Source organism: Pelophylax lessonae (genome assembly GCF_965119305.1).
Source record: "Pelophylax lessonae genome assembly, chromosome: 12".
Classification (NCBI taxonomy): Eukaryota; Metazoa; Chordata; class Amphibia; order Anura; family Ranidae; genus Pelophylax; species Pelophylax lessonae.
In genome coordinates, this window is record NC_138779.1 from 180,256,735 (window position 1) to 180,400,913 (window position 144,179).

At 44.6% G+C, this 144,179-nt stretch overlaps 1 protein-coding gene across 1 annotated transcript; it reads left to right on the forward strand.

The window, feature by feature from the left end:
- The first annotated feature begins 3,001 nt into the window (after window positions 1-3,001).
- Window positions 3,002-109,360, forward strand: RRAS (RAS related). The gene is made up of 6 exons (XM_082273224.1): window positions 3,002-3,115; window positions 60,939-61,026; window positions 85,833-85,935; window positions 91,194-91,302; window positions 93,598-93,716; window positions 108,764-109,360. The coding sequence occupies exons 1-6, from the start codon at window positions 3,008-3,010 to the stop codon at window positions 108,849-108,851; spliced, it is 615 nt and encodes a 204-aa protein (XP_082129350.1). The 5' UTR covers window positions 3,002-3,007; the 3' UTR covers window positions 108,852-109,360.
- Window positions 109,361-144,179: the final 34,819 nt, after the last annotated feature.

Consider the following 144,179-nt stretch of genomic DNA (forward strand, 5'->3'; position numbering starts at 1 on the left):
TCGATTCCGTCCAGCGACGTAGACCTACGTCGCTGGACTCCTCCACTTGTGGGCGGCGGGCGCGCGCCGCCGGAGGCTCGCTCCCGCTGTATTCAGACACAGGGGGAGTCGGGCCAGGGGAGGAGAGGCGGTGATCACTGCCGCTCTTCCCCAATCGTCGGGGATCGAGTGAGGAAATCCGCCCACTTGTGTAAACAAAGCGGGCGGATCTCCTATGTGACATAGCTGAACCTGCGATCTGTGTCTGTGTCACACAATCCCCTCCCCCCACACACGTCAGTAAGCACCAGGCATACATTTAACCCCTTGATCACCAATAAAGTTAACCCCTTCCCTGCCAGTGTCATTATTACAGTAACAGTGCATATTTATAACAGTGATTACTGTAGTAATGTCACTGGTCCCCCGAAAAGTGTCAAAAATGTCAGTCAAGGGTCCGATCTGTCCGCTGCAATGTCGCAGTCCCGCAAAAAAAAATCGCAGATCGCCGCCATTACTCGTTAAAAAAAAAAAACAATAAAAATGACATAAATTGCATACATTTTTCCCGTAGTTAGTAGCTGTGATAACTTTTGCGCAAAAGTTAATCAAAATACGCTTATTGCGATTTTTTTTTTATTTTTTTTTACCAAACATATGTAGCAGAAAACAAATTGGCCTAAAATGTTAAAAAATTTGATTTTTTTTCATTTTTTTGGGGGAATTTCATATAAAAAAATGTGAAAAATATTGTTATTTTTTCAAAATTGTCGCTCTTTTTTTGTTTATAGCGCAAAAAGTAAAAATCGCACAGGTGATCAAATACCGCCAAAAGAAAGCTCTGTTTGTGGGGGAAAAAGGACACCAATTTATTTTGGGTACAGCGTCGCACGACCGCACAATTGTCCGTTAAAGTAACGCAGTGCCGAATCGCAAAATATGGCCTGGTCAGGAATGGGGTAAAATCTTCCGGTCTTAAAGCGGCTAAAAAAACGTTATTGAGAATTTTTTTGTCAAAGACATGTAGCTAAATACATTTTGGCCTAAATATGTGACAAAAACTGAATATATTGGATATTTTTTAACTGTCAGAGTAGAAAAATATTGTTATTTTTTCAAAATTGTTGCTATTTTTTTATTAATATCGTAAAAAATGAAAAGCACAGAGATGATCAAATACCACCAAAAGAAAGCTCTGTTTATGGGGAAAAAAAGGACGTAAGTTTCGTTTGGGTACGGCGTTGCATGACCGCGCAATTGTCCGTTAAAGTTGCGCAGTGCCGAATCGCAAAAAGTGGCCTGGACGTAAAGCAGGAAAATCCTCCGGTCCTAAAGTGGTTAAAGATGGCCCTGCTAACATGTTAAAGTAAATGCGCACGTTGTCCTTTGTGGTGCGACCATTGTTCACATTTACGCACAATTTGTGCATTTTTCCACAAGGCACAGAAACATGCTGCACTTTAGCAGTCATGTGGCGGTGACATGTTTAGTGCCGCTCCCATGCGTCTGCTAACATGTGCATCTTCATTTGCGCCAATGTGCATGGTGCTGCGTTACAATGCGTTTCGATACAGCACGAGTTTAACCACTTGCCGACCGCTCACTCAAGCTCTACTGCGGCAAAGTGGTTAGTTATCGTCCAGCGACGTAGACCTACGTTGATGGACTCCTCCTCTTGTGGGCGGCGCTCACGTGCCGCCGGAGGCTCGCTCCCGCTGTATTCAGTCACAGCGGGAGTCAGGCCAGGGGAGGAGCGGCGGCAATCACCGCTGCTCTTCCCCGATCGTCGGGGAATCGAGTGTGGAGATCCGCCTGCTTGTGTAAACAAAGCGGGCGGATCTCCTAAGTGACAGGCAGTGACAGATTGCAGGGTTCTGCATAGCTGAACATGCGATCTGTCCCTGTGTCACTCAGTCACCTCCCCCCCACACACGTCAGTAAGCACCAGGCATACATTAACCCCTCCCTCTCCAATAAAATTAACCCCTTCCCTGCCAGTGTCATTTTTACAGTAACAGTGCATATTTTTAGCACTGATTACTGTAGTAATGTCACTGGTACCCCCAAAAGTATCAAAAATGTCAGTCAAGGGTCCGATCTGTCCGCCGCAATGTCGCAGTCCAGCAAAAAAAAAATCGCCAAAAATGACAGAAATCTTTCCCTTAGTTAGTAAACGCAATAACTTTTGCGCAAACCAATCAAAATACGCTTATTGTGATTTTTTTTTTTTACCAAACATATGTAGCATAAAACAAATTGGCCAAAAATTTTAAAAAAAATTATTTTTTACATTTTTTGGGGGGGGGGGGGGAATTTCATATAAAAAAATGTGAAAAATATTGTTATTTTTTCAAAATTGTCGCTCTTTTTTTGTTTATAGCGCAAAAAGTAAAAATCGCACAGGTGATCAAATACCACCAAAAGAAAGCTCTGTTTGTGGGAAAAAAAGGACGTAAATTTCGTTTGGGTACAGCGTCGCACGACCGCGCAATTGTCAGTTAAAGTCACACAGTGCCGAATCGCAAAAAGTGGCCTGGACGTAAGACAGCAAAATCCTCCGGTGGTAAAGTGGTTAAAAAAGGGACTTCTTTCCCTGATGCGATACGAGGTAAAATGCGCCGCACCTATGTGAGCCCAGCCGCAATACTTAAAAATAAGAAATGTCTCTGCGCACAAGGTGTCTGTTGTGGTTTGAGTCCCGCTGAGGTGAATGAGCCCCAATAAAGGGAAAGCCCTTCAGAATGCAGTGTGTCTGTAAATCCTGACTCCCCCCTGGTACTGCAGGACTTAGGACCGCTCGGACACCCCGATGACCGGCTCGCAGCCCCTCACCAAATAGGGAATAGTGTGTGCAGGACCCGGGCACCTCTCCTCATTAATATTCATGAGCTGATTAGCATGGCGGGGCCCCGCCCCGGGCGGAGCTCAGGATAGGGCAGGGCCGCCATTTTTTGCAAGGAAAGTTTGTGGAGGTGAAAGTTCTCCGCTCTGTGATTTCTGTATTCCGAGCACCGAGCACCGAGACATAATGAGCGCCAAGGAGTCGTCTGGGTCTGCCCCGGTGGAGAAGTACAAGCTGGTGGTGGTGGGAGGAGGAGGAGTGGGCAAGAGCGCCCTCACCATCCAGTTCATCCAGGTAAGAGACCCCGAGGATGCCATCTGCTGCCCGCCCGGGGCCCCGCATCCCAACTCCGACAAGTGGGGCCCCCAGACTACCTCCGCACATCACTGCTCTCCATTATTCTCTATGGGAGTGTAAAGGAACGGGGAGGGAGGGGGGACTGGAAGGAGTCCATAGGGAGAAATGTCCCACCCAGGACTGGGGACCTTCACCGAAACTTCACACTGCTTTCCATGGGAGAACTAACTCTTCACATCATCTATACATCTATCTATATATAGATCTATATGTGTATATATATATATATATATCCACATCCATCTATCTATCTATATATCTATCCTATCTATCTATATATATATATATATATATATATATATATATATATATATATATATATATAATCTCCACATCATCTATCTATACATGTATAGCCACCTCGTCTATCTATACACATCTATCTATCTATCTATCTATAGATACATATATCCCATCCATCCCATCCACATCATATATACATCCATCCCATCCACATCATATATACATCCATCCCATCCACATCATGTATACATCCATCCCATCCACATCATGTATACATCCATCCCATCCACATCATGTATACATCCATCCCATCCACATCATGTATACATCCATCCCATCCACATCATATATACATCCATCCCATCCACATCATGTATACATCCACATCACCGTATATACATGCATCCCATCCACATCATATATACATAATCTATACATCCACATCACCATATATACCCAATATATATATATATTTAGCGAAGTATATGTTTTTTTTTTTTTTTATAAATAATAGAACAAAAAAAAATGTATACATTAAGAAACCTGATCAATGCTTTCTTGGTTCTGATAATTGGCTGCATTGAACAGTTCAGTTGTTTCTGCATTTGAGAGTTTGCCATGAATCTGTGGAAGATTGGCATTTGAGTGAGATATAGCCAGATAGAGATATTAATAAAAAAAAAAAAAAATATATATATATATATATATATATATATATATATATATATATATATATATATATATATATATATATATATATATATATATATATAATACTCTCAAATGGTGTGTAGGGTGTAGATTTTTACCAGCTGAATGAAAGGAAAAACAAAAAAGTGCACATCTGGCCGTACGCTGGCAGATTTCTGAATGAACGTTCATATGAGCGTTTTTAGAACATCCAATGACTTGATGAATGTCATTCAAAGTTTTGTTTGCATAAAACATTCTGTTTTGGAGCGAATAAACTTTCCCAAATGCAAACTGCGTTCACTGTTAAGCCCCGTACACACGTACCGATCGTCGTCATACAAACGTTCGTCTTTTCTCCCCGGGATGTCGGTGTCTGTTGAAAAGTGCAAAGACCGCACAAGAATTTTGTCCGCAGACTTCAGCTGACTGCAGAAGTGATGTCATGTAATGGTTAACTTTCCCTGTGTTTTTTATTTTCTGAGCATGCCCAGTCTTGCAAATCTGCTGTCTGTCGGCTGATTTCTGTACTGACTGGCGAACAATCGTCCGTTCTGGTGTCGGCATACAAAAATTTTTATGTTTGCAAGAAAGACTCTTGTCCGCAGAATGTGCGCAGACAGCTGTCGGAGGCACCATACTAACAAGCGTACAATCGGCAGATCTTTCGTCCGCTGACGTTTGTATGACGACGATCGGTACGTGTGTACGGGGCTTTAGAAATTTGTGCGTTCAAGAACAACTTTTTTTCTATCCTGCTCAAGTTTTCTCCTCCATACAGTAGAAAATGACGGGTAATTTGAACCCACCAATGTTTCAGAAAATTGAACTTTCATAAAATGAAAAGTTGTCAACCAAATTCTACTAGTATATGATGTACTATAATACAGATATTCATGCTACAATGCGGGGGATGAACGATTCCCCCCTGCTGGGCTGTTGTATTCTGGCAGTGATTGGACAGATTTGTACCCAGCCCCTTAGATCTTTCTGTCAAAGATTGTTGGGCGGTAGGGGACCAACAAGCCTATCCACACAGCAAATGTCTTCTGCTTTATCAGGAAGCGGGTGACATATACACTCAGTGTGTGGGGGGCTGAGTGCTGATGACACCGACAGTTCTGCTACTAGAAACAAATCGCCCTGGCATTGTTTGTGCTTGTATTTTATGTTGGTTGAAAATTCATAAATAAACACCTTTCAAAAAAAGAAACAAATCGCCATCAGGGATCCACAAGGCTATGTTCACATCTAGGCGCTGCTATTTTTGCAGGTGTTTTTTGGGGCGTTTTTTGGGGCGTTTTTAGGTTGACAAGTGACCAATGAAAAATAAATAAATAAATAAGAAAATAAAAAACGCCTGTAATCTGCCAAAATAGAAGCTCATGTAGTTTTGGAGCTACGGGCGTTCTTGTTTAACCACTTCTGGACCGGAAGGATTTGCCCCCCTTAATGGCCAGGCCATTTTTTGCAATTTGGCACTGCGCTACTTTAACCGCTTGCCAACTGCGCACAGTATATTTACTGTGGCAGTCAGCCCCGGCCAGACAGAGTGACGTAGATCTACGTTGCTAGCCTGTGACCGGCTTGTGAGCCAATAGCGGGCGGGCGAGCGCGCGCCCGCCCCGTTCACTGAGGAGTCCGCGCGTGTGACCGGCGGACCCAATCACACAATCGCAAAAAAACCCTGGTCAGGAAGGGGGTAAAATCTTCCGGGGCTTAAGTGGTTAACGGACAATTGCGCGGTCGTGCGACGCTGTACCTAAATAAAATTGTTGTCCTTTTTTTTTTTTTTTTTCTCCCACAAATGGAGCTTTCTTTTGGTGGTATTTGATCACCTCTGATTTTATTTTATTTTTTGCGCCATAAACAAAGAAAGAGCGAAAATTCTGAAAAAAACCCCCAATATTTTTCAGATTCTGCTCTATAACATTCCCAAAAAAAACATTTAAAAATCTAAATTTTTTTTACATTTTAGGCCAATTTGTTGTCTGCTACATATTTTTGGTAAAAAAAATCGCAATAAGCGTATTTTGATTGGTTTGCGCAAAAGTTATCGTATCTACTAACTACCGGAAAGATTATTTTTTTTTTTTTTTTTTGCGGTACTGACATTTCGGCGGACAGATCGGACCCCTAACTGACATTTTTGACACTTTTGGGGGTACCAGTGACATTACTACAGTAATCAGTACTGAACATATGCACTGTTACTGTGATGATGACACTGGCAGGGAAGGGGTTAACCAAGGGGCGATCAAAGGGTTAAATGTGTACCTAAGGTGTATTTCTAACTGTATGGGGGCGGGGTTTGTAAAATGATCACTAAGACCTGTGATCCTCTATAGAAGGATCACAGGCACTCTGTGATCATTCCAGAGAGAACGGTCAGCTGTGTTTACATCATATGCCCGTCCTTCTCTCTCAGCAGGGTACGATCGCGGGTGTCAGGCGGCAATCGGAGCCACCTGCCCCGTGCATTGGAATCCCCGCTGCTGAGTGGGGGCGGGAGCGCAGCGGCACGTGCTCGCCCCCTAGCTGCAGGCGAAGGAGGGCCAGCCGGAGTATTTCTGCAGTGGGCTGGCGGTCCGAAAGCGGTTAAGGCAACAGAACGCTCAGATGTGAACAGGGGCCATTGAAATGAATGGGATTTGTTGGGCGTTTTTAGAGCTGAGGCTTAGAGCAGAAAATCGCCCAATAACTCCTAGATGGGAACAGAGCCGAAGTAAGAGGTTTCTTGTGAATGGCTAACCAGATGCAGTGATATGTCGCTGGCCCAAGTGCTGCAGATAGGAGCGACATCTGGCTACAGAGAGTGGTTCTGTAGGGACAAACAAGCAGCCTCTTTAGTGATCCTGACAGTTTTGACAAATCTGCAGGATTGCTAAGGGCAGAGTCTCATGTTCTGGCTCCTCCTGCCTTCAGAGTGCCCCAATAGCAAACTGCAAAGTATAGTATAGAGCAGCCCATTTCAACCAGCTTCTTCAGGGGTGCCTTTAAAGCTTCTTCAGGGTTGCCTTGGCAAAATGTCTAAATATCGATCAAAAATTCTATGCAAGCCAGCGGGTGGATAAAGCTTGCCTTTAGTTACACAAAGCAACAGGTTTTCATTATGCACCATTATAACTTTCTAGATACTGGCATCCTAACAACCAATTATGTTCTTAGTTGATAAGGGCGATGTCTGTTTCCTCCACAGCATCCTTGTTTGACCCTCCTCTACCCCTCTCCATCAGCACTGGGTGACGTTACCTGACTGATGTAGAGAAATTGAGGGAGAAGAGAAACCTTGGAATACTAGTCAGGACCAGTGTGAAGAAGTTTATTTGCCTTGGCAGAAAACATCACCTCTAATGTTGGTTGTCCGTATGGATGTTGCTGCATTTTGTAAAACGATTAAAATAGTTTTTCACATTTTAAAATGGGGTGCCTCCCTAATTTTAAAGGGTACCTTGAGATTGCCTATAATTTTAAAGGATGCCTTGACTGAAAAGTTGAGAAACACTGGTATAGAGTGCCCCTATAGCAAGGTAAAAAAAATCTTCTGCCTTTAGAACCACACTTCCTGCCCAGGACTACATGTCCCATGAGGCATTGCTCCTCCCACATTTACATGTTCTTAGGCACTTACTGACCTCTATGGACGGTGTACTGAGCTGTATGTGTGCTGCACTGTATCTTCTGATATATAAACAAATAATGCATTCTGTATGCAGGCCAACTAAGCGCCGGTTCACACTGCAGCGACTCTACTTCGCACCGCGCCGCTACCTCGGAGCGGCCGCCACGGACTTCATAACATTGAAGTCTATGGCGGTCGCCTCCGGGTCGCCCCAAAGAAGCTCTGGACCCTTTTTCTAGGTCGGAGCGACTTGTGTCGCTCCTATTAGAACGGGTCCGCAGCTTCCCTATGGGAGGCGACCTGTGAGGCGACCAGGTCGCCTCACAGCTCGCCCTAGTGTGAACCAGCACTAATCGGCTGACCAACTAATCCATTATGAAAATAGTTAACTAATGTATTATAAAAATAGTTGTCGTCGATTAATCTATTATGGCGCTTTTCCACTGCATAGAACCGTACCGGCTCGGCACGCTTTTGTGCTTTTCCACTGCGGTACCGCATGGTATAGGGTCGGAACGGTTCGGTACGGTACGGTATAGGTTTGCTTTTCCACTGCATGGAACCGAACGGTACGGCTCTGAAAAAACAGTACCTACTCGATTGTGGTTCCAACTGGTACCATATCCCACAATCCTTTGCATGCAGTCACTACTAGCCACTGATTGGTCAGAGAATCACACCCACCTCGTTGTTATCCCACCCACTTAACTTTAGTACTACTTTAGTGGAAAAGCAAACCTATACCGTACCGAACCGTTCCGACACTATACCATGCGGTACCGCAGTGGAAAAGCAAACCGGGCCAAGCAGGGCCGAGTAGAGCCTAGCCGGTACTTGCAGTGGAAAAGTGCCATTAGTTGTTTCGGCCCTGGCCGACTTTTTTGTGCCGCATCAGTTCTAATACGTAGTACTGGCACTACTGTTGGAGATTTTGGGTGTGACTTGACTGTGACTGTGCATGAAGCTCCGTAGATGTCTTCAAAGTCTCACTGAGATGTGGCTTTGAAATTGCACGATTTAAGAGCCGCAGTCAATGTGAACAGGGGGTTAAAAACGGAATTCCTCTAAATATTTAATAGGTTTACACGGTCTACCAACTGAGCTTACAACCCCTAGATAAAGAACCCCAAACGTAGACTTTCTCAACATACACCATTGGAATCTATTGTTGGCTATACAACCTGAATTGCAAACTCGTGGTTTCATCTAGAAATGGAGACATACGCTATGTACTTTCCTTTTCACATTTTTGTTTTTATTTTGGCCTCTTGCACACGATAGTCCTGTTTGAGCATCTCGCAGCTTGAAAAAGCTCAGTACAGCTTTTTTTTTTTTTTTTTTCCTGAGCTAGGCCCCTTTCACACATATATGGTCCATCCGTTTTCTGTCAGTTGTTAGGCCCCTTTCACACATACGGTCCGTCCGTTCAGTTCATCAGTTCAGTCACGTCAAAATGTATCTGTTTTCTGTCGGTTGTTTTCTGTCGGTTGTTTTCTGTCGGTTGTTTTCTGTCGGTTGTTTTCTGTCGGTTGTTTTCTGTCGGTTGTTTTCTGTCGGTTGTTTTCTGTCGGTTGTTTTCTGTCGGTTGTTTTCTGTCGGTTGTTTTCTGTCGGTTGTTTTCTGTCGGTTGTTTTCTGTCGGTTGTTTTCTGTCGGTTGTTTTCTGTCGGTTGTTTTCTGTCGGTTGTTTTCTGTCGGTTGTTTTCTGTCGGTTGTTTTCCGTCTTCCGTCTGTTTTTCGTCCGATCCGTTTTTTTAAAGGATGAAAAATGGGGCATTCAACCATTCAAAAAAACAGACATTGACGGAAGCGGATGAAAACGGATGTTAACGGATGATCATCCGTTTTTACATAGAGATACATTGAAGTCCTTTTTTTCATCCGTCAACGGATGGATGAAAAACGGACAGCGTGTGTGAAAGGGGCCCTAAAATACAGCCCATTAATTGTAATGTGCCGGTGCACACAGGCGCGTAAACGAGCTTCAGTAAAAACAAAATAGAAAAATCTGCATTTTTTGGTCAGTAATTTAAGCCTCAATGCATGCAAATACATACAAAAAAGTCTGGAAAAAGTAGATGCTCAAACAGCAGGAGTATTGTGTGCAAGAGGCCTTAATGGGCTGTATTTTAGCAAAAAAAAAAAGCTGTACCAAGGTTTTTCAAGCTGTAGTGTGCAAGAGGCCTAAGGTCCCTTTCACACAGGCGGACCGTTAAGATCCGACGGTCCATTCTCATCCGATTCCCCCATAGAGAACAGCAAGGACCTGACAGCTCTGTCTCCGCACAGCACAGAGACAGAGCTGCCATCCGCCTGCTCAGCGGGGGATCGGCGGATCGATCCCACTCTGAGAAGAACGGAGTCTGCCGACGGACTCTACAGTGTGAAAGGGACCCAATGCCTTGTACACACGCAACGATTGTTGGCCGTGAATTTTCGGCCAACGTCCGATCGGCCGATTTTCAGCTTGTTAGTATGATGCTTTCGACAACCGACTGCCACTTTTCGGCCGAATAAAATCTGGTCTACATGCTATAAAATTTTTGTTGGCCGTCACCACAACAGCCGATTTTTCGTCAGTCAGTACAGATTTCGGCAGACAAAAATCTGATGAGTAAGACTGGGCATGCTCAGAGAAGAAAAAACACACGGAAAGTAAACCATCACATGACATCACTTCTGAAGTTGGTTTTTGTTGGCCGAGAAAATTAGTGTGCAGTCTAGAGCACATTTCAACCAACACAAGAACACTGGACAAAAGACGACCGATCGGTCGGCCGATAATCGTTGCGTATGTACGAGGCTTAACACTTTGCTGTTGGTACATAAACAGTTTTTAGCACCTGTCATGCATAGATAATAAAACAAAGCTGTCTACAGTCTCTCTCCACATGGGTTCGGGCTCACAGGAGTTGGTACTTCTGGCACGTGTTTATGAAGGTTTATTGAGAAATCGGGAACGTGGTGTTTGAACTTTAAACAGGATCATATCAAGCTGGGCTCACTTACATTTATTTCCTTTGGCGTGGATCACATTGTGGTGTTCTTAGAAGTGTAGTGTTTCCTTGTATGTGTCTGGACAATTTTTATGGGAAGACGTTGTTAATATGAGGTAAATGCATCTCCCTGAAAAGTGCTTCTAAGCATGCGTTGGCTGCATTTGCTTCCTTCTGGGTTCGATGCCCGAGTAGACAAGCCCTTTTATGGGTAAAATGCTGAAAGATAATTTCCATGTGTTTTGGGTTTCTTTTTAGTTCTGTATTCTCTAAAATAACACTAGCCAAGGGTCATCCTGACATGTTCACTTTACCTCCGTGTCCACTGATTCTGTAAATACAGGGAGGGCTCCGCCTTGTTGCCGACGGGGACTTTATGTATACTGTGATTCACTTTCAGTGTAATTCAGTTATTGCTCAAGTCTTCTGCTGCCATAGGGCACATCTGCACGTCGTTGATTAATGCTGTTTTCAACATCGTTTTGTAACCCTTGCAGGCCTGTTTAATAAAGCCGTACTCGGAAACAATGATGTACAAAGGGCAGATATCCATAGCAGCCATTTGGATTTCAAAGAGAAGGGCACACCCTTTTGAAAAATATTGGAATATTTTTCTTAGTTGCAGCTAGCTGATCAAAACCAGTTCAGTGTTGGTTGGCATATCTCTGATGCAATGGAGGACTTGGGTATTTACTACTTTTATAAGATGTCTTGAGATTAGGGATGCACCGATCCGATATTAGGATCGGATATCGGCGCCGATACTGCCAAAATAGCTGGATTGGGGGATCGGTAAAATGAACCGATCCACGGGCCGATACGGTTTTCGGATCCCTTACTTGCACGGAGCCGCTACTTCGTGTATAGGTCCGTCTCACAGGCGGAGTGATATCAGATGCACTGTGCCTGTGAATGGAGGAGCCATACACATGAAGCGTGGCTTTACTCTGTACTGCAGCCGCATGCATATTGTGTATGTGTGTAGTTCCGGCACGGTATTGGTATCGGCAGATACACTATGCCAGGTATCAGTATCGGGACTAGAAAAGTCGGATCGGTGCACTACTACTTGAGATATCTTGTGTACCAATCAGGTTAATTATAGATGGCTTTTGCTTGATTGCTGCGTGCAGTGATAGATCTGCCCCATTCTGGGCAAATATGAACGCCCTCTTCCATCTCTCCATTCTACCCCCGGTTACCATTTCTGCAAGATTTGTTGCTGTTGCTTACCTGGTGAGGCAAGTCAGGCTTCATTCACATGGGTGCTGAGGCCTGTACACTGTGAGTAGGCCATTTGTTACGAGGCAGCTGATGTAAAGCCCCGTACACACGTACCGATTGTCGGCCGTAAATATTCGACCGATCCGCCGATTGTAGGCTTGTTAGTATGATGCTTCCGACCGCACTTTCGGCCGAAAAGAATCTGTCGTGTAGACATTAAAATTTTTGTTGGCCAACACCAGAACGGCCGATTGTTCGCCAGTCAGTACAGAATTCGGCTGACAATCAGCAGATTTGCAAGACTGGGCATGCTCAGAGAAGAAAAAACACAGGGAAAGTTAACCATCACATGACATCACTTCTGCAGTCGGCAGACACAATTCTTGTGCAGTCTTTTGCACTTTTCAGCGGACACGACAGCCCTGGACAAAAGATGGCCGATCGGTCGGCCGACGATCGGTACGTGTGTACGAGGCTTTAAGTCTATTGGGATGCAGCAGTAGCAAGGACACAGCCGCTTGTCCTAATTTGATAGGCGTGCAGCCCCAAACATAGCCAGTATACATTTTGAGTCCGCTCACACACTCCTGTCAAGTTAAGAGGAGTGGCTGTATCCATGCATAGACTTAAGGCCCGTACACACGAGTCGAAATTCAGCCGGGAATATTCGTCCGACGACCGATCTGCCGATTTTCGTCTTGTTAGTATGATGCTTCCGACAACCGACTCCGACTTTTCGGCCGAAAAAAATCTGGTGTGCAGACTATGAAATTTTTGTCCTCCTTCAAAACACGGCCGATTTTCTTGTAGTCAGTACAAATTTCGACAGGGAAAAATCTAATGAGCAAGTCTGGGCATGCTCAGAGAAGAAAGCACACAGAGAAAGCAAACCAACACATGACATCACTTCTGAAGTAGAATTTTGTCGTGCGGGAAAATTCGTGTGCAGTCTAGAGCACATTCCAACCAACAAAACACCACTCTGGACAAAAGATGGACGACCGGTCGGCGGAAATTCGTTGCGTGTGTACTAGGCTTTAGAAATGGTTTGCAGCACCTGGTGGCTCCAACTGCATTAACAATTGGCCCATTCACAGCAGGAGAATTCCTCCTGCCAGGCATTTGCCTGCTCCCGACGGAGGCAGGCGGGAGTAGCTGTCCCCGCAGGGAGTAGACAGTGATATTCGCAAGTAAATCCGGTAGGCTGGTTGCACCCAAGTTGATTGATCAACTTGGCACCTTCAGCCTGCCCACACACGATTCGAACCGTCTATCCGGCCTAATGCCCTGTACACACGTGCAGATTATCTGAAGACTTTTGTCTTCAGATTTACCTTTTCTATGTAGTGCAAGGGCCTGCCGGATTGCATACAAATTGAAAGTGTTTAGGTTTGACCTCATATTATATGGTTTTGGTAAGTCTGCAGACAAAAGTCTTCAGATAATCTGCACGTGTGTACGGGGCATTAGTCTCTATCGTCCCTTGCCGTGGCTGTTTCTGTGATGGACTGTTCACCCAGCGCCTCAGATTCTCTCTCTAACTAATCCTTTACTGTCTCCCTGAGCTGTTGTATCATGAAAAGGCCATCCATTGGACAGCCATAAGGAAGTATCCATATCTTGCAGATTGAGCAGCATATGGACCCCATCCCCCTTAGCAGTTTATAGCTGGTGGAGTTGGTCATAGCTTGGCTTCAACTTAAAGTGAATGTATCATCCTTTCTAAACTTAAAAGATAAGTATGGGGTTTCCTTTTTTTCCCTATTTATACTTGCCTAGGTGGATGCTGCATATGTTCCCCTGCACTGAGAACCGAGGCGATTGAACACCGCTGATTGCTCGGTTCTGACAGCTCCCCAAGCCAAGAGCTGCTATCAGTCAGCTGCTCTGCTCTGCCCTCTCCTTGCTCATTAGAGCTATGGGCTGTGGAGGGACGGGGAGCGGCCGGCTCAGGCTCTCAGCGGCTTGCTAAGAGAGGCTGAGTCGGGTGTTGGTTCAGGCACCTGTGATGTCACAGAGAACAGACTTCAGCCCACTCTCTGCTGAAAATGGGTCACAGCAGTGCAGAACGAACTGCACTGCTGTGATCTATAGAAGTATAGCCAAACAAGCTTTGGCTGTATATCTCCTTTAAGCTGGCTATACACATATAGAGCGAAGTTCCCCCATTCATTCTATACAGGATGGATGGAAAAATATCCTGCATTCTATTTTGACTGACAGCCATGCTGGCTGTCAAAATACCCAAAGAGCTGCTGCATCTGATTGGATGCTGTTTCTGTTGGACTGACAAATTTCTGTCTGTTTTTTATTAAAAGAAGTCTGATGGGAGGCCTGCAGTGTAACACTGTGGATAAGAGGATACCCCTTTCCCAGCTGTGGTATTCCAGCAGTTGTGGCACCAATGGCTTCCTCAATACAGTGACTATACCTGATGGGACGCCACAGCTCAAATCAAAACCAATTCAAAATCTGACAAAATTCTAGCCATCTATGGTGGTCTTAAAACTGTCAGATTATATAGCTCTTTGTCATGCCCACTAGATATTTGCGCTCTCTAAAGCCCCGTACACACGCACAGATCGTCGTCATACAAACGTCGGCGGACGAAAGATCTGCCGATTGTACGCGTGTTAGTATGGTGCCTCCGACAGCTGTCTGCACACAATCCGCGGACAAGAGTCTTTCTTGCAAACATGAAAATTTTTGTCTGCGGACACCAGAACGGACGATTGTTCGCCTGTCAGTACAGAAATCGGCCGACAGACCGCAGATTTGCAAGACTGGGCATGCTCAGAAAATAAAAAACACAGGTAAAGTTAACCATTACATGACATCACTTCTGCAGTCAGCTGAAGTCTGCGGACAAAATTCTTGTGCTGTCTTTGCACTTTTCAACAGACACCGACATCCCGGGGAGAAAAGACGAACATTTGTATGACGACGATCTGTGCGTGTGTACGGGGCTTTAGGCCTGATTCACACCTATGCATTTTATAGATTTACACTACAGGCAGTCCCTGGGTTACAAACCAGATGGGGTCTGTAGATTTGTTCTTAAGTTGAATTTGTTTGTAAATCGGAACAGTTCTTTTTTTTTTTTTTTTTTTTAAGTGTAGCTTCAGCCCAAAAAAAAAAAAAAAAAACACCCCTGTAACATTTCTTTTGCAGTCTGTGTCCCTGTTCAGAAGATTTCACCTCCCTTTCTGTCCCTATGACAGATGGGTTTTTAAAATTTAGATTGTTGTGGAAACAAGGATTGGTGATACAGCTCCAGTGGAGACACCTTTTGATAACTTAACAGGAGTAAACTTCCCTTCCTAGGGGTAGATTTCCTCTCACTTCCTGTTGTCTCCCTCCGTTTGTAAGTAGGAGTCATTTTGTAAGTCAAATGTTTGTAACCCCGGGACCGCCTGTACAGAACGTGATTCATGGAAACCATGTCAAATGGATTGGAGTGCATTTCTGCCTTATGCATAAAGGTTCCTTCCTTTTTTTTTTTTTTTTTTTTTAATTTTTATTTTAAACTTCCCCAGACACAACAAACACTGCATTTGCCTCATTTAGAGCCGGTTCACACTGAGGCGATCCGACTTTAGGGGGCGACCTGTGAAGTCGCGTGCACCGCGACTTCGGCGCGACTTGCAGAGACTTCACATAATGGAAGTCTATGCAAGTCGCTTCCAGGTCGCCCCAAAGTAGTACAGGTACCTTTTTGTCAACTTGTGTCGATCCTATTAGAACGGGTCCTGTACTACTCAATGGACCGCGACCTACCGCGACTTGTCAGGCTGACAAGTCACCTGACAAGTCGCGCTAGTCTGGATGGGCTCTTATCCTGGTCTTCTGAAGTCATTCGGTAACCACCTTCCAGGGTTTAGAAAAACTCTTGCATGAGGTAGGGAAGAATTTCTTAACTTTGGAAGCTATGACATGAAGCTTACACTTGGTTAAGACTCCTGGCTCAGATAGATGAACAAAGGGATGTAGAGCAAAGGTAAGTATCAGCACAAGGAAAGCCTTTTAATTGTCCCCTTATTGGGCTTAGTGATGGTATAGCTTTACCTTGAACTCTGTGCTTAAGGCAAGGTTCAAACTTGGGCGGTGCTATAATGCATGTTAAAGAGGTTGTAAACTCGTTTGAGTTTTTTTTTTTCTTTTTTTACACCCTGCAAAAGAAAGACATAATGAGCTAGTATGCATCGCATATTAGCTCATTATGCAATACTTACCTCAGAACGAGCCCCCGCCGTGCCGCTCACTCACCTCTGACGGGCGACATGTCTAGTTGCCCGTCTTCCGGGATCGCGGCATCCGGCCATCTGATTGGCCGGAGCCGCGGTGACGTCACTCCCGCGCACGCGCGCTAGAGCCGACAGTCACGGCACGGGGCTCTGAAGGAACGGCACGATCGGCCGTTCCTTCAGAGCGCATGCGCCAGTGACGTCACTGGCGACATGTAAGGTAAATATCTCCTAAACGGTACATGTTTAGGAGATATTTACAGTACCTATAGGTAAGCCTTATCATAGGCTTGCCTATAGGTACAAGTTGTAGAGGAGGGTTTACTTCCTCTTTAATGTTGGCTGTGTTAGGCAGCCCCTTTTTGAATGGGTTTGCAAAGCATCCAATGGCTACCACAACTGCATCTGATAAGTTTTTGGTGCACAACAAGCAGTAGCATCGTAGTGCACTGCAGTGTGCTGATTGGCACCCCCAGTGTGTTACTGCCTGTAATCACAGCACAACAGTATTAACCTGGCCCAAAGGATCATGCCATTAGAAACGGAAGAAAAATATTTGTATAGCCAGAGCTTCTGTAAGAAGGTGCGCTGGATGTTCCTAAACATAAGGTGGCAGCCACCAAGCTACCATTCTTTGTAAAGATAGGCTTGCATATGTTCATGCACCATTCGTAAAAATTACGTACTCGTTATATGAATTTCCAGCAACAAAATGAGCTTCTTGGGTGGCCTTGTTAGCCACCCGCAGCCTTCAAGTGGAAGTAAACCCTCCTATCATTTTCAGGAAAGGAAGCTGCCATCTTGGTCTGTGTTTTTCAACTGTCATGGTGCTGCACATGTGATCAGTTATGACACCAGCCATTGGATGGTTTAACAGTTTGGTTGAGGGCACACCCAATATGGCAGTTAGACTGCTAAATCGATGGGTTTACTTCGTTTTAGGTGGAAAAACTGAAGAAGCCAATTAGATGTAGGTGCTGTTTGAGTATTCTTACAGAAGACAGGTGGCAGCTATCAGAATATAATGGCTGCAGAGGGAGATTATCCCCTCTGCGCTTTATAGCTTGGACGCAGCTGATTATTTCAGCACAGCCTGCAAAATTGCAAAATCCGGTGCAGCTCTTCATAGAAACCAATCCGCTTTTTTTTTTTTTTTTGTCAAAAACAAATTGAGCAAGCTGAAGATAGAAGCCGATTGGCTGCACCAGATTTTGCACTGATCAGTTTTAGTAAATCAACCCCAATGTGTGCATACCCAGCCTAAGGGTCCATGTACACGGGACGTTGTTAAAAGTCCCTTTGAATGCTGGAACTTTTGAAACGTCCGTTGGGTCGCGTTTGTACCCGCGTTTAGCGGGCGTTTGCGTTTAGAACCGTTCCTAGAGGTCAAAAAAATTATTCCCCTTTAAAATGGAAAAACGCGAACGCCAAACGCGGTTCGTCGCGTTTTTGCGTTTGAAACGCCGGGAAACATGTTCGAACGCAAATAATTGCGTTCTAAAAACAGTCCCTGAACGCAACTGCCTGCAAACGACCTGGTGTACATGGACAGATAAGAAAAAATGTAGATGGGTTCAGGGGCTTCTAAAAAAAAAATGCCCAACTGCTCCTAAACGGCCATTTCCAGCGTCCCGTGTACATGGAGCCTAACAGTGTTTCATACTGTGGATTCAGTAACATTCCAGCCCGTGTTGGGGGATTATGCTGAGACTTCTGTGTTTGTATTGAGGACAGATTCCTGCCATGAGTTCTCTGTTTTATCTAGTTTGCCCCACCCTGCTCTGATCTGTTCCCTTAGGGCATTTATTCTAGCTTCTGTCTTCTTTCTAATGCAGGTAAACGTTCTAGATTTTAGCATTTTTTTTTTTTCCCCCCCATAGATTTATTCTATAGCATTTTGAAGGAAATAAAATGCATCTAAACCTAAAAACAAAAATGTAATTTTGCTGCTTACCAGCAGTGTTAATTTAGTTGACAAAAATATTTTCATCATTGTTTTTGTCAGCAGCAGGTTTTTAGTTCTAAATCAATTTTCAATTTTCGCCAATGAACGAAAACGGAACAAAAATGTGAAGGAAGGTGCTCTGCCTCTCTACTAAAGCCCCAGCCACCTGACATTTGCTGAGAGATGCAGACTCCCTCTGTCTGTCTGCTGCCTGTGAATTCTGGAACAATACCCTGCAAACCACAAAAAAGGAACTCCTCCATTGCATTCTTGTCTGTCTGGATGTGACGTGGTGAGTGTTTCCCCCAAGGTAGCAGTGCTTGAAACTGGGTAAAATAACAGCCTCTCCTGGCCAGTCCTCTGCCCTGTGCACTCCCTCACTCCATTTACGTCCCCATCCCAACTACATGTTAGTGGTGCACCAAAATGAAATGCCGGTGCTGAAACTGAAAATTTAGGATGCACTTGGCCAAAAAACGAAATGAACAGGAATGGAGATGACTTCTCTGGAACCTAGTCTGGGTGTGAGGATGGAGTTGACTCCTCTGGTCTGTATGTGAGCATGGGGATGACTGGTCTCGGGGTTTGGTGTGAATGAAGCCTGGAGATAGCATAGCACATATACCTTGGATGGGGGTCTGGCTCTGCTTTTCCTCCCACTTCCTTTTACACACCAGTCAGTGTCCCGGCTGAGCAGCGCACTTATACTCAGCACAGCCGCAGGCCTCCTCCTCCGCCCTCTTCTCCCCTTCCCACTCCTCACACCACAGGCGATCCCTAGGCCTGGCCAGATCCCCCAAGCCGCCTCCAGTGAGCGCTATGACACTATGAAGGTCCCAGCCTGACAGCGATGGAAATAACCGAGGAGTAGACATCCCTGACGGTGGCCAATTACCAGCCGGCTCAAATTACCCTGTCCAATCAGGCGGTGGGACGGCCAAGACAGAGTGGCTCAGGTACCTAGTAAGTCCAATCAGTGGGCTGTTGGCTGCAGAACAATGCGTAATGAGGGCTGGCCCGAACCCTAAGTTTGGTGAAGAGGCAGGGCTAGCTTTTCTATTTTCAGTGGCCATTATCTGCACCTTTTTTCTATTGACAAAGCGCAGATAACCCTATTTTCGGACGATTTCGGCAACCAATATATTGGTGCATCCCTACTATATGTTAGATTTTTACTCCCAGGAGTAAATGATTTTGGAAATTCTAGTTACGTAGTTACATAGTTTGTGAGGTTGAAAAAAGACATCAGTCCATCCAGTTCAACCTATGATGTGTTTGCTGTTAACCGTACATTGTATACCCCTGTATGTTGTGGTCTTTAAGGTGCCCATCTAATAGTTTTTTGAAACTATTGATGCTCCCTGCTGATACGACTGCTTGTGGAAGGGAATTCTGTGAAGCAGGAATACCCAAGCAAAGGAACCTTACAGAAAAATGACCAATACACAGTGATGGCTTCAATATGATTGAAGGATCCTTTCAAATTCCACATCCTTACCGCTCTTGACAGTGAAGAACCCCTTACGTATTTTAAGGTTAAACTGCCGTTCCTCTAGTTTTAGTGAGTGGCCCCGTGTCTAATTGTATTTCTTTTCTCTGAAAAGTTTGTTCCTTATGCTAGGGTTATCACCAGTACAGTATTTGTACATTGATATCATATCCCCCCTCAAGCGTCTCTTCTCCAGAGAGAATAGGTTCAGTGCTTGTAGTCTTTCCTCATAGCTGATGTCCTCCATTCCCCTAATTATTTTTGTTGCCCTTCTCTGGACTTTCTCCAGTTCCAGCACATCATTCCTGAGGACCGGTGCCCAGAACTGGACAGCATACTCCAGATGTGGCCGGACCTGAATCTTGTAGAGTGGAGAATAATCTCTTTATTTCTGGAGTGAATCCCCTTCTTTTTTTTTTTAATACATGCCAGTATTCTGTTGGTTTTGCTTGCAGCGGCTTGGCATTGCAGTACCCCCAGGTCCTTTTCCATCCTAGACTCACCCAGAGTTCCCTCCCCTAGTGAGTAGCTAGCTTTCGTGTTTCTGACGCCCAAGTGCATTAGTTTACATTTTTCAACATTAAACCTCATCTGCCATGTAGTTGCCCACCCCGTTATTTTGTTCAGATCCGCTTGTAAGGTTTCCACATCCTGCATAGAAGATATAGGCATGCTTAGTTTAGTATCATCCGCAAATACTGAGATTGGAAAATCTAGGAAAAATCTAAGAAAAGGTTTAAATAATTCATTACACTTTAATAAAACCAATTAGATTTTAGTAGACTAAAATACAACTAAAACAATTCAGATGACTAAAATATGACTTAAACTAAAATGTATTTTGAGTTGAAATTTGATGTCAAAATTAACACTGCACGCAATCTTTACTTGTGGTGGCTTAGTAGGTTTCCTTTAGGGCTTTTGTACATTTTAAAAGAGATGTACAGCCAAAGCTTGTTTGGCTGTACATCTCCTATCGATCACAGGAGTGCAGTCATTGTGCACTCCTCTGCTGAAAACAGGTCACAGAACGGGCTGAAGACCACTCTCTGCTGACATCACAGATGTTGGTCCAGGCACCGCGTCCTTGCGACCACGGAGTCGGGATCCGCCAGGTGTCTGGACTGACACCCGGCTCAGCCTCTCAGCGAGTTACTGAGAGCCTGAATCAATCACTCCCCGCCTCTCTACAGCTCAGTGCTCCCAAGGACTGAGGAGGGGCAGAGCAGAGAGATGCTGACTGACAGTCAGCAGCTCTCTGCTTGGGGAGCTGTCAGAACCGAGTGATTGGTGGTGTTTGATCGCTCGGTTCTCGGTGCAGAGGCACTGGGGGAAAGATGCAGCATTAGACCAATGCTGCATCCACCTAGATAAGTATAAATGGGGAAAAAAAGGAAACTCCATACTTCCTTATTTAATTTTACCTGGTGATCCTGCCAGTAACACAATTCTTGTCATAGGTAGCCAATAATAATTGTATTGCATCTGATTTGGACTACAAACCTCTCACCTCCATTACATAAAACCCAGAAGAGGCAGTCAGCGTATGATCACTGAGTAGTACTGAGACGACTGCACTGGACTCAGACTGTCACACCTGAGCAGGGGGACAACACTGGTTCTGCTGGGCAAGGGATTGTGTGAAACCAGGATAATGATGCATAACCTGTAAATGGCTGCTTATAAAAAATTACCAGGGGGGAGTGAAAATCTTTTTACTGTAATAACTCCTTCTCCCTGCCCACTTATCTGAATCAGACAACTGTGGCCTGTTATGCTCGGTTCACACTATGAATCACCTATGAATCCCACAGGAATGCACTCCTCTGCAATTTGCATTTGATTCAGTGTGGTGCAATTTGAGCCCAAATTGAGGTTGAATGAGCTCAAACCTCACCAAAGTAGTGCATGCACTAGTTTTAGAAACACGCCGCAACCACATTGCATGGTAGTTTTGTACCATGCGTTCTGTTGAAGGCAAATGTTTGGGATGTAATTAAAATTGCACTGATACCCACTGCAGATCGCAAGGTCAGTGCTTTTTGCACTTTGGGAAACATGCATGGTTTCTAGTATTAGCTGGGAGTTGCACTGGCCTGCCTGTGTAGTAGAATCGCATAAGAAGTGCTTGGAAGACAGCCCTGAAGTATGTGGGGTTCCACTGACCAGTATGTCCAGGGATAAGGCAATGCATATTCCTAGGGGCTGTGGTCATCCTATTCTAATAAAACACAACTCCAGGATATTGAGTCCACCACACGGATTCTGAAATATGTAAAAATTAGGGATGCACCGATCCAATATTGGGATTGGATATCGGCGCCGATATGGCCATAATAGCTGGATCGGTGATCGGTAAAATTAACAGATCCAGGGGCCGATCCGGTTTTGCTCTTTAGGGAGCAGAGAACAGCTGTCAAAGAAGGGGGAAAAAAAAAAAAAAAAAAAAGAGCCTCCTGCAAATGCCTGTCAGTCTCCCAGTTAAGTAAACACAATGAATACAATGTATGCTGGAGGAGGGAAGTTTAACCTCTTAAATGCACAATTGTTATAGGGCAGTGGTTCTTAACCTGGGTTCGATCGAACCCCAGGGGTTCGGTGAGTCAGTCTCCGGGGTTCGGCGGGGGGGGGGGACAAAGGGGCAATTGCTCCCCCCGAGAAAATATTACTGATTGTGAGGCCGAGCGCACCCCGGGAAATCAGAGCTGCGGTCGGGACAACTCACAGCCATTACACATAGACACTTGACACTCCGCCCCCTGTACCTCCCCCAGCAGGTTTCCAGCCTATCTCCTGCAGGCTGCTTGCTGCGTGAGTGGGCGGGATGGGGATGTACCTGACCAAGGAGATCGCGCCCGCCTGGAAGAGGGAAGTGTGAGCAGCTGAGCAGAGGGAGCCGAGTGAATGTTCCTGGAGGTAGGCTCAGCTAGCTGTACATGGTGGATTAGTTTACAAGCACCTCTATGCTACGTCTGCTGAGTTACTGCAGCTTAGCATAGAGGTGCTGTTAGCTGACAGATGGAAATGCATCTCCTTTTCATTTAGCTCAATAAAGCATTGTGAATACCCCCTGGTGTGTGCCATCCTGATACCCCATGGAATGCTCTCCCAACACCTCCCCCCAATGTGTGCCCTCCTAACACCCCATGGTATGCCCTCCAAACACCTCCCCAAAGTGTGTTCCCTCTTGACACCCCATGCTATGTCCTCCCAACCCCCCCACCCCAGTGTGTGCCCTCCTGACACCCCATGTTTTAATGGTTTTGTTCTTTGTGAATACCCCCTGGTGTGTGCCCTCCTGATACCCCATGGCATGCCCTCCCAAAACCCCCCCCCAGTGTATGTCCTCCTGATACCCCATGGAATGCCCTCCCAACACCCCCCCCCCCCCCCCAGTGTGTTCCCTCCTGACACCCCATGGTATGTCCTCCCAGCCCCCCCCCCCCAGTGTGTGCCCTCCTGATACCCCATAGTATGCCCTCCCAACACCTCCCCCCTCAGTGTGTTCTCTCCTGACACCCCATGGTATGCCCTCCCAACCCCCCCACCCCAGTGTGTGCCCTCCTGACACCCCATGTTTTAATGGTTTTGTTCTTTGTGAATACCCCCTGGTGTGTGCCCTCCTGATACCCCATGGCATGCCCTCCCAAAACCCCCCCCCCAGTGTATGTCCTCCTGATACCCCATGGAATGCCCTCCCAACACCCCCCCCCCAGTGTGTTCCCTCCTGACACCCCATGGTATGTCCTCCCAGCCCCCCCCCCAGTGTGTGCCCTCCTGATACCCCATGGTATGCCCTCCCAACACCTCCCCCCTCAGTGTGTTCTCTCCTGACACCCCATGGTATGCCCTCCCAACCCCCCACCCCAGTGTGTGCCCTCCTGACACCCCATGTTTTAATGGTTTTGTTCTTAATGGTTTTGTTTTTTGAGATACAGTCGCCAACACTTGCAGGGAGGCCCCAGCGAGATTTGAACTCGCGACCCCTGGTTTACAAGACCAGTGCTCTAACCCCCTTTTGTGCACCTATGTATAAATATATATCTAAATATATACCTATGTTTTGAATTTGAAAAAATCATATTTTTTTTTTTCAATTAAGAAGGGTTCGGTGAATGCGCATATGAAACTGGTGGGGTTCAGTACCTCCAACAAGGTTAAGAACCACTGTTATAGGGTATCTGCCGATACCGATCCGGAAGTATTATTTTATTATAAGCTCACAAAACAGTACTTCCCTGATCGGACTCTGGATCGGCGATTTCACAAAGCAAAAGATCGGGATCTAAAAAGTCGGATCGGTGCATCCCTAGTAAAAATCCACTAAAATTGTATAACGTGGAATATTGGCTTCTTGTGACCACTTATAGGGGAGTTCCAATCATTTTTGTGTTTATTAAGTCAGCAGCTACAAAAACTGTAGCTGCTGATTTTTAACGAACACACACTCTCCTCTCTCGGTGCTGGCATTTCAGCTTTGGGCCCCAGGATGTGACAGCTTGCGGCTTCACAGCCAGGTGCCCACTGTGCATGTGTGACTCATGCTGCCCCTTCTGAATGGTCTGGCAGTTTTCTGGGACCTTTGACGAGTCCCAGAAGACTGCAGGGAGGGGGAGAGGAGAATTTCTGAGCGGAAGTGGGAGCAGGTACCTGTTAAATCCAGGTACCCGCTCCTCGCTAGAGTTTAAAAAAAAGTGTGTATCTCGCAATGGCGCCAGCCCCCTCTGTCCCCTCTGGCGCCAGCGCCCTCTCTGGCGCCAGCGCCCTCTCTGGGGCCAGCGCCCTCTCTGTCCTCTCTCCACGGGGATCCATTGAGACCTCAAAAATAGGTTCAAGGGTTCTTTCAAGTTAAACAGGTTGAAAATGGGTATTATAGACCATTAGGCCCAAAGGTTGTGGATCACAGAATGATGTGGCAGGTTTATCTTTCTTTAAAAAACCCTGCATGTTGTAGTATAATCTAGGTGTAAGTGATCACACTGGCTGTAAGATTCATTCCTACGGAATCTTCTTTTTGTGCTGATGCGTGACTTTGAAATGCATCCCCTGTAGGCATGTTCTCACTCACATTGGAATTCCAGTGAACATGCTATGTTACTAATACGCCATGTGAGCATAGAGCTACAGATTGTACCTAAAGGCTAAAGTTGAGATCAGTTGCTGTAAAGAGAAAATTGGAAAATGACGGGGCTAGTAAAATGCACGTTGTATACTTCTGGAGACCATGAGTAGGTGATAATATAAACCATCTCACAATGTATGCTGACTCATTCATCTCAAAGCTAATTATGATGTCACTGTCTAATATGTCACAGCCTGCAGTAAGGTAAGATTGCTGGAATGTGGCCATGATATGCAGAGGCGCTGCGAGCATCCTGTTAGGGATTAGGGATTGTGGGATATGCGTATTTAGTGCTTTGGTTACTCTGGAAGGTTGGAAAGCGGATAAGCATTGCCTGTTTTAAAAAGAAACTTGTCTAGTTCAAAATATGAGAGCTGCTTTAGTAGAGCTTGTCTTGGAAAGCCCCATTCACACCTGAGTGATTTTCTGCTTGTAGCTCTAAAACAAGTCAAATCGCAGTCATTTCAATGGCCCCTGTTCACATCTGAGCGTTCTTTTGCAAAACGCCTGTCGCTCAAAGAACATGAGCTTCTTTTTGGCAGATTGGGCCCCATAGACTGCAGTGGGAATGCCTAAAAAATGTACGACACGAGTGTTTTTATGAGCGTCTTGTCATGCGTTTTCTGCTCAAAGAGCGGTTCTCTCCATCCCTAAGCTCCTCCACCTCTCCTCCCCTTGTGATTTCTATTGGCTAAACAAAAACACCCACAGCTGTAAAATGCTTGTAATACACTTCTAAAAATGCCTTCAGTGGGGTACGCACTAGTAGAAAATCTGCCGAAAATTCCCGTTCGAGGTAACCTTGTACGCTTTTCGGCTAGTGTGTACACAACTTTCAGCAGCCGATGCCGACATTTTCAACGTCGCACCAAAATTTTTATCGTCCGTCCCCAGCATGACCAATTTTCGTTTAATGTGTATGCAGTTAAGCCTCGTACACACGCACCGATTGTTGGCCGTAAATTTTCGGCCAACGTCTAATCGGCCGATTGTCGGCTTGTTAGTATGATGCTTCCGACAACCGACTGCGACTTTTCGGCCGAACAAAATCTGGTGTGCATGCTATAAAATTTTTGTTGGCCGTCACCAGAACGGCCGATTTTTCCGTCAGTCAGTACAGATTTCGGCAGACAAAAGTCAGATGAGCAAGACTGGGCATGCTCAGAGAAGAAAAAACACACGGAAAGTAAACCATCACATGACATCACTTCTGAAGTTGGTTGTTGTTGGCCGAAAAAATTTGTGTGCAGTCTAGAGCACATTTCAACCAACACAACAACACTGGACAAAAGACAGCCGATCGGTCGGCCAACAATCGGTGCGTGAGTCATTAGTCTGCGAAAACTCGGATACGAAAGACCGCGCATGATCTGAAGTTGCTGACAACCTCGAAGTCCAGGTACAAACGTCCCAATAAAAAATTGGATGGGAAATTTCGTGAATGTTATGCGCTGTTAACTAAAAACGGTTATGACCGCTCAGCAGGAGAGAGAAAAATCGGAGGAAATTTCGTCCGATTTTCGTCAGGTGTACAAGCCTTTAGTGTCACTCTGCTCAGGTGTGAATGTGGCCTAAGGCCCCTTTCACACTTGTGCGACTTAAAAGTCGCGTGATTTTGTTGCCGCGATTTTGACTGGACTTAAAGCAATGCCTATGCCTTTGGACCTCAGACCTACAAACCACCCACAATACCATAGAGCAGGTGAGCTGCCACCGTCACTATAAAATACAATGACAACTTGTACCCTGGTCCTAGAGCGTCATTGGTTGTTATGGTGCAGGCAGGCCCTGCCTGCACCATAGCAACTTGCAATGGTGATCCAAACCAAACTGGGTCCATTGATCACAGCACCTGGGGGGGGAACCACATAGAAACCTTGAGTGCCACAGCATCCTGGTTAGGAAAAAAATATTTCTTGCTAGACCAATCTACGAAGAAGTGAGCTGCCATCTAGTTAAAGGAAGGCTTGTGGATGTGGTGAATCTGGACTTTGCAAAGGCATTTGACACCGTTCCCCACAAACGCTTACTGTACAAACTAAGGTAGATGGGTATGGACCATAGGGTGAGTGCCTGGATAGAGAACTGGCTCCCGGGGAGTAGTCCCTGCACTACTTTTTGGCTTCTGACGCAAACGGATGGGATGATATGCGGGCACACGGAGCGGATTACAGAAATGTCATCCGCTCCGTGGAAAAAAAAAAAAAAAGTCCCGCAGCGGACCTTTCACACGGAGCGGCCGTGTGAAAGGACCCTTACTCTGATATCCCGAACTAAAATCTAGTTGAACCAATTACCTTTAGAAGTCACCTAATTAGTAAATAGAGTCCACCACCTGTGTGTAATTTAACCATTTTACCACCGGAGGATTTTGCTGTCTTACGTCCGGGCCACTTTTTGCGATTCGACACTGTGCGACTTTAACTGACAATTGCGCGGTCGTGCGACGCCGTACCCAAAGGAAATTTACGTCCTTTTTTTCCCACAAGCAGAGCTTTCTTTTGGTGGTATTTGATCACCTGTGCAATTTTTACTTTTTGCGCTATAAACAAAAAAAAAAGCGTACATTTTGAAAAAATATTTTTCATTTTTTTTTATATGAAATTCCCCCCCCCCCCAAAAAAATGTAAAAATCTAATTTTTTTTAAAAATTTTTGGCCAATTTGTTTTCTGCTACCTATGTTTGGTAAAAAAAAATCTCAATAAACGTTTTTTGATTGGTTTGCGCAAAAGTTATTGCGTTTACTAACTAAGGGAAAGATTTCTGTCATTTTTGGTGTGTTTTTTTTTTTTTGTGACATTGCGGCGGACAGATCGGACCCTTGACTGACATTTTTGACACTTTTGGGGGTACCAGTGACATTTCTACAGTAATCAGTGCTATAAAATATGCACTGTTACTGTAAAAATCACACTGGCAGGGAAGGGGTTAATTTTATTGGAGAGGGAGGGGTTAATGTATGCCGGGTGCTTACTGACATGTGTGAGGAGAGGTGACCATGTGACACAGGGACAGATCGCATGTTCAGCTATGCTGAACCCTGCAATCTGACCCTGTCACTTAGGTGATCCGCCCGCTCTGTTTACACAAGCGGGCGGGTCTCCACACTCGATTCCCCGACGATCGCCGCTGCTCCTCCCCTGGCCCGACTCCTGCTGTGACTGAACACAGCGGGAGCGAGCCTCCGGGGGCGCGCGCAGCCGAGAAAGTGGAATGTCTGGTGACGTAGTACTACGTCGCCAGACGTTATCGAGCCACTTTGCCGCAGTAGTGCTCTAGTGAGCAGTCGGCAAGTGGTTAATCTCAGTATAAACACAGCTGTTCTGTGAAGCCCTCAGAGGTTTGTTAGAAATCTTTAGTAAACATACAGCATCATAAGCGCCGGTTCACATACACGCGACGCTACTTCCCGGGGCGACCTCCGAGATCGCGGTGCGAGCAGCGCGACGCGACCTCAGAGCGGCCGCCACGGACTTCATAACATTGAAGTCTATGGCGGTCGCCTCCTGGTCGCCCCAAAGAAGCTCCGGACCCTTTTTCTAAGTCGACCCTTTAACACCTGCTGGGGCACACTGATGTGCTGCGATGCATTTTTCACCCAGTGCACATAAACCGCTTGTAAACTGGTTCCTTTGGAAACCATGGATTTCTGTTTATCATTAGGTTGGAGCTGTGCAGCCCAATGGCCATTGCTTTCCAATGATGCTGACTCTGAATTCAGGTTGCATTCAGTTGGTTGACTTTTGAATGTTGTGTGTGGTGAGTGGTGTAAAATGTTAAGGGGTTTTTTTTTTTTTTTTTTTTTTTTTTTTTTTTTAGGGCTCTTTTTCACACGGTCCGCCTCCGTAGGCGGATGCGTGCTGCTCAGCGTGGATCGATCCGCCGATCCCTGCTGAGCCGGCGGATGACGGCTCCGTCTCCGCTTCCAGTGCGACGAGGGAGGTGTCACAGCCCCTGCTGCTCTCTATGGGGGATTGGATGAGAGCGGACCGCCTGTCCACTCTCATCCGATCCCTGAACGGATGGAAAAATGGGGTTTCCATCCGTCCAGATTTCACAGACAGCATTGGATGCGGATGGCAGCGGGTGTCAGCGGAGGTGTCTCCGCTGACATCCGCTGCCCCATAGAGCTGCATGGAGGATCCGATCAGATCCGCCTAAAAAACTGACAGGCGGATCGGATCGCCCGTGTGAAAGAGCCCTTACACTGTCACTATAAAACATTTTGCCTACTGTCCATAGTAAAAAATAACTTGCTGCATCCATTAGAATCTTTTGCTTATTTGTGAAACACCAGACTTCCTAAAAGCCTCTTCAAACAAAAAGCCTTGCTGCTCTCAGAGATACCAAGTGGCTGTGAGAGTGATTTGTACAAATGAAAGGCATACTGATGAAATGATTTTCAGAGGAGGAAGTAGTGGAGAAGCGGGTAAAAGTGGGGGATCCCTTTAATCATCTTGGGAGAAAAAATAAAAGTATGCTGTTGCTTCTATATAAACAGTAGAAGGCTTTTTTTTTCTCTGCTTGACATTTATTATGTTAAGGTCAGCTGTGCTTTATTAGCAGAACTGCAGTCATGTCTAACCTCACCAATAAACTTGTGTAATATTCGGTTATGTGTGCTGTGCATTGTTGCAAAATCATATACACTAAGGCTCCTTTCACACAAACGATCCGATCAGATCCGCCTGTCAGTTTTTTTTTTTTTTTTTTTGGTGGATCTGATCGGATCCTCCATGCATCCCTATGGGGCAGCAGATGTCAGTGGAGACATGTCCGCTGACACCCGCTGCCATCCGTACCCGATCCTGTCTGAAATCCGGACGGATGGAAACTCTATTTTCCATTCATCCAAGGGATCGGATGAGAGCTGACAGGCGGTCCGCTCTCATTCGATTCCCCCATAGAGAGCAGCGGGGCTCTGACACCTCCCTCTCCGCACACAGAGCAGAGAGGGAGCTGTCACCTGCCTGCTCAGTGGGGGATCTGTGTATCGATCGCCCGCTGAGCAGCACGGAGTCCGCCGACAGAGCGGACCGTGTGAAAGGAGCCGAACAATGACTAGTAAGCAAGTATTCACTGTATCAAGCTGGCCATACACTATTAAAAATATATATATATATATAATATATATATATACACAGTGGGTACTGAAAGTATTCAGACCCCCTTAAATTTTTCACTCTTTGTTATATTGCAGCCATTTGCTAAAATCATTTAAGTTCATTCTTCCTCATGAATGTACACATAGCACCCCATACTGACAGAAAAACACAGAATTGTTGACATTGTTGCAGATTTATTAAAAAAGAAAAACTGAAATATCACATGGTCCTAAGTATTCAGACCCTTTGCTCAGTATTTAGTAGAAGCCCCCTTTTGATCTAATACAGCCAGGAGTCTTTTTGGGAAAGATGCAACAAGTCTTTCACACCTGGATTTGGGGATCCTCTGCCATTCCTCCTTGCAGATCCTCTCCAGTTCTGTCAGGTTGGATGGTAAACGTTGGTGGACAGCCATTTTTAGGTCTCTCCAGAGATGCTCAATTGGGTTTAAGTCAGGGCTCTGGCTGGGCCATTCAAGAACAGTCACGGAGTTGTTGTGAAGCCACTCCTTCGTTATTTTAGCTATGTGCTTAGGGTCATTGTCTTGTTGGAAGGTAAACCTTCGGCCCAGTCTGAGGTCCAGAGCACTCTGGAGAAGGTTTTTGTCCAGGATATCCCTGTACTTGGCCGCATTCATCTTTCCCTCGATTGCAACCAGTCGTCCTGTCCCTGCAGCTGAACAACACCCCCACAGCATGATGCTGCCACCACCATGTTTCACTGTTGGGACTGTATTGGACAGGTGATGAGCAGTGCCTGGTTTTCTCCACACATACCACTTAGAATTAAGGCCAAAAAGTTCTATTTTGGTCTCATCAGACCAGAGAATCTTATTTCTCACCATCTTGGAGTCCTTCAGGTGTTTTTAGCAAACTCCATGTGGGCTTTCATGTGTCTTACACTGAGGAGAGGCTTCCGTCGGGCCACTCTGCCATAAAGCCCCGACTGGTGGAGGGCTGCAGTGATGGTTGACTTTCTACAACTTTCTCCCATCTCCTGACTGCATCTCTGGAGCTCAGCCACAGTGATCTTTGGGTTCTTCTTTACCTCTCTCACCAAGGCTCTTCTCCCCCGATAGCTCAGTTTGGTCGGACGGCCAGCTCTAGGAAGGGTTCTGGTCGTCCCAAACATCTTCCATTTGAGGATTATGGAGGCCACTGTGCTCTTAGGAACCTTAAGTGCAGCAGAAATCTTTTTGTAACCTTGGCCAGATCTGTGCCTTGCCACAATTCTGTCTCTGAGCTCTTTAGGCAGTTCCTTTTGACCTCATGATTCTCATTTGCTCTGACATGCATTGTGATCTGGAAGGTCTTATATAGACATGTGTGTGGCTTTCCTAATCAAGTCCAATCAGTATAATCAAACACAGCTGGACTCAAATGAAGGTGTAGAACCATCTCAAGGATGATCAGAAGAAATGGAAAGCACCTGAGTTAAATATATGAGTGTCACAGCAAAGGGTCTGAATACTTAGGACCATGTGATATTTCAGTTTTTCTTTTTTAATAAATCTGCAACAATGTCAACAATTCTGTGTTTTTCTGTCAGTATGGGGTGCTATGTGTACATTCATGAGGAAGAAGAATGAACTTAAATGATTTTAGCAAATGGCTGCAATATAACAAAGAGTGAAAAATTTAAGGGGGTCTGAATACTTTCCGTACCCAGTGTGTGTGTGTGTGTGTGTGTGTATGTATATATATATATATATATATATATATATATATATATATATAAATATAATTTTTTTTTTCTTTTTACCTGTGGTGGAAGCAGAAAATGACTATAGTAGCTACTACATTAGTTTCCACTAGCTTCCGGGTCCTGTGCTGAGCAGCTGCCCTGTTGTATTGTGAACACAGGTGGTTGCTCGCTGGGCACGGGTGTCAGTCAGGGATCATTTTGCTATTTTCTCAATAAATGCAAGTTGTTCTCTAAATTTGGATTAGGGGAGTCTGTGATGTCAGAATTTCCACCTTGTGTAATCAGAAAACCCTTTTTGTATTCATTGAGAAAGTGTAAGGTGTTTACCTGAATTATGTATTTATTACAGGTACTTTTAGGCTCGGTTCACACTACGTTGCTCCGACTTAGGGGACGACCTGTGAAGTCGCGTGCACCGCGACTTCGGCACGACCTGCATGGACTTCATAAAATGAATGTCTGTGCAGGTCGCTCCAGGTCGCCCCGAAGTAGTACAGGACCCTTTTTCTAAGTCGGAGCGACTTGTCGCTCCTACTAGAACCGGTCCTGTACTACACAATGGACCGCGACGGTGCGCGACTTGCCAGGCTGTCCAAGTCGCCTGACAAGTCGTAATAGTGTGAACCGGCACTTATAGTGTCGTCCAATTCATGTAGCACTTTACATATACACTATATTACCAAAAGTATTGGGGTGCCTGCCTTTACATGCACATGAACTTTAATGGCATCCCAGTCTTAGGCCGGGCTCACACATATGTGAATTGGATGCGGCTTTCCTCGCATCCAATTCACATGACCGTGTGACTGGCTCTTAATTGATGCAGGTCCTCTGCATCTTTTGGCTCTGAACCGGTTGCAAACTCAGGCAGAAATTCAGACCTGATTCACACCTGAATTAGGGAACAGGGACGCACTGGAGACCCCCCTGCTGTAAGCCCGAGCCACAGCATGTGTGAACCCTTAGTCCGTAGGATTCAATATTGATTTGGCCCAACTTTTGCAGAAATAACAGGTTCAACTCTTCTGGTAAAAGGTTTAGGAGTGTGTCTATGGCAGAGATATGCAAACTGTGGCCCTCCAGCAGTCCCATCATGCCTCTGCCTCTGGGTGTCATGCTTGTGGCTGTCAGTCTTGCTATGCCCCATGGGACTTGTAGTTCTGCAACATCTGGAGGGCCACCGTTTGCATATCCCTGGTCTATGGGAATGTTTGAGCATCCTTCTAGAAGCGCATTTGTGAGGTCAGGCACTGATGTTGAACGAAGAGGCCTGGCTCGCAGTCTCGGCTCTAATTCATCCCAAAGGTGTTCTATCGGGTTGAGGTCAGGGCTCACTTCACTGGAACTAAGGGGCCAAGTCCAACCCCTGAAAAACAACCCCACACCATAACCCCCCCCCCCCCTCCACCACCAATTCATTTGGACCAATGCTTTGTGGAAACACTTTGGGGATGGTCCCTTCCTGTTTCAACATGATTACGCACCAGTGCACAAAGCAAGGTCCATACAGACATGGATGAGCGAATTTGAGGTGAAGGAACTTGACTATCCTGCACAGAGTCCTGATAGTTACATAGTTACATAGTTAGTGAGGTTGAAAAAATACATAAGTCCATCCAGTTCAACCTATGATGTGTGTGTGTGTGTTTGCTTTTAACCGTACATTGTATACCCCTGAATGTTGTGGTCTTTAAGGTGTCCATCTAATAGTTTTTTGAAACTATCAATGCTCCCTGCTGATACGACTGCTTGTGGAAGAGAATTCCACATCCTTACCGCTCTTACAGTGAAGAACCCCTTACGCACTATAAGGTTAAACCGCCTTTCCTCAAGTTTTAGTGAGTGGCCACGTGTCTTATTGTATCTCCTCTCTCTGAATAGTTTGTTCCTTATGCTAGGGTCGCCAGTACAGTATTTGTACATTGATATCATATCCCCCCTCAATCGTCTCTTCTCCAGAGAGAATAGGTTCAGTGCTTGTAGTCTTTCCTCATAGCTGATGTCCGCCATTCCCCTAATTTATTTTTGTTGCCATTCTCTGGACTTTCTCCAGTTCCAGCACATCCTTCCTGAGGACCGGTGCCCAGAACTGGACAGCATACTGCAGATGTGGCCGGACCAGAGTCTTGTAGAGTGGGAGAATAATCTCTTTATTTCTGGAGTGAATCCCCTTTTTTATACATCCCAGTATTCTGTTGGCTTTGCTTGCGGCGGCTTGGCATTGCATGCCACTGCCAAGCCTGTTGTCTACCAGTACCCCCAGGTCCCTTTCCATCCTAGACTCACCCAGAGGTTCCCCCCCTAGTGAGTAGCTTGCTTTCTGGTTTCTGGCCCCCAAGTGCATTACTTTACATTTTTCAACATTAAACCTCATCTGACATGTAGTTGCCCACCCCGTTATTTTGTTCAGGTCCGCTTGCAAGGTTTCCACATCCTGCATAGAAGATATTGGCAAGCCTAATTTAGTATCATCTGCAAATACTGAGATTGTACTCGATATCCCCTCCTCCAGATCTTTTATGAATAAATTAAACAGGATTGCAACAGGGACACTGATAGAACACCTTTGGGATGAATTAGAGTGGAGACTGCGAGCCAGGCCTTCTTTGCCTGAACTCACAAATGCACTTCTGGAAGAATGGTCAAACGGTGCCATAGACACACTCCTAAACCTTGTGGACAGCCTTCCACAGCCTATAGATGCAAAGGGTGGGCCAACTCAGTATTCAACCCTACGGACTAAGACTGGGATGCCATTAGAGTTCATGTGCGTGTAAAGGCAGGCGTCCCAATACTTTTGGTAATACATATTTAACATCAGTTCCTACCCTCTAGCAGCTTACAGTTTAAGGTCCCTAATTTACATTCATACAAATACTAGGGCCAATTAAAACAGGAGGCAATTTAGTTACTATCATGTCTTTGGAATGTGGGAGGAAACCCACACAATGCCGTGGTTGGGATTCAAACCATTGACCCTAATGCTGCCAGGGAGAAGTGCTAACCCTTTAGCCACTGAATGCCGCCTGTGCCAACCGAAGGACCTTCTGTTGAGTAAGCAGCAGGGCGGGCATTTGGCACGGGACCCGAAAGCTAGTTGAAACTACTGTAGTAGTGGTGCCACTGCCTAATGTGATTTTTTTGTTGAGCTTCCATAGGGATCTCACGGCTATGGCACATACCTGTGGGCTTCCCAGGTGAAAGAAATAAACCAGCAATTATGCTCCCGTGTGTAGGAGCCCTAGAAAAAGAATAGAACCCCAGATTTTTTCTTTTTGGCTGGTGTCCCTGTTGCAGGATTTCTCTTGCTACCTGTGTGGGGGAAAAAAAAATGTCAGCAGGACAGTGAGGGTAAATCTCTCTTAAGCCCCGTACACACGTCGAAAATTGGCAGGGAATTTTCGGCCGACGACCGATCTGCCGATTTTCGACTTGTTAGTATGATGCTTCCGACAACCGACTCCGACTTTTTGGCCGAAAAAAAAATCTGGTGTGCAGGCTATAAAATTTTTGTTGGCCGTCAACACAACGGCCGATTTTCGTGCAGTCAGTACAGATTTCGACAGGGAAAAATCTTATGAGCAAGACTGGGCATGCTCAGTGAAGAAAGAACACAAAGAAAGCAAACCAACACATGACATCACTTCTGAAGTAGAATTTTGTGGGGCTAGAAAATTCGTGTGCAGTCTAGGCACATTCCAACCAACAAAAACACCACTCTGGACAAAAGACGGACGACCGGTCAACCGATAATCGTTGCGTGTGTACGGGGCTTTACTTGGCCTAGATAGCCAATAACCCAACAAGATGTCTAACCCTTTCCTACTCTATCCAAAACTAGGAGGAAAAAAAGCTTTTGGCTTGACGTGTGTTTTGGGTCTTTGTATCTCAGAGATGTGGTCTGAAGGTCAGAGTGCAGAGTACACTGCCTAGCAGAGCCTTGACTTGGCCTAAACTGCAATGGGCTTGCTCTTTCTTGCAGCAATCTGTAAAAATAAACCATTGCTGTCTGTTAATAAACAGGAAATGGAGAGAACGTGTTTTTTTTTTTTTTTTTTTTTTTTCCTGGCGCTCATCTCTAAATGAAACCCATGTAAGAAGGGAGACAATACTACATGGAGGCTTATGTGGTCTGTTGATATGGCCTTAGTTCAGCGACCCTTTGTTGTAAAGGCCAGCTTTTAGCCAAATGCTAATTAAAACAGCATGACGGGGATGTTCGAACATATACAAATCAAAACAGTTGGAGCGCCGATAGTGTGGATGATGTTTGTTCTGGCGTTTATAGTTTGCTTTAACGTGGACCTATCCTTATGCACACTTGTTGAACTACATTTTTATTCCTTGTCCTAAAATGAAAATAAAGAGAGCTCAAAACTGTTATTTATACATTCGGCATACTTTATGCACCGGTTCACTAAAAGGATATCGGAGAAATTGCAGAGAAGAGCAACCAAACTGATAAGAGGCATGGAGGAACTCCACTATGAGGAAAGATTAGAGGAACTGAGTTTCTCGCTTGAGAAAAGGAGATTAGGGGATGATATGATCACCATGTATAAATACAGAAGTGGTCCATATAGTGAACTTGGTGTTGAGCTTTCACTTTAAAGTGATGGTAAAGTCTTGTGTGTCCCTACTTCTCGGGTCCCTCTTCTGTTCTCCTGCCCCTCCTGTTGAGTGGCCTTCTACAGCAAGCAGGCTGCTATGGGGGCACCTGAGCCGAGTCGCAGCTCCCTGTGTCCATTCAGACACTGAGCTGCAACCCGGCCCCACCCACCTCTCTCCTGATTGGCTAAATGATTTTGATTGACAGCATTGGGAGCCAATCGCGCCACACTGCTGTCTCAGCCAATGAAGAGGGGATTACCAGGCAGCTTAGGCACTCCTACAACATCGCTGGATAAAGACGGGCTCAGGTTAGGGGGCTGCTGTATATATGCGTATGTATGTGTGTGTGTAGTGTAGTGTGTAGTGTAGTGTGTGTGTGTGTATATATATATATATATATATATATATATATATATATATATATATATATATATATATATATATATATATATATATATATATATAGTGTGTGTGTATATGTATGTATATATATATATATATATATATATATATATATATATATATATATTATATATATATGAGAGAGAAGATGTATATAGAGCGAAGGGGGAGTGCCAACCACTTGGCCACTGTGCTGCCCATATTTTTTTGGCCTATTCCTGTTCAAGTGCCCAAAATTTGCGCCATGGGTTGCCCTGTCGAGTTTGAGTTTGTCGAAGGAGCCGGTTGGAAATTGACGGCTGAACAGGGACTGCATCCGGTATTTGCATTCAGGGCATATGACCTAAACGCAAAATTTAACTTGGAACAGGGTGCAGCCATTGCATATTTCAACCGGTCATTGATTTTGGAAAGGCTGGCAAACTTACATTGGTTCAGCTTGGCTCGATGTTAGTGTAATCTTGAGTTTGAGGGGGGTAGCGGCTGGGGCTGCTGAAAGTCACTAAAGTATTTAGCGCTACATACAGTGATGGCCGTCATCTTCTGAGTGCTGCTTTGGTGGCTCTGCATTTTGAACAGAGGGTTGGTCACTTGGCACCAGCGGCATTCACAGAGCACCTTTTTTTTTTTTTTTTTTTTTTTTTTTTTTTCAGTCTGTAAAAGGCATTCTCTGACTGGATGAGGTGGAGATTGTGATGTTCATTCATCCCCCCTCTGCATCAGAAAACACCTTGAATTGAAAGCAAAACAAAAAATCCAAGGCATTCTGTGAATGGTAGCATTGCCAAGCAAGTAGCCCCCTGTGTTCAGTGTAGCCACCTGGAGAAACTGGAAGTGCAGACTGCTATAGTTATTTTCAGCATCCCCAGCGGCCCTACAGTTATTAGATATGGTTACCTACACCGAGCCAAACTGGACCAGTGTAACTCTGCAAAAGAGATAAATTCGGGGGTTCACTGGCCATGCCTACACAGTGGTGGTGATTTACTAAACCGGAGAGTGCAAAATCTGGTGCATAGAAACCAATCCGCTTCCAATTTTTAATTTTTTTTCCCCTAATAGAACAAGGTGAAATTAGAAGCAGATCGACTGACTACCATGCACAAATGCACCAGATTTTGCGCACTCCAGTTTTAGTAAATCAACCCCATTGAGTTATATAAAGTGACAGCAGAAAAAGATTTAGTCCATCGAGTCTGCCCATTTTTTATTTATTTACTTTTTAGTTTTTTTAACTAGGCTTAAAAGTTGGCCATTTATTTTATACTCAAATGACTTTGCTGAAACAATGTCATCAGTCTGCTACAGACAGGAGGAAGACTTTCCTGTCTCCTAGTCCAGTGATTCCCAACCCCCGGGCCGCGGACCAGTACCGGTCCGTGGATCAAATGGTACCGGTTCGCCCAAAGAACATTACATTATTTCCATTTTAGAAAAAAAAAAACATTTTCAGAAAAGGGTGGACCCGGGGCGCAGAGCAGTGCGCCCTGAGCCCACCGATTTGTGTGACAATAGCGAATGAATATTCGCTATTGTCACACGGATCCTCCTGCTGGCCAATCAGGGAGCGGTTCTGAGACCCGTTTCCTGATTGGGCGAAAGGCGAACCCATGCCATTGGCCAAGGAGGAGGAGGGAGGAGACGCAGGGAGACTGAGGAGAAGCTGCTGCTGCAAATCAGGTAAGTGCACTGGTCACTGTGCATTGATTGGGGGCACGCTGTGGCACTGTGCATTGATTGGGGGCACGCTGTGGCACTCTGCATTGACGTCCCCCCCCCCCCTTCAGCGGGCCATGGAAAAATTATCCAACGTTGACCAGTCCGCGGCAATAAAAAGGTTGGGGAGCACTGCTCTAGTCCATTGATTAGACTGCAACATTTTTACCTTTTTTTTTTTTTTTTTTTTTTTTTTTTTTTTTTGTAGCAGTCGCAAGGTAATACCTCATACACACGTTCAGATAATTGTACGACTTAGACCCCGTTCACACTGGGGCGATCCGACTTGCCGGGGAGACCTCACAGGTCACGGCGCGCAGCTCGCACCGCGACCTCGGAGCGGCCGGCACGGACTTCATAACATTGAAGTCAATGCAGGTCGCCCCAAAGAAGCTCCGGACCCTTTTTCTAAGTCGGAGCAACTTGTGTCGCTCCTATTAGAACGGGTCCACAGCTTCTCTATGGCAGGCGACCTGTCAGGTCGCCCCAGTGTGAACGGGGTCTCATCGTTCGCATTTTGTTGAATGATACTGATACTAATATCGAATTCAACAATGTGTACTTAGCGTATGAATTTTTTTTTTTTTTTTTTTTTGTACGATTCTGGAAAAGCTTCCTGGTTGCATAGCTATGTATCAGATGCAAAACAAAAACAATGGCAGCCAGGCTTTTTCCGGGTTATTTTAGTGTTTCTGATCATGCGTGGTCTTTGTCTATCGATTTTTAGTGGATGCACACTGTACTGATTAAACGATTGTCGTTCGCTAGGCTATCGTACGACATTAAGTTTTCGTGTTTGTCCCTTCGGATTTTGTTGGACAAACAGTCGTGATCGGCTGTCGAAAGCTGTGTACTAACGATCAGATTATCGTGCGATCAAGTCGAAAGCAATTTATTTATTTTTTCTAAGATTATCTGAACGTGTGTATGAGGAATAAGGCTGTGATCTGATCTGTGAGAGACATTTGTGAACAGAGCCAGGAATTGTACAAACTCAGGATTTACAAATCCAGAAAGTAAATGTTTGCTCTGGATAAAACCTAAATAAAAATGGCTTCATCTTTTTGTAGAGTAAAACAGATGAAATCCTTGTCTGGGGGAGTGCTGTGACCTATGTGAGAAGCAATAAATAGAAGTGTTACTTAGGCATTATGTAGTATAAATGCATTTAGCATGAAGAATACATTTGATGCTAGGTCTACGTTAAATAAGCCCATCTGTCTGAGTGGTTGTTAAATGTTCCACTCAACCCTCCATATTTTGTTGTCTTTTTTTAACCAGATTTTATGTTGGGAGCAGAAGACATGCTTTATGGCTGAGAGGCTTTTTCTGTGTGTTTTTAAGAGTTTAAGTACTCCTTGATCTCTTCCAAAGACTTGCATGCCAGCCAAATGTATTGTTTCCTTTTGCTATTTTAGTTGCTGCGCTCCCAGTGCCACAGACACAGAATGAAGGAAGGGGGAGAAATCTTCCTGTAGACGTAGACAGTTTTTTTTTTTTTCTCGTTCATTGACGGATATGGCTCCTAATCTTCATACCCATTGGGTTATACTGCCCACCTACAGGAGTAGGCCACTAGGCAGATAGGCAGAAAAAGTCTAGGCTACGCCTATGGGCAGTCCCAGGGGGTATACTCCCTCTCTCTGCTATAGGTACTCCGTTTTGTTACAAGCAGTGTCACAAGAAGTGCAGCAGCACAGAGGGGTGGGTGCTGTGTCCATCAATAATCAGAGAATTGGATTTTACGGTAAGTCAAAAATCCCATTTTCTCTTTCTTTCATTGACGGACACAGCTCCTCATCTTCATAACCATTGGGACGTCCCAAAGCATTGTTATACATGAGGGGTGTGAACCGCAAAAACAAATTCCCAGGCAACAGGAGCTCATCCAAAACAACTGGAGCCCACCTGAAAAACACAATACAAAGAGGATCAGGTCCTCTAAACCAGTGGTCCTCAACTCCGGTCCTCAGGGCCCACTAACAGGCCATATTTTAAGTATTACCTTGGGGAGATGCAGACTAGAGTACTGCAATCACTGAGCAGCAAATGAGATCACCTGTGATGTAATTTAAGCCTCGTACACACGCAACGATTATTGGCTGACCGATCGTCCGACTTCTGTCCAAGTTGTGTTTTGTTGGTTGGAATGTGCCTAGACTGCACACGAATTTTCTCAGCCAACAAAATTCTACTTGAGAAGTGATGTCATGTGTTAGTTTTCTTTGTGTTTTTTTTCTTCTCTGAGCATGCCCAGTCTTGCTCATCAGATTTTTCCCTGTCAAAATCTGTACTGACTGCACGAAAATCGGCCGTTGTGTTGACGGCCAACAAAAATTTTATAGCCTGCACACCAGATTTTTTTCGGCCGAAAAGTCGGAGTTGGTTGTCGGAAGCATCATACGAACAATCCGAAAATCGGCAGATCGGACGTTGGCTGAAAATTCCCTGACAATTTTCGACACGTGTGTACGGGGCATTAGTTATTTTGCAAACCTGGCCTGTTAGTGGGCCCCGAGGACCAGAGTTGAAGACCACTGCTCTAAACAGCAGCCTGCAAAACCTTGCAGATGCCAACACAGCCACTTTATAGAACTTTGTGACAGTGTTCGCCGACGACCAGGTGGCCGCCTTGCAAACCTGCATCACTGACGCCTGATGAAAGAAGGCACAGAGCGCCTTGCCAGGGAAAGAAGGTACCTGACCCTTGATGGAATAGGGCTGAATCACCGTCTGATCCATCTGGAAATGGTCGCAGAGGATCTGTGAACCACTAAGTAAGGTGGACAGGATAACGCCGCCAATTCCACCATCCTGCGCGCACAGGTGAATGCCACAAAAAAGGCCACCTTCTGGGACAGAGTAAGCAGGGGAATCTCCTGAAGATTCTCTCTCTAAAAAAAAAAAAAAAAAAAAAAAAGAGGCTTCTGGAGGACCGAGAGCACCAAATCGAGGTCCCAAAGGGGCAACAGAGACCGCACCAGAGGTGTCAAGTGCATCACTCTCTGAAGAAAAGTACTCACCAAGGAGTATGTGGCCAAAGGTCATTGTAATATGACCGCTAAGGTCGACACCTGACCCTTGATATAATGGTACTTAGGCCAGTTTCTGTTCACCCTCCCCCCGTTGAAGGAAGGTCAAGATCAGCCTAGTGTCCTACTCCTGTAGGGGGCAGTGTAACCCAATGGTTATGAAGATCAGTAGCGGTGTCCGTCAATGAACATCAGAGAAGTGGATTTTACGGTAAGTCAAAATCCCATTTTCCATGTTTGCCTGCAGAGATGTCAGATACAGGAAATCAATTTTTATTTATTCTTTTTGCTACAGAATACTGTTGCTGATTGCCAGACCAATTCCTGGGAACAAGTCCCATTGGCCGTCAACTGCTGATGCTCTTCACCCCACAACCCCCTGCACTTTTAGGTTTCATGCACACTGGATGTCATAAAATCCCCAGTTTTGCAGCATTTTTCAGCGCTTTTTAACTTTTTTTTTTTTTCAGCCAGAAAACGCTAGCAGCCTATGTGTGCATGAACACATAGGATAAAAACGTACAGTGTGCATGAGGCCAAAGGGTTTAAGTGTTGGTTCATCATTTCCAAAAAAAAAACTGCCTATACAGATAAGGGCACCTGTAGATAGAAACAAACTGTACAGCTTTGACAAAAGTTTGATTATGCTCTTGCAATAGGTGTAGGCTCTGTATATACTTCCCAGGGCCTGCCCAAAAACTCCCAGAAATTGCACCCCCCCCCCCAATCTGCCTTATTGCTAGGATGTAGCCAAGACTTCCAGCTGTTACTGTTTTACACCCGCCATCAAAGTGCAAGCTCTCAAACCTCTGCACATGTATGGTCCACTCTCTCCTCCCTTGCAGTATTGCAGCAAAGCTCAGAGCTATTGACCCATGAGAAAGAGAGAGAGCATGCAAGGGGGTTTGCTTCATCTGGGAGTTTCTTAGCAACGTCCTAGCAACAAGGCAGGGTGAAAGATTTAAACCCCAAAAAAGGAGTTGGTATAGCGCTTGCTTCTAATTATTCAGGGGAGAGCAATTCCTTGTTCGCACCCCAAATATTGGAATAGACAATCAAGTGGTAAAATATATATATATATATATATATATATATATATATATATATATATATATATATATTCATACAAATGGTGGTGATCCAAAGATATTAACATATGGTGTACATAAATAAATACATCAAATATTAAAGTGCAAAATAGTGCCAATAAACAGTTCATAAGTGACTTTGTGCGTGAATAAAAGTTTTCAGTGCCAAAATAGGAAAGTGCAAGTGTTCATTCCTCCAGTAGTCCAACTGCTTGTATATTGGGCGTGACTTGAGATAATAGGGGGATCACACTCACCAGAAATAATGGGTCTTAGATACCATATGGTAGACCCTTCAGGCTTATGGCTCCCTGAGCCTAGAAGGTGACTGCTGGGCCTTATGGTTCCCTGTGGTCCGGGGTCGCTCCTTTAGGTAGTAAAACGATCCTCCAGGTCCCGTGGTTAGGGAAAAATAAAAGTGCTCCAATAGTGCAGTACCATTAAAAAGTAGCTTTTATTAAATCTTGCTGATAAAACTTACAAAGGAGTTCAAATAGTTTAAAAACGCTTAGAACGAAGCCCCTGCAGCGCCGCCTGCTTACTGGTGACACGGCCGACATGTTCAGCTGCCTTCCTTCTGGGTTTTTTACATCTGATTGGCTGGAGCCACAATGACGTCACTCCCGTGCATGCCCGCGGGAACTGCCGTTCACGGCACAGGACTCTGAAGGAACAACACGGGTGGCCGTTCCTTCAGAGTGCATGTGCCAGTGATGTCTCTGTCTGCTGCATGCAAAGTAAATATCTTCTAAATGGTACATGTTTAGGAGATATTTACACTACCTAATAGGTAAGCTTTATCATAGGTTTATCTATAGGTATAAGTTACAGAGGAAGCTTTACCTCCTCTTTAACTTCCTCCCATCCGCGCTACAGCCTATATACGGCTGCAGCGCGGACTCGAATTTTCGGGAGGACGTTTTTAAACGGCCTCCCAGTGACACGCCCCCAGCGTGCTCCCGAGAGCGCGCTGCGGGGAAAATCTGTGTCGGCCGTGTCCCTTGGACACGGTCGATCACAGATCGTGGTGAATGGCCAATCACAGCGGCCATTCACCACGTGATCGGGCCGTCCAGTGAGCGATGATCTCATATGTATACATATGAGATCATCTCTCATCGCCGGCGCTCCTTCCTCACACGGAGCCTGCAGTGTGAGGAAGGAGGGGGAGCCTCACAGCGCCGGGGACACAGGAGAATGTAATCAGGGCACTGATCACCAGTGCCCTGATTACTAAAGGTAAAAACACACACAGTGCCCCCCCATCAGTGCCGACAGTGCCCGCCATCAGTGCCCCCCATCAATGCCCACAATCAGTGCCCATAGTGCTGCTAGTCAGTGCCCATCAGTGCCTGCTCATCTAGGCACTGATGAGCACTGACTGGCAGCACTATGGGCACTGATTGTGGGCACTGGTGCTGCCCATCAGTGCCACCCGTCAGTGTCCAGTGCCATCCGTCAGTGCCGCCTCTCTGTGCCTATCAGTGCCGCCTATCAGTGCTCATCAGTGCGGCATATTAGTACCTCCTCATCAGTGCCCATAAGTGCCACCTCATCAGTGCCCATAAGTGCCACCTCATCAGTGCCCATCAGTGCAGCCTATCAGTGCCCATCAGTGCCGCCTCATCAGCGCACATCAGTGAAGGAGAAAAATTTATTTTCAAAATTTACTCGCAGAAAATAAGAAACTTTTTTTTTTTTTTTCAAAATTTTCTGTCTTTATTCTTTTTTTTTTTTTTGTAAAAAATTAAAAAACCCAGAGGCGATTACATACCACCAAAAGAAAGCTCTATTTGTGTGAAAAAAATGATAAAAATTTCATATGGGTACAGTGTAGCATGACCGCGCAATTGTCATTCAAAGTGTGAGAGCGCTGAAAGCTGAAAATTGGCCTGGATGGGAAGGGGGTTTAAGTGCACAGAAGGCAAGTGGTTAAGAGAAGCCTATCCTGCCTCCACCTTGACCGATCACTTGACCCCCCATTTTAGATTGTAAGCAAATTGCGCAAACTGTTGGCGTTCTATAAATCCTGTATTATAATAATAATAATAATAATAAATCCTAGCAGTGAACTTCTCTTTGCCCCCTTTTTGTTCTACTGAACAGATGGGTATTTTCATAACCGGTACATCAGCACAGAGCAGCATACTTTTCATTTCTTCAAAATCCCCTCTTATTTGTGAATAAAAACCCTACTAGTTTAATACTTTCACTTGTTCAATGTACATGCGTATTTGTGGGTCTCAGTCTATGCCTTTAGTGGAGAGCCTTGAACGGGTCATGTTTACTTGGTGAACTAGGGTGGGAGTGTTGTCTTGCAGCACAGTAGTAGTAGTTGACTGCGGGTGGTCAAAGCTTCTGAACATTCTGCAACTTTTAGAAACCTGAGAAGACTTGGGACATCATCCAACCGGAAACCCAACTCCCTTATTGGTAAGTCAAGGTCCATTGGCATCCTGCTTCCAGACAGTTTGATTTATGACCCATACAAATAGCAGGATGTTTGAGTTGTAGACTAGATAAAGTTATTTACTGCCTGGTAACCACATACTACGCCCTTCTCAGGTGTGACTCGAGGGCAGATTAAGGTCAGAGTCAGCGTTTACATGGCACAGCTGGTCCCATGGAGAGAAGGAGATTTTCATTGTTCTACTGAACTGTCCTTCAAGAGGAAATCCCTTGTGTTTTTAGATTTGGGAATAAAGTTCTGACATAACCTTAATCATTGTATTGTCTTAGTTTTATAGTCGTTGTAGCTTTTATGTATTCTTTTGTGATGTCTTTAATGTTTAAAGCCCACCCAACCCAACTATAACTAAAGGCGAAACAGTTTTCTTTAAATTTGAATGGAGTGGAGATGGATTAGAACACCTCCACAGTAAGATTAGTGCAGCGCTTAAAGCGGAGTTCCACCCTGGGAGATTTTTTTTAAAATATAAATACCCCCGGGACAGTCAGGGCTGGTACATTCCACAATGGATAGCCTCTGATCTGTCCCGGGTTGCACTTACCTTTTTAGAAGAAATACTTACCTTGAAAATGTATTGTCCAGCGCTGCCATCTCAGGTGTGGGCAGCTTGAAGCCAGCGCGATCCTCTTCGGTGTCCTCTTCCGTCTTCTTCGGTCCCATGATGCACTGCACCGGCCCCGCCGTCACTTCCGGTGCCGCAGAGTCATCTCTGCACAGCTTCTGGGCATGCCCAGAATCTGTTTAGCAAGGTATGACGGCGCCTGAACCGGAACTGACGTCGGGGCCGGTGCAGGCGCATTGATTCCTGGGAGCGATGACGTTCAGCTCCCAGGAATCAATGCAAGCCAGGAAGTGACGAATCGCCATGGCCGCCTAGGGGAGGAAGTAAGGTAAGTATATTTTCTTCTAAACCAGGTAAGTAAAACAAAAAAAATTGCGATTATCAATTTGTTTTTCAGGTGACCCGGAGCGAGAAGATGGAGGTAAGTATAATTTTAGGGTGGAACTCTGCTTTAAAAATAAATAAAACTATATAGAAAGCATATAAAAGTATAATAGTGCATGCAAGAAGGCCCATTGTAGAAATTTGTGTGCTGAAAACACGCCCCTCAAAATTGGGGTGACAGGTGTTCACAATACAGCATCCACCACCACGTGCTGTATTGTGAACACCTGTCACCCCAATTTTGAGGAGTGTGTTTCCAGCACACAAATTTCTATCACGGGCCTTCTTGCATGCACTATTATACTTTTTATATGCTTTCTATATGTTTATTTTTAAGCGCTGCACTAATTTTACTGTGAATTTGCTGAACTGGTTTTTGTATGTTGACCGGAGTGCATAGCTGCTTATTTAAATCATTCACCTGCTGGAGTGCGCTGATATATTTTTTTGTGTATAGGATTAAAACACCTGTCAGGTTTTTTATTGCGGTCCATGCTCCTTTAGGGAGATTCATCCTCCCTTTTTTTTTTTTTTTTTTGTCTTATTTACCACTATCATTGAAAGTAAAAGAAAATCTCAAATTTTGGGCTGTCCCCAGAAAAGTATGTATAATAATATTATAATCTACACAGGGGATTTATCTCCAGTGTTCTTGAGATTACCTACATTTTCCAGTGCTAATGTGAATCGGATTCCATTTTATAAGCTGACAAGACCATTTATCCCAACATAGTGTTATACTTGGGGCCCAGCAATAGAAACTATCTTTTTTTTTTTTTTTTCCTGTGTGTACAGTCAGTTATGAAATCAATTATTGGCTTTTTTTTTCGTTGACCTCGCCTTTGTCTTTATCTTGGTACCTTGCACTGGTTGTCTGACTACTTGGTAACTGAACCTTTGACCACACAAATGACTATATTCTTACCTGCTGTCCTGAACAGCTCTGCAGTTGCCACCAGTGAATCCATTCTGGGTTGTGTTCTCTGGAGGTACTCATTGTAAAAGCGATCACCACCCCATCAGTGCCTCTACTAAAAACTAGGTGGTGCTAGAGGTGGTTATCTCAACGTGTGTGTGTGTGTGTGTGTGTGTGTGTGTGTGTGTGTGTGTATGTATATGTATATGTGTGTGTGTGTATGTATATGTATATATGTGTGTGTGTGTGTGTGTGTATGTGTGTATATGTGTATATATATATATATATATATATATATATATATATATATATATATGTAGTGCTGGAGGTGGTTATCTCAATATACATTTTATATATATATATATATATATATATATATATATATATATATATATATATATATATATATATATATATATATATATATATATATATATATATATATATATATATATAATCTTTTTTTTTTTTTTTTTTTACTATGCCAGGAATTTCCTGTAAAATCTTTCTTCTAATCTGAAGTGGTTCTTACACTGTTGACCACCTATTTAAAAATACTAATAAAGGAACGAAATTGCATGCAACACCCAAACTAAGTACATATAAAAATAATCAATACCCAACACTTCAAATTTGGCATGAAATAATGACTGCACTACTTTTTTGTTGGATTTACTTAAAAGTATAATTTTCCTCCTTTTAACCACTTTACCACCGGAGGATTTTGCTGTCTTCCGTCCAGGCCACTTTTTGCGATTCGGCGCTGTGCGACTTCAACTGACAATTGCGCGGTCGTGCGACGCCGTACCCAAACGAAATTTACGTCCTTTTTTTCCCACAAACAGAGCTTTCTTTTGGTGGTATTTGATCACCTGTGCGATTTTTACTTTTTGCGCTATAAACAAAAAAATAACAATATTTTTAAAATTTTTTTATATGAAATTCCCCCCAAAAAAGATGTAAAAACCAATTTTTTAAAACATTTTTGGCCAATTTTTCTGCTACCTATGTTTGGTAAAAAAAATCGCAATAAGCGTATTTGATTGGTTTGCACAAAAGTTATTGCGTTTACTAACAAAGGGAAAGATTTCTGTCATTTTTGGTGTTTTTTTTTAACGCGTAATGGCGGCGATCTGCGATTTTTTTTTTTTTTTTTTTTTTTTAATTTTTTTTTTTTTTGCGGGACTGCGACATTGCGGCGGACAGATCGGACCCTTGACTGACATTTTTGACACTTTTGGGGGTACCAGTGACATTACTACAGTAATCAGTGCTATATATATGCACTGTTACTGTAAAAATGACACTGGCAGGGAAGGGGTTAATTTTATTGGAGAGGGAGGGGTTAATGTATGCCTGGTGCTTACTGACGTGTAGGGGGGGAGGTGACTGTGTGAGTCATGGACAGATCGGATGTCCAGCTATGCTGAACAGTCCGATCTGTCACTCCCTGTCACTATGGAGATCCGCCCGCTGTGTTTACACACAGCGGGCGGATCTCCAGACTCGATCCCCGACGATCGGGTAAGAGCAGCGGCGATCGCCGCTGCTCCTCCCCTGGCCCGACTCCCGCTGTGAATGAAAACAGCGGGAGCGAGCCTCCGGCGGCGCGCAAGCGCCGCCCAGAAGGGGGAGTGTCTGACGACGTAGTACTACGTCGTCAGACGATAACGAGCCACTCTGCCGCAGTAATATTACTGTGAGCAGAGGTAAAGTGGTTAAAGCATTGAAATATAGTCAACTTTTATTATCTTAACAGTCAACCATTCTCATAATAAATCGATTAGTCTATGAGGTTTTAGCAAAATTGCCTAAAATTCCTAATTCGCAAATTCGTCTCCTTCCTTTTGAAAATAAATAAATAAAATGTTAAGATACCACATGAAAAGTGCCTGCAGTGAAGTGTGGGAAGCTTGGGGGAGCTTGTTGTGAAGTTGCTGTCCACGAAAGCATGTCTGCTAATCCTGGATTTATACTTGGATTTATATTGTGATGGTTGCACACCATTTGAGACCGCTACTCCAGTGATCTCCACTAGCTTCTGGGTCCCATGCCAAGTTCCTGCCCTGTCCTTACTAAAAACAAGAAGTCACTTAGGGTCCTTTCACGTGGTCCGCTGTGCGGTGCAGACCGTTCTCTGCTCAGCGGGGATCGATCCGCCGATCCCCGCTGAGCAGGCGGATGACAGCTCCGTCTCCGCACTGTGTGCGGAGAGGGAGGGGTCAGAGCCCTGTTCTCTATAGGGGAATCGGATGAGAGCGGACCGCCTGTCCGCTCTCATCCGATCCCCTGGACGGATGGAAAATAGGGTTTCCATCCGTCCGAAATTCACGGACAGGATCGGATGCGGATGGCAGGGGGTGTCAGCGACATGTCTCCGCTGACATCCGCTGCCACATAGGGATGCATGGAGGATCCGATCAGATCCGACTAAAAAACTGACAGGCGGATATGAATGGATCGTTCGAGTGAAAGGGGCGTTACTCAGCATGGATGCCATTCAGAGAACACTTTGGGGTTGATTTACTTACTAAAACTGGAAAGTACAAAATCTGGTGCAGCTCTGCAAAGAAACCAATCAGCTTCCAGGTTTATTTATTTTTTGTCAAAGTGTAATTGAACAAGCTGTACATAGAAGCTGATTGGCTACCATGCACAGCTGCACCAGATTTTGCACTTTCCAGGTTTAATAAATCAACCCCTGTGCATTTTCTCAATCAATGCAAATTAACTCAATCAATTGTAAAGAACGAGGTGGAGATAGTGATGTCACCTCCCCCCTCTATCTTGTTCAAAGAAATGTGTTGCATTCCTTGAGAGAGTAAAGAAGTTTTCTCTGAATGGGGCCCATGGCAAGCGAGCGATCACTTGTGTTCAAAATGTAGGCGGGCAGCCGCTCGGCACAGTACCTGGAAGCTAGCGGGGATCCATGTAGTAGCAGTGATTTCCAGCTTTCATATGGATTCCAGAGTTGTAGTACTTGCGTACGTACTTTGGTCCAAGCTGGACTAAAGTAAGTATGTAAAAATTGCCACACCTGAACTTCATCTTTAGGCCAGCCATACGTGGAGCTAATTTCATCGGTTTGCAGGAAAGAAATATACTTTATTCCCTCATCAACACAGACATTGTTGATGCCGGAATCCCTGCTCCCGGGCCATTGTCTTCTCCCAGCGGGGGGAGAAACCATCCACTGCCGGGAAACCATCCAGCGGGGGGAGAAACCATCCACTGCCGGGAGAAGACATGGTTATCGCTAACAGCTATCGCAGAATCCGGCAGGCTAGTTGTACCCAAGTGGATCTGTTGATCAACTTTGCACATTCAGCCTGCCCATTACATAGTTGCATAGTAGGTGAGGTTGCGTAAAGACAATAGTCCATCCAGTTCAACCTGTGTTCAGCCTATGACGAAACGCGTCGGGAGGAGCCTACGGCGATGCTAGCCACCACGAGGAGACGCGGTGGCCATCTTGTTGGCGGAATACGGACGCGGACCGCAATGTATGGGGAATTTCCATTCTGCTATACTGATTCAACTACCATGTAAGAAGTTTTATTTACTTGCGTGATAATAAACAGTCTTTACATAATATGCGATGAGGACACTCTCTTGCTTTGTTTCACTTGGGCACACTTGGAGAGGATCGTTCCTGTCATCCTGGAAGAGTGCTGATTTGACTTTACAAGTGAATGCTGGACATGACCTTTTGTAATGAGGGTCCATGTCATCTGGTAAGAGGCAGTGTGTCTTTCAGCTTGGTGGTGGTCTTGGATCTTTCAACCCTAAAGGCCCGTACACACGTACCGATCGTCGTCATACAAACGTCGGCGGACGAAAGATCTGCCGATTTGTACGCTTGTTAGTATGGTGCCTCCGACAGCTGTCTGCGCACATTCTGCGGACAAGAGTCTTTCTTGCAAACCTAAAAATTTTTGTATGCCGACACCAGAACGGACGATTGTTCGCCAGTCAGTACAGAAATCAGCCGACAGACCGCAGATTTGCAAGACTGGGCATGCTCAGAAAAGAAAAAACACAGGGAAAGTTAACCATCACATGACATCACTTCTGCAGTCAGCTGAAGTCGGCGGACAAAATTCTTGTGCTGTCTTTGCACTTTTCAACAGACATCGACATCCCGGGGAGAAAAGACGACCGTTTGTATGACGACGATCGGTACGTGTGTACGGGGCTTAACATATATTTTTGTGGAGTTGATATTATCACCTTGGGGACCTTCCCTGTTTATGGACCTGCATCGTTGTTGATTAGTGCTACACCCTTGCTATATATGGTTTAAATCCTAGTTCGTTCCTGCAGAAACGGCTGAGATCTAATCGTGTATGGCCGACCTAAGTTTTGCAACCTAAATACCTAAAAAAAATCAAGTTCTTTCCCTCTTTAGAGATAAGAAAGCAAATGATCCGTTATAAAAGAATGTTGTTTCTGGTTTGTACTGTCAAGCCAAGTTGCTTCTAGTGAACAACAATATTCTTTATCTGTTTGATCCCACTGGTGGTGTCATGGATCCGTATCAAAATACTGGTAGAATAGTTTCCTGGGTATCTCTTATGGAACATGCATTTAAAAAAAATAAAAATATTTATCTGTTATTCCTGTGGTTCCTATTAGGTTATGTGGAATTCACTTGAGGCTGGTAAGAAGTGTAGAACCTTCAACCTATTGATTTTCCTATCCCCTTTGCTGTGGATTCAAACCACATACTGTAAATCATCTCGGAAGATTCTTTTTCTTTCTCTTCATAAACAAAGGACACCAATAAAAGTTTTCAGTTTGAATATCTTGCAACCAACTTTTTATGTTCTGCTTTAATAAACTCAATTGTTTAGAACTACAGGCAAAACATTTTAGTTTTGGACAGAGTTAGTGGCGGCCTGTGCATTGTGAGCGCAGGGGCGCCACCTCCCAATCCATGCATCCGGCCCGCTAATCTACATGCAGGGCACCGGACGCATGGATTCCAATGGGGGATTTTAAGCACGTGATTAGAGCCAGAGGCTCGAATAGGCTTCAAAAAGGGTGGGCTCGTGGCACAGAGCACTGCGCCCTGAGCCCACCCAGTTGTGTGACAAAAGCGAATGAATATTCGCTATTGTAACACTGACTCTCCTCCAAGCCAATCAGGAATTGGGTCGTGAGACCCCCTTTCTCGATTGGCCGAAAAGAGAATCGATCTTATTGTCCAAGGAGGAGGGAGGAGCCACTGCTCATGAGTCAGGGTGAGTGTGTGAGTTTAGTTCTCTCTTTCAGTCTCAGTTCTTAAGTTCTGATTGGGCTGTGGGGCTGCCTGACTTGAGGAAGGAGCAATCGGAATCACCCCTTTTGTTTGCTGCAGAAGTATTGAAGCTCCATCTGCTGGCTGAGGGCGGCATGACCTCCCTGGCTGATTGTGGAGGGAGCAGAAAGAGTGAACTGAAAATGCTTTGTGCCCAAACAAAATAGTGGTTCTAGATTGAGGCACATTTACAAGCATAACAAATGCTATTCTAGTAATACATATAGCATCATTAAAACATTACAAGCCTCCGCTGCTAAATCATCTTCTCTTATAAAAACATTTGCTCTAAGACCTATTAAACTTTTAGTCCAATATTTCAGTGAAATGCAGTCTCAGGACCGGTTTTGTAGATGATAATACTAAAGTAGCATTTGCAATTTATTTTCTAGTTCTACCCTTGGGCTGCAGTTTGAGGAAAGTACCAGTTTTTTTTACTATGTAGTCCCATCAGATGCCGATGGTTAAACCCTTTGCACAAAAGTGGTCTAGCATGTTTTCAATGCCAGAGAGGGTGTTTTGTCCAGTATGATTGAAGATGCATAGCATTTTCATTCCATAGCAGATCATGTTTTTTTTTTTGTATTGTGCATGCAGTCCTGCATATATGCATATATAATCTAAAAAAGGTTGGAACGGAGTGGGTGGAGTCTATAAGGGGTGGGTGGGGCTTCTGAGAAGTGGGAGAGGTCAAAAATGAAGGGCGGGGTCTGGCGCCCCACCAGCCGCCACTGGACAGAGTGGAGAGGGATTAGGCCAGTCAGTTTTTATTGCTGTCCGTGCCACCTCAACCTCCATGTTAGGGAGATTTTACCTCTGTTCTGTTTACCGTTCTAATTGAAAGTAAGGCTCCATTCACACCTGGGCATTTTTGAGTGTTTTTTCAGCTCCAAAAACGCTAAAAAAAAACGTTCCAAAACGACCAACAAGTAAAACCCCATTCATTTAAATGGCCCTGTTCACATCTGAGCGTTTTGCAAAACGCCTGTAGCTGAAAAAAGTACATGAGCTTCTTTTTGGGCTGATTACCAGCTTTTTTGATAGATGTCAATGCCTGCCTCTAAAAACGCCTGAAAATTGCGGGAAAAATCGCTGTAAAAACACGGTGAAACGCTACGCTCAAGTGTGAATGCAGCCTAAAAGAAAATCACAGATTTTGAGTTTTCCCCAGAAAAGTAATCCCAGGGGAAATCTTCCAATAGGGATACTAGTACTTGTGACCTAGGGTCCCCAAGGAACTACTCTTTTCTTTCTTTCTTTCTTTCTTTCTTTCTTTCTTTCTTTCTTTCTTTCTTTCTTTCTTTCTTTCTTTCTTTCTTTCTTTCTTTCTTTCTTTCTTTCTTTCTTTCTTTCTTTCTTTCTTTCTTTCTTTCTTTCTTTCTTTCTTTCTTTCTTTCTTTCTTTCTTTCTTTCGTGACTCAAGTCCTATTGTAATTGAAAGTTATTAAAAATGATCTTTCAATCTGCAGTGCTGTAATTTTCTGTAAAATGCAATTCAATATGGCTACATGAAGGTGTTCTGTACACAGATGGTGTAATTTCCTGATTGTGTGATTGGCTTACTGATTATCCCAGAAGTCTGCACTAAGATGCAAATCCGATTTTTGGCATCCCCTGCAGCAAAAATTGCAATTTTGTGGAGATACTCCTAAAGGGGAATCGGGTCTAAAGGGATACAGACCCTGCAACTTTCCTCAGCTCTGCAGGTGCAGCAGCTGATTGATAATTGTAAAACCACTCTCAAAGTGATGTACATAAATTACCGACCAACAAATGGCTCTTTCTTCAGAATAACAAAAGGTAAGAATCTGCAGCAAAGTTTTTTTGTCAAAATTCTTGCAATGTACATAGATCACCAAGAGAGGAATGTTTTGTTGAGAGAAATAATAAAAAAAAATAAAGGTGGAGTTACTTTTTAATTTGCAGATTTCCCTTTACTTCCTGTTCAGCTATTCCCACAGATGGCCAAACCAAAAAATTAGACGGGTATTATGAACATCCCCTGCTCTATCCCAAATGGGGAAAACAGTGTTTTGCCTAATTCTACTAAAAAACAAAACAAAAAACGTTTCTCTTAGGCTACGTTCACATGTTGGCGTAGCGGATCGCGAGCAGAATCACCGCCGTTCTGCCCGCGATCCGCAAATCATTGCAAATTGCGGGACGCCAGTGCTTTGCCGTTGATTTGCAATGGCACCCCAAACGCTGTGCGATGTTGCAGCGATTTCCGCCTGCCGAAACGCGATAACATCGCGCAAGCAAAATCTTGGGACGCATGATGCCCCAAAGAAGCTCTTGTACCTTTTTTGGGGTCATGCGACCCGCGATTTTGTTTGCGCGATGTTACCGCGATTCGGCAGGCGGAAATCGCGGCAACATCGCGCAGAGTTTGGGGTGCCATTGCAAATCAACGGCAACGCACAGGCATCCCTCAATTTGCAATGATTTCCGGATCGCGGGCAGAATCGCGGTGATCCGCTACGCCAACATGTGAACGTAACCTAAAATTGGGAAGACTAGTGCCCTCTAGCAGCTGTGAAGCTGGTCATACACTAGAAGGAATTCTATTTGTTTTAGCTTGGTTTGTTGGTTTTTCGGATTAGGTAAAATTGATGTTTGTTTTTAGACTGCAGTGACGAGAAAATTTGAAAGGGCAGAACGTAAAAGCTTTAATTCCGAACAGTGAATGTGGTCTTCGTTTTGAGCAATTGCATGCATTCCAAAATCAAATGTTAATGCAAAAGGAATTTTGCAGCACTTTTGAAGGACATTGTCACTGCGTAATGTGCTGTGAGAATTCTCAAACAAATGTTATCTATATATTCCTTCAGGATACTCGTGTATTCCTCAGCAGACCTTACATGGGGTAAGCTGAATATTATAGTGCAGTGGCTTGTGTCGTCATGCTGTTTATTTAATAGGGCAGCTTTGCTCTGTGCTGATATAGCGTATGGCTGTGACTTGTTCTGTTTATTTGTGTCACAATGTGAACGAAGTCCAAGGTAGTTATTTCTGTCAGCACCTTGTTTGCTGCTGTCTGGCAGCCCGTGGTGTCCCTGAGAGGTCTGGAGTGTTATGGCCCGTCTGCCTCCTTCAGTGAATGCTTGTAAATGGGATCTTATATTTAACAAGCGGTGGTCTGCAGACTGGAGCCTGTGTAGGCCTAATGCATTCTGGATTGGATGCACATGCTTTCCCATTTCCTCTTTTTGGAGGGGGCACAGTTTTTGGCGTTTTATGTTTTTTTACTTTATCCAAAAAGTTCAGGAAGTTATGATTGCAGAGACCAGCTTGGGTGAGACGGTAGTTTGGTATCTAGAATAAATAACTTGATTGATGAAGTTGGTACTTTGGATGGCAGTGCTGGGGTCCTGGGTTTGATTAACGAAAGAAACCCAAGCTGCATGGTATTTTAATGTTGTTCCATTGTTTGGTAGATAAGGGCTTGTATGCTATTGACCCATCACGTGCATTAACCACTTGCCGACCACCCCACGTAGATTTACTGCGGCATAGATCTACGTGATTACGTGCACGCGTTCTTAGCAGCGCATGCGCGCCACCGCTGTGATTAGGCACAGCAGGAGCCAGACTGTGGGAGGAGCGGGCTCGAAAGCCGCCTCCGCTGTGAATAAGACACAGCGGATGCCAGAATGCAGGAGGAGTGCGCTCAATCACCGCCGTCCTCCCGCGATCTTCCGGGAAACTGACAGGAGAGGGGCCTGCCTATGTAAACACAGCAGGCGGCTCTCCTGTCAGACAGGCACAGTGGGATCCTGTGTCTCAGCTAAGCTGAAACACCAATCTCTGTGTGCCTGTCACAGAGCCCTTCCCCACAGTTAGTAAGCACAGTTAGGCTCACACTTAACCCCTTAATCACCCCCAGTATTAACCCCTTCCCTGTCAGTGTCATTTATACAGTAACAGTGCATATTATTTAGCAGTAATTACTGTATTAATGTCACTGGTCCCCAAAAAGTGTCACTTGGTGTCCGATTTGTCTGTCGCAATGTCGCAGTCTCACTAAAAATCGCTGATCGCCGCTATTTGTAATAAAAAAAAAAAAGTCCAAAAATGTATCCTATAGTATGTAAACGCTCTTAACTTTTGTGCAAACCAATTATTATACGCTTTTTGGGTTTTTTTTTTTTTTTTTACCAAAAGTATGTAGCAGAATACAAATTGGCCTAAACTGTTAGAAAAAATGTTTTTTTTTATTTTTTTGGGAATGTTTTATAGCAGAAAGTGTGTGTGTGTATGTATATGTACGTGTGTGTGTGTGTGTGTATGTGTGTATGTGTGTGTGTATGTATATGTATATATATATATATATATATATATATATATATATATATATATATATGTGTATATGTGTGTGTATATGTATGTATATGTGTATATATATATATATATATATATATATATATATATATATATATATATATATATTATATATAATATAACTTTTTTTTTTTTTTTTTTCAAAATTGTCGCTCTTTTTTTTGTTTATAGCGCAGAATCTAAAAAACACAGAGGTGATCAAATACCACCAAAAGAAATCTCTATTTGTGGGGAAAAAAGGACATCAATTTTATTTGGGTACATCATCGCACATCCGTTCAACTGTCCGTTAAAGTAACACAGTGCCGAATCGCAAAAAATGGCCTGGTCACTAAGGGGGTAAAACCTTTCGAAGCTGAAGTGGTTAAAGCCCAACTCCGGGCAAAAAAAATGTTTTCCCATGCAGTGGAACTGTGCTAGGGGATTGGGGAGCAGATATACTTACCTAATCCTCTGATCCTCCCTGCACAAGACCAGTCTCTTTGGCTCCTAACCCATCCCAAACTCCCCAAATACCCCCCAAATGTGAAGACATCAGGAACAGTCCACAACTGTGGACTGTGGGGGGGGGAACACCATTTGCCGGTGGAGCAGAGGATCGGACGAGTATACGGCGTTCTCTTCTCCTCTGGACAAAACAAGTAATTTATCATTGCAGTCCGGGCACAACCCCACTGCATGGAAACTTTTTTTTTTTTTTTTTCTTTTTTTGCTCAGGTTTGAGCTTTCAATAGTATATTATCTCTGGATTTCATATTCTTATTTGTGTCTGTTGTACCATGTTCTTGTGTTAATATGTATCTGTTCTATGTACTGCTTCCCTTGTATGAAAAATCTGGTGATCCTGCCAGTCTCCATGCTTTACTATTTAAAACTGACCACGCTAGGCATGAGAAAATGAACAACACAAACACTCAAACCCAGGTGGATGTTAGCTGTTATCACTCTCTAAAGTCGAGAACCAATTATATGGTTTATAATCATATATAGATTATAAACCATATATGGGTTCTCAACTTTAGAGCGTGGTTAGAGCTCACATCCACCTGGGTTCAAGTTTTTTTCGTTGTGCTTAAGTATAGTGGAGGAACTCCCCTCATTCTTTGTTAGGCATTTTTACTATACCTGGTAGGATTCCACAAGGTGGCGATGTTGTGGCATGAGAAAATGCCCATCCCAGCGTGATCACTTTTCTGGCTACACTGGGAGAACAGCTTGGCTGCCCTCCAATCGCCACCCCGCCCCCACCCCCCCACCTGCGCAGCCACTTATGCCACGTACACACGCAACGATAGGCCGATTTTCGGCTTGTTAGTATGATGCTTCCGACAACCGACTCCGACTTTTCGGCTGAACAAAATCTGGTGTGCATGCTATAAAATTTTTGTTGGCCGTCAACAGAACGGCCGATTGTTCGTCAGTCAGTACAGATTTCGGCAGACAAAAATCTGATGAGCAAGACTGGGCATGCTCAGAGAAGAAAAAACACACGGAAAGTCAACCATCACATGACATCACTTCTGCAGTTGGTTGTTGTTGGCCGAGAAAATTTGTGTGCAGTCTAGAGCACATTTCAACCAACACAACAACACTGGGCAAAAGACGGCCGATCGGTCGGCCGATAATCGTTACGTGTGTACGGGGCTTTAATGTGAAGATCTGTGTACTGCTTTCTCCTTGCCTATAGCTGACACCCCCCTTGCAGTCTACACCTCCGCCTCTCTAAAACCACTTATGCAGCTGAGAACAAAGGTCATGTGATCACTTAAAAAAAACATAAAAATAATAAATATAGCCTTGCATTTCTATTTTATACTGAATGAGTTGTTTTACAAGGTTTGGGTTCACATATACATTAATTGTATGAATTGTTTAACTAGATATTTAGTTTGCCTTAAATAGTAATGATGGGCTCATATGTTTAGCTGTAGTTTGTAATATCATAGTTGATCAATTCCCCTATTTCCATGTAGCCCCAAAATGGACAAAACAGCTTCCTTTTCCAGGCTGTATTGAATCTGCTCTGTGTTGCGTCACAAATGTGGGAGCACTAATGTAAAAAATCACATTAGTGAGCTTTGTGTGTCTGCAAATGCTCTGCCGGTTTGTGTCTGTGTAGGATTTAATTACTGTGTAGTTCTCACCTGCACTATCGCCCAGGGAGAGAGCAAGAGACAGGGGTTCTGAGTTATGTAGTTTCTTCACTAGAAATGTCAGTTTTTATACTATAGACAGAAGTCACACATTAACATGTGCAGTGCCATGTGACATGCCTCATGTTTGAACACAGACACAAACTGCTGACACTGGAATGTGGTGATTTAAGCCCCGTACACACGTACCGATCGTCGGCCGACAGATCGGCCGTTTTTTGTCCAGGGCTGTCGGTGTCTGTTGAAAAGTGCAAAAGACTGCACAAGAATTTTTTGTCTGCCGACTACAGCCGACTGCAGAAGTGATGTCATGTAATGGTTAACTTTCCCTGTGTTTTTCTTTTCTGAGCATGCCCAGTCTTGCAAATCTGCGGTCTGTCGGCCGAATTCTGTACTGACTGGCGAACAATCGGCCGCTCTGGTGTCGGCATACAAAAATTTTAATGCTTGCATGACAGATTCTTTTCGGCCGAATGTGCGCTGTCGGCTGTCGGAGGCATCATACTAACAAGCCTACAATCGGCAGATTGGTCGTCGGCCGAAGCTTTTCGGCCGACGATCAGGGCTTTACTTTATTAGGTTGTGCATTAGGAGCAACAAATTATACCACTGATAGCAGGTTGTTGGTGTGGGCACCCTAGAGATGTCTGCATTTGTTCTTTATTATTTTCTAGAAGTCCTTAAACTCGGTGCAGTGTCATTTGCTAATAATGACTTCCTAATTGGAGTTGTGTTACTTTAAAGCGGTGTTCCAGCCTCCACCTTTCCCCCTCCAAAAATGAAGTCAGCAGCTACACATACTGTAGCTGCTGACTTTTAATATTAGGACACTTACCTTTCCTGGAGTCCAGCGGTGTCGGCACCGCAGCCGATGTTTCCATCGGATCGGGTGCTGCCGCCGCTGCCATTGCCGGTGAGGGAACCCAGCAGTGAAGCCTTGCGGCTTCACGCGCCGGTCCCTAATACGCATGTGCGAAACGCGCTGCACATTCGGATTGGCTCGGCGGCGGGGGGCCAAACTTCCGAGGGACAGCGCTGTGGCGCCGTCTCCAGGAAGTGGGGAAGAGTACCTGTCAAAAACGGGTACCACCCCTCCCTTCCCCCGAAAGGTGCCAAATGTGGCACTGGAGGGGGGGGGAGGAAGCAAATGAGCGGAAGTTCCACTTTTAGGTGGAACTCTGCTTTGATATGTTGGTCTGCAACATCCTAATGCATTAATGTGCATTCCCCTAATGTGTCTTGTTGCAAAGATTCTTATTAAAAGTATGTAGATGCCTGAATGTCCATAAGCTGGCCACAGGTAGACTTTAAATAGTATCTCAAGTCCAAAACATTTTTCTTCCTGGTTTAGTTTGAGTAATAAAGGGTTAGAACCTCTTTTTTTTTTTCCTTCTCCTGAAAGTTCATCCTCTTATGGCTACCATGAATGGAAATGAAGAAAGAACAGGAGGGGCGAGTCTTCTATGCCCTTGGAAAGCATCCATTCCAAAAGGGGTTTCCCTTCATTTTAGTCTTGTGTCTTCATTAAAAAAAAGTAAAGAACACAGATGGCAAACAAGCGGGGGTTTAAATGATTCCCTACTATAGCTTGGCATTAGATATCATTTGAAGGTGACCCTTTATATCTCTCCCCCACCCTGCTATATAATGTCATTTCCTCCCCGGACTTGGCAGTTGCCAGTGGCAAACAGTGTTCGGCCTGGAGATTGGTCATTGTCAGATGTGCCCATACCCAGAAGCTCTGCTTCGGAGCACACATGGATTCTTTGCTTGGGAAGCTATCAGGGGGCACTGTCACTTTTTTCCCCCATGAATTAGCAGTGGAAATGTTTTCTTGTTAGTTCCCTGATGTGAAATACAGACATTTATGAGGCCCCTTTCACACGGGGGGGGGGGGGGGGCACCGCTCAACGGAGTCCGTTCTGCTCAGCGGGGGATCGATCCGCCGATCCCCGCTGAGCGGGCGGATGACAGCTCCGTCTCCACTCTCTGTGCAGAGATGGAGCTGTCAGATCACCGCTGTCCTCTATGGGGAGATCGGATGAGAACGGACTGCCTGTTCCTTCTCATCCAATCCCAGCCGATCCAATCCTCCAGACAGATGGAAAATAGGGTTTCCATCCGTCCGGATTTCATGGACAGGATCAGAATCGGATAGCAGTGGAGATGTCTCTGTTGACACCCGCTGCCACATAGGGATGCATGGAGTATCCGATCAGGTCCGCCTGAAAAACTGATAGGTGAATCGGATCATTCGTGTGAAAGAGGGCTTGAACACCAAAATAAAGACATTTTGAGAGCTTTACATTATAGCTTATTGTTGGTAGACTATAGCAGTGGTGGTTTTTGATTCACATTAAAAAGTTATAATAATATATATTTTTTCATTCTTGTTTCTCCAGTCATACTTTGTTTCCGATTATGATCCAACCATTGAGGATTCCTACTCAAAGATATGCAGCATTGACGGAAAGCAGACACGATTGGACAGTAAGTGGTTTCCCTAATTCCCATGATGGCAGCAAAAGATAACTATACTTAATAGATATTGTTTCACAGTATAGCCTTTTATGCAACAGTGTGCAGGGTGATAGTACAGGTTGTATTTTTATAATTGGATTTTCTGTCTTATCTCCCCCGACAAAGATTTGTGCTTTTTCTGTTTTTCTCGATCACCACGTGTGTATTTTAAAATCTATGTAAACCCTAGCAACAAACTTCTCTTCTTTGCCCCCATTTGGTTTGTAAATCTACCATTGAAAGCATTTTATGTTTTACAAGTGTAAAAAGGACGATGTCTCGGTCAGAAATTCAGAGCTGTCCTGATCACTGTCTGTGCTATCTGAGACTTATTTTGCCCCAGCCCCCAAAACTCTTCCTCCTCCCCCACCCCCTTCTTAGTTAATTAAAGCGGAGTTCTGGCCTCAAAATCGAAAAAATCGATTTTGGGCCATCCGCTTGCTGAGGGCCACCTGAAAAAGAAATGGATGCTCCCAATTTTTATTTTTTTTGGTCACTTACCTTGATATAGAAGAAAATATACTCACCTTCCTTCCACTTCCTCCCTCTGCGGCCGCGGCCCTCGCCATCTCTTCCGGCTTGCGATGACTCCTGGGAGCTGAACGCCATCGCTCCCAGGAGTCAATGCGCCTGCACCGGCCCCGCTCGTCACTTCTGGTGCAAGTACGCCATTCCCTGCTAAACAGCTTCTGGGCATGCCCAGAAGCTGTGCCGAGATGGCGCGCCTGACTGGAAGTGACGAGCGGGGTCGGTGCAGTGCATTGTGGGACTCCGACGTCCCCAAAGAGGCCGCAGAAGAGGACGCGCTGGCTTCAGCTGTCCACACCTGAGATGGCAGCGCTGGAGAAGACATTTTCAAGGTAAGTATTTCTTCTTACAGGTAAGTGCGACCCGGGACAGTTCAGAGGCTATCCATTATGGAATGTACTAGCCCTGACTGTCCCGGGGTATTTTTATCTAAAATTCACCCCCGAGGCCGGAACTCTGCTTTAAGCTCGCTTTATGTGGAGTGATTTTCTTTCCTGCAACCACAGGAAGGAGGAAAGAGAATCGCTCAATTCCCCGGTATCCCCCTACCAAGACACCCCCAACTCTTCCAGGCCATCTATGGCCAGCCTAAGGGATTAAGTCGGATGAAAACTTTTTTTTTTTTTTTTTTTCCTTTCATTTTGGATATAGTGCAGAGGGATTGAAACACCTGTCCTTTTTTTTTATTGCAGTCTGTGCCCCCTTTAGGGAGATTCACTCTCTTTATTTGTTCTGCTTACCTTTACCTTGAAAAGAAAAAGATGATCTCAAATTTTGGGTTGTCCCGAGAAAAGTACAGAATGGGGACATTAGTACTAGTGACCTGGGGATCCCCAAGGAATTTGCTTAATTTGCAGGGGTTTCCTCTCACTTCCTGTTTGGCTATGGGACAGGAAGTGAAGGGAAATCTCCCCAATAGGAGACAGATGGCAAAAAAAAAACTTTTTTTCTGTATCCAAAATGAAGAAAAAAGTTTTGCCTGTAGCAAAACCGGGAGGAGTAGAACGGCTGGCCAGAAGGCATGTGACCGTGACCAGCGATGAAAGATCGGAGATCAGGTAGAGGTATCGGTTTTACATATTAACCCTTACACACTGTAGGAAGGAATCCATGAAACAGAGGGACTGACACTGATTTGTTTTAACTTTAGATTGCGCTGGCAGGGCTGTCCCGGAAGAGGCAGGGGGAGCTGGGATGACGTCATCCATGCAATTGATGCGGCTGTTCTTAGCATCAATGCTGAATTGTTCAAGGCTGCATGGAGATGCGTTGATTCTTCGATTGTTTTCAACACCCCTATAATACAACTGCTGTGTTTACACAGCAATTCCTGGTTGTCCTTTTGACACGGCTTACTACATATGTCCTGTGCATTTCATGAAGGGTTTTTTTTTTTTTTTTTTTTTTTTTTTTTTTTTTTTTTTTTGCATGTCTTGAGTCCACATTTGGTTTAGGTGATAAAACCTAGGAAAATGTGCCTGTATGCAGAAATGTACCATACATTTTTTTTTTTTTTTTTTTTTCGGAATGACATACACTAAAGAAATGTTAGGCCTTTCAGGTTAATCCATTGGTTCAAAATGACCAGATTGTATGGGCAGCTGGTTAAAAAAAAAATGACATGGCTATGTGGTTAGCACTATAGCATTGCAGCACTGGGTTTACATTTCAACTGTGAACACTGTCTGCATTAACGTTTTACCTGTGCTTGTGTACGTTTCCTTTAGCACCTTCTGCTTCTTTTTATTTTGGAAATTTGATTGAGTTTCACTTATTATAAACCTGGTGATTGTTGCCCCTTTTTGGGGCAGGTACTGATATAAATTGTTCTTTGTATCATGCAAAGAGCTACAAGATGTGATCCTTTGTTATTAAAGTGGAACTTTAGTCAGAAAATTAAGTCCTGCTAGATCACTTCATGTTGGCCCATTTGCAGGTATGTGAACAATTAAAAATAAGTGGCTTTACTGTTTAAAATCCAGTAATACACTGTCTCACCCTGCTCTGCATATGCTCAGTTGCCCTCCATTTTTAGGCACTGCCGTGTTTGTAGAGGTCCATCTGCTAATAGCCTTAAAGCGGAATTAAACCCTCCAATCCTTCACAGCCAAGGAAGCTGCTTCTGTTTGATCTGCAACTGCCATGGTGCTGCACATGTGATTTAGTTTTGTCATCAGCCATTTGATGGTTTGACGTTTTTGGTTGAGGACACAAGCAAATGTGACAGATATGAATCCAGGCATTCCAGGAATGTGTGTATGTATGTGTGTATGTGTATGTATATATATATATATGTGTATATATATATATATATATATATATATATATATATATATATATATATATATATATATATAATATATACTGGTAAATCTTTTTGGTTTTAATTCTGCTTTATCATTTACTGCTGTTCAGGGGTTCTAGGCTTCAGAAAAATGGCAGCCTCCAGCCAAAAGAAACCGGAACAATGCTGGATGCAATTTACAGCACACATTAATTGGGTCGCATAGTTATTGTGGAATGTGCACTCACCGACCACTTTTTAAGGTGCACCTTGCTAGTACTGGGTTGGTCCTCTTTTGCATTCAGAACTGCCTTAATTCTTCGAGGCATAGATTCAACAGGATGTTGGAAACATTCCTCATTTTGGTCCATAGTGACATGATAGCATCACGCGGTTGCTGCAGATTTTTCGGCTGCACATCCATGATGTGAATCTCCCGTTCCACCACATCCCAAAGGTGCTCAATTGCAGTGGTCCTCAACTCCGGTCCTCCAGGGCCCACTAACAGGCCAGATTTAAAGTATTACCTTGGGGAGATGCAGACTAGAGTACTGCAATCACTGAGCAGCAAATGATATCACCTGGGATGTATTTCAGTTATCTTGCAAATCTGGCCTGTTAGTGTGCCCTGTAGGCCAGGGTTGAGGACCACTGCCCTATTGGATTGAGATCTGGTGAGTGTGGAGACCATTGAAGTACAGTGACCTCATTGTCATGTTGTAGAAACCAGTGGTGAGATGATTTTAGCTTTGTGACATGGTGCATTACCCTGCTGGAAGGAGCCATCAGAAGATAGGTGCACTGTAGTCATAAAGGGATGGACATGGTCAGCAACAATACTCAGGTAGGCTGTGACGTTTAAACGATGCTCAATTGGTACTAAGGGTCCCAAAGTGTGCCAAGAGACCTGAACCGTTAATAAAAGGCAGGATGGATCCATGCTTTCATGTTTATGTCAATTTCTGTCCCTAATATATGAATGTTGCAGCTGAAATCGAGACTCATCAGACCAGTCAACGTTTTTCCAATCGTCTATTGTCCGATTTTGGTGAGACTGTATGAATTGTAGCCTTAGTTTCCTGTCCTTAGCTGACGGGAGTGGCACCCGGTGTGGTCTACTGCTACTGTAGCCCATCTGCTTAAAGGTTGGATGTGTTATCCAGGAGTGTCCAAACTATGGCCCTCCAGCTGTTCAGGAACTACAATTCCCATCATGCCTAGTTATGTCTGTGAATGTCAGAGATTTACAATGCCTCATGGGACGTGTAGCTCTACAACAGCTGGAGGGCCGTAGGTAGGACACCCCTGTGTTATGCGTTCAGAGATGGTATTCTGCATGTCTTGGTTGTAACGAGTGCTTATTTGAATTATTGTTGTCTTTCTGTCATCTAGGAACCAGTCTGCCCATTCTCATCCAGCATCAACAAGGCATTTTTGTATGGTGTTAAAAAATCCTGCTTGCTGCATTTTTGGTCGGTTAAAAAAAAAACGCACAAAAAAATACACCTCCAAGTTTAAATGTATTGAAAATGCAGCAAGAAAGCATCATTAACGCACCCCTATTACGTTTTTTTAATGAGGTTTTTGAGCCACATGATTAATAACACACCATAAGCAAAGTAAAATTAACGTAAGGTCGCAGTAAAATCGCTGCAAAATTGTGGAAAAATCAAATGCATTTTCAGTGCCATTATTGGCACCTTTTTCTCTTATCGGTCAAATGCTGATAACACCATTTTCAGCCAATGTTTCAGCGGCCGACCTTTCTGTGTATCTCTATATGCAGTGCCTTCTCATCCTTTCCCCATGTTTATGCTTTACCCTGCAAATACAGAAAAATACTCAAGGATCTGCCAAAAAATGCACTCCACTAATAAGTCTTGTGTGCGGAGTACACACAGCATTTCTGTGGAGTGACTGGTGTCAGCCCTGCCCAGTTGTCTCTTGCCAAACTACTCAGACCCACCTATTCTCCCATCTCCACAACATAAAGACTAATCATTCAATGGGCTGCATAAAAGCCAGAAAACTCCACCACAAGGCATCTGGCTTTGAGATGACTCCACTTTTAGGAATCCACTGCCCCATAAGGGACCATACTGCACTGTGTACACAGGTGCTGTGCATTTGCACCAGTTGTGATGTATTAGTTTGGTTACACAAATGGTCCTGATTAGACTGGAGGGGGGGAGGCATTGCCTGAACTCCTAAGTCCCAATGTCAGTTTATATTGGTGTAAACAATGATGTTCAGACTAGGCTTTTTCACTTGATTGATTACTCCCCATCGACCTAAAATTCTCAGCTAGTCCTGCTTAAAGAGACTGGATTGGGCAACTGTTATCTCATGTCTATGGCTAGCCACCCTGCTTGACAAAAGTAGAAATTGGCTAAAGCCCCGTACACACGTACCGATCGTCGGCCGAATGATCGGCCGTCTTTTGTCCGAGGGCTGTCGTGTCTGTTGAAAACTGCAAAAGACTGCACATGAATTTTGTCGGCCAACAACAGCCGACTGCAGAAGTGATGTCATGTGATGGTTAACTTTCCTTGTCTTTTTTTTCTTTTCTGAGCATGCCCAGTCTTGCTAATCTGCTGTCTGTCGGCCGAAATCTGTACTGACTGGCAAACAATCGGCCGTTCTGGTGTCGGCCTACAAAAATCTAAATGCCTGTTCGGCCGAAAATGAGCTGTCGGCTGTCGGAAGAATCATACTAACAAGCCTACAATCGGCCGATCGGTCAGCGGCCGAATATTTGCGGCCGACAATCGGTACGTGTGTACGGGGCTTAAGCCAGGTGGAAAATTTTAGGCCAAACAGTGACTGGATCCGATCAATGCATCACGGTTTAGGGACTTAGACAGGTGCAGCAGCAGTCTGAATACAATAGCCAGTAGTGCAGATTCTTTCATCCATGCTGTTCTAGTTTGAATGGGGGAATGTATTAATTTAGATTTTAAATCTGACAAAAAAAATCAAAAACCATAGTAATATAATAAAAAAATAATAATAATGAAAAAAAAAATAAAAAAATAAATATATATATATATATATATATATATATATACACACACACACACACACACACACACACACACACACACACACACACACACACACACACACACACACACACACACACACACACACACACACACACACACACACACACACACACACACACACACACACACACACACACACACACACACACACACACACACACACACACACACACACACACACACACACACACACACACACACACACACACACACACACACACACACAGCCATGTGGTCAAGCTACACCTCTTGATTTGCATAAATGCACTACAGTCCATTTAACATGGTTTCCTATGGGTCACATTCTCATTTGTGCCTTTTTTTTTTTTTTTGAAAAAAGTCCAATACTTGTGTAATGGGGGATAGTGGGAAGAGATTCTATTATTTCATTAAAAAGAACAATAGTATGCCAAGACACTATCCCTCGGTATCAAATATTGGCATAGGAAAGATCCACCCCTCTTACACTCAGAAGTAGGGGTAGAGGCAGAGGGATTTGTAGGTGCCAGGCATAGATTTGACACATAAACAGTATTAAAAGACACAATATATTTTATTGATATCAAAATCTTAAAATTGAATAGCATCTTGAATAGATTTTTACCCAAATTATATTTCTCATTAGATACAAACAGTTACACCAAATGTGGGTAATTCTGGATCTACGCGTTTCGCCCAAGCGTGGGGGCTTCTTCAGAATCCAAAACAGATGAATTAACACCACTGGTGCATTGATGTAACTGGTTGTATCTAATGAGATATATAATTTGGATAAAAATCTATTTTTTCAAGATGCTATTCAATTTTAAGATATTGATATCCATAAAATATTGTCTCTTAATAGTGTTTATGTGTCAAATCTATGCCTGACACATACAAATCCCTCTGCCTCTACCCCCTACTTCTCCAGAGGGAGTAAGAGGGGTGGATCTTTCCTATTCCAAAGTCAGATACTTAGCCCCACCATCCAACCCCCCCCCCCCCCCCCGCCGCAGCAGGTTGCGTTTTTGGTTAATATGAATATAACTATAATATAATGATATTAATATGTGGTTTGCTTAATTGAAATGCAGCCGAAACACATCAAAAGCACATGGAAAAGATTCCTGCAAGACAACAGACACCTCAAACACACGTCACAAACAAGTGTGAGAAAAAGCGAATTGCACAAAGAAAATGCATCAACCGCAACCTGCATAGGTGTGAACCAGGCCTTAAAGCTAAACCACCCACTAACCAAATTTTTGACCAGTTTGTCCAGACGTTGATGAAATTTGCAGTTTATGGCCCCACTTAAAAGGTGTTGTGATGAGGGTTTATTTTTTGCCTAAATATTTGGCACATGAAAGTGCCCCTATATCCCATCCACAAAAACTGGGAGGTCATTTTATTTTTTATGCTCTAGGTTTTAGGCTAGGTTTGCAGTAGCCCGCACTGTGTTCCAGTTTTGGGTGTGGGAATCTCATCAATACCCGCAACCACCCACAGCTGAAGCGCACTGTTCTTGCATTCATTCTGAATTCTTTTTTTATTGGTTGAGCCAGATTTTTTTATTTATTTCAGGTTCTTGTATAGCGCTGTCAATTTACGCAGCGCTTTACATATACATTGTACATTCACATCAGTCCCTGCCCTCAAGGAGCTTACAATCTAAGGTCCCTAACTCACATTCATACATACATAGTAGGGTCAATTTTATACAGGATTCTATTAAAGTGGAGTTCCACCCTAAAATTATACTTGCCTCCATCTTCTTGCTCCGGGTCACCTGAAAAACAAATGGATAATCGCAATTTTTTTTTTTTTTTTTACTTGCCTTGTTTAGAAGAAAATATACTTACCTTACTTTTCCTCCCCTCGGCGGCCACGGCGATTCGTCACTTCCTGGCATGCAATGATTCCTGGGAGCTGAACGTCATCGCTCCCAGGAATCAATGTGCCTGTACCGGCCCCGATGTCAGTTCCGGTGCAGGCGCTGTCATACCTTGCTAAACAGTTTCTGGGCATGCCCAGAAGCTGTGCAGGGATGACGCTGCGGCACCGTAAGTGACGGCGGGGCCGGTGCAGTGCATCGTGGGACCAAATAAGACGGAAGAGAACACAGAAGAGGATCGCGCTGGCTTCAAGCTGCCCACACCTGAGATGGCAGCGCTGGACAATACATTTTCAAGGTAAGTATTTTTTCTAAAAAAAGTAAGTGCAACCCGGGACAGATCAGAGGCTAGCCATTGTGGAATGCACAAGCCCTGACTGCCCCGGGGGTATTTTTATTAAAAAAAACTTTCCCAGGGTGGAACTCCGCTTTAACCTACCAGCATGTCTTTGGAGCTTGGGAGGAAACCGGAGTACCCGAAGGAAACCCACGCAGGCACAGGGAGAACATGCAAACTCCAGGCAGGTAGTGCCGTGGTTGGGATACAAACCAGCGACCCTCTTGCTGCTAGGTGAAAATGCTAATCACTACACCACTGTGCCGCCCAAGATGGACTTGTCTTTTTTCAACCTGACTATGTAACTATGAATAGCACCCCCACGCATCGCATCGAAAAGACCATGTGGTTTCCCGTGGCTGCATTGTAAGAAAGTGCATACACCTTTTTTTTTTTTTGTGTGGTTCACGCAGCACTGGAGCCCATTCAAATGGATGGGCTGCCATGCCCGAGCATACACAGCCCGCGCTAGTGTGAACCTAGCCTTAAGCCTCGTACACACGCAACGATTATCGGCCGACCGATCGGCCGTCTTTTGTCCAGTGATGTTGTGTCGGTTGAAATGTCTTCTAGACTGCACACAAATTTTTTCGGCCAACAACAACCAACTTCAGAAGTGATGTCATGTGCTGGTTTACTTTCCGTGTGTTTTTTCTTCTCTGAGCATGCCCAGTCTTGCTCATCTGATTTTTGTCTGCCGAAATCTGTACTGACTGAGGAACAATCGGCCGTTCTGTTGACGGCCAACAAAAATTTTATAGCATGCACACCAGATTTTGTTTGTCCGAAAGGTCGCAGTTGGTTGTCGGAAGCATCATACTAACAAGCCGCCAATCGGCCGATCGGACGTTGGCCGAAAATTCACGGCCAACCATCGTTGCGTGTGTACGAGGCTTTAGACCCAACTTGCTGTCTAGTAGTCTCTAATGAATCATGGAAAAATATTTGCTTAGGCAACAGATTTGTTCGCTTTGTATTCAATTCTCCATGTTCCTTCGCCCTGGACACAAACATGGGAAACATGCAGTTAATCTCTTTAATTCTGATCTTGATTGAGGAGATACTTGTGTATGGTTGCACCTCCCTAGCATAGTTTTTCAGTGAGATATATTTGAAGGATCGCCTCTTTGTAGGGTGGTGTAAAGTTTGTAATCTCACAGTGCTAGAGGGAGAGGCATTCCTGGGAGGAAGGTGGTGGGGCCTGTAGGCTCTAGGGTACTGTGAGGGCCCTGGGGGAGTTTTCCTGGAATGTCAGGAATTTGACACAATGATCTCTGCAAATAAGTTTCAAGGAAGCTGAAGATAGATAAGACATTCCGACCTGAGGGAAGTTCTTCCATCCAGGGCTGTCTTGGTGTAAACCTCACTTTATCATCTCCAGTGAATAGGAAAGAGAGGCAGTATTTCTCTCTAAGCACCTCATAAAGAGCTGTTGTGATTGATGTTGTGTTTTATGGGTCCTGAGGTCTTCTTTTATCTTTCAAAGGCTAGGTCTAAGTTACCTCGAACAACTCAGTAGTGTCCATCATACTTTATTTGCACAAACAGTCATTTTCAGGACAAGCTTTCGGGATGTTACCTTCTTTTCAGTGATTGGACGGATAAGGGAACATGCCGAAAAAAAGTGTCCTAAAATGGAATTGTGCAAATACAAAAAAATTAAAAAAAAAAAGGTATTGTGTACTCCGTTCTTGTTGCAAGTTTATGAATGTGGCTACAGTCACCTAAACCTGTGGTCCTCAACTCCGGTCCTCAGGGCCCACTAACAGGCCAGATTTAAGTATTACCTTGGGAAGATGCAGACTAGAGTACTGCAATCATTGAGCAGCAAATTATATTACCTGGGATGTATTTTAGTTATTCTGCAAACCTGGCCTGTTAGTGGGCCCTGAGGACCAGGGACCTAAACCATCAAATTTACCCCAAACCACCATGAGAAAGGAATTACTCTCCGTGTTCTTACTAGGCTTGTGAAAATCTTGTAGGGGCAGAGCGAAATTTGTACTGATGTAGTCTAGCCCCCAGAACTACATTTCTGTAGAACCCTTTCCCTGCATAGTGTGTGGGTAAGCCTTTGTCAAGGCAACAACAACTTGGAATGAAATCCGTATGTGCATATGAAATAAAACAGAGCAGGTTAGGAGATGGGGGGAGTACAGCAGGATTCCGCACTGCATTTCACTGCAGAAAATACACTTTGTCTGCCTATACAAGTTAAAACTCTATTTACACGCTGTGAATTTTTTATTTTTTAAACCAGGGCCCCTGCAGGTTTTAGTTATACTGTGCTTGTATGCTTGTCAGAAGGATGCCCTCCAGCGTTGCGGGATCAGTGCTTGGGTGCTTCCACCTTTACCTGGTCTTCCTTCTGAGTTCGCTTCATCCCACCATGAATGGCTGGACCGCGATGACATCATTCCCGCACATGGGAGTCCCTTCATAACCGCACAGAGCGGTGCCATAAATGTACTTCTGAGCTGCATACGTGCGGCTCAGGCTACATTACCGCTGGCAGTCAGGGGGAAGCATCTATGACCGAAGAAATCATTAGGGTCATTAAAAACTTGCATGTCAGTGTGGCTTTTTTTTTTTTTTTTTTTTTTTTTTTTTTTTAAACTTTGAGTAAGCACTAGATTTCTGGCAGATAAACATGGGGAAATTGCATATATTGGAGAGATGTAGTGAATTTACATGTTATTTATATTAGCCTAAAGGTCCCTGTAGGCTTGCGGGTTCATGCACACCAGGTGCAGTAGGAATGCATTTGGCAGCTATGCCATTGCTGTCCTACCTTGCAAAAAAGGAAAAATGCCTTGTCTTCTGTGTTGTGGCAGTGTGAGCTGATGTGTGCAGTATTTATTTTTTTCTGGGCGGCGCAGTGAGGGGCAATCCACTGCCTCACGCCGTGCAGCGCCAATGAAACTTCATGAAATGTCTTTGTGGCATTTCAATAAAGTTTTGTTTAAAACTTTCCTGCCAGACTTCACTACAAGCAGGCTCTGCATTGTAATGCAGTGGCTGGTGTGGATAAAAGACTGTGGCTGGGAGATTCTGCTGCCATGCAGTTCTAAACTGCAATAAAAAAGGAAACAATTGTTGCATCCATTCATGAAAGTGTATGTCTTGGGTGCACCCTTTAAGATGGCCATTGACATTAGGGAAAAGTCAGATTTACATGCATGATTCAAACCTCTTCAGCCATTTATGTCAGATGCGTTGTCCCAGAACCCGCACGTTGTTCCATCTATTTCTCACCTATGTAGGGGGGTGAGGAGGAGTCCTGCACACCGCACCTATATTGGATAAAACTATAGCAATCCCACATGTTTATGCAATGCGTCACATCACTTTTCCTCTACAAATCACAGTGATTTATGCCCTGTACACACGTGCAGATTATCTGAAGACTTTTGTCTGCAGATTTACCTTTTTCTATGTAGTGCAAGGGCCTGCCGGATTGCATACAAATTGAAATGTTTAGGTTTGACCTCATATTATATGGTTTTGGTAAATCTACAGACAAAAGTCTTCAGATAATCTGCACGTGTGTACGGGGCATTAGACTTTAGATTGTCTCCCAGATCTGGTGAAAATGGTTACATAAAACTGTCAGCTGGCTAAATGTGCCTGTATATACACAGGATGAATTGGGTTGTACGAGAATATGAGACACCACTGTAGAAAATCAATGTGTTAAGGATGAAAAACAACAAAAAGTAAAGATAGAAGTTTAGTACGAGTATTACTAGGCCTCATGTACACTGCAGCTGCTAAACGGATGTTTAGGAGCAGTTGGGAACTTTTTTCAGCAGCTCCTGAACTCTCCTCTGTTATCCTATGTGTACATGTACACACACAAAAAATTAAAGGAACACTTTTTAATCAGAGTATAGCATCAAGTCAATTAAACTCCTGGGATATTGATCTGGTCAGTGAAGTAGCAGAGGGGGTTGTTAGTTTCAGCTGCTTTGGTGTTAATGAAATGAACAGGGGCACTAGATGGGCAACAATGAGACAACCTCCAAAACCGAAATGGTTTTAGAGGTGAAGGTCACTGATATTTTTTTACCTACTCATCTTTTCTGCCTGTTTTTCACTAGTTTTGCTTTTGGCTAGGGTCAGTGTCACTACTGGTAGCATAAGGCAATACCTGGACCCTATAGAGGTTGCACAGGCAGTGCAACTCCTCCAGGATGGCACATCAATACGTGCCATTGCCAGAACAATTTGCTGTGTCTCCCAGCACAGTCTCGAGCATGAAGGAGATTCCAGGAGACAGGCAGTTACTCTAGGATAGCTGGACAGGGCTGTAGAAGGTCCTTATCCCATCAGCGGGACCGGTATCTTTTCCTTTGTGCAAGAAGGAACAGGATAAGCACTGCCAGAGGCCTACAAAATGACCTCCAGCAGGCCACTGGTGTGAATGTCTGACTAAACAATTAGAAACCGACTTCATGAGGGTGACCTGAGGGCCCGACTTTTAGTGAGCCCGGTGCTCACTGCCCAGGACCATGGAGCTTGATTGGCATTTGTCATTGAGCACCAGAATTGGCAGGTCCGCTACTGGTGCCCTGTGCTTTTCACAGATGAGAGCAGGTTCACCCTGAGAACATGTGACAGATGTGAAAGGGTCTGGAGTAGACATGGAGAATGTTAAACTACCTGTAACATCGTTCAGCATGACCGGTTTGGTGGTGGGTCATTGATGGTCTGGGGAGGCATATCCATGGAGGGACGCACAGACCTCTACAGGATAGACGATGGCAACCTAACTGCCATTAGGTATCTGGATCAACTCCTTGGACCCATTGTCAGACCCTACGCTGGTACAGTGTGTCCTGGATTCCTCCTGGTGCACAACAATGCCCGGCCTCATTTGCCAAGTGTTGCAGCCAGTTCCTGGAGGATGAAGGAATTGATACCAATAAATGTCCCCCACGCTCGCCTGACCTAAATCCAATAGACCATCTGTTAGACATTGTTTCGGTCCATAGGATGCCACCAGGTTGCACCTCAGTCTGTTAAGGAGCTCAGTGATGCCCTGGTCCAGATCTGGGAGGAAATACCTCCGAACACCATCCATCATCTCATTAGGAGCATGCCCCGATGTTGTCATGCATGCATACAAGCACATGGGGGCCATACAAACTACTGAGTACCATTTTGAGTTGCTACAGTGAACTTTCAGCAAAATAGACTAACCTGCTGCATCATTTTTTGTTTGATTTTCAGGGTGTCTTTGAATTCAGTCCTCTGTAGGTCAATTTTTATTTCCATCAAATGGCATCCTTTCATTCCGAACACATTACCCAGTCCATATCATTATAGATATCCAGCATGGTATTTTTCCCCATTGAGCTCTAAAGTGTTTTCTAAGTGTTCCTTTAATTTTTTTGAGCAGTGTAGTTAAGAGGAAGTTGAGGTTAAAGCCATTTTTTTTAAAAGCAGAAAAATCGCATTCAGGACTGTAGTTTACTGGCATTTCAAACGGCAAATGCTTGTAACTTCGTTTATGCGCGTTTGCGTTTTTATAAGCATTTTTAACCAGTTCCATACTGGGCGATATCCGACTCAGAACCCTCAAACATTATATATACATTTTTATTATTTTAGCAGAGACCCTGGGGAATAAAACGGCGGTCATTGCGATTTTTTTTTTTTTTTTTTGTCACACGGTATTTGCACAGAAATTTTTTAAACGCATTGTTTTTAGAAAAAAAAAACTGGGTTATGAATTAAAAAAACCAAAGCCCTAAAGTTGACACTTTTTTTTTTCTGGATAATGTGAAAGATGTTACGCTGAGTAAATAGATACCTAACAACATGTCACGCTTTAAAATTGTGCACACTCGTAGAATGATGTCAAACGTCGGTATTTAAAAATCTCCATAGGCAACGCTTTAAAAATTGTTACAGGTTACCAGTTTAGAGTTACAGTGGAGGTCTTGGGCTAGAATTGTTGCTCTTGCTCTAACGTTTGCAGCGATACCTCACATGTATGGATTGAACGCCGTTTACATATGTGGCTGCGACGTACGCATGCTTTTGCTTCTGCGTGTGGGGACGGTGTGCACTTTAAAATTTTCTTTTTTATTTTTGCACTTTCCCTTTTCATTTTATTTATTTTTGATCACTTTTATTCCTATTACAAGGAATGTAAACATGTATTATGAATAGTGAACGACAGGTCCTTTATGGAGAGATCTGGGGTCAATAAGACCTCAGATCTCTCCTACAGGCTGGAAAAAAAAAAGATTTTGGCTATCCAGCCGAGATCTGGGCAGTATTGAGAACTGCCAGGCTGGGTGTGACGTCGCCACATTGCGCCCGGGCCTCCTAGTGTCATAGAGACTGCCGGGGACCATCTGGTCATCGGCAGTCTCTATGGTGAACTTCTACCAGCGGTTGGTCAACTGGAGGGGGGGGGGTGTCCCTCCTGTAATAACGATCAAGCGGCTATACAGCCGCTATGATTGTTCTTATTGTGTGGGGAATCGCAGGCTGAAAAAAAAAATATCTGAATGATGCCTGCAGCTGCACCCATCATTCAGATATCCCCACTTAAAGCCCAGGACGTCATATGATGTACTGTGGTATGCAAGTGGTTAAAGGAAAAAACATGTTCTTTTTGAACATATTTGAAAAAAAAAAAAAAAAAGACCGATATCTGCAAGCATACTGCTCTCTGCTGCTGCTCTCTTCTTTAAGAGTGGCTGAAATAGTTAAATGGTAAGTCCAGGCAAAACCTAACTAAAGCCCCGTACACACGTAGCGATTGTCGGCCGTAAATATTTGGCCGCCGAACGATCGGCCGATTGTCGGCTTGTTAGTATGATGCTTCCGACAACCAACTGCGACTTTTCGGCCGAACAGAATCTGGTGTGCAGGCATTAAAATTTTTGTTGGCTAACACCAGAACGGCCGATTGTTCGCCAGTCAGTACAGAATTTGGCCGACAAACAGCCGATTAGCAAGACTGGGCATACTCAGAAAAGAAAAAACACGCGGAAAGTTAACCATCACATGACATCACTTCTGCAGTCCGCTGTTGTTGGCCGACAAAATTCGTGTGCAGTCTTTTGCAGTTTTCAGCTGACAGGACAGCACCGGACAAAAGACGGCCGATCGTTCGGCCCAACATTCGGGACGTGTGTACGGGGCTTTACACTAAGGGCTCTTTCACACGGCCGCTCAGTTTTTTATCTCCGCTGCGGCATTTTTTTTTTTTTTCACGGACACGGATGACACTTGTGTCATCCGCTCCGTATTTCCGCATAGCATCCCATTCGTTTGCGGATGATATACGGACATAGCGTTAGTTAATGGGGATTGCGGATGACACCGCTGACATCCGATTTTGCATCAGTTCCGTTTTTTTTTAACGGACGAAAAATGGGGTTCTGTTCCGTTCCAAAAAACGGAACAGAACTGAAAGGACACAAATCGGATGTCAGCGATAGCCATCCGCTGACATCCGCAATACCATTGACATACATTATGTCCGTATATCACCCGCAAACGGATGGGGTGATATACGGACATACGGAACGTCCGTGTGAAAGAGCCCTAAGCCTGCTCTGTGCCACAATGTAAACCTAATCTATCTAAGGCTCCATGTACACGGGACGTTAGAAAAAACGTCCTGCAAAGCTATTTCTGACGCCGGGAAAAAGCAGCTGTTAAACGTGCTTTCAGTAGCTTTTTCCATTTGCGTTATTGCACGTTTGGCCACGTTGCTTTTAGCAGCGTTTTTCTGCCTCCATTCAAAATCAATGGTTCCCTATGGGAGCCTATTGATTTGAATGGAAGGCGCACCGCAAGTCAGATCAGGATGATCCGACTTGCGGCGCGACCTGCACTGTGAGAATCTTGAGGGGGAACTCCACCCAAAAATGGGAAAAAAATTGCGTGGGGTTCCCCCCCAGGTTCCAAACCAGGCCCTTCGGGTCCGGCATGGAATTTGAGGGTAGCCCCACGCCGCAAAAACGGCGTGGGGTCCCCCCCAAAATCCATACCAGACCCTTATCCGAGCATGCAGCCCGGCAGGCCAGGAAAGGGGAGGGGACGAGCGAGCGGCCCCACCCCCCCTGGACCACACCAGGCCACATGCCCTCAACATGGGGGGTGTTGGTGCTTTGGGGCAGGGGGAGCTCTGCACCTCCCACCTCAAAGCACCCTGCCCCCATGTTGATGAGGACAAGGGCCTCATCCCCACAACCCTGGCCGGTGGTTGTGGGGGTCTACGGGCAGGGGGCTGATCGGAATCTGGAAGCCCCGTTTAACAAGGGGGCCCCCCAGATCCCGGACCCCCTCCCTGTGTGAATGGGTATTGGGGTACACTGTACCCCTACCCATTCACCCCATAAAAGATAGTGTATGTAAATAATGACAGGAGACGTTTTGGAAAGTTTATTAAAAATCTTCATCCGGCTCTTCGGGGTCTTCTCCTCTCCGGGGGTCTTCTGCTCTTTTGCTGTCCGCCCTTCTGCTATCCTCTCTTCTTGTCTTCTCCTCTCCGGGGGTCTTCTGCTGTCTTCTCTCCGTGGGGTCTTCTGCTCTTTTGCTGTCCGCCCTTCTGCTGTCCTCTCCTCTCCGGGGGTCTTCTGCTGTCTTCTCTCCGTGGGGTCTCCTGCTCTTTTGCTGTCCGCCCTTCTGATGTCCTCTCTTCTTGTCTTCTCCTCTCCGGTCTTCTGCTCTTGTGCTGTCGGCTGTCGGCTCTCCTTCTTCCTCCGGTCCTCCTCCGACGACGTCTCCAGCGATTATGCCGGCCTCTGGTCTCTGCAGCTTATTATATAGCCATTAGGGGCGTGGCCGCCAGATGACGTCATCGGGAGACCACGCCCCTTGTGTCACATGTGACGTCACATGTGACACAAGGGGCGTGGTCTCCCGATGACGTCATCTGGCGGCCACGCCCCTAATGGCTATATAATAAGCTGCAGAGACCAGAGGCCGGCATAATCGCTGGAGACGTCGTCGGAGGAGGACCGGAGGAAGAAGGAGAGCCGACAGCCGACAGCACAAGAGCAGAAGACCGGAGAGGAGAAGACAAGAAGAGAGGACATCAGAAGGGCGGACAGCAGAAGACCCCCGGAGAGGAGAGGACAGCAGAAGGGCGGACAGCAAAAGAGCAGAAGACCCCACGGAGAGAAGACAGCAGAAGACCCCCGGAGAGGAGAAGACAAGAAGAGAGGATAGCAGAAGGGCGGACAGCAAAAGAGCAGAAGACCCCCGGAGAGGAGAAGACCCCGAAGAGCCGGATGAAGATTTTTAATAAACTTTCCAAAACGTCTCCTGTCATTATTTACATACACTATCTTTTATGGGGTGAATGGGTAGGGGTACAGTGTACCCCAATACCCATTCACACAGGGAGGGGATCTGGGGGGCCCCCTTGTTAAAGGGGGCTTCCAGATTCCGATCAGCCCCCTGCCCGCAGACCCCCACAACCACCGGCCAGGGTTGTGGGGATGAGGCCCTTGTCCTCATCAACATGGGGGCAGGGTGCTTTGAGGTGGGGGGTGCAGAGCTCCCCCTGCCCCAAAGCACCAACACCCCCCATGTTGAGGGCATGTGGCCTGGTGTGGTCCAGGGGGGGTGGGGCCGCTCGCTCGTCCCCTCCCCTTTCCTGGCCTGCCGGGCTGCATGCTCGGATAAGGGTCTGGTATGGATTTTGGGGGGGACCCCACGCCGTTTTTTCGGCGTGGGGCTACCCTCAAATTCCATGCCGGACCCGAAGGGCCTGGTTTGGAACCTGGGGGGGAACCCCACGCAGTTTTTTTTCCCATTTTTGGCGTGGAGTTCCCCCTCAAGATTCTCACAGTGCAGGTCGCGCCGCAAGTCGGATCCGACTTGCGGTGCGACTTCCATTCAAATCAATAGGCTCCCATAGGGAACCATTGATTTTGAATGGAAGAAAAAAAACGTATAACGTGGCTGAACGTAGGTTCATCACGTTCAGTCACGTTTAGTCACGTTCGGCCGCGTTTCTGCGTTTGAAACGTCGGGAAACACACGTTCGAACGCAATATAATTGCGTTCTAAAAAAAGTCCCTGAACGCAACTGCCTGCAAATGACTGTAAACTACCATGTGTACATGGACAGATAAGATAACATGGAGCTGCGTTCAGGGACTTCTGAAAAAAACGCCCAACTGCTCCTAAACGTCCATTTCCAGCGTCCCGTGTACATGGAGCCTAACCCTGTAAAGCAAAAATCGCTGTACTTCCCTTTTCTGCACCCGATCTGGTCCGGATTGGTCTCCAGCGACGGCAGCTTCTCGTAAGACAAAATGCAACTTCGGAAGTGATTTATTGTAATGTCATGTATCCTTTTATTTCCGAGAATGCCTTGTCATGCCTTGTCACACTATTTTTTTTTTTTTTCTCGTGTGAATACTATTCTATTTACATGAAAATCCTTCTTTCTGTTCTACGAGAGAAATTTTTGTGCTTATCTATTTGGATATTTTCACATAGGGCTCTTTCACACGGGCGCTCCGTAAGTCCGTATTTCATCCCATTTTTTTGTGGATGAAAAACGGACATAATGCATGTCAATGGGATTGCGGATGTCAGGATGACCATCCGCTGACATCCAATTTTCATCCTTTCAGTTCTGTTCCGTTTTTTGGAACAGAACCCTATTTTTCTTCCGTTTACAAAACGGAAAGGATGCAAAATCTGGTGTCAGCGGTGTCATCCGCTGACATCCGCAATGCCCATAGACATACATTATGTCCGTATATCATCCGCAAACGATGGGATGATATGCGGACATACGGAACGGATGACACAAGTGTCATACATGTCCGTGAAAAAAAAAATGTGCCGCAGCGGAAGAAAAAATCGGAGCGGCCGTGTGAAAGAGCCCTTAAGCTGTCGTGATTGGCTCTTGAAAGCTGTGTACTAACAAATAGATTATCGGGACAGTTGCTCCCTCCATGGCTGTATAAGGGGAGGGGGTCACAGCTCTCTTGCTGGCGAGTGACACTCTGCACCGTTTCTCTCAGCAAAGGAGCGATGCCTAGGAAATTGGCGACTATTTTTTGCTGCACTTTTTAGTGATCCTGTCACTGGCGAATTGTTGCCAGCGACAAGATCTAAAGTGTGCCGTAGGCATCGTATCCTCATAGGGGCGCAAAAGTAATTGGTCTGTAGAATCCCTTGTGTTGAAGGCTGGCCATACATATCTAAAACTTTGGCCGATTTCTGCTGAATTGACTTAAAATTAAGGCGTGGGTGGCCCTGTTGGCACCACCTGGATGGACACGTCGATTATAGAGCCGGGTAGAGAACTTTCATTTGAAAAATTACTGTATCCCTTCCGTTAAAGTTACTGTTCAGGTCAGGGTTTCCCAACCAGGGTTCCATGGAGTCCTAGGGTTCCTCCAGAGGTTACGAGGGGTTCCTTGAGCAATTAACAATTTCTGCCTCTCAGATAAGTTCCCACTAACATTGAACTTTTTTTTAGCTACCTGTAAGGGATTCTTCCCAATGACCACAAACATAAGGAGCATTTTTCCCACTGACCCTCACGTTAATGTACCATGAGTTGTAGATATAGGAAATTTTAGCAGGGGTTTCCCGAGACTGGAAAGTTATTTCAAGATTTCCTCTGTTGAAATGGACTGGTTCAGATTGTCAGGCTGTTGCAGAGACAGGATTGCATGTCCAAATTAGGAGACTCGGTAGACATTCAATTGTTTTCCAATTTGGCTATTCAGTCCCGGTTCACACTTATGCGATGCGGGAACCCTGCGAATCTACTGCGGGTTCCTGCATCACATTCCCAGCGCAGGCAGTTAACACTGCCATTTGCAAATCGCTGGGGGTGTCAATTCAAAGTTTACGACACCCCCAGATCAGTTCACATATCGCAGTGCGAACTGACATTCAGACATGAATTGGATTGCATAAGTGTGAACCACCATGCAATCCGATTCTGGTGCGGACCCAAAAAAGGGTCCTGTGTGTGTGCCGAATCGGATACAAATTCAGCCATACAATCTGTGTGGCTGAATTCGCATCGCACAGACATCGCATGTGATTTTCAGAGCAGTGCGCTCCGAATCACATGCGATGTCTGCCATCGCACTAATGTGAACCGAGACTAATTATCTTGTATAAGGTGTTTTAAGTGTACCTTTCCATCTTACGCCTAAAATGCCTCTGCCTACCCTGGATTTTTCCATAAATGTGTGTATGCAAATCTCTGCTTTTGAGGGAAGTGTTGGGGCATCTTATTCCATCGGCAGAATAGTTTAGAAAACCTGCAACCAGTGGTCACCTGAGAATAATTCTCAGAGCCTCATTCACATAAACTTCTGAAACCAAACAATACTATACATTTGTGGCTTTATACTACCTTTGCGTAAAGCAAGTTATATTTTTGGCTCCAAAACATTTGGCCCCGTTGCTGACAATGACATGATGGAATGTTACAATCTTCTCTTTGTTTACGGTCATGTCATGTATGTCTCTACAGATGGTTGATTGTGGGGCACATGTCTTTACTTAACTTCAATTTCAATGAGCTTAATTAAAACCAAGAGTTTCAAAATCTTTTCTCACTCTTAAGGGGCCAGTAAACTTGCAGTACAAGTCACGGGTGGTAAAACATTCACAAATTTTAGTTCTAAGGCTCCATGTACACGGGACGCTGGAAATGGCCGTTTAGGAGCAGTTGGGCGTTTTTTTCAGAAGCCCCTGAACCCATCTACATTATATCTCATCTGTCCATGTACACCAGGTCGTTTACAGTCATTTGCAGGCAGTTGCGTTCAGGGACTGTTTTTAGAACGCAATTATTTGCGTTCGAACGTGTGTTTCACGGCGTTTCAAACGCGTCTGAACGCGATGACCCGCGTTTAGCGTTCACGTTTTTACATTTTAAAGGGGAATAATTTTTTTGACCTCTAGGAACGCTTCTAAACACAAACGCTGCTAAACGCGGGTACAAACTCGACCGGACGTTTCAAACGTCCTAAAAATTCCAGCATTCAAAGGGACTTTTAACAATGTCCCGTGTACATGGAGCCTAAATGTCCATATAAAGTAGATCCTATGGGAGTCCCTTTTCAAAAATCATAGCAGAGAATTGCCTTTGGCCAAGGCATGCCGCTGCTCCCCCTTGTTCGTTTTTGGGATCTAAATCTATTTTTCCTTCACATTTGTCTCTCTGTAATGTTTGTTGTATGGGTCTATTTGGGTGTTTACTTTCCAAAAGCATTTATGTTGCTATCATTCTTAAGCCCCTTTTCGCACGGGGTGGATTTAAGCCTCGTACACACGCAACGATTGTTGGCCAACTGATCGTCCGTCTTTTGTCCAGTGTTGTTGTGTTGGTTGAAATGTGCTCTAGACTGCACACTAATTTTCTCGGCCAACAACAACCAACTTCAGAAGTAATGTCATGTGTTGGTTTACTTTCCGTGTGTTTTTTCTTCTCTGAGCATGCCCAGTCTTGCTCATCTGATGTTTGTCTGCCGAAATCTGTACTGACTGACGAAAAATCGGCCGTTGTGGTGACGGCCAACAAAAATTTTATAGCCTGCACACCAGATTTTATTCGGCCGAAAAGTCGCAGTTGGTTGTCGGAATCATCATACTAACAAGCCAACAATCGGCCGATCGGACATTGGCCGAAAATTCACGGCCAACAATCGTTGCGTGTGTCTACGAGGCTTTAGTTGCAATCATCATGGAACCTGAGCTGATCCCCTGCTGATCGGAGAGGGCAGATGATACTTCCATGTCCACGCAGTGTCCACTTTGCTCTATGGGCAGCTGAGAGTAAATGGATTCCGCTTTCCGCTTACACCTGGCTACCTTTGATCCGCTCCACCTAAATGAAAAAGGATAGTCTCTTCTCCTGTGTTTTTTTTTTTTTTGTTTAATGTACCCAGAGGTAGGCGGGGGTAAACGGACACAAGTAGGGATTAATGGACCTGGACCTGATTGGAACGCCCGTCTAAAAAAGGGGCCTAGGTGTCAGTGTTGTAGATTATTTTGTTGCAGAATTGCTCTTAAATTTTTTGGCCCATGTTATGTACACGGTAATGGCATTGTGGGCACCTTGCTAGTGACCGAAGCAATACATTTTAAACTTGCTGTACCTTAACCTTTGTTCTCTGGAGAAACACTTGATTTTTTTTTTCCAGGTCTTGGGGAACCCTATCTAAAACATTCCTACAGTTAGCAGTACGTTGACGTGGTCTTTAAACTGTAGTACATTTTAAATGTAAAAATAAATATGGTGAATTTAACGTATCTGTAACCTTGGGCAGATCATTTTATACTACTTCCTCTGTACATCATTTGAAGTAATCCTTGAATAATGAATAGAAAAATTGACAGTATAAAAAATTGGTGTCCTCTAATATTAGGGGCCAGTATATAAGTGCCCCCTTGCATTATTGGTCAGTGTAGATAGGAGATCAATTTGCTATTGCTCACTGCTCCGAGATCCCTGAGCCACCCAAGAAGGAAACTTAAGGTTCCAAGCAACCTCAGTTGACAATGGCCAATCTATAGCCAGCTCCCTGTCCCTTTTTATACTTGCCTTCCCTTCTCTCATCCCTTGCTCCATTGCAATACAGTCCTAACCATGTGCGTCGGATAGTGTAAAGCCTATACAGAGTTGGCAGTTGACCATCCTGAAGCCAGTAAACTCCCCAACATGTTATCCTATGTGTCCATGCACACATAGGCTTTTATTAGCAGGGACGTTTTCAAGCTGGCAAAACAGAAGAGAAGCTTTTCAGCTGTAAAAAAAAAAAACTCTTTAACGCTGAAAAATGCAGCAATACACGGCTATCTGGCATTTGAGTGTTATTGAGCCTCAAGCTTTTGTGGGAGTATAGTTTTGCTAGCAAACACTGTAAAACGCTAATGCAAAAGTTGTGGCAAAACTTGCGTTTTTAACACGGCATTCCACAGCTAACGCTACTGGCGTTTTTAGAGCATCCAGTGTTGCGTGCATGAAGCCTTAGGAATTTCCCTCACCCTTTATTCCCTGGAGCCATTGTTGAATTTTACGAAGAGAGATCCCAGAGGACCGGAGGCCCTAATGTGTCTGATCTAAGGAGTTGGAATACCCTGGTGGATTATATACATTCGATTCATTATCGTTTTGGAGGTGAGAGTTCTAAGAGCGCTGAGGTGGCACTAATTGTATTTAGATGTGCACATCTTGAGATTCTCACTCGGTTTGGGGGTTCATGAACTCTGAAGATTGTATACTGCTATTGTCTTCAAGTGGACCATGTGTCTTAACCTTTTCCTGCCCTATAGCCGAAAGACTGCTACAGCGTGGGCTTACTTTGCCAGGGGGGTGTGCATGAATGTCCTCCCGTGATTGCACTGCCTACCCCCCCCCCCCTGCATGCGAGCTCTGGTTGAGTCCGAAGGACTCAGCGATCACAATCACAGCGGCTCTTTATCACGTGATCAGCTGTGTCCAATGACAGCTGATTATTATGTAAACCAAAGCCGCCTCACGAGAGGAGAGCTGATAACCAGTTTGTGTTAAAGGGACATCGGCACTGATTATCAGTGTCCTGATTATAAGTGCATTCCCAACAGTGCCCACCAGTGCCGCCTCATCAGTGCCACCTATCAGTGCCCACCAGTGCCACCTCATCAGTGCCACCTATCAGTGCAGGCTCATCAGCGCCCACCAGTGCCACCTCATCAGTGCACATCAGTGAAGAAGAAAAATTACCGGTTTATAAATAAAATTTAACCATTAAAAATGGTTTTGTTTTCAAAAATGTATTTATTTTCATTTGTTTAGCAAAAGATAAAAAAACAGTGGTGATTAAGTGCCCGTTCACATACGAGTGACGCTACTTCGGGTGGCGACCTCCGAGGTCGCGGTGCGAGCAGCGCGCCGCGACCTCGGAGCGGCCGCCACGGACTTCATAACATTGAAGTCTATGGCGGTCGCTCCGGGTCGCCCCAAAGAAGCTCCGGACCCTTTTTCTAAGTCGGAGCGACTTGTGTCGTTCCTATTAGAACCGGTCCGCAGCTTCCCTATGGAAGGCGACCTGTGAGGCGACCAGGTCGCCTCACAGGTCGCCTCAGTGTGAACCGGGACTAAATGCTACCAAAAGAAAAAACTATTTGTATGATCAAAATTTAATATGTTACAGACAGTGTTGCATGACCGCACAATTGTGCTGAAAAGCTTCAAAATGGCCTGGGCAGGAAGGGGGTGAAAGTGCCCAGTAGGCAAGTGGTTAAAGAGAGACGGTATATTTATTTGCAATTGATAACACAGCTTTAAGAAAAATTGTCATAGTATTATGTATATAAGCCTGCATTTGTTTTTTGATTTCATAGTATATATACTGACCACACAGTTTATTAAATCATGAGGAATTTAGCCAGCAGCACAGCACTTTTTTTTAGTATATATTTGCTTGGTTTGTGGGAACACCATAATGTTGGCAGCAGATGGGTATTGGCATCGTTTGTGTAAATTTGGGTTTCTTTTATTTTATTCACTGGTAGCGCAGGACTTGCATTTTCACAATTTTCAGGTCCTCTTGTGCCTTATGGGAGATATAGCCCTGATCTACATGGTGACAATGTTTTTGTTTTTACATAAGAATTATTGTAGTGAGAGAGATCTCTAGTATCAGCACCTACTCAAAGCTTGTATATTCCATTTTTTTTTTCTTCTAGTTCTGGACACAGCTGGACAAGAGGAGTTTGGAGCGATGAGAGAGCAGTACATGAGGACGGGAGAAGGTTTCCTCCTTATATATGCAATTAATGATCGAGGAAGGTACTGTATTAAAAAGAGAATAATTTTTCCTTTTTTTATTAATTATGTAGGTCGTCTGTATAAACCTAATCACATTATGTAAAGCATGGGTGTCCAACCTTTTTGGCTTCTCTGGGCCACATTGAGTGTAGAGAAATTTTCTCGGGCCGCATATAAAATATATACTATAGTTAAGGTATAGAAGTATTAAAATGCCGACGCGCCCCCCTGCACTAATCGAACACAAATGAAATGGAATCAGTATACTTTACTACTTATGAGCGATAATAAAGGAACACTCTAACCACCATGACCACTTCAGGTCATATATGCTGAAAATTAATGACCGCCGCCACAGCAGCTTTCACTTTAACTTATATGGTGTGTGACTGGCCGTGGCCGGCTCCCGAGACCCGCCGTTTGTACCTGTTGAAGACTGGTTGCTAGAATCGCCAGCCGCCCGCCTGGCATCTAGCAACCAGTGACGTCACGGTCCCGAGAGGAAAGCGAGGCTGAGAAGAGGACCCAGCATGCAGAGTGGAGGAAGATCTTTCTTGTCCTCCTCCTCGCCTATTACTGACTCTCTGGCTCCTCCCACCTCCTCCCTCCATCTTCTTCTGTATGGCCGCTGCGGAATGGAAGGACAGGAGCAGAACCAGAGTCAACCTGCTATCTGTGGGGAGCAGTGAGTGACACATGCTAATGGGAATTCAGCCAGTCCCTGCTGAACCGGTCAAATTTCAATCGGTGCATGGGCAGCTTTAGAGCTTCGTGGATTTCTGTTAGACTAATTCTCTCAAATTTCATCTGATTCCTGCTGAATGGGCCAAATATCAAGCCGTGGTTGGTCCTGTCAACACCACCTGGCTCAACAAACTTTGACTGAAAAATTGGCTAAGTGGAGTGGAAAATTTCAGCCGAACAATGACTAAATCCTAACAGATGCAGTCGCTATTCTAGACTCTGACACTGTTCCTTAAACGGGAAAAGAGACAGTGTCCCTTTACAGCTAGAGACAACCAGGCAACTAGCTTTCTTATACAACTTAAGTTGCTCAGTTTGTTTCCTTTAAACACTGGATAGTTTCAGTAAATACACATTTTGATCTATAATTATTGGTTCATATTTTTACTTTCTGTATGTTTCATAGTTTGATTATTGTATATCCTATAAACATTTGTAAATGTATTGTGTGTGTGAGATAACACTGGCCTGACAGAAGAGAGCATAGGTTCTGATGGATGAACAATGAAATGCGTCTTTAACCACTTGCCGACTTCCGACAGTAATCCTACTGCGGCAGTGCGGCTCCCCTGGGTCCAGCAACGTAGACCTACGTCGCTGGACTCCTAATGATCTCGGCGCCGCGCTCCTGCTGGGTTTAGATACAGCGGGAGTCGGGCCGGAGGAGTAGAGGCGGCGACCAAATCTCCTATAATGGTCCACTATGCCACTCATCTGCCCACAGTGCCTCCTAGCTTGCTGCAGAGTTCTCTGGCCCAGCATAGTGTCCCCAAGCTCCAACAGTGTCTCACAGTGCCCCCAGTCTCTACAGTGCATTACAGTCTACCACCGTGCCCCTGGAAAGTCCCCAGCCTCCTGGAAAGACTTATGGCCCCCTCCAGAATCCCCCACAGTTGCCCCTAGCACCCTCCGCCCCCCCCCCCCCCACAAAACACACTGGCATGATGTAGATCCCCAAAACTCCCTCAGAACCCTTATCCCCCAAAGTGACACCCAGCCACATGCAGAGCATTTTAGCATTTCAGTACAAATTCGGGACCTATATTAAGATATGAGCAGCACCAAGAACAGCTGGCTGTTAGGTTACACTAGTATTTTTCATGCCTTAATAGAGGTCCTTTTAGTACAGTGGTCCTCAACCATGGTCCTCGGGGCCCGCTAACAGGCCAGGTTTGCAAGATAACTAAATTACATCACAGGTGATCTCATTTCCTGCTCAGTGATTGCAGTATTCTAGTCTGCATCTCCCCAAGGTAATACTTAAAACCTGGCCTGTTAGTGGGCCCCGAGGACCGGAGTTGAGGACCACGGCTCTAGTACACAGAATCATCATGATTTTTATTAACCTTTGCTGCTCAAGCCCTGAAGAAGGGGGAGGCCCTTCTACCCTGAAACGCATTTGATACTCTTAACCAATAAATATTTCAAAAAGACCTTTAGTGATGTGAACTTTTGCACTAGGCACTCCTTGGTACACATCAAAGAATTAATGATCTGTATATCATGGAATGTGATGCCTAATTTCTGTTGGTATGTTCAGTTAGAAGTAGTCTGTTGATTTAAGTCATGTTCAATCTGAGCTGCAATGAGAGGGAACAGCACATTCACCGCACTACCTATGGCGACACAAGCAAACAATAGAATAAATGCCCTTTTAAAACATTAATAAAAAATTACATTAGAAACGCATAACAAAGACCATAGGTGTCTTTTAGTTATCTGTGATTTAAAGGGCAGAAATTAGACTAAAGCTATTGGAGGATATCATATATTGACATGGTTGTAGAGAAGCTATTCCCCGTTACATGAGAATATTCTGGTACCTAATTTTTGTTGATGTTGCAGCAAGGTAATAAAGCTTGGCGGCTCTATTGTCTGGATGCTTTAAATAGCCGCTTCCTAAAATTTTATGAGCACTAATTGGTCTCTCGGTATAATAGATGAGAATGAGAATAGCTGTTTGCTATTTAGAGCTCGTTTTTCTTTCACTCTGCTCAGGCTGTAATATTGTGGAACTAGCAGGATGATGTCATACTAAGTCTTTAATGACATCACTGCTGTGCAGCTGGAGACTTCTGATGGAAGTGTGGGAACAAGCTACTTGGGTTCTACTTTGTGGTGGAGGGAACTAATAGAGAGTGCAGAATGTAACTCAATGAGTCTTACAGGGCTGAGTGCAGCAGCACTTCTTCTGCCTTTTTTAACGTACTGTATTTTCTGGCGTATAAGACTACTTTTGAACCTCAAAAAAATCCCCCAAAAATGGGGGGTCGTCGGCGTAGTATAATATCTCCAAGGTAACCTAAGTATAAGTATTACCAGTAGATGTAATCTCTCAAGACGCTGGCTGTGTGGGAATCCTGTACCGGTATACCGTATGTACCGTAGCTTCGGCTACATACAGTGTACCGTGCTAAGCCAATCAGGGAGAGCGATGTATTCTATTATTGAATGCAAAGCCTGCTCGGATTGGCGGAGTAACATCAGCCCGCCTCTCTGACTCTGCCAATCCGAGCAGACTTTGCTTTCAATAATAGAATACATCGCTCACTGTGATTGGCTCAGCGTGGTATACTGTATGTAGCTGAAGCTACGGTACATACTGTATAGCGGTACAGGATTCAAGACAGCCAGCGTCTTGAGATTACATCTACTGGTAATACTTATACTTAGGGTACCTTGGAGATATTATGAGAGATTACATGTATTACAGTACTTGGGGTACCTTGGAGATCTATGAGAAATCTGATGTTTTTCAATGGTGTTGCCTTGCTTCGGAAGGGGGGGTAGTCTTATATGGCGAGTATAGCCCAAAACCTATGTTTTAACTTGAAAATTAGGGGGGTCGTCTTATACGCCGGAAAATACGGTAATTACCAATGACAGCAAGGCTGTAGAGCCACTGTCCATCAAAGCTATGTCCTATCAGTCAGTGCTGCTGATGAAGTAAGCAACTGGGAGACTGATGAGCAGTAGACTGTAAACGGGGCTTTTTTATTTTTGACCAGAGCGTGCGAACAAGTGGTAGCAGTGCTGTAAAAGGTAGCTGGGACTGCAGATTGTTGTCAGTGCCAGGATCATGCGATATTTTCATCAGAATTTATCGTATATAAAATGCACACAACTTTATAGAAATTTATTGTAGAGCCTATAAGGTGTTTTCTTATTTTGGGCTTACTGACAAAATAATGTTCCATTCACACTTCACGATTTGGAATTACGGGCACAATCGCCGCCATTCTGCTTGCGATTCCAAATCGTGTTGGCAATACAGTATTCATTCATTACAGTGGCCAGAATAAATGAATATCCCGGCCAGTAAGAAGAATGAATGAACACCCAGATGCTTGACGCACCTAAAAGCATTTACGTCTCCAGGGGAGGACAACAATAACGTTCTGTTGCATTATGCCTCAAAGTGGAAGTTCATCCTAGAATGAACTAATATATAAACCTTAAACAACCATATAACTACATGCACCTTGATGAATGCATAGCACCATGTTTCTGTTCAGCACCATCAGTTCTGTCTGTGCTTGTCTACCAATCGGCCCTGGAAACAGCCATTTACAAGCAACACAATGCAACTCTCCATGCTATCTATATCTTGTGATTGCAAAGCTTAACTGGGAAACAAGTCCTCTGTGCCCTGATGCTGTGTCATAGATGTAGATATCACAAAGGAGCTAAGCAACGCCATGAGTTGCAAGATTAATAGGAAAAACAGAGCCGCTCAGGTGTGTCAGTCCGACCTGGTGCTGGTGAGACCCGTCATATGGATGAAGTGCAAGAAAGTAGTGGAACCGCACTCAGGTAGATGAAAGTAAAAAAAAATACTTTTTATTCTTCAAATCATATATGAACAGACAGTGCAGGGAACAGGTAATCCAAGGTTAACGCGTTTCACGGCGCACACAGCCGCTTACTCATAACCGTTATGAGTAAGCGGCTGTGTGCGCCGTGAAACGCGTTAACCTTGGATTACCTGTTCCCTGCACTGTCTGTTCATATATGATTTGAAGAATAAAAAGTATTTTTTTTTACTTTCATCTACCTGAGTGCGGTTCCACTACTTTCTTGCACTTCATCCGGATGAGTTGCAAGATGTCACTGGTAAATGGCCGGAACATTCCAGTGCTAAAAATCAATACCAAGTGTAACAAGCTATTTAAACTGGACAGTCTCCTGCATAATGTCCCCAGTGTCACTTGGGCTTCTGTATAGTGGCACCAATGCCATTTCGGAGAATCTGCTGGCACGTTGTACCAGAGTGTCATGGGGTACTGCAAATCTGCCCATACATGACCAATGTCTAGATTGCCATCAAGTACCTAATGCATGGTCCCACCTATACAACCCATTTTCTTGATGTCCAGTTAGCTAAGTCCTTACATTCCATAATTGGTAAATCTGAAATTGTTTTGTACAGTTCTTCTCTATGGCTGTATAGTGTGTGTCCAGTGTTATAATATTGTGTGATCTCTGAGAGGTGATGTACAGCTCCAAAAAAAACATTTCTTCCTCTTTTCCCTCAGCTTTAATGAGATCAGCAAGTTCCACACGCAGATCCTCCGCGTTAAAGACAGAGATGAGTTTCCAATGATTCTGGTTGGCAATAAAGCAGATTTGGATCTTCAAAGACAGGTAATAAAATCCTCGAGACACATCATACAGTTTATGCTACAGAAAGAGGAACACAAAACTCTTATTTCTTCTACTTTGATTTGATTATCGTAATATAGTACAGTGGGTATATAAAATCATGTTTTGTTGCTTTGCAGCCTGAAATGAAGACACATATTTTTGGTTTTATCCAGCTGTATTTACTCAGGGCAACTTATAACATCCAAGTGAAGGCTATAACACCAATACAATGCAACCAAAAAGTATTCATAGCGCTTCACTTTTTTTACAGCCTTATTACAAAATGGATTATATTCATTATTTTCCTCAAAATTCTACAAATAATACCCCATATGACAACATGAAAAAAGTTTGTTTGAAATTTTTGCTAATTTTTATTAAAAATGAAAAAAATCACATGTACATAAATATTCAGTCTTTGCCCAATACTTTGTCTAAGCACCTTTGGCAACAATTATAGCCTCAAGTCTTTTTCAGTATGATGCTACAAGATTGGCACACCTATTTTCGGGCAGTTTCTCCCATTCTTCGTTGCAGGACCTCTCAAGCTCAATCTGGTTGGATAGGCAGTGTCGTTGCACAGCATTTTCAGATCTCTCCAGAGATGTTCAATCGGGTTCAAGTTTGGGCTCTCACTGGGCCACTCAAGGACATTCACAGAGTTTTCCCATAGCCACTCCTTTGATATCTTGGCTGTGTGCTTAGGGTCGTTGTCCTGTTGGAAGATGAACCTTCACCCCAGTCTAAGGTTCAGAGTGCTCTGGAGCAGGTTTTCTCTGTACATTCCTGCATTCATCTTTCCCTCGATCCTGACTAGTCTCCCACCATTCTTTACTGTAGGGATGGTATTAGCAGAGAGATGAGCGGTGCCTAGTTTCCTCCAAACTTGACACATGCCATTCAGGCCAAAGAGTTCAATCGTTGCTTCATCAGAGCAGAGAATTTTGTTTCTGTTTCTCATGGTCTGAGAGTCCTTCAGGTGCCTTTTGGCAAACTCCAGGCGGGCTGTCATGTGCCTTTTACTGAGGAGTGGCTCCTGTCTGGCCACTCTACCATACAGGCCTGATTGGTGGAGTGCTGCAGAGATGGTTGTTCTTCTAGAAGGTTCTCCTCTCTCCACAGAGAAATGCTGGAGCTCTGTCAGAGGGGCCATCGGGTTCTTGGTTATCTACCGGACTAAGGCCCTTCTGTCCAGATCGCTCAGTTTGGCTGGGCGGCCTGCTCTGGGAAGAGTTCTTCTGGTGGTTCCAAACTTCTTCCATTTATGGATAATGGAGGCCACTGTGCTCATTGGAACCTTCAATGCTGCAGACCTTTTTCTATACTCATCCCCAGATCTGTGCCTCCATGCAATCCTGTCCTGGAGGTCCTTGAACTTCATGGCTTAGTTTGTGCTCTGACAGGCACTGTTAACTGTGGAACCTTAACCTTAAGGCTGGCCATACATGTTCAATTTTCTTTTACACATTTTCTGTTAGATCTACCAAAAACCATATAATATGAGGTCAAAACTAAACACCACTTTCAATTGTATCCAATTAGGCAGGCCTCTGTACTACATAGTTGAAGGTAAATTTAAAGAAAATTGTATAATGTATGGCCAGCCTAACTTTGGGCCACTGTTAACTGTGGGACAGGTGTTTGTCTTTCCAAATCATGTCCAATCAACTGAATTTAGCACAGGTGGACTTGAATCAAGTTGTAGCAACATCTCAAGGATGATCAGTTGAAAAAGGATGCACCTGGGCTTCATTTTGAGTGTCATTGCAAAGGCTGTGAACACTTATGTACATTGGCTTTTTTCCGTTTTTTTTTTTTTTATTTTTTAATAAGTTTGCAAAGATTTCAAACAAACTTCTTTTTTGGAGTATTGTTTGTAGATTTTTGAGGAAAATAATGAATTCCATTTTGGAATAAGGCTGTAACAATAAAATGTGGAAAAAGTGAAGCACTGTGAATAAGTTCCAGATGCACTGTACGTCAATTTTTTTTCAAAAGATTCAAAAATCTGAATCACTGAGTTTTTCTTAACCCACTGTATGTGTTGGCGTGATTATTTGCTATATGTAATCGTTCATAGAATGAAATCTAACATGAATAGTAAAAAGACAAATCTTTGAGTGTTTCTTGTTATTGCCAGTAGGAAGAATATTACTGTCTGTTATCATGGAAATGTGCTTTTGGTTACATTTTTTTATTTGTGGTTTTGTGGATTTCATATTAAGGAAGTAATAGTTCGCACTTCCCTTTGCTGACTGGAATTTGTCGTTTACTACTTCTGCTTCCTATAAACAGGTGACCAAAGAGGAAGCCCTGAACTTCGCACGGGAAAACCGAATTCCTTATATGGAAGCCTCAGCCAAGATCCGATTAAACGTAGATGAATCTTTCCATGAGCTGGTCAGGGCAATCAGGTAATATGGGGGTTGTTAATCACCAGAAGCACTGATTAGACTTGAGTCATTAGTGAATCCAGATGTCTTTCCAATTAGGTGTGATTGCCGATGTTCCATCTGAGAGCTTAAAGAGAACCAGTCATTACTGACCTTAAGGAAGAATCTGTGACTATAGCCATGAGATGGATATAGTGAGACCCCAAGTCGCATGATGTGGAAATCCCATGTTAGTCCATGAGCGCTGTCTTAATTAGTACTACTGAAGTCACTCCAACTTTAGAAAAGGTTTCTGGACTACTTCAAGGCAACTGCAATCTGACTTGTGCCCATAGACTTTAATAGAAGTCGCATTCAAGTCAAATCCTCATTTTATGTTGATGTGATTTTGGATCCGACATTACAGGAAGATCACCCAGGCATTCAGTCGCATCAAAGTAGTACTCAAGTCGTGCGACTTTCGAGTCGCAGTAGTGTGAACTGAGGGTAAATGCTCACCTACCACACACTAGTAAGCTGATAATTAAAGCTGAACTACACTGCATCTGAGCACCACAATCCAAAAATACTAATTCATTCTTTTAATATTCAAAGCAAACTCCCCATCCATCCATCTATGTCTCCATGCTTTATTTTGTTGAGAAATCCCTTTACATAACGCCCCCTCTTAGCATTTCTGGCTGTGACCATCTTGAATAAGGGCAGAGGATGATGTAGCATTTACTTCCTGGAGTCCATCAACTCTTAGCTCAGGCATGCAAGGGTGTGCTTGGCTGGGATAACATCTCTTCCCCCCCCCCCCCTCCCCTCCCCTCCCCTCCCCTCCCCTCCTGAAGACTCCTAGGATGTATGACAGAATTTGCCTAGGCCTGGAAACCAGATAGTAACTGAAGAAATGTAAAAAAAGTTTAAAACAAATTTATATGATATACTTTACTATCTCTTTACCAATGCTAGCAGCATAAGGCCCCTTTCACACTGTCCGTTATCTCAGCGGGGGATCGATCCGCCGATCCCCCGCTGAGCAGGAGGATGACAGCTGTTCTACGCGCTGTGTGCGGAGACACAGCTGTCAGAGCCCCATACATCTCTATGGGGGAATCGGATGGGAACAGACTGTCTGTCCGTTCTCATCCGATCTGCTGGAAGGATGGAACACAAGGTTTCCATCCGTCCAGATTTGACGGATCGGATGTCAGCGTACATGTCTCCGCTGACATCCAATGCCCCATAGAGCTGTATGGGAGGACCGTTCAGATCCGCCAAAAAAACGGACAGGCGGATCTGAACGGTCCGCCTGTGTGAAAGAGCCCTAAGGATTAAAAAGTCAATGTTGATTGAGACAGTGAAGTCCTGCTTTGAGTTAAGCTGACCTCTTTTACTTGCATCTCTTAAACAAAAAAAATGACTATTGTGTATTTGAGCTGCAAGCTGCTTCTGAGTCATACTAAGCAGCTTCAAGTTGCATTAACAGTCTCACTGTATCTGAGCTGCACTGGTCCCCCATATAAGTAGACGCAAAACCCATGACCATGAGCCCTTAGAACACATGTATAAATTTAGAAGGTACGGACTATAAAGGTAAAAACACTTGACAGTCATCAGATGGTTCCTGCAGACAGCTGCCATGAAGAACTGGATAACAGTTATCATGAGTACTTATTAGATTGCCAAGCATGGTATATGTACAAATATATTATAAAATAACATTTTATTTGTTTTTATGCACCGCAGCGTGTTGCAATACACTGCAAAAATGCTTCAGGTCTTCCTTTTTTCAGCGTACATTAACAAATCACATTGGCGTAATCTGAACTTATGGGGCATAAGACAAATTTCCTTGTCTATGCATTGGACAATGCTACCTAACCTATTTGGTGGGAATGAGCTCTTAAGACCTCAGTTAGGTTCTTATGGTGCTGTCTATGTCCCGTCAAGGAGATTCCCTTTACTTTGTTTCCTACAGGAAAGAAATCTCTCAAAAGAGGAAAACTTTTAGCAGTCTAGCAATTTGGGATCATGGGTGGAATTGCTGCGGTTCTGCCTGCGATTCCAAACTGCACTGCAATGCTGGCAAAACACAGCACGTGTTTTCGGGTGCCATTCATTTTAAGTGGCATCTAAACGGTGTGGTTTTGTTGTGATTTATTACACAATAAATTGCGGCAAACCCCATTGCACCAAGCTGGTTGCCCAAAAGAAGCTGCTGCTCTTTTTTGGGAGAGGAGCTTCACTGGATGCGGTTTGCCATGATTGCATGGCGACTTATCGCACCATAACTGGACCGCGTTTAGGTGCCATTGAAAATGAATGGCACCCAAACTTGTGCTGCGTTTTGCCAGCATTGCAGTAAGATTTGGATTTGCGAGCAGAATCATGGCTATTCCGCAACGCTAGATGTGAACTGGGCCTGAATAAGTTACTACCAGAACAAGTGTCACCATTTGAGGATTTTCCATCACCTCTTGTTTTTGACAACTCTCTAATTTCCCATTCACATCTAGCGATTTGGAATCCTAGGCGGATCCGCTGAAATTCTGCCTTTCCAAAATCCCAAATTGCACTTCAATGTTGCCAAAATGCAGCACACGTGTTTGTGTGTGATTTATCTTTACACCAAAACGCAGTGTGGTTTTTCTGGATTTATCGCGCAAATGTCGCTTAAACGCGCTTAAACGTCACGTTAAGCCTGCTGCCCAAAAGAAGCTCCTGCTGCTTTTTGGGTGACAAGCGTCACGCAATGCAGCTGCCATGCGAAAAATTGCGGCAAAACTCCACTACGTCTTGGCTGTCGTTGAAAATAAATGACACCTGAACATGCGTTTTGCAGTTTTTATTATGACTTGAGATTGCAGAAATTATGTCCAAGATCCCAAAACACGAAATGTGAATGGAGCCTAACATTTTGGATTTCCTAGACAGAGGATGAATCTTCCTAGTGGGGACACAGGCAGGAAAAAAACCTTATAAAATAGGGATTTTCCTAATTCCCCTTACTAAAATACTAGAATAAAAAAAATAAAAAATTTTTGACTTCACATACACTTTAAATATTTGTTTTTGTTTAATCCAAATGTGTCCTCCGTATGCATCTTGTTGAAAAAGTTTGTTTGAAACAGGATGTGGAAGTTGATGTTTTAGGAAGTAGAATGGGAAGGTGAGCAGGGAGCAAAGGAAGGCCTTCATGTTGTAATCACAGACATGCAGAAAAGCAGAACGTGTTCCTGCAATCTCCCTCTCCACCCTCTGGCTGTAGCCCACGGTGACCTCACCTCATTGCTATGGTATGCTGCGCTCACAGAGCTTGTCAAGATCACTAGATCAGTTTAACTTCCAGAGACACTCCTCCGATATACTGAGCTAAATTAAAATATATCTAAAGCCAATTTTATTTTTTACATTTTCAGTGGAGTAGGGGAGGATTAAAACCACTGTCCCTTCTGGAAGATTAACCCCCCCCCCCCCCCCCCCGGCTATGCTCTGGTGGCTGCTCAACGCTTTGGATTTATTCTTTTTCCTTTCCACAGTGATGATCAATCAGTTATAGAGCAGATCTCCCTAACGGGGACACAGAACAAACCTGACAGTGGTTCTACCTCTTCACCACTCTATCCAAATCTAAAATAAACACTTTTCTTTTAGTTATGCTTTAAAGTGGAAACCTATCTAATCATTAACCACTTCTGGAACAGAAGATTTTCCCCTTAATGACCAGGCCATATTTTGCGATTCAGCACTGCGTTAGTTTTTATGGACAATTGCGCGGTCGTATGATGCTGTACCCAAATAAAATTTGTTCTTTTTTACCCCACAAATAGAGCTTTCTTTTGGTGGTATTTGATCACCTGTGCAATTGTAATTTTTTGCGCTATAAACAAAAAAAGAGCGACAATTCTGAAAAAAAAACAATATTTTCACATTCTGCTATATAACATTCTCAAAAAAAAAAAAGTAAAAATCCAATTTTTTAACATTTTAGGCCAATTGTTTTCTGCTACATATTTTTGGTAAAAAAAATCACAATAAGCGCATTTTGATTGGTTTGCGCAAAAGTTATCACGTCTACAAACTACGGGAAAGATTTATGTAATTTTTTTTTTTTTTATACTAGTAATGGCGCCGATCTGTGAATTTTTAGCGGGACTGCAACGTTGAGGCGGACAGATCGGACCCCTAACTGACATTTTTGACACTTTTGGGGGGGAGAATCAGTGACATTACTACAGTAATCAGTGCTAAAAATATGCACTGTTACTGTACTAATGACACTGGCAGGGAAGGGGGTTAACATTGTAGGTGATCAAGGGATTAAATGTGCGCCTAGGGGAGTGATTCTAACCTTGGGGGGCGTGGCTTGTGACATGATCATAGAGACCTGTGATCATGCATAGAAGGATCACAGGTGCTCTGTGATCATTCCAGGCAGAAGAACGGTCAGCTGTGTTTACAATAGCCGACCATTCTTCTCTCATAGTGGGGAGCGATCGCGGGTGTCAGGCGGCAATCTGAGCCGCTTGACCTGTGCATCAGCTTTCCCACTGCCGAGTGGGGGGGGGGAGCGCGGCACGCGCTCGCTCCCGCTCCCTAGCTGTCTGTGCGCGACCGACGTAGGTCTATGCCGGTTTGCGCAGGAGTCATTGGCTGACTGACTTTGGCAGCAGGAGCCAATGGCGCAGAGCTGCTGTCCCAGCCAATGAGGAGGGAAGCCCCAGGCAGCGGATACACACCTGAAATATCGCTGGATCCAGATGGACCTGAGGTAAGCATTAGGGGGGCTTCTGCACACAGGTTTTTTTATCTTAATGTATACAATGCATTAAGATAAACACCTGCCTTTACACCCACTTTAAATCCATGGGTTTACTTCTACTTTAAATCTGCTCCCACCCCCTCCTAACTCCTATACTACCCTGTAGATGTAGAAGATAGATTTCTATATTCTATATACCGTCTGGTTATGTGACCTCTATGATGGTCGAGTTCAGGGGGGAGGAAGGAGAGCAGCAACAACTGCTCCAATGCCTGTGCAGTGACGTCACTCATAGATTTACTATGGGGCATCCGTTGTCATTCCCCCTCCCCTGAAGCTGGGCCTGGAAGTCATCCATCTTGTGACCAGATCGGAGCACCCTGAGAAATAGGGATGTATATATATCTTTCTTCTACAGGCAGGGTGGATAAAAATCAATGAAAAAAAAAATAAATAAATAATTTTTTTTTTTTTTTATTTAAATCAGATTTTTACACCAAAATAATTTTATTTAAAAAGATAAAATCAATCTGAAGATAGTTTTCTATTAAAGATACATTAATTTAATTTATTTAGCATGTAATGGAGCGTAGTTATGTAGCATAAGGCTGTATATTCTGCAATATTTACATTTTTGGTAAACTCATTCAATGAACCCAAGCTTTGCAAGTTAGGATAACATCCACTGCATTGATGCATTCACACAATTTCACAGAAACCATGCGATAAAACAATGTTCAGGATTATTCCTTTATCCCATTGTTTTGCAAATCCATGTACATTACAAACTGTATGATTGGAATCAATTCTGATATCGCTGTTTTACCAACCTGACAGCTGCTTATTCTAAATAGGAAACCTTCATTTCTCTGTCGCTCATTGACAGACGCAATCCTCTTGATTAATATCAATTGGGTTATACTGCCCCCTACAGGAATAGGACACTAGGCAGGAAAAACGTTCTGGCCACACCTTAGGGGCAGTCCCAGAGGGTATATCCTCTCTCTCCCTGCTACAGGATGTCAGTTTTTTTCCTGTCTAGTCAGGAGTAAGGACCTAAGTTCCTTGCTGGGATCTTCAGTCCTGGCAAGATTTTTTTAGATAAATCCTTTTTTAGTTAGCTTTTTTTCTCCAGTTGTTCCTGTGAGATCTTCAAGCAATTATGCCGGATCTGGGCGACGGGCTGGATGTTGAGGTCCAGTGGTCACCCCAGCCGGCCTACAAGCGCGTGCAGACTCCAGCTCCGCGCTGGGTCGGCCGCGACACATTCAAGCAATTATGCTGGAGCTGGGCGATGGGCTGGATGTTGAGATCCAGTGGTCACTCCAGCCAGCCTACAAGCGCGTGCAGATTCCAGCTCCGCGCTGGGTCGGCCGCGACCCATTCAAGCAATTATGCTGGAGCTGGGTGACGGGCTGGATGTTGAGATCCAGTGGTCACCCCAACCGGCTTGCGAACGCGTGCAGGCACTAGCTCCGCTCTGGGTCGGCCGCGACATAGTCCCACTGGTCGGGGACTGGCCCTGCGAGTTAAACGTCTCGCCAGGACGCCTACGACCAATCTGAATTGGAGTCGCGGCATCTGTGTTGGCCGACCGCCCCCCACCACGGTGGAGAGGGGTTCTGTCAGGAGTTTGTGTCCGCCGGTTTCGGTATGGTAAGTAGAAGGTTCCCCCTCTCCCTCTGTCGAGTGGACGTTGGCCCCTCCGTGGGATAATCGGACCCTCCTAATCCCGGGTTCCCCTCTATCCGATAAACATACTCCTCCTATCTTCCCCACCGATTAAGGGTTGGTAAGTAAGACCTGTCCTGTAAAGATTCCAGGAGGCTTGGTTAAAGAGCTTACTATCCTGTAAAGTCACGACAAAGGTGTAAAGGATGGAGTATGGGGCCGCATTACTAGTAACACGGTCATACAGTTTGTCAGACACTTACCGTTCAATCCCTAAGACGAGCATGCAGATTGTCAGATACCTACCGGTGGTTCGGTCGGTTGCAGCACGGAACACTAGCCTTTGGAGCGATCGGTCGGCTGCAGCATGGAACCCAGGACTAAAATGGTCAGGTATGGGGCCGCGGGCGTTACCAGTGTAACTTGGTCGGCTGCAGACGCGCGGAGCGCCATTCTATCGTGGGCCACGCGGGGCCGCCATTTTGGCGTAGCCCAGATGTCCCCGCTATGGCGGCGGCCATCTTGGATCCACCCAGCCTCGTGGAGCAGTCCTGTAAAGACAGCGCTGAGAGCAGTCCGGTAGGAACTTCTGTGCATCAGGGGGTGAGCCTTGGGGGTGTCTCTTCTCTCTCTGTGGGGGCTCCAAAGCGATCACTGAGGGGCGCTATTGCGCTGAGGGATTACTTTAAAGAGAAAAAAGTTTTTTACTTTAGTTTCAAATTTTGTCATTTGTTTGCTGAGAGGTTCCTGGCTTTGCCATGGATCCTGCGACACACGTAATCCCACCTGATCCCCTCGAGGTGACCACGGGACCCTCCAACTCTCCACTTACTATAGATGCATTATCAGCGGTCCTGGAGGCTTTTGTATCCCGGGTGGAGGTGGAGGTGTCAGTTCGGGTGGCTGGTGAACCTGCAGAAGTCATCTCTGGTTCCCACCAGGAGGCTGGAATATCTGGGCCTAATTTTAGACACATCCCTGGCAAAAGTGTTTCTTCCTGCGGAGAAACTCCAGAAGATTCAGTCAACGATTCAGTTGTTGCTGTTCGTCAACTGGCCTTCCCTTCGGACTTGCATGAGGGCCCTGGGACTGATGGTGGCCTCCTTCGAGGCAGTACCGTTTGCCCAGTCCCATACCCGAATCCTTCAAAAGGAGATTCTTCTCAAATGGAACCGGAATTCCGATTCCCTGGACAATCGGATCCGGCTGAGCGAGCGGACCAGGGAGTCTCTGGTCTGGTGGCTTCGGTCTCCGATGCTCAGGGGAAGTCATTTCTTCCGATATACTGGACGATTGTCACCACGGATGCCAGTCTATCCGGGTGGGGAGGAATTCTCTGCAAATTATCTGCTCAGGGGCTTTGGTCCCTGGAAGAGTCCAGGTTACCGATAAATGTATTGGAACTGAGAGCGATCAGACTTTGTCTGATTCACTGGACCGAGCAGCTCCGGGGCAGCCCGGTGCGGATCCAGACGGACAAGGCCACGGCAGTGGCTTACGTCAATCACCAGGGGGGCACCAAGAGTGTTCTGGCGGCCATAGAAGTGGCCAGCATTCTTCGTTGGGCGGAACGATTTGTTCCAGCTCTCTCCGCGGTATTCATTCCGGGGGTGGAGAATTGGCAGGCAGATTATCTCAGCCGTCCGATTCTGGATCAAGGGGAATGGTCTCTTCATCCAGAGGTATTTCACCAACTGTGCCTTCGTTGGGGAACCCCGGATGTGGATCTGTTGGCATCTTGGCTCAACAGGAAGGTGCGAAGGTTTGTAGCTCGCTCCCGCGATCCTCTAGCGGACGCCGCAGACGCGCTGGTCGCCCCGTGGGGGCAGTATCAGCTACTGTATGCCTTTCCTCCTCTCAAATTGCTGCCGAAACTTCTGCGCAGGATAGCGGTGGAGGGAATTCCAGTTATCCTGGTAGCCCCGGACTGGCCTCGTCGGGCCTGGTACGCCGACCTGGTCAGGATGGTCGCAGACGTTCCTTGGCAACTTCCTCTCAGGGAGGATCTGCTGTCTCAGGGACCAATCTTCCATCCTGCTTTACGATCGCTGGCTTTAACGGCCTGGCTATTGAGACCCAGGTGCTGAAGGACAAAGGGTTGTCAGCTTCAGTTATTCCTACTCTAATTAAAGCAAGGAAAGCGACTTCCAGAAAAGTCTATCATCGCACATGGAAGTCTTACATCACATGGTGTGAATCCCTTGGGTTTCCTCCACGTTCTTACTCGGTGGCCTGAATATTGGCTTTTCTGCAAAAGGGGGTTGAGCAGAAGCTGTCCTTGAGCACTATCAAGGGTCAGGTTTCAGCGTTAGCAATCTTCTTTCAGAGGCCTCTAGCTACTCATTCCTTGGTGCGGAGTTTCATCCAGGGGGTGCGGCACCTGGCTCCGCCGGTGCGTGCGCCCTTGCCGCCCTGGGATCTTAATTTGGTGCTGTCGGTTCTTCAGAAACCTCCCTTTGAAAATAACAGGGAGATTCCCTTGCTTACTTTATCCCAGAAGGTGGCCTTCTTGGTGGCTATCACTTCTGCACACAGGGTGTCAGAACTGGCCGCATTATCCTGTCGTTCCCTATATCTGGTGGTTCATAAGGATAAGGTGGTTCTTCGTCCGAATCCATCCTTCCTTCCTAAGGTGGTTTCAGATTTCCATCTAAATGAAGATATTGTGTTACCTTCCCTGTGTCCTAAGCCCAGTCATCCTCGGGAGTTTGCGTTACATTCCTTGGATGTGGTTCGGGCGATCAGGGTATACTTGAATACTACGGACTCGTTTCGTAAGACGGATTCACTTTTTGTGATCACGGATGGCCCTAAAAAGGGGTTGCCTGCATCTGCCGCGACTATCTCCAGATGGATCAGACAGACAGTGGTACAGGCTTATTCTTTTAAGGGTCGGGTTCCTCCGTTCCCTGTTAAGGCGCACTCCACTCGGGCGCTTAGTGCTTCCTGGGCCTTCCGCCATCAGGCGTCAGTGGTCCAGGTTTGCAAGGCGGCTACCTGGTCGTCGGTTCATACCTTTACAAAATGTTACAAAGTTGATGTGCTGGCATCGGCGGATGCCTCTTTTGGCCGCAAGGTTCTGCAGGCCGCTGTTTGAGGAGACCGGTGGTCTACCTCGAGGGTTTTTTTCTGTTGGGTTTTCAGTTGAGTCTCATCCTTTTGTCTGGTGAGCCTTTAAGACTTCTAGTTGGCACCGGTTGGGCCTTCTGGATTGGATTTTGATTTCCGTTATCCCACCCCTCATTTGTGGCACTGCTTTGGGATGTCCCAATTGATATTAATCAAGAGGACTGCGTCTGTCAATGAGCGACAGAGAAAATTGGATTTTTTGTAAGAACTTACCGTAAAATCCTTTTCTCTTAAGCTCATTGATAGACGCAGTACCCGCCCCTCTATTTTTGAGTTGGGTTGGGTTAAATTCTCTGACACTGCTTTGTGACATAACTGACATCCTGTAGCAGGGAGAGAGAGGATATACCCTCTGGGACTGCCCCTAAGGTGTGGCCAGAACGTTTTTCCTGCCTAGTGTCCTACTCCTGTAGGGGGCAGTATAACCCAATTGATAGTAATCAAGAGGACTGCGTCTGTCAATGAGCTTAAGAGAAAAGGATTTTACGGTAAGTTCTTACAAAAAATCCAATTTTCCTTGCAAATATTAAAGATTCTAACTACCAGCAAGAATAAGTCTGTACATTTACAGAGCACCTGTCATTTCAGATCCATCATGGCAGCACCTGTTAGCGGGCATCTCATCTGCTGCTGCTACGTCCCTCGCCTTGTTGTGTCGCTGCCACATCAGCAGCCGCCCTATTAAAGTGAATGGGACTGTCAGTGAATCAACAGCGGGTCAGAAGAAGAGCTGCTCCGGGAAAGAGATGATAGTTGCGGTTTTAATAATGTATGATTTTAAATCGATTTGATTTAAATCAAATCCACCTTGTCTACAGGGGAGTTGGGAGTGGGGGCAGACTAGATATGTATAGCCGGACTACCGCTTTAACCTAGGTTCACACTAATGGGATGCGGGAATCGCTGTCATCTGTGCGTGTTTCCCGCATTCCAATCGCACTGCCTTGCACTACGCTGCTGGTATGTGTAGAGTTAACGACACCCCAAACACGGGTCACAAACACAATGCGTTTGCCTGTACTGGATCACATAGTACAAAATAACTATGCAATGTGATTTCAGTGCCGCTCCAAAAAAAGGTGCAATCACTTCTTGGGTGTGATTATAGCCCATTCAATATGAATTTGCTCGAATTGCACCGCACTGAATCGCAGGTTCCTGTGTGATTCACATGCGTTTCATACTGTGCACCGAGGCTTAAGCTGGTTTCTCTTTACCACTGTGCCAGGGTGAATCTAGGCTGGCTGCTGGCTATTTATTTTGAAAGGTGCAAGCTCCTCTATCATCCTCTAACTGGCTTTTTTTTTTTTTCCCCCCCCTTTAGGCTAGGTTTACACATGTCCGGTGCAGTTTTGTTCACCGGTTCAGGTGCAAATTTTTTATATGAATTCGCACCTGAATTGGGCTCAAAATCTCCTAGGACTCTTTAAAAAAAAAAAAAAAAAACGGACCGAGGCTGTCCCAGACAGGTGTGAACCAACTCCATTGCAATCCGGTCTGTTTCACATGTTTTGCAAATTGGATGCAGTTCAAAACGCATCCAATTCGCATATATGCAGTGTTAATTTTGTCAACGAAAATGTTTTTGTCAGTGGCACTTTTACAGTGACGAAAACTACAGCTCATTTTCATCCACTGACTAAAACTATGACCAAAATCACATCCGTTTTTATTGGCTGGACGAAAATGTGAAGCAGGGACGTTTACTAACTTCTGGTTTTCACTGAGCTTCGCCTGCAAGCAAGCATGTTGAAGCGACTGTGTGCACCATCCGTGATGACTGGCAGAGACCAGAGCAGCACTGTGCATTACAGGCCATCCCTTAGACCTGAGACCACCTTCCAGCACTGTGCAGCATTACAGGCCTCCTCTGAACAGTAACCACCTGCACTGTGGCATCCAGAGCACTGTGCATTACAGGCCATCACTCAGACCTGAGACCACCATCCAGCACTCTGCAGCATTACAGACCTCCTCAGACCACCGTCCAGAGTGGCTAAATCTGTATCTGTGAGATTGTTCAAACCTTAATACCATAAATAATAACCTATTCAATTTTTTTTTTCTTACTCCAGTATATAATGAATTTGGAAATTCTATAGAAATGCGTAAAATAATGCATTACAATTTAACTAAACACATTAGATTTTGGTTGACTAAAGATTTTTTTATTCTAAACTAACTAAAATACGATAACTAAAATGGGACTAGAACTAAAATAGCATTTTAGTCAAGACTATAACTAAATCAAAATTTGATGCCAAAATTGAACACTGCATATGTGAACCGAGCCTTAGCGGAGTCCAACTAGATCTGAAAGTTGCAGTACCATTATTAAAATAAAGATCTTTATCTTTGTGCTAAAGCTTCATACATGGAGCCTACTGATTCCCTGTGCTCACTTTCCGACACTGTGGAGCTCGATTGGCATTTGCCATTAAACACCAGAATTGGCAGGTCTGCCACTGGCGCCTTGTGCTTTTCTCACAAATGAGCAGGTTCACCCTGAGCCCGTGACAGACGTGAAAGGGTCTGGAGAAGCCGTGGATAATGTTATGCTGCCTGTAAAATCGTTTAGCATGACCAGTTTGGTGGTGGATCAGTGAAGGTCTGGGGAGGCATATCTATGGAGGGATGCACAGACCTCTACAGGCTAGACAATGGCACCCTGACTGCCATTAGGTATCCCATTGTCAGACCCTAGGCTGGTGTAGCGGGTCCTGGGTTCCTCCTGGTGCACAACAATGCCGGCTTCGTGGCGAGAGTATGCAGCCAGTTCCTGGAGGACGAAGGCATTGATAGCATTAAATGGCCCCCATACTCACCTGACCTAAATCCAATAGAACAATTCTGGGACATTAGGTTTTAGTCCATCCGACGCTGCCAGGTTGCGCCTTTTCAGGAGCTCAGTGATGCCCTGATCCAGATCTGGGGGGAAATACCCCAGGACACCATCTGTTGTTTTATGCCACGACATGGTCAGGCATGTATACAAGCACGTTGGGGCAATACAAACTCCGGAGTACCATTTTGAGTTGTAATGAACTTTCGGGGGGTCTGATGGAAATTAAAATTATCAACCTACAGAGGGCTGAATTCAAACGATGTGGTATCTTTTTGTTCCTAACACATTACCCAATCCATATCAGTATAGATATCCAACAATATATTTTTCCCCCTTGAGATCTGATGTTTTCAAAGTGTTGCTTTAATTTTCTTGAGCAGTGTAGAAAAGCCAAATCAAGAACAGTACATCTGTATGTTATTATCCAGCGAGGCATTGTAGGTCGAGCATACTAGATACAAATATACCTACAAAAGTTGGCATACCCCAATATGCTCACTCTGCAGATAACTTGTTTTTCTATTTCCACACTCTTCTGTGAAAGATGTATAGCTCTTTTTAATTGTAAAAAGGAATTAGATTCTTTTCAAGAGTTATTTCTACTAGATACGCACTGGAGGGTTAAACTGAAGTCCTGCATGCAGGGAAAACAAAGGTCTTCAAGTGGTTACATTGACTTTATTAACTGTTATGCCCCATATCAACCATTTATAGTCAAACCTTGCTACTGGAACTGATTACCTATTTAGTTATACAGTATCTCACAAAAGTGAGTACACCCCTCACATTTTTTGTAAATATGTTATATCTTTGTACGTGACAACACTGAAGGAATTACTTTGCTACAATGTAAAGTAGTGAGTGTACAGCTTGTATAACAGTGTAAATTTGCTGTCCCCTCAAAATAACATACAGCCATTGATGTCTAAACCACTGACAACAAAAGTGAGTACACCCGTAAGTGAAAATGTCCAAATTGAGCCCAATTAGCCATTTTCCCTCTTGCTGGTATCATGCGACTTGTTAGTTACAAGGTTTCAGGTGTGAATGTGGAGCAGGTGTGTTCAATTTGGTGTTATCGCTGTCACTCTCTCATACTGGTCACTGGAAGTTAATCATGGCACCTTATGGCAAAGAGCCCTCTGAGGATCTGAAAAAAAAGAATTGTTGCTCTACCTAAAGATGGCCTAGGCTATAAGAAGATTGCCAAGACCCTAAAACTGAGCTGTAGCGCGGTAGCTAAGACCATACATCGATTTAACAGGACAGGTTCCACTCAGAACAGGCCTCGCCATGGTCGACCAAAGAAGTTGAGTGGATGTACTCGGCATCATATCGAGAGGTTGTCTTTGGGAAATAGACGTATGAGTGCTGCCAGCATTGTTGCAGAGGTTGAAGGGGTGGGGGGGTCAGCCTGTCAGTACTCAGACCATATGCCGCACACTGCATCAAATTGGTCTGCATGGCTGTCGTCCCAGAAGGAAGCCTCTTCTAAAGATGATGCACAAAGCCTGCAAACAGTTTGCTAAAGACAAGCAGACTAAGGACATGGATTACTGGAACCATGTCCTGTAGTCTGATGAGACCAAGATAAACTTATCTGGCTCAGATGGTGTCAAGCATGTGTGGCGGCAACCAGCTAAAGAGTACAAAGACAAGTGTCTTGCCTACAGTCAGGCATGGTGGTGGGAGTGTCATGGTCTGGGGATGCATAAGTGCTCCTGGCACTGGTGAGCTACAGTTCATTGAGGGAACCGTGAATGCCAACATGTACTGTGACATACTGAAGCAGAGCATGATCCCCTCCCTACAGAGACTGGGCTGCAGGGCAGTATTCCAACATAACAACCCCAAACACACCTCCAAGACGACCACTGCCTTGCTAAAGAAGCTTATGGTAAAGGTGATGGACTGGCCAAGCATGTCTCCAGACCTAACCCCTATTGAGCATCTGTGGGGCATCCTCAAACGGAAGGTGGAGGAGCGCAAGGTCTACAACATCCACCAGCTCCGTGATGTCATTATCGAGGCGTGGAAGAGGACTCCAGTGGCAACCTGTGAAGCTCTGGTGAACTCCATGCCCAAGAGGGCTAATGCAGTGCTGGAAAATAATGGTGGCCACACAAAATCTTGACACTTTTGGGCCCAATTTGGACATTTTACTTGGGGGGTGTACTCACTGTTGTTGCCAGCGGTTAACACATTAATGGCTGCGTGTTGAGTTATTTTGAGGGGACGTCAAATTTACACTGTTATACAAGCTGTACACTCACTACTTTACATTGTAGCAAAGTGTCATTTATTTAGTGCTGTCGCATGAAAAGATATAATAAAATATTTACAAAAATGTAAGGGGTGTAATCACTTTTATGAGATACTGTAGTTACCTAGTTAGTCTGATTGAAAAAAGACACAAGTTCATCTAAGTCAACCGTTAAATGGGGAAGGAGCAAAAAAAAAAAAAAATATTCCAATCCTATATAGGCAATCCCCATACCCACAGTTGATCCAGGGGAAGGCAAAAAAAACCCAGCAAAGCATGATTGTTTGCTCCAGTAGGGAAAAATCCTTCCTGAATCCCCGAGAGGAAATCTGATATTCCCTGGATCAACTTTACCTATAACGATGATATCTTTTATATGTTGCCAACCTGTTGTCCATTGCCTTTTGCAGAAAATTTCAAGAAATGGAGAGTCCACCAACCCCAGCTGTTAATCCTAAGAAGAAAGAATCCAAGAGCTGTCCATGTGTGATCCTGTAACTATTTGGCCCATGACCCTCCCCAGATGGCCTCAACGGAGACACAGCAAAAGGATGGGAAAGTTTAAGCCACTTGTGGATAGCACGCAGCGTTTACGCCATCAGCCTGCCCATAATTGGTCCCTGATCCAGGCCAATCTTGCTGAAACCTGGAGACATCACGTGACTTCCTCCCATCATGCTGGGGAGTAGCTCTGAAGGCAGCGGGGACAGATGCTTTATTCTACTACAAAGAAATGCAGTTTGCACACACTCCCTTCATCTGTGCCGACGCTTCAATATGTTTTTTAATGCTGGGAATCTGCATGTAAATATATATTCTGTATATATATTTTATATATATTTTATGTTTATTTTAGTGTTCCACAAGCTTTATGTACGTGCTGAATTTGCGTACTGGAGAGACTGTTGGAGATTCTCCTACATATTATCTGAGATATATCCTAAAGACACTTTTTTTTTTTTTTTCATAGCATTGGTTTCCTTTTAGGGCCAGTCCACTCAAACCAGTATTTTATTTACAGGTGGGTGTTTTAAGAGTTGCATCACCCACCATCATTTTATATTCGTGGGAACTCCAGTGGTGAGATCTCTGCACTGGTGCTTTCAGCTGTGTCGTCCTGTCGCAGCTATGATAGTGGCCGTTTACTTTGATACCCCCCTAAGGCGGGGGCTGGAAATGCCCGATTCTGACCAGTGATCTCAAAAAAGCAAAAAAAGCCTGTGTCATTGGGTGGACTGACCCTTTACTTTAGCGGTATTGGTCGACTGTATTTTTTTTTTTTTATTTCTCTTGTACTTTTGCTTCTCACTGCCTTTCTTCTAGCAGTGTAAGTTACACTACAAAACCTCTAAAACTAGATTGTGTTGTAAATCCCTGATCTACATGCTTTTTTGGTGGTGGTGAAATAGACCTACCTAATACATGTTTTATTGGAGGATGGTTGTTTGTTTCCTATTTCATCCACCTTGTTATGGTACTTGTATGCATAAGATCGAAGTTTAATTCTTACCAATTTTCAAGAATTGAATGATGGAATAAAACCTAATGAAATTGACCATGGAGCCCCATTGAAGCAAAAGACTAAAACTGTGGCTGCTGCACCGAAAATGCAAACCTACATTAAATGATTATTTGTCAGTAACTAAAAAAAAAGGATCAGCTGCAGGCAGCCTACAACCATACATAGTTCCATGCTGTGTTTGGTGATGGTCATCTTAGTAGAGTAAAGCCCCATACACACGCACCGATTGTCGGCCGAACGATCGGCCGTCTTTTGTCCAGTGTTGGTTGAAATGTGCTCTAGACTGCACACAAATTTTGTCGGCCAACAACAACCAACTGCAGAAGTGATGTCATGTTCTGGTCTACTTTTCGTGTGTTTGTTTTTTCTTCTCTGAGCATGCCCAGTCTTGCTCATCTGCTGTTTGTCGGCCGAATTCTGTACTGACTGGCGAACAATCGGCCTTTCTGTTGTTGGGCAACAAAAATTTTATAGCATGCAGACCAGATTTTGTTCGGCCGAAAAGTCGCAGTCGGTTGTCGGAAGCATCATACTAATAAGCCAACAATCGGCCGATCGGACGTTGGCCGAACATTTACGGCCGACAATCGGTACGTGTGTACGGGCCTTTACAGGACTTTAGTTCCTCATATTATGACTGTCCCTGATGACTAATTGGGTAAAGACCCAAAAGCAGCAGGACAGGTGGATGAAGCACAAACTGGGAGATCCTTGCACTACAAGTCCTTAGGTACAGCTTCCCCTTAAGCAAGGAGAATAGTGGTCAGTACAGTGATAACTTCATTAAATCTCCACCTAGATCAGCCTAGCATTCAGCAGAATAGTGCCTTGGATGACCTCACACTAAAGATATATAGCTATGAGGCTCCATTTGCAGGTAGTATGTTACTTTTTTCAAGAATTCCAAGACAAAAAGTGAATATTTGAGGGTACTTGCTCCCTATAACATATCAAATCTTTCCTTTTAAAGAGGTCAAGATTAAACACCTGGGTTGAAGTACATTAATACAGTTCTGCTCTTAAGTTTACATACCCTGGCGGAATTTGATTTCTTGGCCATTTTTCAAAGAATATGAATAATAACACAAACTTTTCTTTCACTAATGGTTAGTGTTTGGCTGAAGCCATTTATTATCAATGAACTGTGTTTACTCTTTTTAAATCATAATAACTGAAACTACCCAAATGACCCTGACCAAAAGTTTACATACCCCAGTTCCTAATACCGTGTATTGCCCCCTTTAACATCAATGACAGCTTGAAGTCTTTTGTGGTATTGGTGGATGAGGCTCTTTATCTTTAGATGGTAAAGCTGCCCATTCTTCCTGGCAAAAAGCCTCCAGTTCCTGTAAATTATTGGGCTGTCTTGCATCAACTTACAAGTTTGAGATCTCCCCAGAGTGGCTCAATGATCTTGAGGTCAGGAAACTGAGATGGTCACTCCAGAACCTTCATTTTATGAAGCTGTAGCCAATAACCTGTCGACTAGGCCTTGTGTTTAGGATCATTGTCATGTTGGAATGTTCAAGTACGTCCCTTGCGCAGCTTTTGTGCTGATGAATGCAAATTTTCCTCCAGTATTTTTTGATAACATACTAAATTCATCTTGTCATCAATTCTGACCAAATTTCCTGTGTCTTTTGTAGCTCACACATCCCTAAAACATCAGGGATCCACCTGTTTCACAGTAGGAATGGTGTACCTTTCATCATTGGCCTTGTTGACTCCTCTCCAAATGTAGCGTTTATGGTTGTGGCCAAAAAGCTCAATTTTGGACTTGTCACTCCAAATGACTTTGTGGCAGAAGGCTTGAGGCTTGTCTCTGTGCTGTTTGCGTATTGTAAGCGGGATACATTGTGGCATTTGCGTAGTAATGGCTTTCTTCTGCCGACTCGACCGTGCAGCCCATCTTTCTTCAAGTGCCTCCTTATTGTGTATCTTGAAACCGCCACACCACATGTTTTCAGAGAGTTCTGTATTTCACCTGAAGTTATTTGTGGGTTTTTGTTTGCAACCCAAACAATTTTTCTGGCAGTTGTGTAGAATCCCTCATTTTCCATTTCTTGATTAGAGTTTAAACACCGCTGTTTGGCATTCTAAATTCCTTGGCTATCTTTTTATATCCCTTTCCTGTTTTATACAGTTCAACCACCTTTTCCTGCAGATCCTTTGACAATTCTTTTGCTTCCCCCATGGCTCAGAATCCAGAAATGTCAGTGCAGCACTGGATGAAAGATGCAAGGGTCTGTCAGGAGTCCAGAAACGCGTTGACCTTTTATACACACACACTAATAGTAAACAAACAGATCACAGGTGATGATGGTTACCTTTTAAATAGCCATTCATACCTCTTTGTGTCAACTTGTGTGCATGTTATCAGGCCAAAATCACCAGGGTATGTAAACTTTAGATCAGGGTCATTTGGGTAGTTTCTGTTATTATGATTTAAAGAGTAAACACAGTTGCTTGATAATAAATGGCTTCAGCCAAACACTAACCATGAGTGAAAGAAACTTTTTTGTGTTGTTGGCCATTTTTCTGAGAATATGAACAAGAAATCATAAATTCTTCCAGGGTATGTAAACTTATGAGCACAGCTGTATAAACTGGAGATTTTGCAGTAAGAATGGGTTTCAAGTAAACCCGTTAAAATTCAGCCTGTAATGGAGAAAAGTGCGTAAGCAGAGGTGCCAACAGGGCAAACAGGTGCTATAAAGATTAGCTGGTCCAGAGATGTAGAACCTGAAAGTATAGGAAAAGTTGACATTTTCTCTTATAATGTTAAATTGGACCTATATTCTGGCCCGCTTTTTGAGGCTCCTAATAGGTATTTTGAATCTGCATATCACATTAAAGATCTAGTATGCAGGTTTGGTGTGTGTTTAGAGGGACAAGCTCAATCTCTTTATTAACGAAAAAAATGGTGCTAACCAAAAAGACCTGCGCAAAGGATATTATTTGACACCAGGGACTTCTCATTCAATTAGTGAAATAAATTGTAAATTAATTATAAATGAATTAAACTTCCGGGAATTGCTTCCACACTGCGAGCTGCAATCTGAACGTAAAAACGTTAATAATGAATAGCAAAAAGTGAAAACTGCGCTCAGCATTAAAGTGCTATAGGTGCATTAATGAAAAGTGCTATAGGTGCATCAGTGCATTAGTGATATGTTCACAATCAGTAAATATGCAAATACAATGATATATAAATAAATAAATATATTGACATTGATTGGGCTAGAAAAGTCCTTAAAGTGCTCTGTGCAACTGTGCAAATCTAAATCTTCAGCAATCTTGGATTAGATGGGAACCTCCACCACAAACACCTCCACCCAGTGGTCAGATGATATACTCCTTACCAGAATGCGATGACCCCTTAATTACAGGGGGTCAAACCCGGCATATCACTCCACATTGGCTCAAGGTTATCCTCATCACTGTTATCACCTCAAATGCTTTGACAAGGTTCCGGATCTCCGGACATTAAGGTGCAAAGAAAGATAAAGGAAACTCCAATAGTGTTATACCGTTTGATACTGGATTTAATAAAAGATATATTGCACTTACATCATAGCGGTGTTTAAGCGCCTGTAGTACAAAGTATACAGCTGGATCCCCCTGATGACGTCAGCGCGGCTGACGAAACGTGCGTCGGGAGCGTGAGACCGTAGAGTTCCGGTGAGGCGTGGAGCGAGAGCGGCGTCCCATCCACCAGACCAGCTGTATACTTTGTACTACAGGCGCTTAAACACCGCTATGATGTAAGTGCAATATATCTTTTATTAAATCCAGTATCAAACGGTATAACACTATTGGAGTTTCCTTTATCTTTCTTTGCACCTTAATGTCCGGAGATCCGGAACCTTGTCAAAGCATTTGAGGTGATAACAATGATGAGGATAACCTTGAGCCAATGTGGAGTGATATGCCGGGTTTGACCCCCTGTAATTAAGGGGTCATCGCATTCTGGTAAGGAGTATATCATCTGACCACTGGGTGGAGGTGTTTGTGGTGGAGGTTCCCATCTAATCCAAGATTGCTGAAGATTTAGATTTGCACAGTTGCACAGAGCACTTTAAGGACTTTTCTAGCCCAATCAATGTCAATATATTTATTTATTTATATATCATTGTATTTGCATATTTACTGATTGTGAACATATCACTAATGCACTGATGCACCTATAGCACTTTTCATTAATGCACCTATAGCACTTTAATGCTGAGCGCAGTTTTCACTTTTTGCTATTCAATCTCTTTATTACTTTTTAGCTGATAGCTGCTGCTTCCTCTGACGTGGCTTACTGTAATGTTTAATGTCTGTTTATGCATCCTTTTTGTCTTTTAAGTTTTTAATTTCCCAGGTTTGTGAAATGTTTACTTTTGGGGAACATCTCACATATGCAAGTACTAGATGGAATATTCCCTAAAACATCCTAAAATCCTACACATTTCTGTGTGTAACACCATAAGAACTTCACATCTGCAGTGCAGGGGGAAAGGGAGTTCAGTGAAACACACCTCTAACGCCCTAAAGACATCAGCATTCCATTGTTAACACTCAACAGCATCCGCTTCAACAAGCCTTCTGCAGATTTCTAGAAGCCATCAAGACATCGATCAACTCCTGTCTTGAGTGTTGGGCTGGGTTCACACCTATGCAGTTTGCTTTTGTGCTGTTCTGTGCTTTTTGTGTTTTTGATGCATTTTTCAAGCAATTTTTAATGCATTTTGTCTTGCATTTTTTTTTCGCTCAATGTTTTATAAAAACAGTGGTGTACAAGCATTGCAAAGCATGTACTAAATTAGTTTGGTAATACAATGTAGTTAGAACATATTTTGTGGGTTTAATGTGTAATGCGTCTGACAATACAGCAAAACAGACGTAAACATAGAGCACGTTGAAACAAAAGATAGATGCATGATTTCCCCGTCGTGCAGGGAAAGCGAGGTACAAAAAGCTCCACCGCCCTTCTCTGAGTGATTGACAATTCTTGTAGCCAAAAAGTGCAACACAGGGTTGAAGTAAAGAAAGGTAGAGGCAAAGAGGAAAGAGCAAGGAAGAGAAAGCTACTTTCTTTCATTCATTGATGGACACAACTCCTGATATTCTTAACTGTTGGGTTATACTGACAATATGCTGGCAATGGGAGCCGTGGGCACCCCCCCTCCCATCTTGTGCCTGACCTGAGGCCTATGGATCCCTCCTAGGTCCCTGGAAGCCTCGTGGTGGTGCCATTTTCCTGTAGCCTTTGTGCTGCAATGCACAGTGTCCATTTTGCAGTGGTTTGTCATAGAAGACAGTGGCGGCCATAACAGTGGAGCCCTATGGGCGGCGATTTCGGCAGTGCCCCTCCTCATCCCTTGGTGCCGACTCCTGGATCCTTTCCTGATTGCCGTACGTGCAGTGGAGATTCGCCTGATGGCTGCGGTTCCTGGTTTGTGGGGTTGTGAGTCTGATGGGGTCCTCTCCCTCTCTGCTGAGGATTGATTGGGGCTCTGTGACTGGCAACCGGGTGTGCTGCCAGAGTGGTGGGGGAGTCCCTTAGTTGTGTTTTTTACACTTTTTTCTGGCTACTCATGGAGTCTATTAGAGCACATCTCCCCACCTGATCTCTGAGGCCGCGGGGCTCTCCGGGTCCCAACCATCCATCGACGCACTGACTGCGGTCCTGGAGTCCTTTGTGTACCTGGTGGAGTTGGATTTTGAGTGACGGGCTGGCAAAAAAAGCTGCCCCCACCTTCCCCTGTCTCATCTGTCCCCTCAGATCTTGAATTGGATTTGGCTACCATGGACGTGGGTCACCCTGCAAGGGTCTGCGAGCACGCACCCTGCAACCTCAGATAGTGAAGAGGATTCCTCCACTTCTGCAACCGCGCACGAAAAAAGGCATTGGAGGACGCACTGATGTGCATGAGACCTTAAACAAGGAGGATACAGCTGTGACAGAGGCGCGGGTCCCCTTTGCCGCTCTGGATGGCTTGTGAGTACCAAAGGTGTAACCTTTCCCCTCCTATTTTGACAGAATTGTCACTACAGTGTGGGGATGACCAAAGCGTCCCCTTGGGGTCCCTAAGTGCTTTGCTAGGCGATACCCCTAACAGGAGTCCCTTCTTAAGAAGCGGACTGTTCCACCGGTGGTGGACACTCCGGTTTCCAGATTAAACAAGGTAACCATGATTCTGGTTGAAGAGTACCCAGCCTTTAAGGACCTAGCTTACAGGAAGGCAGAGACTGTGGCCCGTAATATGTACACCCTGGCTGGTTCGGAACCTAGGCCGATAGTCACCATTGCCCTGGTGTCACAGACTCTGACGAAGTGGGCTAAGCTTTTACGCCATGACCTGGAGGGAGAACAGCTCTCCTCCTGCCTTTGCTGAGCTGGTGGACCAGCTGGTCCATGGGCTACAGTTTATCTGTGATTAATCTTTGGATGCAGCTCCCCTAGTGGCTCGGCTCTGTTTCAACAGTGGTTCTTTGGCGTGTCTTTTGGCTCAAATGCTGGTCTGTGGACCAGACTTCTAAAAAGGCCTTGACTGATCTTCCGGTTTATGGCGTACGCCTGTTTAGTGCTACCCTGGATGACGTCATTACAGGTCTCACAGGGGGAAGAGTACCCTTCTTCCACAGGCTACTAAGGGGAAGGGCCCTCGTCGGCTCGTAAGTTTTGTTTTTTTTTTTTTTTTTTTTTTTTTTTTTTTGTTTTTTTTTTTTTTTTCGTCCCTCAGGGTCGACTGCAAAGGGATTGAAGCAAGGGAACTTGGTCTGGCAAGTCAAGAGCGGGCCTCTCCAGACCCGAGAACAAGGCTCCTTTAGCTTGAAGGTGCGCCCTCACCCGTATCTGGGGTGGATCTCTTTGCTGGTTTCCGGACCCGTGGACTTCCCCCCCGGTACAAGACAATTGGGTCCACAAAGTAATGCGGTCCGTCTCCAAGATCGAGTTTCATTCTTGTCCTCTGGAAAGGTTCTTTCTTTCCAACGTGCGACTGTCCCTGGTCCGCTTACAGGCTCTCTTTGGGGTAGTGCAAGACCTTTTACTTCAAGGGGTGATTGTCCCGGTTCCGACTTCAGAAAATTTTCAGGGTTTTACTCAAACCTGTTTACAGTTCCCAGAAAGGAAGGCAAGGTGCGTCCAAATCCTGGACCTTAAGGTGCTGAACTGCTTGTGCAGGTGCAGAAAGACAGAACGGAGACTGTTCGCATGGTGGTGGCTTCCCTGCATCAGGGGGATTTACATGCCCCCATTGTCATTAAGGACGCTTACCTTCACATTCCAATATGTGTTGGTCACCAGCACTTCCTCTGCTTTTCTGCGGGAGGGGAGCATTATCAGTTTGTGACGTTACCCTTTAGTCGCTCCTCGGGTCTTCTCGAAAGTGTTTGCCCCGATGCTAGCATTGTTACATCAGCATGGGATCGGGGTCCTGAGCTACTTGGACGACCTCCTTCTGCAAGCAGAGTCTACTACTGGTGGAAAACCTGAAGATCTCCATACGGACCCTGAGGAAGTTTGGCTGGATTCTGAATCTTCAGAAGTCTGCCTTTTTTTGGTTGGTCTGCCTGGTTTCCTTCCACAAAACTAGACTATCTGGGTCTGACTCTGGATTTGGCCTTAGCCAGAGTACTCTTTCCTCTGGACAAACGCCAGAAACTGCAGGCTGCAATTTACCTCCTGCTGTCCAGCAGAAGGTAATTCTCCCTTTACTTGCATGTGAGTGCTGGGCCTGATGGTGTCTACCTTTTTGAGGAGGTTCTGTTTGCACGATTCCATACAAGGTCCCTGCAAGGGAGATTCTGATCACATGGGACACGACTTCGACATCTCTGGACAACCAAATCCTGCTGAGCCGAGGTGCAAAAGGGTCCCTGATCTGGTGGCTTCGTTCTCGGGCAAGACAAATCCTCTCTCTCTCATTGGACAGTGGTCACCACAGATGCCATCCTGTCCGGGTGGGGAGGCGTTCAACAGAAATTCTGCTCAGGGGCTCTGAACCCTGGAAGAGTCCAAACTAGTGATCAATTTCCTGGAGCTCCGAGCGATCAGGCTGTGCCTGGAACATTGGATGCATCATCTTCAAGGATGTCCAGTGTGCGTTCAATTAGACAATGCCACAGTTGTGGCTTATGTCAATCACCTAGGGGGCACAAGGAGTGTCCTGGTGGCTCTGGAGGTAGCCAGCGTTCTCAGGTGGGTAGAATGTTAGTTCCAGCCCTTTCCGCCGTACACATTCCTGGAGTGGAAAATTGGCAGGCAGATTATCTCAGTGGGCAGGTGTTGGACCAGGGGGAATTGTCTCTTCATCCGGAAGTGTTTCATCAGTTGGGTCTCCGGTGGGGCACCCCCGAGGTGGATCTGTTGGCATCTTGGCTCAACAGAAAGGTGCAGAGGTTTGTGGCGTGGTCACAGGATCCTCTGGTGGATGCCACAGATGCGCTGGTGGCCCTGTGGGGTCAGTATCGTCTGATTTACACCTTCCCTCCTCTCAAGCTTCTGCCAAGACTTCTATGCAGCATTGAGGCAGAAGGGATTCTGGTCATCTTAGTGGCCCCAGCCTGGTCGGGCTTGGCACGCCGATCTGGTTTCGCTGGTCGCCGACGTTCTATGGAAGCTTCCTCTGAGGGAGGATCTGCTGTCCCAAGGGCCAATCTTCCACCCTGCTTTAGTCGCTGACTTTGACGGCTCGGCTGTTTGAAAGCCAGGTACTGAAAGATAGGAGTTGGTCTGAATCGGTGATTCCAACGCTGTTAAAAGCTAGGAAATCTACTTCTAGGAAGATCTACCATTGTACGTGGAAGATGTACATCGTGTGGTGTGAGTCCCTTGGGGTTCATCTTCGCTCCGTCTCGGTGGATCTTGACCTTCCTTCATGGGGGGGGGGGGGGTTGAACAGAAATTGGCCTTGAGTACCATCAAAGGCTAGATGTTGGCTTTGGCGTCGTCTTTCAACGACCCTTGGGCACACACTCCCTGGTGCATACCTTTCTTCAGGGTGTTTACCATTTGGTTCTTCCAGTGTGGTCTCCGGTGCCGCCCTGGGACCTCAGTTTGGTGCTTTCAGTCCTCCCAGAAGTTTACCTTTGAGATTCGTTAGGTGGTAAAGAAGACGTTGTGTTGACTGGCGTCGTTATCCTGTCGTTCACCTTACTTGGTGGTTCCCAAAGTAAGGGGGTTCTTTTCCCCTGTCCATCATTCCTTCTAAAGGCTGTCTGTGAGTTCCATTTGAATGAACACATTGTGTTGACTTCCCTGTGTCCCAGGCCAAAACATTCTAAGGAAATTGCCTTGCATGCCTTGGATGTGATCCAGGCAATTGGGGTGTACCTGGCACATATTGAGTCTTTTAGGAAGTTAGACTCACAATTTGTGCTTATGGATGGGTCTCGGACAGGGTTGTCCTGTCGTTCACCTTACTTGCTGGTTCACAGATCCTCTGTGACCATTTCCAGATGGCTCAGACAAGACGGTTATTCAGGCCTATTCCATTAGGTGTCAGGTTCCTCCTTTCCCTATCAAGGCGCACTCTACGTGGGCGTTCAGTGCCTCCTGGGCCTTCCATCATCAGGCATCCGTAACGTAGGTTTGCAAGGTGGCCAACTGGTCGTCGGTGCACACTATTACGAAGTTCTGTAAAGTGGATGTGTTGGCATCTGCGGAAGCCTCTTTTGGCCGCAAGGTTTTGCAGGCTGCTGTTTTGAGGATTTGGTCCTCTCTGAGGGTGTATTTTTTTTTTTTTTTTTTTTAAGGCTGGCTCCAGTTATTTTCGATTGAGCCCCAATTTCCTGGTTGGCTGTTTTTTTAGCCTTGGGAATTTTTTTGCTGTTTCTCTCCTCCCCATTTAACACTGCTTTTAGACTTCCCAATGGTTAAGAAGAATCTGGAGCTGTATCCATCAATGAATGAAAGAGTTGAATTTTTGACTTACCGTAAAATCCATTTCTCTGAAGTTCATGGATGGACACAGCACCCATCTCTCTGTAGAGGTGTATTTTCTCTGACACTGCTTGTAAGAAAAATTATAAAACGAGTACTTATTACAGAGAGAGAATAACCCCTGCGACTGCCCATAGGTGGAGCTAGACTTTTTTTCCTGCCTATTTCCCCTACTGTAAAGATCTCCTAAACTTGCACCGTTTAAGAGATATTTACATTGCATGCAGCCGCTGACGCCATCGGCGCATGTGCCCTGAAGAAACGGCCGCCCCCACGTGCATGTGGCTCTGGACAGTACTACAGCTGAAGTCCACAGACACGGAAGGAAGACGGGCTTCTTTGCAGGTGTCATATAATGTGGTAGTAAACAATGTATGCTAGCACATTATGCATTTACTTTGCAGGGAATGGGAAAAAAATTGAAGACTTTACTTCCTCTTTAATGTACTGTAGTGCGTTTCTGCAAAAAGCAATAGGTGTGAACTGAGCCTAAGCCCACTTCTTACAGCTTGGTTGATAGGTGTGTACATTCCTATTAAAATAAGCTTAGACAGAAAATTGGCCTGTCAGTCTTAATTTTTTTTCTAACACTATAGGTTGTCTAGCTGTCTAAGTTTAGTTCTAAATGCGCTAACAAGTGTGCAGATTGGAAAGTGATCGCAAGGTCACAACTCACGCACTTCATGCTTTCTTCTTGGTCAAGGTATTGGCGTTGTAGTCACTCATTCTGTGCGATTGTGTGGTCAATAATAATAGCCTGCATATTTTCTTAGGGATGAGTTTACTAAACCTATTTCAAGGCAAAATAAAAATATATGCAGCACATCTGTGCATAATTCTTTCTTCCTTCCCCCCCCCCCCCCCCCGACTGCAAGTACAGAAAAATAACTGCTTGTGTACTCCTATTTTGCATAACACAGCTCTGAATCTGTAAGTACATGGTGTCAGCCCTCCCTCATTTATTTCTGATGCATTACAAAGAACAAGCCTTTCCTTCCCGATCTTGATAACTCCTCCTTCTGCAAAGAAAGCGATCAGCTCTCATGAAATTGGGCAACATTGAGTGATGCCTGCACGTACCTTGAACAACTTCTCAAGGCTGAAACCTATGTTCTTCAGACAGGCAAGGTTCTGATACTGTTGCCAGGGCTGGAGCTCGCCACTAAGTGCTACCCTCACCAGTTCCATTTGGCCAGTTACTATGATGGACAGCTTCATTGGCCAATAAGAATGTGCAGGCTGGTAAGTTTTGCCTTTCAGAATGGCCTGGCACTTAACCTTGACAGGAGGGTTTGGAGGAATGTTGGGGTACCTCAGCTGCAGCAGTGCACCGCCTTTAATTCCTAATGTGCTGGCACAATCTACCTAAAGGATTTATAGTCCATCTATAAGTGATAATTTCTTGCCATGGTAAGCCAGCAGAAAAACCCTGTTTCTTATGACCAATTTGGGGGGGGGGTAATGTCTGCCAGGAGTGTAAACGCGGGATGGAGCTTGGTTCCAAAAAATCTTGCTTCAAACTAAGATCTGCGGTGAGAGAGAGATCACTGCCCTTTCTTTTCTATTTCCCTGCCTGCTCCTGATGCCCCTAAGGAAAATACTAGAGTGCTGGCAGTGCAGAGTTGTATAAAGTACTCGAAACCCATACTTGAGTAAAAGTACAAGTGCTCGATCAAAAAGTGACTTGAGTAGAAGTACTAAAGTATTCAACATTTTTTGTACTTAAGTATTGCAAGATGTTTTTTAAAAAATTTTGCTACTCAAGTACTGAAAGTAAAAGTAAAAGTGCGTACAAGTGCTGTGTTATGTAGTTATTAAAGAAAGAAGTCAAAAGTTTGAACATCATATTGGTTTTTATTATTTCAAATGCAGCTTTTATTTATACATACAGTAGCATTTATTTTTGTATGCGCTGATAATACACGTTTTGAGCTTCATGAAACCTGCCATCTACTGTTATGGCAGTGGTAATTTTTAGAATTGTAACGAGTAACTATGCAGCACAAAAATATATCTGAGTAGAAGTATTGAAATCATTGAAAAAATGTAGCGAAGTAAAAGTGGAAGTAGGAGAAAAAAAATTCTACTCTAGGAAAGTACAGATACCGCCTTTCGGTACTTAAGTACAGTAGTGAAGTAGTTCTACTTAGTTACTATACATCCCTGTGGCAGTGCCATAATGGGGCCCAGTGTGCTACCACTTTGACTGTCCTTAAGGTGAGACTGGAGCACTGGTCACAATATTTAGGTTAAGTGTTGAAACCATGGAGCAGAAAATGTCATTTCTCTTTTGTTCACTGACCGATGCCGCTTCAAGTCTTCAGACCATTGGGTATTATGCTGTCTCTATTCAGAAGTAGGACTAAGTGGAAACCTTTTTGGTTACACCCCTGGGGCAGTCCCAGAGGGTATACCATCCCTTCCTGCTGTAGGACTCCAGTTTTTTTCTGCCTAGTCAGGAGTAAGGACCTGGCTCTCTGCTGGGATCTGCGGTTCTGGCATCTTTCCCTATTTAAATGGATTTTTTTACTTTTTCTTTATTATTTCTGTGCCTGTGTGAACTACAATCAGTAGCGGGGCTGGGTGATGCACTGGCTAGTCTAGATCCTTGTGGTCTTCCCAGTCTGCATGCCAGGGCGACCCAACTATTAGCTCCCCGCTAGGTTGGCCGCAACACGGCCCCACTGGACGGGGGCTGAAATCCCCCCGCGAGGTCGCATAGCCCTGGTCACGATCAGAGTCGCAGTGTACCTCAGCTCGCAGCACCTCCATTCCAAGATAGTGTGGTGGACTGCTGGGAGTGGCGCCTGCCTGGTGACCATGGTATGGTGAGTAGTGTACCCCCTCCTTTCCTGCGGAATTGCTAGGATGGTGAGCTGTTTCCCTTTCCTGCCTATTTTGACACTAGGCAGTGGGGTTCCCCGAAACAAATGGTTGGAATACCTAAAGCGTTTTGCTAGGCGATTTCCCTTTTGAGAAGTCTTTTCTGAACGGTTCCACCGTCTATGGACTCTCCGGTTTCCAGGCTAAATAAAGCCACACTTTTGCCGGAGGAGGATTCCCTGTCTTTTAAGGACTCCCTGGACAAAAGACCTGAGGCTCCGGGTTCGGTACCTTTTCACCGCGGCTGATTCCATTTTGAGACCGGTGTTTGCTATCACCTTGGTATCCCAGACCTTAACAGAATGGCCCCACCAGGATCTGGAGGGGAGTCAACATCCTTCTGAGCTGGCGTATCAGTTGATCTAAGGGTTACACAGTATATTTGTGATGCAGTCCCCTTGGCCACCAGGTTTTCTGTTACAGCGTTGATCCTTCACCGCATGATCTGTTTGAAGTACTGGTCCGCTGACCAGGCTTCTAAAAAGGTGCTGACTGATCTTCCTTTTGTAGGCGACTGTCTATTCGGTGCCTCTATGGAAGGGATCATTTAAGGTCTAACGGGAGGTAAGAGTGCATTACTTCCGCAGGTTGCTATTGGCAAGGAACCTTGACGTAGGCTTAGGCGGGGTCCCTTGTTTTCAGCTCAGAAGCAGCCCTTTTGTCCGTCTGGTTTGCAGGAAAAGGGCTCGAGATCCAAGTCCAAAGCGGTTTCCACAGACCAGCCTACCCCAGCCTGAAGGGGCGCCCTAACCCGTGTCTGGGGTGGGGGACGTCTATGATTCTTTCTGGATCCGTGGACCTTGCTCATTCAGGACAAATGGGTCCACTGACTGATTCAGTTGGATTACAAGATCGAGTTTTGGTCCATGTCTCCGGCAATGTTCTTTCCTTCCAGCTAACGCCTGTCTCCAGAGTGGCTACAGGGCCTTTATGGGGCAGTGCAGGACCTGTTAGCACAAGGAGTTATTGTGCCAGTTCCAATGTCAGAACCTTTCCAAGATTTTTATTAAAATCTGTTTACAGTTCCCAGGAAGGAAGGCAAGATTTGTCTGATCTTGGATCTCAAGGCTCTGAACCACTTTGTGTTCAGAAATTTCAGATGGAGTCCATCCGCACGGTAGTAGTTTTCCTTCATCAAGGAGATCTATTGGGTTCTATCAATCTCATGGACGCTTGCCTTCATATTCCAATATATGTCAGGCATCAGCGTTTTCTTAGTTTTGCCGTGGGCGAGGAGCACTTCCAATTCGTGGTGTTACCCTTTGGTCTTGCCTCAGCTCCTAGAGGTGTTCACAAAGGTTTTGGACCTCATGTTGGCCTTGTTACAGCAGAAGGGGATTGCGGTACTAGGTTATCTTGATGATCTGCTTCTGCATGCAGTCTTCCTCGGCTCTAGAAGCCGACTTGGACGTTATGGTGTGCACCCTGCAGGAGTTCGGGTGGACACTGAATTTTCAGACATCAGCCCTGTCTCCGTCCACGAAGCTGGACTACTTGGGTCTGACGCTAGATTCAGCGTCAGCCCAGGGTGTTTCTTCCTGAAGTTACAGGATGCTGTTCGGCTCCTGTTGTCCAACCATCAATCACTCATGCAAGTGCTGGGGCCGATGGTCTCCACCATCGAGGCGGTTCCATTTGCGCAGTTCCACACCAGACCCCTACAAAGAGAGAGTCTGATCAAATGTCTTGAGGTGGGCAGAACAATATGTTCCTTACCTCTCTGCTGTGCACATTCCAGGGGTAGAGAATTGGCAAGCAGACTATCTCAGTCAGCAGACGTTGGATCCGGGAGAATGGTCTCTTTACCTGGAGGTATTTTATCAACTGTGACTTTGGTGGGGGGCCACCGATGTGGATCTGCTGGCTTCCCGTCTCAACAGGAAGGTGCAGAGTTTCATGTCAAGGTCTCGGGATCCTCTGGCTAACGCCGCAGACGCTCTGGTCTGTATCGTCGGATTTACACCTTTCCCCAATACAACTTCTGACGAGACTGCTACGCAGAATTGAGGTAGAAGGAATTCCAGTCATTCTGATGGCACCAGACTGGCCTCGCTGGTCTTGGTACGCAGGCCTGGTAAGGCTGGTAGCAGATGTCCCTTGGAAGCTTCCTCTCAGGAAAGATAGTCTGTGTCAGGGACCAATCTTCCATCCTGCTTTACGGTGCCTGGCTATTTATTGAAAGACAGAGGGCTGTCAGAGTCAGTCATTCCTACACTGTTGAAGCTAGGAAATCTGCTTCCAGGAAGGTATATCATTGAGTTTGGAAGGCATACATACATTACTTTGTGTGAGTCGGGGGGGGGGGGTTTCTCCCCCCTTCTTTTCTGTGTCTCGCCTGTTTGAGTTTCTAAAATTGGGTGTAAATCAACGTTTGGCTCTGGGCACCATCAAGAGCCAGATTTCCGCCTTGGCTATTTTTTTCCCCAAAGGCCGTTGGCGGCGAAGTCCTTGGTTCACACTTTTGCGCAGGGAGTTTGCCATCTGGCTCCTCCTGTGCGATCCCTGGTACCACCGTGGGATCTCAATTTGGTTCTGTCGGTGCTTCAAAAGCCTCCCTTTGAAAATATTCGAGAAATTCCTCTGCTCACTCTGTCGCAGAAGGTGGCTTTCTTAGAAGCTATTACGCACGTTGCGTATCGAAGTTGGCCGCATTGTCCTGTCAGTCACCTTACTTGGTGATTCATAGGGACAAAGTGGTGTTGTGGCCCTGTCAGGCATTCCTTCCTAAGGTTGTCTCAGGGTTTCATTTGAATGAAGACATTGTGTTACTGTCCCTATGTCCGAAGCTTAAACATCCTAAGGAAATTGCCTTACATTCCTTAGATGTTGTAGGGGTGATTCGGGTGTACCTGGCGGTGACTGAACCGATTAGAAAATCGTATTCTTTGTTAGCTCTTACGGATGGACCTCGTAAGGGGCAGGCTGCATCTGCCGCGACTATTTCCAAGTTGATCGGGCAGATGGTGGTGCAGGCCTACTCTATTAAGGGTCAGGTTCCTCCTTTCCCTGTTAAGCACCCTCGTAGAATGCGCTTTAGTGCCTCCTGGGTGTGCAAGGCAGCTACGTGGTCGTCTGTACACACATTCACAAAATTTTATAAGGTGGATGTATTTGCATCTTCGGATGTGGCGTTTGGCCCCAAAGTTTTGCAGGCTGCGGTTGCAGATACTTCTGGAGGGTGAAATGTTTTCCTGGTGCCGCGCTCCAGTTGTTCCTAGTTGAGCGCCTGTTACCTGGTTGGCTATGTTTTTAGTCTTGTTCCTGGACACCCTTTTGGTGCAGGGGACTTAGTAACAGACTGCCTGCGGTCAGGGCTGTTCATCTGCAGGTAACCGCTTCATGAGCGATTTCAGGTGCATGCTGTCAGCCTCCCCCCCACTAAACACACAGCTCTAGTCGCAAGTGTAACGGGGGCTAAAGCCATACTCCAAATAAACACTTCATAGTATATAGCAACAGTTTTTCTGTTTCTTTTTGCAAATAAAGATTTTATATAAGTTAATCCAAGGTGACAAATGTAAGCACTTTATGGTGGTATGTGTTAAATTGTTTCTTAACCCTTTAACTGCAACTGGACAGCTTGATCTGTTGAAAAATAACACTTTTGGGCCGGCTCAGCATCTGAGAAAAAAAAAAAAAAACCTAAGAAAAGAAAATGAATACATTCACCATATTTAAGAATTGGTAAACTGCAGTATAATACATTTTGTTTTTGGATTTAATACTGCTTTAATTGCTAGCTCTAGCCTGCTACAGCTTCTGTCATCAAATCGAAGACAAGGGTACCCACAGCAGCATTATCAGGATGTCAATGGAAGGAAGTCTTTTTACAGGTAAATCACATCCCTAAGATTGGGTAAATTATATATTCTTATGGGAATTTGTTATTGATTTGAATTGTATGGTGATAGGATATCTGTAACTGACTACACATTCTACAACTTCCCTTTAGATTTACAAAAACCATATTAGGTCAAACCTGACTTTCAACGTGTATGCAATCAAGCAGGCCCTTGCTATACATAGTTGAAGGTAACTCTAAAGGAAATTGATCAACGAAAATTGTATAATGTGAAACCAGTTTTAGGTTTTTGAGCAACAAAGCCTTGCTACTCATTGCATGCAAATTTTCAGGTGTTTTAACCCTCCTCTTATGTTAGAATTCCGTTACTATCCATGATGTTTAGGGTCAGTTTTGACCCGTGTTTTAAATCAGCCATAAAATGCCCTCTGAATAATTATTTATCATCAAATTTGTTTCCTACCTCTTGGTTACCTTGTTAGGCTTCTTTATCCTTGAAAAGATTGGTTTTAATATTTTTGGTGTGACCCCCTAGACCTTTCTTGATAGCATACCTCTCATTTTCAAATTTAAAAAATGGTAAAATAAAGTCAGCAACTCTGAAATGAATTTGTCCTATGTTTCTTCACTTTATTTAGAGAAGCAGACAAGCAGGAAAAGAGATAGGCCCCTCCCTAACCTACAGCTCACAGGGTTGAGAGGGGATTGGCTGTCACTGTTACTAAGCAGAGAGAGTGTTTATGATTTCAGTTTTGGCACTTATTAGTGTCCTAAAATCCTATATTATAACTGGGTCAGAATTGACCCTTAAGCCCCGTACACACGTACCGATGGTCGGCATACAAATGTTCCTCTTTTCTCCCCGGGATGTCGGTGTCTGTTGAAAAGTGCAAAGACAGCACAAGGACAGCACAAGAATTTTGTCTGCAGACTTCAGCTGACTGCAGAAGTGATGTCATGTAATGGTTAACTTTCCCTGTGTTTTTAATTTTCTGAGCATGCCCAGTCTTGCAAATCTGCGGTCTGTCGGCCGAATTCTGTACTGACAGGCGAACAATCGTCCGTTCTGGTGTCCGCAGACAAAAATTTTCATGTTTGCAAGAAAGACTTTTGTCCGCGGATTGTGCGCAGACATCTGTCGGAGGCACCATACTAACACGCGTACAATCGGCAGATCCTTCGTCCACCGACGTTTGTATGCCGACGATCGGTACGTGTGTACGGGCCTTTACTCCATGAACGTCTTAATTTTCACCACAGTATTTTAGAATTTAGTGAAAAGGATTATTTTTCTATTACATTGTTTAAATAGTGGTTTCTGACAAAGTAAAAAAATCTTGATGCAATAAACAAATTTATGTGATACATATAGACATTCAAAACCTGAAAACGGGTCAGTTCTGACCCTAATATAAGAGGAGGGTTAAACCAATGTTTAACCTTTTTTTCAGTATTGGCACCCTTTACAATCTCAAAGCCCCCCATTCTAAAATGTAAAAAACTAAACTAATAGTTTTACATAATGCAGTCACATCTGCACAATAGAACACCCAACGTGATTTCTTTTTCTGAAGTACACCTTTGTACACTAGTATTCCAATGTTTTTATTCTCCCTCCCTCAACTAATGTAACCCCAGTCCTGATAGAGAGGGATGGGGGTCAAAAAAGGATGCTGTGCCAGTGCCCGATGTCCTCCTTATTAACTGATTAGTTGTTAGGATGCTGGAAGGTTGTAATTGTGCACAATGAAAGCCCCTTGGCTTTGTGTAACTAAAAAGCAGGTTTCATTTCACCCACTGGCTTATATACAATTTTTTGGAATTTTACCAAGGGACCCTGGTTGAAAAAGGCTGTTCTAAACTATTCGCTGGGGTTGATTTACTAAAGGGAAATAGGCTGTTCACGTTGCTAGTGAATGAGGAGGTCAAGCTGTATTGATTTCCAAACCATTTACCTTTTTCTTGCGACTCGGAGGCACAAAAAAGACGTTTGTGAGCAGTAAAGGAAGGCCCTCGCCTAATACGCGGTGCCTTGCCCTTAGAGGATTGGGGCAGATTAGTGCTCTTACCCCCCATGATACTTTGATCAACTCATCCAGGGAGGATCCAAACGGCATCTCCCCTGTAAAAGGAAGATTAGTCACAGCTTTCTTAGAAGCCTGGTCAGCCGACCAGCATTTTAGCAATACCATGCGTCTAATAACAATCCCCACTGCTGACGTCCTGGCCACCAACACAGCTGAGTCCAGGGATGTATCACACATGAACACACCAGGGCTTGGGTCAACTTGTCTATTAGTTCCAGTACCGCAGGGGGGGAGCCGTGCTGTTTCCAAGTTAGCTTTTAGTAATAACTTCAGCCATTCAGTAGCAGTATGCGCTACTAAAACATTTACAAAGGTAGCCTTTAACATGTGACCTGCTACCACATGTAAATGGCGGGACAAGAATTCCACCTGTCAATCCATGGGATCCAGAAAGGTTGGAGACTTTTCCACCGATACCAGAGTCGCTTTATTTAACCTGGCCACTAGAGAATACACTTTCGGTGGTACAGTCCACCTCCGCAAAAGGATAACTGCATGCAAAACGCTTAGGCACCACCAACATGTGCTTAATGCGTCGCCATTGTTCATCCACAATAGTATGAAACAATTCTGGACAAGGCAATAATACATTGCCTGATTTACGGGAGCCAAAAGACACCTGCGTATCCGATGCTGTAGGTTCATCAGCTAATTTCAGGGTTTCCTGCACAGAAACAATCAGGGCTTCCACCAATGCGTGTTCCCGCGTGGCGGCTGATGAGGGCAGGTCCTCTTCACCGTCAGAAGGTGAAGACACCGAACCCTTAAGGTGGTCTGTGTCTGCGGCATCCATATCTGTCGCAGAAACCGAAGACCCTGCCAATGGAGGTTAGGGCGGAGAGCGTTTGTGGCTGACAGCACCAGAAATGACAAAAATCCACTTTTGACATGAGGCTTGCAAAAAAAACCTGCAATTTCTGGCTGCGACTGTGAACCGGAGGGTCCCGCGGTTGCTTCCAAGGGGTCTGCAGGTGAATTTTTAGCCTGGGACTCCATTGCGCAAATAAAAACATTTGTGTGTAATGTCCCTTTAAGACCGCAAAAAAAAAAAAAAAAAAAAAAACGCGGTCCCACTGCAATTACTGCAGATTTACAATCGCTGATTATTATGTAGTAATAGATAATAGCAGAGCAGAAGAGGAACAAACCCACAGGGAAACCCAGGAACGTTACCAGACCACAGAGAAGCATCCAGCCTGATCAGTGTAAAAACGAAACTAACACTGTCTGCACAGGAAGAGGAAGAAGCTCTGCCTCTATCATTACAAGCCATACCGTATGCTTGTCCATCCCACAGACCTCAAGAAGGTGGCCGCTCATACATTCTCAATGGGGGAAGTTTAGAAAATGGCTGCCAATGCAAACTAATGGGAACACAGATCATGAGCCCCAGCAAAATGGCAGCCCCCAAAGCATGCCATGAGGTCTCCAGGACCCCCAAAGGGGTCCCAGAACAATAGGCATCTATAAGGTCCCTAGTCAGGGATCCACCCACCTAAAATAAGTGCCATAATGGCCGCATTATTACCCCCCCCCCCCCCCAAGTAAAACCTGGTAGGGGAATGCGAAGGAGTACACCAGATTAGTCCCCCAGGGTGCCAGGGAATCAAGGGAGCCCCTAAGGTCCGACCATTCCAGGGAGGGGCCCACGCCCGCCCGGCGACCGCCAAGGGTGTTTGGAGGGACAATTTTACTCACCATACCACGGTACCAGGTGGACGCCACTCCGAAACAGATCACCCCCCATCCCAGGTGTAAGGTGCTGTCAGCCAAGGGAAAGCTGCGACTCAGGGTGTTCAAGGTCGATGCGTCCCAGCAAGACTGTCCACTTGCAGGCTCGTCCCCATCCATCGGAGCACTGTCATGGCAAGGCCCAGTTCTGGACTATAACCTGCTCACGCTCGCTGGCCAGGCTGGAAGACCTTAAAGATCTAGATTATCCAGTGCAAAACTGCAGCTGGCTGTTTCTTGTAGTTCCTCTGGATCTTGGTCCTCAGAAACGAAGTTAAAAAATAAAAAAATCACAAACTTTCCCAGTTACAGCAGGGATCTAGGTCCTATTCCTAACACTAGGCAGAACAAAACTGTTTGATGATAGCAGAGTCTGAGGTCTGAGATGCCTGCAGGGGAATTGACGTAGCTTGCCTTCCTTCCTGGGGACTGTAAAGAGGTTTGAGTAACAAAAACTCTTAAAAATGTTCAGAAGTCGGAACCGGAACAATCACCCCTTGAAATAACAAGTCTTGTACTACCACAAAGAGTCCCCGCAAGTGATCTTGGGACAAGTGCAGGCTGGAAGGGAAAAAACCTTTTCAGAAGACAAGACCGAACTCGATCTTGTAGCCTGACCGAATAACTTCTTGGCCCCCACTTGATCTGTACCAGGGAGGTCCATGGATCCTGAAATCAGCGAAGACGTCCTCCCAACCCCGGAAATGGCTGAGGGCGCCCCTGGAAGAGCCTGCTCCTGGCTTGCCAGACCAGGTCCTCTTGGAACCTCTGGTGGAGGCCCTGAGTTATGATCCCTAATCTTGAGAGATGAAGAGGCCACTTAGGAGCTGAGGAGAACAGCAAACATCTACTACGGGGCTCCTTGCCCTTGGTAGCCTGTGGAAGAAGAGTACTCTTCCCCCCGTGAGACCCTTAACAATGTCATGCAAGGAAGCTCCAAACAGACGACGCCCCTACAGGAGGGAGATTAGATAAGGCCTTCTTAGAAGTCTAGTCCAAGAGCAGCATTTCAGCCAGACAATATGCCGAAGAACCTCTGCTGATACAGACAGCCTATAAATCAAAGGAGCCGCATCCAAAGAGGCATCACAGACAAACTGTAGCCCCTGGACCAACCGGTCCGCCAGCTCCGCAAAGACAGGGGGAAGCTATTCTCCCTCCAGGTCCCGGCGTAAAAGGTTAGCCCACTCAGTCAGAGTTAGCGGCACCAGGGCAATAGTAAATTACTGGCCTAATTGCCGAACCAGCCACAGCTCACATATGGCGGGCCAGAGCATCCGCCCTCTTATTAGCTGGACCTGTGGAGGTTGGGGACTCCTCAACCGGGATGAAGGTAACTCAATTTGACCTGGAAACCGGCGAGTCCACTACAGGTGGGACCGTCCACCTTTTACACAGTAAATCCTCATAAGGATACCACAAGAAAAAAACGCCTAGCAACCACTAGGTATTAGACAACCCCACTGTTGGTGACAATGTTGTCAAGGTAAGCGGAAAGAGGAACACCCTCGCCGCTTTGGAGGGACTGTGGGTGCCAAAAGAATTCGGTGCCTCCAACGCGGCAACCTCCATTTTTAAAGTTTCACGCACTGACACAAACAGGGGCTGGTGGATGCACTATTTAAGCATGGCTACAGGAGCAGAGGAATACTCCTCACTATCTCAGCACTCGGGGTGCGTAGACACAGACCCAGTAGTGTCGCTATATACTGAGCTCAACCCGAAAACATAACAGTCAGGGGAGGCCGCCGACTTCGATCCCGCAAAGGGTACGCCGGCAAAGGGTCCACAAATGGACCACCTATTGGACCCTCCCAGCCCTCCATAGAAGACATAATAGGACATAGCCCCCTTCAAAGAGGGCTGCCCGCCATAACGTGGATGTGCAGGCAGGGTACTCTCACTAAAACAAGGCAGGTGCCCCACATAATAGCAGCAAGACTGTCATTAAAAATTAAGCACCCCCACAGCACCACCCGGTCCAAGGGAGGTGCCAAGCTGACCGTATGGCCCAGCAGGCCGAAAAATGGCCTAAATTTTTGTGGGGGCCCAGCCGCAATTGCACAGGTCCTCAGCCCAGCAGAAGAAAGAGTGGGGGCTTCAGCCACACGCACTGGGGCCGCCCCCCAACAGCCGCATGGCCTAGAAGGCCGCAGCCTAAATCTTTAAGGGAGACTGGCCACCAGGACGCGAGCCCCAGTAGAGCTGACCACCCAGGGGCAGCAGAGGGGAAGGCGGATGCCCAAATGGGAAACAGTGGCTTCAGCCATCCTCACAGGGGCCGCCTAACATAGGTTCCGACAAATAGGCCGGACGGATCCGGCCTCATGAGGCGTGTACCCGCACACGGTAAAAAACTTCCGCTCCCCCACTCCAACAACCGCTGCAGGGAGCCCAGAGGACATCCCTGCCCTAGTCACCAACCCCCCCCCCCCCGTTGCGCACCATGAAAACCCGGTCAGCAGCAACTACAACCAGCCCCCCCCCCCCTCCCTTAAGAGGATGTGGCAAAGCAAGCTCATCACCTCACCTGGAAAAACCCACAGTGACTGAAATTTTAGAAGAGCTGGGGGGGGGGGGGAAGGGAGGGGAACCCAGAGGTCCGACCAGGGCGTGGCCCACTTCCACCCAAAAACCCTCCAGGGGAAGTGGGGGGACAGCAACTTACCACACCAGGAACAGGATGGGCACCACTCCAGACAGGACACCGCTCCATTGTAATGTGGGTGCTGTCGGCCAGAAGGAAACGCTGCGACTCAGGCTGAAGCCAGTTTGTATGCATCCTTGTGAGATGTTTAACTCGCAGGCCAGCCCCCGTCAAGTGGGGCTATGTTGCGGCTGACCTGGGGTGGAGCTGTGGTCTGCACACGCTTGCTGGCCGGACTAGGGGACCCTAACGATTTATATCATCCAGTTTGTCGCCCAGTCAGGCGCTTGATTGTAGTTCTCATAGGAACAAAATAATAAGAGGAAAAAAAATTCCATTTAAAATATAAATTGTCAGGACCAGGGATCCCAGCAAGAACTAGGTCCTTACTCCTGACTAGGTTGCGAGTGGGTGTATACCCCCTAGGACTGCCCATAGGCGTAGTCAAGCTTTTTCCTGCCTAGTGTCCTACTCCTGTAGGGGGCAGTATAACCCCATGGTTAAGAAGAATCAGGAGCTGTGTCTGTCACCGCCAACGAAAGAGAAATATGTTTTTTCGAAAAATACTTTTCTTTGAGGTGATTGGGTATTTCTTTGTAAAGTGAATTTTCACCACATTCACTTAGCTCTGGGGAAAAATGTCCTTGCCAAGTGCAACTTCCTTTGCAGAGTAAACAGCCTATTTGCCTTTAGTTTATCTACTTTACTGGCTTCCCCTGCTGTAAGCACCACACCAGGAGAGTATTATTGGTGCAGGCCTAAAAGAGGGAGTGAAATATAGCTTAACCACTTCAATACAGTGCACTTTCACCTCCTACCCATACAATATTTTTATAATTTTTTTTCACACAAATAGAGCTTTCTTTTTGTGGTATTTAATCACCACTGGGTTTTTTAATTCTTACAAAAAGAAAAAAGAAAAATTTTGAAAAAAGTGGAGTTAGACTTACCGGTAACTCCTTTTCTAATAGTCTTCCAGGACAGCCCATGAGACCTAGGGCTCCTCCTACCAGGACAGGAAACACATTCAAATCAAATAAAAGGCGGTCCCCTGGTCCTCACCTTCAGTATTCTTGAGAACCGTAGGACATCCTGTAAAACATATATATATATATATATATATATATATACATACACACACACACACACATAATACATTATACATAATACAAGATAACGCTGGGTGGGAATCCAGCTGTCCTGGAAGACTATTAGAAAAAGAGATACCGGTAAGTCTAACTCAGCTTTTCTCAAGTAGTCTTCCAGGACAGCCCATGAGACGATGAGCCAGAAACTTACCAGTCTAGGGAGGGACTACTGCCTGGAGCACCTTTTGACCAAATGCCTGTTCCTGAGAAAAGAGGAGGTCCAGGCGATAATGTCTAACAAAGGTTGAAAAGTTAGACCAGGTAGCTGCCTTATAGATCTGCTCTGGGGAGGCACCGGCCCTTTTGGCCCAAGACGTGCACAAGGCCCTTGTTGAATGTGCGTTGATACATGGTGGAACCACATTCTTTGCTATATAGGCTTCTGTGATAGTCTGTTTTATCCACCTAGCTATGGTGGCTTTTGAAGCTTTTTCACCCCTATGTGTACCAGAGAAAAGCACAAATAGGGTATCACATTTCCTAAAGATTTTAGTCACCTCCAGGTAGGTCAGAAGAGCTCTTCTGACATCCAAAAAACTAAAGTTCTTCTCTTTTTCATTATTTGGAGAACTACAAAAGGTAGGTAGTACAATATCCTGTGCTCTATGGAAGGAAGTAGCTACCTTAGGTAAAAACCCTGGATAGGTTTTTAACACTATTCACATTGTTTCCTACGTGACTTGCTCACATCTCTGCACCACAGTTTAGTGTGAAAGAAAAAGACAAACTTTATCGGCCCGTTCAAACTACACCTGTGTGTTGCTATGCACTTGGAATAGTGTAAATCTAGCCTTCAGGCACCTAAATAATTATGCCTTGCAGTGAAGCTGTGCCTTCACTGCAAAAGTTAATGGATTTAGGGTAACAAAAAAGATGATCTACATACCAGGTCTTCCCCGCAGCTTCTTCTCCCCCATGCTCCAGCAGTTTGGGGTCCTGATGTCATCAAGACTAATGCTGGCCATAAAGTATACAATTTTCTTGTTCAATTTCTTTTAGATTTACCTTCAACTATGTAGTGCACAGGCCTGCCTGATTGCATACACATTGAAAGTGTTTAGGTTTGAACTCGTATTATATGGTTTTGGAAAATATAAAGGAAAATTGTATAATTTATGGCTAGCAGAGGATCAGTTAAAGTAGAATTCCAGCCAAGAACTAACTAAGCTTAAAACTGCTCCTATTCCCCGTCTCACCCCTATACTAACATCCCTGTAGAAGGAAGATAGATTTACTTTACCTATTTTCAGGGCACTCCAGTCTAGTCACTTGATCTCCCCCGCGGCTGACTTTGGGCCAAAGAAGAGAGTGCCAACAATAGGTGGAATGCCTGGGTAGTGATGTCGCCCTTAGCTATACTATGGTGGCATCAGTTGTCAGCTGTCCCTCCTCTCCCTTGAAGCAGGCACTAGGAGCCAATCACGTGACCAGACCAGAGTGCCCCGAGAATAGTTAAGTACATGCATTTTCCTCCTACAGGATAGTTAGAATAGGCGTTAGGAGGGGGTGGGATTTGTTTAAGCTATGTTAGTTCTAGCCTGGATTTCTGCTTTAAAAGGCTATGTTCGCCTTTGGGACATGTTCCAGCTCATGTCTCCTCTTCCCCACTTCAGTGCGACAATGGGGTGAGGATCTCCTCCCGGCACCTGCCGTCACAGTTTAAAAACCGTGCAAGACTGTGTCATTTATTGACATTGTTCTGTGAATGAATGAACTACGCGTACGGTTGGACACTGTGGCTGACTGTAGTTCTTAATGAACTGTGAGGGTGCAGGATCCAGGCATTGCACCCGTGATCTGCTGTTCATGGGTCCAATGCTTTACAGGCTCCAGTGTAAAAATAATAATAAAATGCACATTTTCTTTACCTGCATTTTTTTTCCAATAAAAGGTGAACTTATACATTCTGTTGCTCCCAGAAAAAAAGAGCTAAATAACCCCTTTACACTGTGGGAGCAGCCTCCAATGCATTGTATTATTTTTCCTGGAGTTGCTTTTAAATCATCTTCATGTAAATTTTCTCAAGGTGTGCAGACAATACAAAAGCAAGGGTGTTTGTCCCCATGTACACTTGAAAAAATAAAAAAAATAAAGTTCTATTTGCTTATTATACCAAAAAGCTTTCTAAATGCTTTACAGCACGTATGTCAAACACAAGGCCCGCGGGCCAAATGCGGCCCTCCAGGCCTTGTCACGTGGCCCTCACACCCAGTTTTGCAGCCAGAACATGGCCGGAACTCCATTCCGCCACCTCCGGCTCTCACCCTCTGCTCCCACTTCCTGCTGTCATTGTAAATACAGAAGCCTGTATACAGCTTAGCCCCCAGATCTAACAGATTCCTGGACGCACTCACAGTAGGGCACAGCGGTGACAAATCTCCAGAATCTAGGTGAAAGAATGATTTCCTCGCAAATACACAGGTAGTAGAGCTGCTTACACAGGGAGGTACTAGAGCCAGGCCAGGTAGGTAAAAGATGTGGGGAAGCTTCATGGGGGGTTGGGGTTACAAACTCAGTGCACCCCTAAAACCTGCACTCCGTAGACAGCGCACCTGACCACTGAAATCTGTACATAAAGCACCCCTGGACCCTGCACTCTGTACGTAGCACACTCCTGAACCTTGTACTCTACATAGCATAGTCCTGAACTCTGCACTCTGTACGTAATGCCCTCCTGAACTCTACACTCTGTACGTAGCACGCTCCTGAACCTTCTACTCTACATAGCATAGTCCTGAACTCTGCACATAATGCATTCCTGAACTCTGCACTCTGTACATAGCGTAGTACTGAACTCTGCATATAATGCACTCCTGAATGTTGCACTATATAGCTCACCCCAGATACAACCGGCCCTTTGAGGGCAACCATACTGCTGATGCGGCCTGCGATGAAATTGAGTTTGACACCCCTGCTTTACGGCTTCTTCTTAACAATTCAAATCTACAAGTTGCCTAATTCATCCAGAACAACTGTAAATCAAGTTGCGCTAATGTGATCTATGGAGGTATAAAGTCCACAAAGTCCCAATATTGATGACAGATGGAAAATATCTTGGGTAAGATCCTGAACCCGACTCCCTTAAGAGTGTACGCTTAAGAGGGGGCCCCTTTGAAAACGTCATCTGTGACGAAACGTCGTCAGGGCACGGCGTACTGACGTCATCTAACAGCGACCTAGAGAGTGTGGGCGAGCGAAGCCGTCCGGCCGGCGGCTGCACATTTTCTGCCTGACTTTTCGTGCTACACTGTAAGTGTTACTCCTTTTTATTACCAATAAATTGTACGGTTTTACGCTATGGGAGCCTCTTTTCTTCTTTTTTGATTGGGCAAATCTATGGTTGAAAGCGAGGATTTATCCCAGAATTCATGTTTGGACCCTGACTATTGATTTCCATACGAGCTTGACTGAGTTTAACATCTGGTAAGAGGCGACCCCTACTGGTGCTTATCTGGTATTGCATCCTGTGTCACTTGGATTGATTTCTACACACTTGCTTTAACTTATTTTTGGTAAGAGGCTGATCTAGCTGGTGATGGTCCAAACACATACCTTCAACACTTTATTTCACTTGGGTTATAAGTTAATTTTGTCTGGTAAGAGGCAACTCCAACTGGATTATTTTTTGCACCTTATCCTGCATCTGTTTTGGTAGGGGTATTTACCCCTTAAAAAAAAAAAAAAAAAATTTTTTGTTTTACTTTGCTATCTTGGTGGCAGCTATATACACTTTTCCCAATCTCCATTATAAGTCACACTCAAGGTGGTACTATATCAGTTGTTGGGTTTTACGCTATTGCGTCTGTTTGTATTTTTTACATGATCCAATGACCTCCGAGTTCACTGCTCACACGGGCCTGGATCATCTATCAAAGTGACAAGACTAAGCATATCCGCTTCATTCTTACCTCAATCTGGTAAGCGTACACTCTTAAGGGAGTCGGGTTCAGGATCTTACCCAAGATATTTTCCATCTGTCATCAATATTGGGACTTTGTGGACTTTATACCTCCATAGATCACATTAGCGCAACTTGATTTACATATATTCTTTAGGGTGTGGTCACACTTGAAGTTGCTGCTTGTTTTTATTCCTTTAGCGCGGTTAATTCCCCATTTTACTACATCCAGAACAACTGCTTACAGGGTGACTCCAACAGGGACACAAATAACAGGAAAAAAAAAAACACCTACCCGAGGTTCTAAATCTTCCCTACGATGCCTAAGAACAAAAAGTTTTGGCTGCTATTTTACTTAGAATGTTTAGGTACCTAGTTGCCCAAAGGCAAAAAACAAAAAAAGGTGGTAGTTAGAAAGTCCACGGCGATGTCAGAGAAAAAAAACACAGAGAAAGAAAACAAGAACAAACTGTATGCAAAGAAAAAGTGTTTTTTTTTCTTTTGTGTACACATTATACAATGTGAGTTGTACATATTGAGGGAAAAAACAGACACTAATTAACGATAAAAATATATAATAACATCCATACAGGAACACAAATTCAAATATTGTAACAATACCTTTGAGGCAAGAACAAGTTACACGCAGTACACAGTGTAAAAAAGTTCTAGATTAGGACACATAAAAAGGAGCAAGTGATAGGGGGCGCCAGAGAGCGATTATGAGTTTTTAGTTCAGAAATACATTTGGTAACATGGACAGAGAAATAGAATTTACATTATTTCCTCTACAATTTTTTTTTTGTTTTTTTTTTTAACCAAGCTAATGAATTAAAAATAAAACACACCCCTACAGAACAGTAGGGGTAATAATTATTCCATGGAAATTTGGCTAGTCTTTTTTTTTTAATTTTTTTAATTTTTTATTTCACTTAAATACTTTATACACCCATATTTTTCTACTTACAAAGTCAGTTTGCTTATTAAAACCAAAATGTTTCAGATACAATGTTGTCACCGTATGGTCATAATCTCCCAGCACTGTCTCGAAGTGGTGGGTTTTTACTTTACACTATGATACAAATGTCATTCATATGATTATTGCAACTAATAGATTAGAGCCCAGCAGAATTATGGAAACCCAAATGCCTCCAGCGGCTGAGGAACTACAGGTCCCAGAACTGGCTTCAAGCTGGGAGGTGTAGCTTCCCCCACCTCATTAATGGGGGGTCCATATTTTGGCTAATGCCTCCATTCAATTACAATCAACACCCAAAAACAAAGGCACACCAAACCTTTGCCAAGTTGACAACTGAGAAAAAGATGTCAGTTGCTGTATTTAAAGGGTCACTTTTTAAAAATATAATTAATGCAATCTGGTCTGCATAAAAACACTCATGCATGAATAATGTAGAAATTTCAGGAATTTATCAGATGCTCAAGATGGAGCACAGGATCAAATTTATACAGAGATAGGGACATTGCCATGTCATTGGCAACCTACAAAGGACAGTCTATTGGAAAATATCACCCCCTTACCCTGTGCCATCTTGGTTTTAAATATCCTCTGTCCTGATAAACTCCTGAAACTTTTTATATATTTATCCCTGTGGGTTGAAAGACATCTTACATGAGCCAGTTGTAAATAAAATATAATTTGGGCACAGTGGCCCTTTGAATTGCTGCACACAAAAACAAAGACTATTAACAGAAATCAAAAAAGTTAATTGCAGAGCTATTTTATCAGAACACAGAACAGGAGCAAAAGTAGCACTATTGCTCATAGCAATGCTTTAGCTTTTACCTTTTAGTTTTTAAGAGAATGAATCAAGTTGCTTTAATTTTGTATGTGTTGTCACAAAAGGCTAGGGAAGAACATGAGGTCATAAACAGCCTGGTTTAGCAACCCACAGAAATCATGATGTGACCTAAAAAGAAGAACGTTGCCCATTGCTACCAGATTCCAGCTTTTACGGAAAAAGGCAAAAGCAAAGAGCAATGCATACAATGTAGAAACCCTAAACCACCAATCATATTTATCTGTTTTCAGTCATCTAACATCTGACTGGTAACCAGATTACCACTCTGTGCATTGCTGCACTAGATAAAGCTGCTTGTGTTGTCCAAAGCAGTCAAGAGAGTTTTCTTTCATGGCTTATTGGCCCATTAGTAACTGCCCTTGAAAGGTCTGTAATCTTACGGACATCACAAAGACCTGTTCATACAGTACAAGAGGCAACTGTAGGGATTTTCATTGGGACTACCATTGCCAATCCTCTGCTAACAGAAGTTAGTTGTCTGGCAGTTACTATGAACACCCAGGGTCAGTGAGGTTTAAGTCACTAACCAGGAACAAGTATGCAGTATTTTTAAAATCAAGGAAACAAAGGGCACCCTTGGTTTCATGCTTCTGGAAAATGTTGCACTTGCATATCGAAAATGAAGAAGTTACTAAACTTACAAAAACTCTTGTATGACAGAATAAAACTTTGGAAGTGATGTATCGTAATGTATTATTTCATTTACGAGCATGCGTGGTCTTGTTCTTCTGGGATTTTTTTTGCGGACGAATACTGTACTGATTAAAGGAAAATTGGATGAACTTGTTCAGATTGTACGAACAACATTTTTGTGTTTGTTCCTTCGGATAAATTTGGATGAACTGTCGTTATTGGCTCTCGAAAGCAGTGTACGAACGATCAGATTATAGTACAAATGTCTGGTGGTATTTTACGTCCTTTTTTCTGAACATGTATACTCGGCATAAGTGAGAGCCATGCAGACAAAGGGGAGAGCAGGCAGGAGTGCCCGAAAAGTGTGAAAATTGACAGAAAAAAAAAATTGAAACTCACATCTGGTGCGGTTGCAGATTACCACGTGTTGTGTGCACAACTTTGGGCGATTCATTTGTGGAGAATACTTCTGTCTCCACGCAGATCTTAGGAGGTCACTCTCAATGCTCTGGGAAGGCCCAAAGCTGGTAGTTTCCATGGAACCTCAAAATTGTGAGAAGAGGGATATCAAAAACCCTGAAATGAAGCACTCACCAAAATGGTAGAAGATAATCAGTCCAAGGAGGAAATTGATTTTTGATAAAACAATTTTGGGTTGTACCCCCTTCTTCTAAGGTCCAAGCAGTACTGCTTGGACCTTAGAAGAAAGGAGAATACCCCGAAAACTTACCTAAAAATTTGAATTTTAGTGCAAATAAAAAGTATCATGGACAGTACTCAATTGTTTTTGTTGCAAGTGCACTAATACAGCTACAATCATCTCAAGTTTAATAAAAGGTAAACTTTATTGAACATGAATATAACGTGTTTCCTGACTAACTGTTGCTTCTTCAGACCAATGGTGCAGACACAGACAGGCTTCCTGGCTGATATGTGTGTGTTGACGCACACTAGCACCCCCCTGAATGCTTTAGTATATAAGCCAGGAATGGTGATCACACCATTGGTCTCAAGAAGTAGCTGGGGAACACGTTACTTTCAACTTTTATTAATAAATTAATATCCTACTTGGACAGATTACCATTTGGCACCTCTGCTCAACCACTTTTTTTTTTCATCCCTTACTCATTATTGGCATGCTTGATCCAGGTAAGGGAGACAACATTTTTAGACAAGGGAACAACATGACCACCAGGAGACTAGAATTTGTAGACTGAGACATAGCAATGGTAGCCTCTTTCTCTTCATCAGAAAAACAGTGCATAACTAAACACTCCCTTTGCCCCTAGCTATCCACCTCTTAGTTTTTGTTTTTCTAGCATACAAAGGATTAACAGGACTTGAAATGTAGTTGTTATGAACAACACCTGCATTTGTTTTAAAAATTCACCCATACACTATAAATAGTTGTAATCTGCTGCAATCCACCAGGCACCAGTGTGCAGAGTTATAGGATTGACTAGAAGTACACCTGTAGTGCAGTAGACAACCATATGTTGCAAAAGAGGGAGATGAGTGGGACTAGGGGGCATTGCCCTTATATTCTTAGTTATTGTCACCTTAGGGTATTTTAGAAGGGTGATGTTACACCACAGAAGTAAACCTGTCATTGCTTTAGTGCTAACCTCCATCCCTTCTTTATATGGTCACTATGAAAGGGTTGGGTTGCAGAAAAGTTAACATGACTCAACTTGATGTTCTAAGTTGCTGAATGGCAATTGAATGTTTATAAAGGCCAAGTCCACCTTTTGCAAATATGTAATAAATGTACCCACATAGGTGCAACTTGAAGCATGGATCCAAAGGTGGACTATGCCTTTAGAAAACTCTTCAATTGCCTATTGTTGGTTTGTCAAGGTAAAATGAAAAAAAAGGAGAGGAACACATAACTAGTCTAGGGCTTAAAGCGTAACTGAAGTCATTTTACAAAAACTTGCAAGCAGGCAGGCTATCACAGAAAACACATGCAATGTCTCTTCTGCAAAAAAAACATACCTACCTGCCTGCTTGCTGTCTTCTGTGGCAATAAACTAAGCTGTGCATGCACTGCTCACCTTACAGCACCAGCACAGTCCCTGTGTGCCGAGATGTCAGGCTCCTGCACATTTGCAGGAGTTCTATCATCTCGCACCGGCCATTAAAGATTTCGGAAGATAGTCACCCGGGGAAAAATTACGGCACTGATGAGGGGCTAGCAGAGTATTTTTGACTGTTAGAGAGGGGGTAAAAATAGGGAGTATAGTTTCGCTGCAAACCTGATACAAAATATGCTAAGGTCACCCACCCTTCCTTCCTCTTTCACAACATTTATTTGCTATGCATCCTTCATGGTGCATTTTTTGTAGTCTTAAGAAATTCTAAGTAGGGGTCATCCAATGTAATTTTTTTTTTTTTTAGCAAACTAAAATGGAAATTAAATTTAACAAATGATTCAAATGCAAAGAGAGGCAAGTTAAGCAGACAATACAACTTGAATCGACAGAAAATCAGTTGAAATTGTCAGTTATGATGTTATAATTTCCTTAATGGTTTGAAATTTTAAATACCAACAGTCAATTTTTTACTTCGAATTTAAAAGTCTAAATAGATTCCATCTACTCAATTCATACCATACAGTATTCTCTCCAAATGATGACAATGTTTGAGCTGTTTTATTTGAGGACGTAAAGATAAATTTGCTAAGAACAGTAAGCGGTACCAAAGCAACCAGCATTCATCATTTACTATCCAGAGTACAATTACACTTGATTAGTTCCAGTGTATTATCACCTTCTATACCATTGCCAACCAAAAAAAAAAAAAGAAAAAACTGGTGTCACTATTTTTAGAAGGAAGTGAAAGCCATTGAAAAGGACGAGCTAAAGTACATTTGTGCTCATGTCATACATAGCAGCCATTTTGAACATACAAGGCATTAATTCAGCAGCATACCACTCAACTTTTTAAAATCGAAGCAATTCGCAAACACGCATGCTCATTTCTCCCCAGCACCTGCCTTGGCTTTAAGCCCTGCTTATATTGCCTATCTTTTTTTTCCCCCCTATGACTCGTCACTGCAAAGGGAAGAAATAAGGACAATTGTTGGACAACAGAGAGCTTTACACCTGGGGTCTGAGGCCAACCCATAGGCTAGGTCTCAATGGGCACAGAAGCAGCCAGGGAAACCAATAGGATAGGGCAGCATAATAACAAAAAAGCTGTCAAACGCAAAAGCGTGCAATTTGAGTGCATATTTTCGGACCCGTATACTGGCTGGAACTCAGGGGTCAGAAATACCTAACAAGCATCCCATTTTATTCATAGAGACCTAATCATATTGTCCTAGGGAAGTTACTGATGAACTGTAAGGTATCGTTCTCATTACAGGTCCAAGCGCCATTAATATTATTAGCCAAGGTGAGATTGAAGTCTCACCCATGCTCTATGGTTGCATGAGAGCAAATTCCCCCATTACATCACTCCCCAAACAAGTTCAGAAATTGAGAAAACAGGACTTGCGCTGATTCCCGAGTGTCTACACTGCTAGCAGAAACCAAATCCAATTGTGAAGTGGTGGGCATCCTACTTTAGACTATCGCCATTGGTCACTCTGTATTGAGGTGCTGCCTATTAAAGTTATCTGGATTCGACCACAAAATGGCACCTTGTGCAGGTTATGGCTAATATGTGCACTTTAAAAGCTATCCAGCAGTTTCTATAATGAATAAAAAGAAAAAAAAGA

Coding starts and splice junctions, on each gene's coding strand:
- RRAS (XM_082273224.1), top strand. CDS start 3,008: ATGAGCGCCAAGGAGTCGTCTGGGTCTGCCCCGGTGGAGAAGTACAAG. Junction 61,027..85,832: donor AAAGCAGACACGATTGGACA/GTAAGTGGTTTC, acceptor TTTTTCTTCTAG/TTCTGGACACAGCTGGACAA. Junction 91,303..93,597: donor ATTTGGATCTTCAAAGACAG/GTAATAAAATCC, acceptor TCCTATAAACAG/GTGACCAAAGAGGAAGCCCT.